The sequence below is a fragment of the Neofelis nebulosa genome, chromosome 9 (assembly GCF_028018385.1).
Source record: "Neofelis nebulosa isolate mNeoNeb1 chromosome 9, mNeoNeb1.pri, whole genome shotgun sequence".
NCBI lineage: Eukaryota > Metazoa > Chordata > Mammalia > Carnivora > Felidae > Neofelis > Neofelis nebulosa.
Genome location: NC_080790.1, coordinates 25,023,010 through 25,167,188, shown reverse-complemented (window position 1 = coordinate 25,167,188; position 144,179 = coordinate 25,023,010). Strand labels below are relative to the sequence as shown.

Sequence of the window (144,179 nt, the reverse complement as noted above, 5' to 3'; positions counted from 1 at the left end):
GCGGAGGCCCAGGGTGCCTGGTGCTAAGCCTCAGGAATAGGGCCAGGGCTCCTGAGCAGGAGCAGGAGCACCTTGGAAGAAGGTGAAGGACAAAGCCAGCAGGGGAGATGAATTGTGCCCAGCTGAGGAACCTGGGATCCCTTTCCAGGTGGGAGGTTACCAGCAGCAAGGAGAGCAAGAGTGCCTAACCATGGGACACGGGGCATTTCTGGCCTCCCTCCCTCAAGTTGTATTAGCCTGGAGGTTTAGATGAATGCATTTGGCTGATAATGGATCCCAGACACAAAGGAACAAGCGGGAGGGGTGGTGAAGGAGGGAATGTTCTGTTGTAGTTTAGAAAATGAACAAAACAGCTGGAGGTAAAGCTTTTGTTACAGGCTGCCATCTCTGATTCATGCGCCTTTATAATCCTGACTACCGTTTGAGTGAGCCAGGAAGAGCGATTATTACCTCTCGCGCTGCACCCACCAGCATGGGGTTTATTAGAAGTAGACGGCCGTTTAGCAATGTCAGGAGCGTGCTTATCATTACGCAGAACAGGCCACTGCCTGGATGGAGAGCCTCTGCTCTCCCGCGGAGGCTCAAGGCAGCGGGTTCACGAAGGGTGAGGCCGGATTGCAGCACCCTAGCTGCTGGCAAGGACCCAGTGGAGCCTGAAACGTGCATAGAAGTTGCCACAACTGAGTGGAGCCTGGCTTTTGAGGGCAGTGAGTGGGACCCCTCTAACTTTCCTCTTGGCCATCAGCTGGGAGTAGCAGGAAAGAGGAGGAAGTTTCTAGAAGGAACAATAGGTCTTTGACACTTCTTTTTTTTTTTTTTTTTTTTTTTAATTTTTTTTTTTCAACGTTTTTTATTTATTTTTGGGACAGAGAGAGACAGAGCATGAACGGGGGAGGGGCAGAGAGAGAGGGAGACACAGAATCGGAAACAGGCTCCAGGCTCCGAGCCATCAGCCCAGAGCCTGACGCGGGGCTCGAACTCACGGACCGCAAGATCGTGACCTGGCTGAAGTTGGACGCTTAACCGACCGCGCCACCCAGGCGCCCCAGGTCTTTGACACTTCTACCCACCCCCCACACTGTGCTCCCTCCTTCCCCAGCTCCCTCCTCCGCCACTCCTTCTTCTGGTGCACCCTCAGGCTGCCTTTTGCCCACAAAGCTCTTGAAAATTGTCAACTTCTTCTCTGCCCAAACTCTAAAGCCAAATTGAATGCTGCCCTTTGAAGGGGTGGGGGTGGTGAGACTCCTCCCACCTCTTCCTGGGACTGCTCTGGTCCCTCCATGGTGGGCCTTTCTGTCTATCCCCACTTGCTGCCATCTTACCCCACCTGGAAAGCCAGTTTACATGGTCACCATTTTGAAGTCTTTCTTGATTGCCCACCCAGAAGTGCTCTCCCTACCTCTAAATAACCTAGCACCTGCTTATGCCTCTCTTGAAGACTTAGCCTACTCTGTCTCACATTCTAGTTATTTCTGGACTTGTCTAGCCACCCTGAGGTAGGCTGTATGGGTCCACCTCAGAGTTATCTCACAGGGCTTAGCACACAAGAGATGATATGTGATTGAATGAATGAATATAATATATAAGTGAATGAATCCTTCCAACCTGAGTCAGGTGAAAGAGTTTCAGGGATGCTGCTGACCCATGCAAGGATCCCTTTGGCCCCAGCTGTGACTCATGGTGCAGAGAACCCATCTATAGCATTTGACTGAGAGCGTTTTACTCTCCTCTAGCTCTCTGGGGAGTACTCTGGCCTTCTGCTAACTCACCAAAGGGGCCTGGACTGGAAAGCAAAAATGGAGTGGATGAGTCTCTTTTTATTAAAACTGAGGCTGCCTTAGTCCTAGGTGTGCTGGGACTTCAGTTACATAAGCCATTGGGGAAGGGGAGGGGGGCCAGGAGCAGGTGGGATGAGGGCAAGCAGCAGGAGTACCAGTCACAGCACCATCACGCTTCCTGTCGTCTGTCTGGTGGGGGGGGGGGGGGCAAGAGAAAGCCAGGGGGAGCTGGCAGTCCATGGGGCAAGGGAATGGCTTGCAGGATATTGGGGCCCCAGCTGGGTGAGCTGGGACTCTTGATGGGGGTCCTCTCAGCACAGGACGCAAGGCAGCTGCTCATCGACTTCATCAACTGAGTGACCCCAGCAGGCCAGTGGGAGGCAGAGGATCTGCCCTGAGCCCAGGCAGATATCTGATAAGGGTGGGCTGGTTAACTCCCGACCTGGGGGAGTTAGCAGCTGAGGCTGGCTGGGAGTTAGGACTAGTTCAGCTTGCACAGGGCCAGGCTTATGCTCACTGCAGATCTGGAGGGGCTGGCAAAAGCAGGGATTGCCCGCAGCACCCACCCCCACGACCTTTTTTCCTTGGAGCCCCTTTCTCCTACCCTGGATTTCAAGAAACAAAGCAGCAAGGGAGAGAAGCAAACCGGCAAAGGAAGGAAGGGGAGAACGGTGGAAGAACGGCAGGGGTGGTTGTAAGTTCTCAGGACGTCTCAGGACATCTCAGGACTTGTATACTATTGGGTAAGCCCTCTTAAGAAATTACAATTGCAGCATTCAGTATTGAGCCTTGCAAGTGATAACGGCAAGAAAGCGGCCAAGCCTAAGCTTCATCCTCTCAGGAAGTCAGCTTCTTCCCAGTCTGTAGCAATTGTATAGGTGGGGGCAGAGGTGGGGAGCTAAGATGTCCCATAGAAGTTCAGGCACCCTCCTTCCAGCTCATGTTTCTCTCTCACTCCTCTCTGGTGAACCTGGCTGGGCTGCCCAAGCTGCCTCCCTCCTTTCCTCCCCCCTCTCCCAATTAAAACATCTATTTTGTATTTCCTGCATGCGGCACCCTTAATATTAGGTCTGAAAACAATTTGCAATCAGTTGTACTAATTAATCTAATTGAATTTAATTTCCCTTTCTTGGTGTTAGGGGTGAGCGAACTCCATATGCTGACTTATGTAAAGCAATATGCAAATTTGTATCTTGAGCCCAGAGCCCTGCAAATGTTTTTGATTACAAAAAAGGCTGTGCCGAGGCCCCAGGGAAATGAACCACTGCAGTTTCTGGCCCAAACCCCTTGCATTCCAGCTGCCTGAGCGCAGTATCCCCTCGCTATGCCACCTGTGGCTTGGTAACCCTTGTTCCTGCCCCGGACTACACTGTTGGGTCCCTCCGAGGGGTCCTTAGAAACCCAGATACCATATTTTCTACTTTAACGCTTCACAGTCTGGGTTCCTTCCCTTTATTGTGCTGCTACTTCTTCTCCCTCGGCCTCCCATTAAGCTCAAGGATGGATTCTAACTTTGGCTGGAAAGTCTGATGAGCACCCTGTTGATGAGACCTTGGTTTGGGGAGGTGGTGGGTAGTGCTTTGCCGGCTGCCCCAGATGCCTCCAGCAGAGGGCAGGTGTGGGGCTTGGGTGGGGAACCTGGCCACAGTGCGGAGACACCAGGCATGTGGTCCCCACTACCCTTCAGCTCCCACGGGGAGGGAGTGGTATCACCCATAGATGACAGTAGAGAGAGGGTCATGAGCTATGATTAGCCACAGCCCAGCCCCAAAGTCCCTTGCAGAGCCCTCCCCGCAAGAGCCAGCCCACAGATAGGTGCTGAGGACAAACGGGCACTGAGGCTGTCAATCACCGAAGGGTCTGCGTCCCTGATGTTTTGCTCTGTGAAAACCCAATGTCTTCAGTTTTGTTTGCTTCAAAATAACCCAGAGTGGGGAGAGGGGGATTGCACAGGGTAGAGAAGAAACAAGAGAAGCTATGAGTTAAAAATCATTGAAGCTACATGATGGCTCGTTGGGGTTTATTATACTTTTCTATTTCCATACGTGTCTGAAATTTTCAGATCTAGTTCTCACGCTGGTTCTAAGAGCTGGCTTTCTGCTTCCACTCAAGTGGGAGCTTACAGTGGGAATTAGCAAAATAAAGGAAGCTTTACTGTCAGCTCCTGCCATGCCATTAGCAGTGTGGACCGAGGCTACATCCTCCTCCCACCTCCCCAGGACGGGTAAAGGAGCTTCAGTCTGAGTTGCACAAGGGTGCAGGGGCAGCACTGTCCCACCCACCTGCTGGTCCCATGGCCGCACGGGTCCATTCATTTGGCCAGGGAAGGACAGCGATCCTAGCAGCAGGTTTTAAATGGTAAAACAGCAATGAAATGGCCCAGGTTGTGGAGGACAGATTGGAAATGTAGGAGGCTTAGGGGAGGAAGACTCATTTGGGGGATTTGCAAAGTTTTTGCAAGAGAAAAAAGAGAGCAGAGCTGATGGATATGGAAAGGAGGAAGACGGATTAGAAATATTCTCAAGAACAAGCCATAGCCCATCTGGAAGAGATGAGCAGGCAAGAAGCATCAGAGACTGCTCCCGGATGCCTAAATTGGTGGCAAAATCATCAACTGAGACAAAAAAAATCTAGGTTGGGAGAAGGTTAGAAGGTGGAGAGGAAAAACAATTTTTTTTCTCAGTCAAATTTAATTTTAGGCACAATATGAATCCGCATGGAGTTGTCCAAGGAGGTTGGGAATATGAACCTGGAGCCCCAGGATGAAGCGAGAGCAGAAGGGAAAGGTGTGGAAGTCAGGGGCAGATCAGTGACAGACCAGGGCAGGAAGAAGGTGAGGCCTACCTGGGGGAGGATCCCAGGGAATGCCAGTGTTCCTGGGGCAGGAGGAGGGAACAGAGACAGCAGACCAAGAGAGAAAATCAAAGAACCACTTCAAGTGGAAGAAAGAGAATCAGAGTTCTAATTGTGGAAGCCAGGAGAGGAGAGAATTGCAGAAAAAGAGTGTAAGGGTGCCACATCCTGCAGAGAAGACTCCTAAAATGAGGAACGCGCAAGAGTTTGCACAAAATCTGTGTGCTGAATTTCCCACAAAGAGGTCACCACTGACCATGGTAAGAGTAAGAGGAACACACATCCCTTGCACTCAAAAGTGACATAATACTTCAAAACTATAATAGCAATTTCCAAGTCTAGGTCTATTGTGCATGAAATCCATATTCTTTTCTAAATCCAACCTTCCCTCCAGTATATTAAATATATGTGAGACATTATTCAAAGTTATTCAAGAACAAAGAAGAATTTCCCAATTTAGCCTCTGATGGGATGAAGGAGTTTATTAGTAAGAAATCCAGTTGAGAAGGTAGAAAGTAGTAGACAAGGATTGATGAGTTAGGGACAATTTAAAGGGGCCCCAGGGTGCATTCAGCCCATCCATCCTTGGTATAGGACTTCACTGCACCATTGCTGGGTTTGTTTTTTCCTACACATCATTCCACATTTCATTTAATCAAAATTGATTAAGGGTATACTATGTACAGGCATATACTGCATGCTGAAAATTTTTTTAAGAGTATTAAGACAAATCCTAGCCATTAAGGAGCCAGTGTCTGGTAGGGAATTAGGAAGCATCTATAGGGATTTTATCACAGAGACGCAGAGGTGTACAATGGTGTGGCCGAGTAGGTGAGACAGAACTGAGCCCCATTCCCCTGACCTAGCCGGAGCTCCCCTTCAAGAGGCTCCTCCCTCGCACAGCCTCTCATGCAGAACTTGTATTCACCTGGGCATCTTACGTACTTATTGGAAAGTGTGCCAAGGCTTCAGAGGAGGCCAGGCGTAGACATCAAAATCCATGCCTGCCTACCATGCTACCTTGCTGGGACTAGAGCTTACCAAAGGCCCTTTATTAAAATGTCTCACTCTTCTCTGCCCTTCTCCAGACTCTGTTGGTTCCCTTATCTCTTCCGGGCAGAAAGAAAAACCTCCCTCTAAGACTGCTCTGCCCTGTGTGGGGCAAGGGGCTTTTCAGCCAGATCTGTGGGGCCACAGAGGGGGCCTCTGCTGCTAGGCATCTGAGAATCTGGATTCTCACTCTGTCTACTCTGAAGCTTTCCTTGGTTGCTGGTTTCCCCACATGACTGTGGTCATTGGTCTCCTCTGTACCCAACAGAGATCAGATGATGGAGAAGAGCCATGTCTTTGTGTGCACATGGTGACATACTGAGAAAAGTGCCCAGGGTGGGAGAGGGGCGTTGAAATTCTTGGCAGGAAAAGAAAAGCTGAGGCATCTCCAACTCCCTCTACCCTTTGAGCCACATCTCAGTATTGAAGGAAGAGGGTAAGGGGTTTGGGGGGCAGTGCCGCAGCTGAGATGGGGAAGGTGAGGTGCGTACCTCAGGTGCAACATTTAAGGGGGGGTGCCAAGAACTCAGTAATTAAGATAAATCATATTTTAATTAATATTAGAGGAATATCACATGCAAAACTTCATGATGAGCAAAAAATGAACATTGTCAATAAAGATGGGATCAGTAGGATCAATCAGATAGTGAGAGTTGCCCCAAACTAGATGGGAAGAGGTAAGGGTGTTCACAGGACATGCACATCTTTCTAACCATAAAACCCAGTTGAGTTTCCTTCTCCCAATTAACCCCCCGCCCTGTTCCCCAAAGCAGCAAGACAGCCCTTTACCATGCAGCTCTGCCTCTGCCCTTGCCCAGCACGCTCTAGCCACAGCAACCTCTTTCTGTTCCCAGGACATGTGATCTCTTCCCCACCCCAGGACCTTTGCACTTACCAATTCTTGTATCTAGAGCTTCTACCAGCTTTTTTTGAAAGAGACTTACTATCATCCCTCAACTGTCAGTCCAAATGCCCTCTCCTCAAGCGCTTCCCCACCCACTGGATTTAAAGTAAGCCTCCCCCACGTAGGAACCACCTACCCTCTTCTTCTAATTCACATTTCACAATCTATAATTATCTTGTTTTTTGTTCACTATCTCTGTGGCTAGACTGGAGGCTCCATGAAAGCAGGAACCTTGCCTGTCATCTCTGTGGTACTGCAGACCCGAACACAATGCCTGACACACGGTAGGTGCTCACCAAATATTTGTGACTCGAATGGTCAAGTGGGGAAATTCCAGTTCGGGCACTGCCTCCACTGCTGAGGCTCCCAGGATATGTGTCCTCACCATCGCCATCACAGAAGTCACTGCCTCATTCTCTGTGTCCTCAGAGCACTTGTGGACATTTTTATTATGGCGCTCCAGCTGGCCGCACACCCAGCAGCTTGACTAGTAAACGCTGGTCCCTTGGAGGCCAGGCAAGAGACTTACTCACCCCACATGCTTGAGCCTAGCACAGTGCCTGACAAAAATTGCTCGAATAAACGTGAGGAAATGAATCTATGTCAAACCAGGGCAGCTAGGTTCACAATTGACGTGTTCAGGAAAAAGTTAGATATAATTAACATTTTGTAAATTGAATAATATTTTAATGGCAGTAGGGGAGCTCACTGCTTAAGGGAACCCTATGGAGAGTCTGACTATAGAGAGAGAATCACCCCCTTAGTTATCCTTTCATTTTTAATTTTGGATTTCTGGAAGCTGGATCAGGTTTGTCCTATATGTCTGTGCACATTCTTCGAAGCTTTCAGATGTCAGGTGTCCTCAGCCCTGCTCAGTTGATTGTTAGACCCTGAAGAACTTGGTCATTAACCCATTTGTGTATTTTGGGGGATCCATAAGATGATCTCAGCTCCCTGTATTTTTTTTTCTTGCCTGTGAAAACACAGGCATGCTACCTTGCTGGGACTAGAGGTTACCAAAGGCCCTTTATTAAAATGTCTCACTCTTCTCTGCCCTTCTCCAGACTCTGTTGGTTCCCTTATCTCTTCCAAGCAGAAAGCAAAACCTCCCTCTAAGATTGCTATGCCCTGTGTGGGGCAGGGGGCTTTTCAGCCAGATCTGTGGGGCCACAGAGGGGGCCTCTCTGGTCCCTGGAGAGGCCTGGTTTGATCTTCAGTCAACAGAAATAGCCAGCATCTTGGAACAAACCAAATGCCTATTTCTGAACTGACTGGCCCAGTGCCTGGAGAAGTGCCTGTGTCAGGCTGCCATGCTCACCGTGCCTGTGGTTTGCTGTGTTCTTTCTGTTGTTCTTGGCCACCTCTGACCCTCTCCTCTTCGTTTCATGGCTCTGACTTTCCCATTGTGTCCCCACTAACTTATATGTTAAAACTCTAACCTCTAAATGACTGTATTTGGAGGTAAGGCCTGTAGGAGGTAATGAAGATTAAATGAGATCATAAAGGTGGGGCCTTAATCTGATCAGAGTGTAGCCTTATAAGAAGAGAAAGAAACCTCAGAGTTCTCTCTTACTCTCTCGCTCTCTCTCTCTGTGCACACAGAGAAGAAAAGCCATGTGAGGACATAGTGAAAATGTAGCCCTCTGTAAGTGAGGAAGACAAGACTTGCCAGAAACCAACACTGATGGCACCTTGATCTTGGACTTCCAGTCTCCAGAACTGTGAGAAACTAAGTTTCTATTGTTTAAGCCACTGTCTGTAGTGTTCTTTTATGACAGCTCAAGCAGACGGAGACACCATCCCACACTGTCCCCAGTACCTTAGAGGTCAGACAGCTGGGAGAGGTAGAGATGAGAGCTGGCTCTAAATCTCCCACCTAAGTGGATTTCTTTCCCAGTACGCGGGTACCGCACCCACCCAAGGCAGCACTCAGCTCAGCAGGTGCAGAGGAACATGGTAGCCTTGTGGCTGAGATTGTCCAGAGTCCCCAGGTTCAGTTCTGTGTGGCTCATTGGAAGATACTTGCAAAGCAGGTTGGATTCAGACTCAGCTATTAGGATTTATGGAGTGCCTCTTATAAACCAGGTACACTGTCAGGAATATCCATGTGTGTGAAAACGCTTGGCATCGTGGATAAGATAGGCCAGAAATTGAACCCAAGGCTCACCTTACTAGCAGTGTTCAAGTCACCTATATTTGCTTGCTATTCCCACAATAATTCTTCGTGGTAGACCATCTGAAATGTAATGGGTTAGGACAGTAATTATTTGACACCGTTCCAGTGAGCAAGTGCAAACCCCAGTGGTTAGAGATTTCTGGTCCCAATTTCCCCATCCCCTTTGCTCTCTCCTGTACCCGTGCCCGGCTGCTACCTCCACCCATATGCACATCTTTCCCATGGTATAATCTGCAGCACCCATAGCCAAGAAGCTTCACCTCTGTTGTCCATTTTTGGACAGGTCAGAACTCGAGAAAGAACTCAGTTTCCATTGAGCTCTTCCTGTGCACCACACCTTGAGCTTGCTGGTATTTGCACCTGCCTCCTTCTATCCACAACGCAATACTCTTTCATTATGATTGTTTGCAAGGTGGAGAAATTGATTCTTGGAAAGTGACTGTGATGTGATGTGACACAGATGTGACTGTGAGGACCATGACTAACATCCAGGTCTCTTGACTCCATGCTCAGTGATGTTTGTTCTACAGACACTGTAGTGAGTAAAGTCTGTTTGCCTTAAAATCATGTGTAGAACATTACAGTGGGAAAAAATAGCCTAAATGAAATGGTCTGTGGACAGGAAAAGTTGTGTCATGTGTAGCCAGCAGTGAGGGCACTATTAATTCTAAATGCAGAGGATTTATAGCAGTGTGTTGGTAGATACCACCATGAAGTGATTTCTAATTTCGTATTTGTATTTGTTCTTGATCCATTTGTAAATGTTCTCTTAGGCTATCCTTTATGGTCTCTTTGAGAAATGTGAAATAGGAGCCATTTTACCAGCCAGTTCAACTAGTCATGAACAGAGCAGATGCAGAAATGAGCTCAGGAGGAAGAGTTTATAAATTAATAAGAAAAGCTAAACATCTCAATAGCAAAAGGGTGGAAGATGTAAAACAGGCAATTTGTGCCACTGGTATTTGGTTTTGGTAATGGTAGAGTATCTCATCTTAGACTAACCACTCTCCAGGTAGATTTATAAACTCCAGACAAACAAAAAGCCACTGCCCCTCCCCCACTCATGTTCTGTCTCTGTGTCTCTCTCTCTCTCTCTCTCTCTCTCTCTCTCTCACTGTCACTTTCCCTATCTCTCAAAATAAATACATAAACTTAAAAAAAATTCATACTAAATAGTAATGAAAATGCAACATATCAAAACTTGTAATGCATCTAAAGTGGCACTAGAGGGAAATTACCACTGTAGTGTCTTTGTTAGAGAAGAAAAAAGGTTTAGGGGCGCCTGGGTGGCTCAGTTTGGTTAAGAATCCTACTTTTGATTTCAGCTCAGGTCATGATCTCACAGTTTATGAGATCAAGCCCTGCATCAGGCTCTGTGCCTGCTTGGAATTCTCTCTCTCCCTCTCTCTGCCCTTCCCCCACTCTCTCTCAAATAAGTAAACATTAAAGAAAAGAAGAAAGGTTTAAAATTAATGATCTAAGTTTCTACCATAAGAAAAATGAGCAAATTAAACCCTAGGCACATAGAAGAAAGAAACTAATAAATATTTGAGCAGAAAGAAATGAAGTATAAAACAATGAAGAAAACTAACAAAACCAAAAGTTGGCTCTTTGTAAAGATGAATAAAATTGATAAAACCCCTAGCAATACTGATCAAGAAAAAAAGAAAACACAAGTTATTATATCAGGAAAACACAAATAATCTATACTGGGGATCTGTTATCACTTCAGATCACACAAACTTTAAAATAGTGATAAGCACATATTATAAACAAGTTTATGCTGATAAATTTGATAATTTAGATGAAATGGAAAAATTCCTTGAAAAACAAAATTTACCAAAATTGACACAACAAAATAGAAAATCTAAATAGCCCTATTGGTTAAAGACCTTGGATTTATCTCCAGCTTTCCCACAAAAAGCCTCTAAGTCCAGATGTTTCCATTGTTGAAGTTTATCAAGATTAAGGAATATGAAATGTCAATCTTTTGCAATTGCTTTCAGAAAGTAAAGGATGAGGAAACATGCCCCACTACATTGTATGAGGTCACCATAAGCCTCCTACAAAAATCTGACAAAGCCTTTACAGAAAAGAGAATTACAGATGAATATCCCTCATGAACATGGATATTAAAATCATAAGCAAACCATAGCAAGTCAAATCCAGAAAAAAGATAATCCATCATGACTGAGTACATTTTGTCCCAAGAATGTAAGGTTGTTTCAACCTTTGAAAAGCAATGTATTTATTTCACCACTTAAACAGAATAAAAGAGAAAAATAATCTGATCATCTCAATAGATACAGAAAAAGAATTAACAAGCTTCAACACCCATTCTTGATTAAAATACTCAGCAAGTGAGGAAAAGGAAATTCTTCCACTGAATAAAATACATACACAATTTTTTTATGGTTTACCTTATACTTAATGGTAGACACTGGATACTCACTAAGCAAAGAGTCTACTGTTTCTGCAGGGAGATTTCCAGTAGAACCCTAGTGGGCCATGGGGCAGTCATCGATTGATTATTTAGGATTTCAGGAGGAAATGTTCTAAAATCATGTTCTCAAGCTGAAGTGTTTGCCTCTTCTTCAAACTGAAGAGAGAGATACAGTATAGAAATGAGTTCGGACAGAAACATTTTTTGAGAAACTACTATGGACAATGAGATCACTTAACCAAAACTTAAAATGCTCATGCCCTCAATCTAGAACATCCACTTCTAGGTTTCTAGCTCACAGAAACAGTAATATGTACAAGGATGATTACTGCAGCAGTATCTGCAATGGGGGGAAAACTGGAGAAAAATCATATTCTAGCAATAAGATTTTCCATCATGCTATATACAATACTATATAGCCATCCAAAAGAATGAATTTGATCTGAATGCAATGACATGAAACAATGTCCATAATATAGTTCTTTAAAAAAAAGTTGATATATGATACTTATAGTACAAGTCCGCTTTTATTAAATAAAGATCTTTATAATTTATATTTAAAATAAAAGCCTGAAAGGATACGTACCAAAATTCTGATTGTACTTAGCTTTGGGTGGTGGTATTGTAGGTGATTTTAATTTTCTTTAGGCTCTTATTTTCAAATTTTTCTGCAAGAAACATTTTTTAAAATGTGAGCCACCAGTTGTGCAAAATGAGTGCAATTATTCCTCTTACTGGGAGCGGGGAGTGGTTCCATTAGAAGCCCAGCTGTGTGACTTTGAGCAAGATACTTAATTTTTCTGAGGCTTTCACCTCATCTCCGATGAAAATTATGATAATAATACATTCTGCAAAGAGTAATTGTTAGCATGTGTAAGTCCCTCTGGGCTGATATACATATTCCTGTGTGGGTCCCAGAAAGTCTTGTGTGTCCATCAGTGGAGCTAGCAGAACTTGGAACCTCGCACACACCACATCCCTTGCAGGCACATCTACTAATGATGCTTGAACACCTGCCAGGAACAGAGTCTTGTGCTGGGTGTTTTCTATGTATCATTTCTAATCCTCCACAAAGCCCTAACAGACAGACATAACTCAACTTGTATTTTATTTAGTACATATTTATTGATCCTCTGTTATGTGCCAGCCACTTTTCTAGGTTCTAGAGATATACCACTGAATAAAAATGACAAAAATCCCTGCCCTTCAGGAGTCAAACGTTCTCATGAGGAGAGACTGGCAACAAAAATAACAAATACCTATAGGATAAGTAAGTAGTTAATGTAAGAATCTAGTATGGTCGAAGGTGGTATATGTTAGAGGGGAAAAAAAACAGCGAGATAAAGCAAATTGGGAAGATCAGAGGGAGTTGAGCTTACAATTTTCAAAAGGATGATTTGGGTAGGTTTCCTTAAGAAGGGTTATTGCAGCATTATTTATAATAGCCCAGATAAGGAAGCAACCCAAGTGTCCACTGATAGATCAGTGGATAAAGAAGATACAGTATATATACACAAGGGAATATTACTCAGCCACAAAAAAGAATGAAACCTTGCCATTCACAACAACATAGATGGATCTAGAGGATATAATGCTAAGTGAAATGAGTCAGTCAAAGAAAGACAAATACCATGTGATTTCACTCATATGTGGAACATAAGAAACAAAATAAGTGAACAAAGGAAGAGAAAAAGAGACAAACTAAAAACAAACTTAAATACAGAGAACAAAAGAGTGATTGTTGGAGGGGAGGTAGATGGGGGCGGGTAAATGGATAAAGGGGATTAAGCGTAGACTTACCTTGAACACTGAGAAATGCACAGAATTGTTGAATCATTATATTATCCATGTGAAACAATTTAACACTGTGTGTTAATAATACTTGAATAAAAATAAATAAAAAAAAAACACTTGAGGGAGATGAGGGAGTAAATCAGGCAAATATCTGGGCAAAGAGTGTTTCAAGCAGAGGGAGCAGTCAGTGCAAAGGGACTGAGCTGCAGTCCTGAGGGGCCAGGAAGGCTGAGGAAAACAAGCAGAGAAGAGATGAGATCAGAGAAGGAACAAGGATCTGGTCTTGGGAGGCCATTTAGGCCATCATAAAGACAGACTCTCTGAGAAATGGAAGCCATTATGTGAAATAAATAAATGAAAGGAAGAAAGAAAGAAAGAAAGAAAGAAAGAAAGAAAGAAAGAAAGAAAGAAAGAAAGAAAGAAAGAAAAGAAAAGAAAGAAATGGAAATCATTGAAGGGGGTGAAGTATAGGAGTGTCATAATTTTAAGCTTTGATAAAAGGTAACGGGAAAAGCAGGAGGTCAGGAGGATATTACAATAATTCAGGTTTGGACAGAGTCATATTCCCATTTTAAAATCAGGAAATTAAAACTCAGCAGGCTCACGTCTGGCTCACAATCATGTCTAATAAATGGCTGCACTGGGATTTGAGTCCAGAACCATCTGATTCCAAATCCAGTGCTCTTTTGACCAGAAGGGAAAACTGGGCTCAGTGTTATAGTGAGAGTTCCTTTACTTCCAGTGTCCTCACAGCTGCGGAGCTTTCAAACTTCCCCCTGCCACCCGGCCCCATTTCATGGCCCCCTCCCACCCCATACTCTCTCCTTCCAACTCTCCTGCTGCCATGCCTCCTTTCCCCTTTCCATGAAAATGGAGCTAATGTGGGCACTTCAACAGTGCTGAAAACGCCATTTGACATCCTAATGTTGGTTTCAAGTGTTTCCCAAGCACTTAAAACAGCCCAGGGTAGCAAGTAACAACCATAGTTTAGGCTAGAGAAACTGAGGCATTGATAAATCAAGGACCCCAAAGTCACACAGCAGGTTGGAGATGGAGACTCCTATCTCCCTCTTCCTTGTCCATTTAGCATCTCCTGCCTCCTGGTCTAGACACTGGGTGTTAAACTGAGGTTGTGCTTTGTCCCCAGTGGCTCAGTTCCCAAAAGGGTGCCCGTGCCCCTTGGCAAGGGTGAACACCACAGCAATCCAACAAAACTATGGTGAATAATTGTTATTTCTTTGCAAAACATCCATCAGGAGATAAGCCCTGGCATTTATCTAGCAGCAAGTGATCGTTATCTGGTGGCAGTGTTCTTCCCACTGACAGTATCTTCTAAATAAGGGTCAGCCATCCAGCGGTCTGTCTGCTGTTGATTTCTTCCTGTGAAATAAACCACATTCCAACCACGGCAGCGGGGGCACAAGGGCAGGGGAGCGGGAAGAGAGAAGGTGCTCAGGGAAGGTGGTCCTGCCACAGTTGAGCCAAACAAACTGGCCTGAGCTTTGGTTCAGAGAAATATTTGTTGAACACATGTTTGGGAGAAGATGGAAATCAATACTAAGGAGAATTCCTATTTCCATTTCGGCAAACCATCATAGATAACATGTAACAGAGCATCCAGTAAGTCACCTGGATGATGAAGTTCTGGGTGTGAAGAAGGTGAAAGAAAAGCCTCTTGTGGCTTTTGATCTCTGTTGCTTTTCTTCCTGTCATCAAACCGGATCTAGAATGGGTTTGAGTCACAGAGCTTTGATGGACTTGGTATCAGAAGATTTAGGTTCAAGTCCAGACACCACCAGGACCTTGAATTAGGTCCTGGATCCTGGACCTAAACTTCTGAGCCTTGATTTGCTCATCCATCTAATGAGAATGGGAATGACCCCTTGCTCACAGGGCTGTTGTGAGAATTGGAAGAGAGAATAATACATCAGAAATGCTGTGTTGACTATAGGATGCTCCACATGTAAGGTACCTTTGTCTTGTCTATGTCTAGGGAATTTGTTGATGTTGTTGAAGTGGTTTGCCCTTGTAATGTCACCCTGAGTCCTCCTGATTTAGAGGCTAGACTTCTTTCTCTTGTTCTACCTCTTATGATCTTGACTGAAAACTACAGTCCAAACAATGTGTTCATCAGCTACTATAGAGCCCTATCTAGCCAGGGTGTACTAGGCTACAAGGAGTTGGGAGAAGTATATGATTTAGTCTGTGTGCCTTCATGGGATTTATAAGGTTCTATTGGACAAACTGAGCCCAATAAGAAGCCAAGGTACAATTATGAATATCTCTGTAGTTGGATCATATTTATTGAGGACCTGACATGTGCTAAACTTTGCCAGGTGCTTCCATATCATCATATTATTTAACACTCCATTGAGTACAGAGTGCTCTCATTTTACAGATAAGAAAATGGAAATTTGGAGGAGCCAAGTGATCCACCCAAGAACAACGCAATGGCAAGATAGTGATGAAGGCCGTATCTGTTTATTCCCAAGCTCAGAATTCTCTCCCCCACCTCAACTAGAGTAAAATCTGGTGCTCTGACTCATTTCTAAGGAGAAATGAAAATCTCTGGCTCACATTCCAGGCAGTTGAGGCTCTGGGAAACTCCTGCTTATGGATTCTGCCCCATCTCTGGAGGCCTTGCTACCATATTGTGTGGGACAAGTATTTTCCTCTTGAGGGATTTGGATATTAAAACCCCAAAGATAAGTACAAATCAAAACCGCAATGAGATACCACTTCACACCCATTAGCACAGTTATTTTTTTTTAAGTGTAAAATAACAAGTGCAGGTGAGAATGTGAAAAGAAATTAGAACTCTTGTTCATTGCTGGTTAGAATATGAAATGGTGCAGCCACTGTGGAAAACAGTCTAGCAGTTTCTCAAAAAGTTAAACATAGAATTACAACATGATTCAGCAACTCCACTTCTGGATATAACCCAAAGCATTAAAAGGGGACTGAGACATACATTTATATACCCATGTTTACAGTAGTATTATTCATAATAGCCAAAAGAAGCAACCCAAGTATCCATCAGTGGATGAATGGATAAACAAAATGTGTATATACTTACAATGGGATATTATTCAGCCTCAAAAAGGAAGGAAATTTGGACACGTGCCGTATGTAGATGAACCTTGAGAACATTATGCTAAGTGAAAGCAGCCAGACACAAAAGAATAAATACTGTATGATTCCACTGACTTGAAGTACCTAGAGTCAGTCATCAAATTCATAGAGACAGAAAGTAGAATGGAGGTTCCCCAGAATGAGGGGAGGGGGACATGGGGGTTATTGTTTGACAAGAAGCGAGTTTCTGTTTGGGATGGTGAGAAAGTTCTGGAAATGGATGGTGGTGATGGTTACAGAACATTGTGAATATACTTGCCGTTGAACTATACACTTAAATTAGTTAAAATGGTAAATATTATGTTATGTATATTTACTACAATAAAAAAAAAGCCCTCAGGGAGAAATTCTTCAGTTGAAGAAGAGGTATGTTGTTCACTAGCGAGTCTAGGACAATTATAATGTTTGTTTGGAAATCATTAACTGTTCATCAAGGAAGGGGCAGCCAAAGATACTCAAGTGGTGACAAGAGAAGAGAAACAGCTCTGCAATGTCACCAGAAGTCAATAGGAAACAAGAATCTGTGAGACTTTCTTCAGAGCCCACCTAGTGTCCAACACAAACAACCTGCATCAGTATTTAAAGGACCTACGAAATAGCCCAGTGGAATTTGACCACAGGTCCCTTTAAGTCATTCAAAGATGAACATTTATGCCACATGTTTCTTGGGCTTTTAAAAGGCAATGTTCTGTGCTGATGGTCCCCCCGGCTATATAGATAATTGTAAAACAAACTCCATATTCCACTGACACCCTTTCTAATTACATCTCACCTTCATTAGGCTATTAAAGTGATAGATGGTGGCAATTACATTGAATCCCACTGAAAACTCTCTATCTGTGACACGCAGTGACGAGAACATGAGTTATTTACCCAGAAGCCAGGAAGAACTTGGCTGCCTTGGCCATTCTGGGGAAAGAGAAACCCCATGCGACCATCAACAGCATATGGATTCCAGGAACAATGTCAGGAGGCTGGGTGGCAGAGTACACAATTGGTATTCACTTTTCTACAGACAGACCTCACCAGATGCTTAGATGGAAAGTAGAAACTATTATAAGGTGTTATAGAGTGACTTAAAATAATTTGAGTATACTCAGAAGCGAGCCTGAAAAATACTAAATTACTCCCAGCCAATCTGTATAAGGAATAGTTGAAGCGACCAAAAAAGTGAAACCTGGAGTAAGAAGACACAAGAACAGAGGGTGGCTATCTCTAGACATTCCAACATGAACTAGACTTGTTACATCCACATGGCCCAATTAGTGCAGATAACAGAACATCCTACCCTAATAGGTTTAAATAACTAGAACATATACTAGTTGGCATAACTTGGAGGACGAGAGGTAGATGCGCTTTGGGTCTGATTGATTCAGGGGCTCAGTGATATAATCTAGGTCTCAGATTCTTTTCATTTCTCCACTCTGCTATCCACTGTGTCAGCCTTATCCTTCATTGGTTGCTCTAGCATGCCTGTGATGGCCATTAGTAGCAATGAGGGCTACCTGCTCTCTTGTTCACTTCCAGTAAGAAAGCAAGAACTGGCCTCCTATAACTCTAAGAAAAATGAGGAAAGCTCATAGAAGCTCGCAGCTAACATCCCTGATCACATCTCACTGGCTGGAATTGGGTCACACATTCATTTCTAAATTAATCGTTGTAGTATGGAAAGACGGGATTATTTTGAGTGGTTAGATGATTGTGTCCTAACATGGAGCTGCTGAAGGGAAAAACAAGGACCAATGGTTTTAAGCAGTTGTCTCAGAAGAAAAGTTTCTAGTACTGGGGAGAGGGAGGGGGCAGATACAGCTGCCCATTTCAGTACCAATGACGAACATAGTTCATTAGTCTATCATCTACCACTGAGCCTGGACAGCCCCAGCATCTGCCTTAACTTGGTCGTCCAGGCAGTCACTCACAGTAAATTAGGGACAGATCTCAAAAACTGTTCTATTGGCTAGGCCAGCCCAAAGATGGCATTGGCAGGCATAGGAGATAGTGAGCTCTTCATCCCTGGTGGTGTTTAAGCACAGGCTATGTGACCTGTGTGCAAAGATGTTGTCATAGGGATTTGATCACAGGTAAAGTTTGGGGCCCGACTGTCCCTGAGATTTGGTGGCTACAGATGGTCAGGGAAGGAAGCTGGGACATTAGAGCAGGCTTCAGATTAGCAACAGAGGAAGGATTTGAGTGCCTTGTCCTAGCTTTTGTATTTTTCTCCATGGTCCTGAAGCTTCGGATTCCTTACATGGGATATTACCCCAGGCATTGGCAGTTTTTCTCTAGAGCATCCTTCCTGGTCATAAAATATGAATATCTTTGCCTGGGGCTTAATCAGTGTGTGCAACTGATTCACACACCTGAGAGGTTGGTTGCCTTGTTCCCAGATCACACAGCTAAGTTGTTGGTAGGGCTGAGATGGGACCTTGGGTCTCCCCTCCTCTAGCCCAGAACACTCCTCTGGAGGCACCAACTGTGGGGCTGAGGGGTCCTCATTTGGTCATACACATGACAAAAGCAGACCCACCCAGATGTGGGCAGGAAGGACCACATGGGGCTCAGCACTTGGAGTGTGGTCTTCATGGCCCATGCTGGCTCCTGCAGGAGGCTGAGAACCAGCAGCCATGAGTGTGGTTGGTCTTCTATTTTGTCTGGGCTTCACGTCCTCCATTCACCTCCTCACCTGTATGTCTTGTAAATAGCAGGTGCTGGTATGGATAAGAGGCTGTACGGCCAAGATGTGTTGTGGAGGCAATCCCTCCAGCTTCTCCTTCCAGAGCGGATATGCCAGGGGCATCTGAGTAGGGTGGGAGCCCCTTTGGCTGCTTCTTTCCACTGGTTCCTGCAGCCTGTAACCTCACTGCAAGATTAAAATGGCTTAGAGAAGAGACAGAGCAGGGTGTAGAAGTTCTGTGTCTGGACAAAATGTACTGTAATCTCTCTTTTTCCAGACACAGAGCTTCTATATCCCTGCTCTGTCTCTTCTCTAAGCCATTTTCATCTTGCAAAAAATGTGCCAAAGACCAGCAAAATGTGAAAGGAAAACCTGAAAGGAGTTCTCAGGAAGGAGCTCTTTGTCCCCAGTGGCTTCTCTCAGCACAGTTAGCATACTGAGCCCCTCCTGAATTTGGTAAAGCCCAGTGGAAGGCACTCAGTGCACATTATCTGGGAGTTTCTTGCCGCCAGGGCTGTGACACGCTGGTGTGTTTCAATCAGCTCTGAGGGATGCTGCCAGAAATTTAGTAGAGCCTGTCTTCAGGTTCATAGTCTGTAGCACAGTACCCAACCTTAGTAGGCATTAGAAAATAATGAGCTGACAGACTGAATGGATGATTAGACCCATTTTATAGATGAGAAAACCAAGACATGTGAGTTGATAGGCCAAGGCAACATAGGAGTTTAGGCAGAGCTGGGACTGGAACTAGGCCTTCTGCCTCCTGGTCTGGTTGGGGGCAAGACTAGACAATCTCTAACATCCCTCTGTGCTCTCTAATATTTGGGGACTCCACAAATCCTTCTCTAGACCAGTGATGTGCAGTAGAACTCTTTCTGCAGTGATAGGAATGCTGTAGAGCTGAGCGGATACGGTAGCCACCAGCCACATGTGGCTATGGACACTTGGAATGTGGCTGGTGTCACTGAGGAGCTGTCTAGTGACTACCACGTGGGAGGGCACAGCTCTAGCGTTTTCCCTTCCCCAAGGCCCAGCACCACAATCTCTGCCAGACATTGATGCGGTGCAAGTTTGCAGTTGGCAGTGGCTCTCAGAGAAACTTCCCCACATCCCTTGGCAAAACACAGCAGCCCCTCCCCGCCAGATGCACCAAGTCATTCTTCAGTAGCTAGGCTTCTATCTACAGAAGGGAGATGAAAACAAAATTGGGAGAGTTGAAGCAGAAAGGCTATTGATTTTTAATCCTTTTTACCATCCAAGAATTTCAAGGTGTATTCTTCATGTCATTCCATTCTTCACCCGGGAGCGGGGAGAAGCTGACCCGGAAGGCCTGGACACCAGTCATGTGAATTAAACACACTTTAAAGGTAACCTCTCTGGGCAACATCGCTCTTCCTCAGGGAAATGTTCGGATCTTTAGTACTATTTTCTGTTGGGTTCTTTCCAGGAGAGGATTTTTTTTTTTCAAGATGGATTAAACCATGAATCCATTAACCACTGATTTAATTTCTGGGCCCTCATTCTTCTAAATTGTTATCTTGTCACATAATAGAACCATGGCACATGTGAGCTGGAGGATAGTTTAGACAATCTCCAGTCTGTAAAATTAATGAGGATGAAACAGTTACTGCTTATCCAAGCTTATGCAACTGTTGGACCATGTTCTCTATACTATAATCGTAGTCGTCCCCATGACTCTCTGGGGTATGTAAAATTCTCCCCCATTTTACAGGTAGGTAAATAGCTGACCTAGAATTTAGATCAAGGTCTGGCTGGCTCTGAAACTGGGACTCTTCCTCTGTGCTCTGAGCTTTCCAATCATTCTATGGATAAGGATACAGAAACCCAGAGAGCTGTAATCACACAGCAGTCAGGGCCTGACCGCATATCTTTTTGCTCTATTCAGTTCTAGCCTTCGACTTCAGATGTATAACCCCACACTCAACTTGCACATGTCACATTTCTCTTTAGCAAGCCCCTTTTACCAAAAAAAAAAAAAAATGTTGAAATACATTCATTTGCCATTCAAGCCCCTCCACAGTTTGGTACCAACCTCCCCTGCCCCAGCCCCCAGCCCCAGCCCCACTCAGTCAAGGGAGGTGCCTCAGCAAGCCTGGTGTTTACATTCCTTCAACACTTTCAGAATTGAGCTTTTTTTCTTGCCACAATAAAATGTGTGTGTGTGTGTGTGTGTGTGTGTATGAATTACATACCTGTATACTGACAAAGATGTTTTGGCATTAAACCCAAAACCCAAAGATGTTTATTACAGAAATATGCATTACAGTAAAAAGTGCAAAATAAAAACAATGTACATGGTCAACTACAACAGAAATGTTAAGAATAGAGTAATTCTATTCTGTAGATTAATATGAAGCCACTAAAATGGAAGTAGGAGCCCATGACGAGGGAGCATTTGCCTCCCCACAATGGAAACCGCTGAAGGAGAATAGATCATATCTCCCTGAGGCCTCCTGGGCATATATGACATTGAGCAAAACCAGAAATGGCTGAATAACAACAAGAGAGATAATGTGGGTTAATCAAGCTTCGCATTAATTTAGAAGTTCAGGTTTCCAGCCCTTGCCAGCTCCTCCTTGAAGCAGTCCCTGGGGTTAGCTGGGAGAATAAAACTCACAATGGACTTGGAGTCAGAAACCATTAGCTGAAGGCCCAGCAGGGTCACTGAGACTTTAGTGTGACCATCTGTAAAACGGGGAGGATTCTATCCACTGCAGGCAACTGTGTTGAGCACAAACTGGCAGCAGGTGGCACTCCCACTAGTATTTCCCCCTGCTGGTCTTTGGTGAAGAAGAAACACCATTCCGTGCTTCCTCCAAGCACAGGGAGAGTGAGGGCAGCTTCACCGTGGCACCCCAGCAGAAGATGGGGCCAACCACCACTCCCTTTGGACTTGCTGGCCCATCAGGCTCTTCTAGAACTTGAATCAAATTGATTTGCAGCAGTCTGTACACAGGGTGGTAGAAGTGGAGAGGCAGGAAAACTGTCATGGCTCCCCCTAGATCCCTGCAGCATTTGTGGATTCTGTTGGGCCAGAATATTAGAACAGAGCCTAAGAGCAATGATGGCAATAGCCACACATAACCCGGGGGGCTTTGGCAACCATTCATAGGACTGTTCCCAGACCCTGGTCAATGCACAAGGCGATTACTAACTCCACGGAAGATTACTATCACCAAATGCTCTCAGAAGTTGTTGGGTTCAACAGGATGTGTTAGTAGAAAATGTTGGGGAATGATTTCATCTCTGTACTGTTGTGCTTAAACACTTAGCCTGGAACCTTCTCCCCCCGGGCCAAGTAGGTTTGGTGCTGGACCCTTATCTGATTTGCCTTTTCAGCCCCTAATTCAGAATCATGTGAGATAGCTAAGAACTGTGGCTTTTAAATTTTTTAAGCAGCAGAACATTTTTTTCCTCAAATGACATCTCATCTGAAACTTATGTGTTTATTGTATAATTTCTAATTAATAATATTTATTTTGACAGTCAACCAGTGACAATAATGAGGTTGTTTTGATTAACAAATAAGATTAGATCATGAACCAGGTTATGACAGTTGCATTTTTTATATTAGTTTCAGCATCTGATTTATATCTATAGTTTTTTTTGCTTGTATCATATTAATATGCATAATAACTAACACTTCAGCACTGCTGTGTGCTTCAAACATTTTAACTCACTTAAGCCTCAGAACTCTAATAGATAATATTCTCATGCTCGTATGAGGAAGTGGAAGCCCAAAGACCTGGAGAAAGTGGCCCCAAATCACACAGCTAGGGTGTGGCCAGAGCTGGGCCAGGTGTGGCCAGGTTGACTTGCTCCATTGTCCACGATTGGATTAACTATTTTCTTGTGGCTCCCAATTAAAAGCCTAATAGAGTTGACCCTTGAACAATAGGGAGGGGGTTTAGGGCACGGCACACTCAAAAATCCACATATAACTTTTGACTCTCCAAGAAGTTAATTGTTATTAGCCTACTGTTGACTGGAAGACTTACCAATGTCAGCTCTCAATTAACACATATTTTGTATGTTATATGTATTATATTCTGGATTCTTACAATAAACTAAGCTAGAGAAAAAATATTAAGAAAGTCTGAAGGGGGGCGCCTGGGTGGCTCGGTCGGTTGGGCGTCCGACTTCAGCTCGGGTCGCGATCTCACAGCTCGTGAGTTCGAGCCCCGCGTCGGGCTCTGTGCTGACAGCTCGGAGCCTGGAGCCTGCTTCGGATTCTGTGTCTCCGTCTCTCTCTCTCCCCTCCTCTGCTCATGCTCTGTCTCTCTCTGTCTCAAAACTAAATAAACATTAAAAAAAATTTAAAGAAAGTCTGAAGGAAAATACTTTTATAGTACTGTCTTATATTGAAAAAAAAATCCAGTTATAAGTGGACTCGTGCAGTCCAAACCCATGTTGTTCAAGGGTCAGCTGTACATCTAAATATGTAGTTGCAAATGATAACTTTTAACTGCCTGCCCTTCAAACTCAGGCTATTCTTTCATTAAACTGGGAGGGCAGAAGGGGTTCTATTTGTGCCCTAAACAAATAATAAATCAATAACCTAACCCCAGAAGCACCCCCATTAGGATGCAGGGAACAATTTGAAAATTCCTGACCTAGAGCACCAGGGACATATTGAAGGGACAGTCAGTCTGTCAAAACACACATGCAGGGAACCCTCAGGGGGTAGTAGAGACAAAAGGCGTTCGCTGGCATTTCACCAAATGGAAATCTCTAGTCTCTGGCACTACCAATATTCTCCATTACAAATCTTCCAGCTGGTAAACAGAATGATGCCACTGACATTTAATTGAAATGTCAGCACATTTAGAAAGAGCCCTGATGAAAACTGCCAAGTTAAAGTTATCGCTGATGACTTAAGCTAGATGGAAACAGAAAATCACCAATAGCGCACCCCACCCCCCACCCCCCCCCACACACACTCTCATATCAGATGGAGAGAAAGAAGAAAGCTTCAGCTGTCCGAGGAAAATTTATAGATCATTTTTAAATGGAGTTTTATTTTAGCTATGAACAACCATGGGGCAATTGGAAAAACTTGTGAAAGTAATCAGGTCTGAGACAGACCAATGCCCATGTAAATCAATTCAACAAGCATACAAGGATTAAATTGCCTTTGGATAGTAATATCACCTTACATTTATTTGCATAGCTTACAGTTTATAGAGGCCATGGTAGATGGCAAAAATAGCCCTAACTCTGCACTTCGGTTCCCTCCACCCTCACTTTATGCCATTATACCTTTGCAGCTCCCTCCCACCCGGATGCAAGATTTAACCATGTGATCTGCTTTAGCTAATGGGATGTTAGAAGACGTGACATAAGCAGAGGTTTGAAAAGCACCTGTAGGTTTCTACTCATCCTTCCCTGTGCCGTCACCACAAGAAGAACATGCCTGTGGAACAGAGCCAAGGATCCCAACTGTCCCAAGACCATCCTAGATCAGCAATACCTGACTGACTCTCAGTCATATGAAAGAGAGTCCCTCTCAGCAGAGCCAGTTAGGTGACCTGTAGCTAACCACAGTCACATGAGGACACACAGATAGGAGCAGCTAAGCTCAGATCAGCTGGACCCCCAGACTTGGAGCTAAGTCAGTGCTTACCATTGTATGCGACTGTGGTTTTGAGGGTTTGGTTAAGCATCACTCTATCTGATGAAGAGACCTGCCTTGTGTGACCTCCTGTGTCCCCTCCTTGGAATGGCACGTGAAACAGGGTTACCTCACCCACTTTATAAATGAGCACCTGTGATTCATACAGGTTAAGTGGATTGACTTTATTTCCACAGCTTCTTCTGATCCCTGGTTCTCTGCTCAGGCTCCAGTCCTGCCTCTCTGAAATCCTTAACCAACAGCATTAACCCAGAGGCTGAATCCATTTTTTCTTTGGATCAAAGCGGCAGTTTTTATAGTTTGAAAGCACAGAGGGAGAGCAGATGTTTCAGAAGTCCTTGGGCCCAAAAGGCAGAAGCTGCAGAAACATTTGGCTCTACAGCCATCCCTGCCCCCAACGCTGGGACACCCCCGTCCTTCCCAGGATTCCACTCGGCTTTGAAGAGATACACGACGCAGGACATTGCCATCTCTCTGTGGCTGATTCCATTCAGAGGCAGAGGCATTCTTCAGATGCTTCACAGAGATCCCTGCCAGGTAGGGAAGCCACCGGAGAGTTGTGGAGAAATGATCAAGAATAATCTTTTTGACCTTGCAACACTCACCTTAAAAATCTACCCTTGCTCCCAATCTCCCCAACTAACATCCAAACTGATATAAGATCCTTTATAACCTAGACCAAGCTATAATTTGAGCATCACCACTGCCTCCCACTTCCCTCCCCAAACTTCTGTTTCAGAATCAGAAATGCCCTGCTCTTTTTGGACAAGTGACCCAAGACCACACATGTAGGGAGTGGCAGCACTGGGCTTCGAACCCAGGCAGGCTAGCTCCACAGTCCATGATCTACGACTCAGGCAGCATTTTGAACTTTTGCCTCTGCTTATACTTCCCGATCTGTTCTGAATGAGCTTTTCTTTTTTTTTTTTTCATTTGCTGAACCTCTATTCTTTCCTATAAGATCACACTCACTTCTTTAAATACTTTAAAGACCTACTCACTTTGTGTGTTCATTCATGCATGTGTTTTATCTGCCTGAGGTTAGGAAGTATCTGAAGGCCCTGCTGCTAAAGCTTTATGGCAGCCAGGTTCATGCAGAGCCTCAGAAATCACAGGGAAATAGTAGACTTTGTTCTATTTTTAGTTGCTCCCAGGTTAAGGGTGAAATATGATGGCCCCTAAGACTGTAGGCTTCATATGTTCAGAGGGAGGGATAGGATTCCTCCCTTTTAGGAACAGGTAATTCTATTTTTTTTAATGTTTATTTACTTATTTTTGAGAGGGAGAGAGAGAACCCCAAGCAGGCACCATGCTGAGCTCTGAGCCCAGCGCTGTGCTCCCTCTCACAAACTGTGATATTATGCTGAAATGAAGAGTTGGACCCTTAACTGACTGAGCCACCCAGGCGCCCCTAGAAACAGCTAATCCCAAATAGACCCATTTACATTATGTGTGTCTTTTTTTTTTTTTTTTTAATTTTTTTTTCAACGTTTTTTATTTATTTTTGGGACAGAGAGAGACAGAGCATGAACGGGGGAGGGGCAGAGAGAGAGGGAGACACAGAATCGGAAACAGGCTCCAGGCTCCGAGCCATCAGCCCAGAGCCTGACGCGGGGCTCGAACTCACGGACTGCGAGATCGTGACCTGGCTGAAGTCGGACGCTTAACCGACTGCGCCACCCAGGCGCCCCTACATTATGTGTGTCTTAAACACCTGCTCACCCAGGAGACTTCACAGGAAAGATAAATCCCCGATTCCTCTAGCCTGTAAAGGTACCGGTCACACTGATTGGAACTGCCTCTTTTCGCTGGTCTACTCTTACTTGCTGTGCGCTCATCAAAAAGTAGATGGCCAGTTTTGTTTATCTTTATATTTCCCTTTCTATCATTCAGCTTCCTCACCCCCATTATTCCTGGCATATATTACAAGCTCAATGCTTACTTGCAGAAAAGTAAAAACTAAACCATGATATTAGGCAGTAGACCCCCAAGGGTTCTTCTAAGAAGTAAAACAGGGGCACCTGGGTGGCTCAATCAGTTAAGCATCCAACTTCACAGTTCCACGAGTTTGAGCCCCACATCAGGCTCTGTGCTGACAGCTCAGAGCCTGGAGCCTGCTTCAGATGTCTCTGAAATCTGCCCCTACCTTTCTCTGTCCCTCCCCTGCTCGTACTCTGTCTCTTTCTCTCTTTCTCAAAAATAACTTAAAAATAAAACATAAAAAGAATTAAGTAAAGCACCTCCTCAGAGCCTTTGGTAAGTTCTCCTAAAAAGCTGGGTATGCAGGAGAAATAGCATGTGCTCTAGAGTCAGAAGCTCCTAGCAATATCACTTAATTTCAATGATCCTTAATTTCGTCGTCTGCAAAATGAAGATAGTATATGGTACCATCTTAATACTATCATTGGAAAAGAAAAGAAAAGCTCATTTTTCCAGAACCCATGGCACATTGGGGATGAGAGCAGGGTGGAGAGTGGCAGGCATATGTATTTTGAAAATCTCTCCCCAAAGGATTCTGATATACTAACCCACCTACAATGTGAGAATCACTAGTCTAGGTCTAAAAAGAGAGTTGGGTTGGGATGGAGTTCTGGGAGAACTTGGAAGTTCATATGGTGGTGAAAGGAGTGGAGTTGACTCCCAGAAGAAGGATGAAGACAGAAAACATGCGGAGGTAAAGGAAGGCCACAGCTGGATGTCCTTGTTATCCATATAGAGGAGGAATAAATATAGGAAAAGGCCATGACGATATCATTGCAGATGTCTCATTGAGCCGGTCTGTTTTTGGGGATTCCATGATCCGAATTCATGGAGAATGTCAAAGGATATAAGAGGACACTCAGGACAATGATTGGGGCAAGCCTGCAGGTATAGTAAAACTGTGAAGATGGTTTCATTTGGTCCTGGCCTTGTGGGAAGGAGAGAATCCAAGATAGAGGGATAGGTGTTGACAGTGGAACAGTAAACCAGCAGGCCTGTCACCCCGTCTGCAGGAGTAGAGGCAAGCAGGGACTCTGGCATCCAAAAGAAAGCCCCAGAAAGGATGTCCCGGTGGAACTTCTGAGAGGTGCTCGATTCTCTGGGCTGTGACGTTGATTTAGTCAGGGTCTTAATCATGCCTTTCCTGGAGGAGCCTGCCAACTGGTCTCTGTACCACCCATTTTTGCTTCCTGTTAAGTATCTTCCCAACCACTGTCACCAGAGTGATCTTTTTCCCTTGCTCTGTTTTTACAGGTATATTAAAAGTACAATCAGGGCACCTGGGTGGCTCAGGCAGTTAAGTGTCCTACTCTTGATTTCGGCTCAGGTCATGATCTTGCAGTTCGTGAGTTTGAGGCCCGCATCTGGCTCTGAGCTGACAGCACAGAACCTGCTTGGGATTCTCTCTCTTTCCCTTTCTCTCTGCCCCCTCCCCTGCTCGTGCGTGCATGCGCTCTCCCTCAAAATAAATAAACTTAAAGTATAATCATATATAGATTTATGTATTCAATGTATGAATATATACATATACTATTCTTTGTAATTATTTTATTGAAAGGGCATTGATTATATTATACACACCCTTCTGTATCTTTTCTCATCCAATAAAATCCAGGGAATTCCCTCTAAGTCTGCTGGTCGTTCTCCAATTTATACTTTTTTGTGATTACATAATATTCCACAATATAATGTGCCACAACCTATTCAATTTGGGGCCACTATAAACATCAATAGCCAATTCAGCAAATATATGTATATTTTTATATATATTTATATTTATATTCTTATATATATTTAATATATATTAATTTATTAATATATTCATATTTATTTATATTTATATATTATTTTAATTTATTATATATTATATATATTATGTATTTTTTATATTCTATACATATTTATATCTATATCTCTATGTCTATGCCCTTAGAAAATATTATTTTTATTTACTAGGATAGATTAACAAAAGTACGATTGCTAGGTCAATATATGTACTTTGAATTTTAATAATTGTTGCTTGCTAGCTTCCAAAATAGCTCTATCACTATCCCAACCAGCAATATATGAGAACCCTCTGTTCCCCACATCCCTGCCAGCAATAGATATGATAGTTCTTTTTAATTTTTGCCAGTCTGATGGGTGCAAAAAGATACCTCATTGTTATTATAATTTAGACTTCTGTGACTATCAGTGAATTGAGTATATTTGGTGCCATTTGCATATGCCCTTCTATGAATTGTAATTTTGCTACAATTTCTTCTCTTTATTGTGACTTAGTTTTTTTTTGTCAACTTAGAATTTCTCTCTGCAGAGTAGAGGAATTCACCCCATACCTACCATCTGAATTGCAAACATTTCTGAACATTGCATGTCTTATTACTTTGTTTTTGTCAAAACGCATAACCTAGATTTTTTGTTGAGTTATCATTTGTATACCATATACATTTTAAGGGCATAATTCACTGGTTTTAACGTATTCACAAGGTTGTGCGCCCCTCACCACTACCTAATCCTAATTAATACCTAATTCATCACCCTGAAGAAACCCTGCATCCATTAGCAGCCACTCCTCATTTCCCTTTCCCCCAGACCCTGACAGTCCTAAATCTGCTTGCTCTCTCTGTGGATTTGTGTATTCTTCATATTTTATATAAATGGGATCCTATAATATGTGGCCTTTTGCGTCTGCTTCATTTACTTAGCATAATGTTTCCAGGGTCCATTCACACAGCACGTGTCAAAAGTTCATTTCTTTTCTACGTCTCAACATTCCATTGTATTTTACTTACTCATTCATCAATTGATGGACATTTAGGTTACTTCCACCTGTGAGCTATTGTGAATAGCGCTGCCGTGAACATCAGATATGAGTTTTTGCACAAACGTGTGTTTTTCACTTCTCCTAGGTCTATACTTAGGAGTGTAACTGCTGGGTCATATGCTAGCTCTATATTTAACTTCTGAGAAACTGCCACGCTAGTTGTTTTCGAAAGAAGCTGCATCATTTTGCATTCCCACCAGTAATGTATGAGGGTTCTAATTCCCACACTATCCTAATTTTTTGAAAGTTTGTAAAGGGATTAGTGCTAATCCTTCTCTACAACTTCGATAGTACTCACCAGTGAAGCTACTTGGTCCTGGGTTTGCCTTTGTAGGAAGGGTTTTTTGTTGTTGTTACTAATTCACTGTTTGCTTGTTATAGGTATCTTCAGATTTTTAATTTCTTCTTGAGTCAGCATGAATTTTTCTAGAAATATGTCCATTTTATTTGGATCATTCAGTTTTTCAGCCTATAATTGTTCACAGAATTACCTTATTTTAATTCCATTAAAAATTTTTTTTAATGCTTATTTATTTTTGAGAGAGAGAGAGAGAGAGAGAAAGAGCACAAGTCGGAGAGGGGCAGAGAGAGAGACACAGAATCTGAAGCAGACTCCAGGCTCTGAACTGTCAGCACAGAGCCCGATGCAGGGCTCAAACTCGTGAACCATGAGATCATGAGGTGAGCCAAAGTTGGACTCTTAACCAACTGAGCCACCCAGGCACCCCCACAGAATTACGTCATAACCCTGTTGATTATAAGGTCAATAGTAATGCTCCCTTTTGTATTCCTAATTTTAATAATTTGAGTCTTCTTTTTTTAATTAATCTGGTTAAAGATTAATCAATTTTGTTGATTTTTTTCAAAGAACCAACTTTAACTTTATTTATTTATTATTTATTTATTTATTTATTGTTTTCCTATTTTCTATTTCATTTATTTCCATTCTAGTCTTTATTATTTCCTTCCTTTCTTCACCTTGCATTTCATTTACTCTTATTTTTCTAGTTTCTTAATTAAAAAGTTGAAGGTTAGGTTTTTGTTTTGAAATCTTTCTTCTTTTTTAATATAGTGCTTTACAGTTACAAATTTTCCTTTAAACACTGTGTTTACGGTAGCCCATAAGTTTTAGAAAATAATTTCTTCATTTTCTTTTTTCTCAAACTGCTTCTAATTTCTAATTTTCCTTATGACCTCTCCCTTGACTTATTAGTTATTTAGGGATGTTGTGTAATTCCCACTATTTGTGAATTTCTCAAATCGGCTCCTGTTTTTGATTTCTAATCCTATTCCATTGTGGATGGAGAACATGCTTTGTTGATTTCAATCCTTCTAAACTTATTGAGGCTTGTCTTACAGTATAACATATGGCCTGTCCTGGAGGATATTTCAAGTGCATTCAAGAATGTCTATTCTGCTTTTGTTGGGTGGAATGTTCTATAGATGCCTGTTAGATCTAATTGGCTCATGGTGTTGCTCTCTATATAGAAGTCTTCTGTTTCCTTACTCCTCTTCTGTCTAGTTGTTCTATCCATTTTTAAAAGTGATTTGGGGGGTTCTGGGAACCCAACTTGGGCTCAGGTCATGATCTCATGGTTTGTGAGTTCAAGGCCCATGTCAGGCTCTGTGCTGACAGCTCAGAGCCTGGAGCCTGCTTCGGATTCTGTGTCTCCCTCTCTCTCTGCCCCTCCCCCGCTCATGCTCTGTCTCTCCCTGTCTCTCAAAACTGAATAAACGTTAAAAAAAAATTTTAAGTGAGATATTGAGGGCTCAACTACTATTGTTATCTACTTTCCCTTCAATTTGTCATGGATTTTGCTTCATGTATTTGGGTCTGTTGTTAGGTGTATATGTGTTTATATTTGTCCTAATAACAATTTTTGTCTTGAAGTCTAATTTTTGGTATGACTATAGCCATTACAGCCCTTTTGGTTACTGTTTGCATGGTATACTTTTCCATCCTTATACTTTCAACCCATGTATATCTCTGAATCTAAATTATGTCTCTTAGAGGCAGCATATAGTGGTGTTTTTTTTGTCTATTCTGCCAATCTCTGCCTTTTGATTGGAGTTTAATAATTTACATTTAATATTTAATTCATTTGCATTAATTACTAATAAAGTATTATTTATTTTTGCCACTCTGCTATTTTTTTTGTACATGTCTTTTTTGTTACTCTGTTCCTTCGTTTCTATGTCCTTTTGTACTAAATAAATATCTCCTTGCATACCTTCATTTCTTTGTCACTTCTTTCACTATATATTTTGTAGTTATTTTCAGAGTAGTTACCCTGGTGGCTGCCAGGCTATTGGGTTCCACTGTGACAGTGGGCTGCTGGTTTTCATGAGAGCTGCATGGGGTGAGGGAGATGAGAATATGACAAGTTAAATGTTTGCTGTTCTTACTAAATTTTAGCCATTTTTCTTATATAGATGCCCACTGAATTTCTGTATGCCTCTGGTTAATTTTCAGAGTTCTGAAAAAGTTGATTCTGAACATTTACTAGTGTTACTATTGCCTTTATCGAGGAGAGAATTTTAGAGGGTCTTACTCTATACCATTTTCACTGATATTTCTATTGTAGCCTTTTTTTCATGTAAAGTTACTTTTAATTTGTATTTTCATATAATGACTTTAATTTATATATAATCAAATATGTCTATGCTGTACTTTCTTAATTCAGGTTGTTCACTTGCATTAGTAGAGTCTCTTCAACCTTACATTGTAGTCTCCTACGTTAATATTTATAGATATAGATAAATACCATATATATTATATATGTGTATATATATATATTTGTGCATATACACACATGCACATACACATATATTGAATTTGTTGATATAATAATATATATTGATATAGTGGGTTGTTTTGATAGATTTTTTTTTAATGTTCATTTTTTTTTGAGAAAGCACAAGCAGAGGAAGGGTGGGGGGGGAGGGGCAGAGGCGGGACAAAGGATCTGAAGCGGGCTCTGCACTGACAGCAGTGAGCCTGATGCAGGGCTCGAACTCATGAACCGTGAGATCATAACCTGAGTTGAAGTTGGATGCTCAACCGACTAAGCCATCCAGGCACCCTGATAGATTCTTTAATATTAAGCCACCTTACTATAAAATATGCTTAATCATAATAAATTATTCTTTAGATCACTGCCAAATTTTATTTGCTATTTCATTTAGAATCTGCACCTAATTAAGGTATTAGGAATTTTGCACCTAATTAAGGTATTATGAATTAAGTGATATTGGGATATGGTTTTCCTTCTTTGTTGTCTTTGTCAAGCTTCTTTCTAGCATCTGGAGTAGTTAAGTAAGAATTTACCTATTCTTATGTTATATAAAATCCAAGCTTATAGGCCAGGTGACTTTTTTCAATGAAAACTCACTAATCAGGGGCACCTGGGCGACTCAGTTGGTTACATGTTTGGCTCTTGGTTTTAGCTCAGGTCATGGTTCCAGGGTTGGAGGATTGAGCCCTGTGTCAGGCTCTGCATTGAGTGTGGAGCCTGCTTGAAATTCTCTCTCTCTCTCCTTTTGCCTCTCTTCCTAGCTCTCTCTTCCTCTCTCTCTGTCTAAAAAGCAAAACAAACAAACAAACAAAACCCTCACTAATCAGTTTATCTATTTCTTCTCTAATAGTTGATTAAGTCAAGGTTTCCATTTCCTTTTAAATCAATTTTAATATGATATGTTTCCATGGAATTAATACATTTACTCTAAGTTTTAAATTTTGTGGTGCCTGGGTGGCTCAGTAGGTTGAGCATCTGACTCTTGTTTAGCTCAGGTCATGATCCTAGGGTCATCAGATCAAGCCCTACATTGGTCTTTACACTGAATGTGGAGCCTGCTTAAGATTCTCTCTCTCTCTCTCTCTCTCTCTCTCTCTCTCTCTGCCCCTCTCCCTGGCTTGTGCTGTCTCTAAAATTAAATTTTTAAAAATTTTTAAAAATTAAGCTTTAAATTTTGTTAGTGTACAATCCAAGCATGTAATGGGTAATGGCAGCACATGTCTCCTTTTTTTACTTTTAATCTTGTCTATTTTTATACTCTCTTCTTTTCTCCCTTAGCAAGCTTGCAAGAAGTATATCTGTTTTATTGGTTTTCTCAAAAAATCAGATTTTGGATTTCTATTCTTTCTATTTTTAAAACTTCCAGTTTGGTGATTTCAAAGAGGAAATTAAACAAGAAATTACTTACTACCTTCATACCGATGAAAAATGGAACACTCTATACAAAAACAATGCAATACAAGACACTATACAAGCAGAACTTAATTATCGAAGGACACTGAAAAAGAAAATGAAACCAAGTACTCATCTTAAACTAGAAGAACCATGAAATAAACCAATCAGAAGAAAAAAAAGAATAAAGATAAAAGTTAAAATCAAAGAGATCTTTCAAAATACCAAGTCTTCCTTGCTTATATCTTCTATCTCTACCTACAGGTGAAGACCAATTTCTTAGACTAGAGCATGGCACCTAAAGTCATTTATGATTTGTTCCCTATTTGCCATTTAGCCCCATCAGTTGGCACTCCCCAACACACTTCATGCTCCAACAATACCAAATTGCTTGTAGTTCCCAAAATACATTATATTCTCTTTCTTGCCTTCATTTTATTGCATGTACGATTCTGTGTCTGGAATGAATGTTCCATCTTCTTCCACCTGAAAAAATCTTTAGTCTTTCAAACCCAGTTTTATGGCACCCCTGTGGAAAGTTTTTTTGACTTCTCCACCAGATGGAACAAATTTTTCTTCTTCCAAGCTACATCACCTTTATACCCCATATACCTATTTCTTCCCTCAATTCTAGGACATCATTCTCCCCGAGCATTCATTCTGAATTTCTTAACTTGTCTCCTTCTGCATGATTTTCATCAGTGTGACTTAGTCTTCTTCATTCTTTTTATGATTGGACTCATGCATTCTCATGGCTTCAATTTATATACCTGGGGTGACAATTCTCCAACCACTGGCCCCAGCCTGGACTCATCTTAGAGATCGAAGCTGACACTGCTAACTATGAACTTACTAGCTGTCCCATAGGCATCTCATATCCAACTGCGTGATTTTCCTTCTGTATTCTCTGTCTTTGAGAATGATTTAAATAGTTCTCAAGTCACTCAGTCTGTAAATGGTACATCTTTGCCTCTTTCTCCTTCACTGCTCATGTCATCAGATCTTGTTTGTGCCTCTGAAATGCCTTTCAAATCTGTCTCCTTGTCTTCATTACTGCAGCTATGGCCCTGCGTCCATTCTCATCATCTTTTTCTTAGACTACAGTAATAACATTCTAATTGCTTTCTCAGCAGCCAGCCTCTTTCACGCTAATGTATTCTTTACTTGGTTTTAGTTCTTGTTTTAGTTCTAAAACATAAATCTGGTAATGTTTCTCCACTAAAAAAAGTCTTTGTTCGTTCCCTACTACCCCAAAGGACAAAGTGCAATCTCTTAAGGACCACACTTAAGACCCTGTACAATCTTTTAAGTTTGTATCTTATCAAGTTTATGCCCAGTTTTTCCTCACTATGCACCCCACACTTCAGGCACACAGGATTGTCCATTTCTTAAGACCATATTATTCACTGATATTTTTGGCTGTTTAATACCTGTCCACTTGTCTGCAAGCTCCATGAAATCAGAGAGTCTGTCTTATTTACTGTTTTATCCCCAGTGCCCCCAAACCATTTCAGGCAGGTTGCAAGTGAATGAATGCACTTCCACACTTCTTCACCTTTGTTGTTCCCTTTACCTGCCCTTTCCCACATCTTCTCAGTGGTGAGTGTCTGTCTCTTCCCTATCTTCAAGGCCTAGCTCAAATACCAACTTCTCCATCAAGGCTGACCTAAACACATCCTTCCCCAATTCAAAATGAGTGACTTTCCTTGTCTGGGCTCCTAAAACATTTTCTCTGAAATGCCAGTTTAGCATTTACCTCTTGTACTATAATTATTTAAGTATGTTTCATAGTTCTGTTTCACTAGACCTGAACTCTTAGCAGGGAGGGCAATGAGTCTCATTCATGGGTAGTTTCAAGCACCGAACTTCATACTGAATAAAGTACTCAATCAGAATAAATGTTTGAGCTGAAAGAAGGTGGACTGAGACTTCTGCCTTTGGATGACATAAAGTCTCATTCCCAATTCGGACAGGAATCCTCCTCTGCAGAGTACCTCTTCGGACTGTCTCTCTTGTTCACCTACAATTCTCTTTCGCTGAAGCATCAAACCACAGTGTCAGAACTGGAAGGGGAAACTGAGGCCCCATCATTGAAGTGACCTGTCCAAGGCCACACAGTAAGGGTAAGAGCCAAGGCCAGAACCAGATCTGCTTTCTTTCAGGCTAGTATCTTTCCTTGCATCGCTTCCACTTTGCATCACTTCCAACCAGTTGCTTTCCTAATGGGGGACAAGGCAAAAATGTCAGGGAATGAGAGGAAATTCACAGGCCAAGTGTAAGTAATGACATGAAGTATGTCTGTGTGTGTATGTAGTTTCTTGTCTCCTTTCTTTTTTATTTATTTTTTTAATGTGTATTTATTTTTGAGAGACAGAGAGAGCACATGAGCAGGTGAGGGGCAGTGAGATAGAGAGGCAGACACAGAACTTGAAGCAGGCTCCAGGCTCTGACCTCTCAGCACAGAGCCCAACGCAGGGCTCAAACCCACAAACCGTGAGATCATGACCTGAGCCAAAGTCGAGCACTTAACCGACTAAGCCACCCAGGCACCCCATTTCTTGTCTACTTTCTAATCTACCCACAGCCCTCTGTGTATTTTCATTAGACTCCTAGAAGGGAGCAGAGAAGTCCCTGATTTTGACAGGAGCCGTGACGAAAGAAGTCATCACTCCTGACCCTTCCCAAATCACTCACCTTCTAGAAGATGCCCAAAGCTCATTGGCTGAGACATGCTGCATCACACCAAGGTCAGAGGTGAGCCCTGGACAAGAAATCCAACAGCCTTGTAATGTCACTGTTGCCAGGAACCTAGATCCTTATTCAGCATGGAAGATGACAAGCCTATGTCCAATCTCACTCCTTCACCCTGCTGTCACCCTGGCAGACAGCAAAATGGCAGCCTCTGACTTCTGTCCTGCTCTGGCCCCCTATGGCCCAGAGAGAGAGAGCAAAGAATAGCTCAAAGGGGTGTCAAGTACCAGCATCCTCCAATATCAAATTAAAAAAAAAAAAAAACCTACATTACCCTCAATAGACATGGTTTTATTGTAATTGCTTGGAATTTGAATAGCACGCCATAACCATCCCCATAAATTGGACTTCTTTAGATTTATTAAGCTATTTATTGAATGGTGGGTAATAAACACTCAGGATTAACAGCTCTGCAACTGCTCTGAGCCAGTTACATACAGAGTTGCTAAACTCCCATAAAATAATTATGAATCAGTTACCATGCTGACAAACCATAATTGTCAAAAGTTCAATGCAGACTCAGGGCCTTATTTAAAAGTTTCTTCTTGTTTGCAGCTTTGAATCTCATCTTCCGGTCTCCTGACATTCTCTTTCATTTCTCTTTCCCTACATTCTTCCTTTTTCCTCTGTCTTCTTCTCCTCTCCCACAGACCTTCCTTTATTTCATTTGTAATATATGAAGATAGTGTGGTTTCAAGGAAGGAGCAGAGATGTGGGGTCTGAGACATCTGAACTCAGGACAAGGGTCTGCCACCTGCTAGCTCTGGGACCCTGGGCAAGTCACTTCTCTTGGCTCTATCTCTTTAGACGTAAATAGGGAGGCATAAGTAGAGCATCCAGGATATAGGTGGCTTTTTGGCTTCCTTCCCTTCTCTTTCTACTCCAGCTCGGTCCATGCCAGGCATGACTGCTATGCTGGCTCTCCCACAGTTCACTCTTCTCTCCCCCATGCCTCCTCCAACCTAACAGCTCAGCAGGACTGTCAGGACCTTCCACAGTTTGGCCCACTGCCTTCCAACTTGTTAACTTCATCACTTTAGCTGAGACCCTAGTATTACCTGGATTCTAATTCAAATCCTGTAAAAGTAATTTTTTAAATTGTGGTAAAACGTATATAACATAAAATATGCCATTTTAATCATTTTGTAAGTGTACAGTTCAGTGACATTAAGTACATTCACATGGTTGTGCAACTGCCAACACTATCCTTTCCAGAACTCTTCATCTTGCAAAACTGAAACTCTGTACCCATCAAACATTGATTGCTCCCTCCTCCCAGCCCCTGGTCACATCCATTCTACTTTCTGTCTCTATGAATTTGGCTACTCCAAGTACCTCCTATCAGTAGAATCGTACAGTATCTGCCCTTTTGTGTCTGGCATATTTCACTTACCATAATGTCCTCAAGGCTTATTCACATAACTGTGTGTCAGAATTCCCTTCCTTTGTAAGGATGAAGAGTATTTCATTGTATGTATATACCACATTTTTACTCATTCATGCATTGATAGACACTTGGGTTGCTTCCATTTGTTGACTATTGTGAATAAGGCTGCTATAAACATGGGTGTAGAAATATCTGTTTGAGTCCCTGCTTTTAATTCTTTTGGGAATAAACCCAGAATGGAATTACTGGATCATATGGATTATATTTAATTTTCTGAGAAACTGCCATACTGTTTTCCATAGTGGCCAAAAAAATTTTCTAAAAATATCCTTTCATTAATTTTAAGGGTAATATACATATTTTGTGAACACTTTGGAAAGTATAGAAATGACTGTAGAAGAAAATAAAAGTTACCCATAATATCACTGGTCAGAGATAAGCAGTATTTACATTTTGAAATAATTCTGTCTAATCCTTGTTCTCTATAACTTTCCCCTTATGGGCTTAGCCTGATTTTATTTGTGTTTCTCAAACAGAATTATTTAGATAGTGCTATCTATGTGATTATGATTTTTTTCTTTTCTTTTGCTTCACATTATACTGTGAGCATTTCCCCGTGTTGTTAAATGGTGTGTGTGTGTGTGTGTGTGTGTGTGTAAATGGCTATATGGTATTCCATTGCATAAATGTTCCATTATTTATAGAGCATAGCTAAATTAGATCAATAAAAGCATCTATTAAAATTTATTCTTATATAAAATTTTTAGCTTTATTAAGTTATAATTGACATATAAGGTTGTGAAAGGTTAAGATTTACAATGTTTTGATATGATACACTTATATATTGTGAAACGATTACCACTAAAGTAGCATTAGTTAACACTTCCATCAACTCCCATAATTATAATTTCATTTTGTGGTGAGACTATTTAAGATCTTCTCTCTTAGTAACCATTCAAGTATATGATACAGTATTGTTAACTATGATCACCATTGTGTATATTAGATCCCCAAAACTTATTGGACTTTATAATTGACAGTTTGTTACTCTTTTTTTAACAAGAAAATAGCATTTTATTGAAAAATACAGTGTATACTATAATCATGTGTTTATACTCAGGTCACTCATTTGTATGATATTAAAATTTTATGGCTGAGCTGCTCTCTGAAAGATCTTATACCCTGAAAGCACTCATTTAGTCAAGGTTTTTCATACCCTGACATATTTTACATTCTTTTTTCTCTTTTTTTTAGTTTTATTTTCTATTTTTTTAATTTACATCCAAATTAGTTACCATATAGTGGAACAAAGATTTCAGGAGTAGATTCCTTAAGGCCCCTTACCCATTTAGCCCATCCCCCCTCCCACAACCCCTTTTGTTGTCCATATTTATGAGTCTCTTCTGTTTTGTCCCCCTCCCTGTTTTTATATTATTTTTGTTTCCCTTCCCTTATGTTCATCTGTTTTGTGTCTTAAAGTCCTCATATGAGTGAAGTCATATGATTTTTGTCTTTCTCTGACTAATTTCACTTAGCATAATACCCTCCAGTTTCATCCACATAGTTGCAAATGGCAAGATTTCCTTCTTTTTGATTGCCAAGTAATACTCCATTGTATATATATACCACATCTTCTTTATCCATTCATCCATCGATGGACATTTTGGCTCTTTCCATACTTTGGCTATTGTAGATAGTGCTGCTATAAACATGGGGGTCCATGTGTCCCTTCAAAACAGCACCCCTGTATCCCGTGGATAACTGCCTAATTATGCAGTTGCTGGGTCGTAGGGTAGTTCTATTTTTAGTTTTTTGAGGAACCTCCATACTGTTTTCCAGAGTGGCTGCACCAGTTTGCATTCCCACCAGCAGTGCAAAAGAGATCCTCTTTCTCTGAATCCTCGCCAACATCTCTTGTTGCCTGAGTTGTTAATGTTAGCCATTCTGATAGGTGTAAGGTGGTATCTCCTTTGGGTTTTGATTTGTATTTCCCTGATGATGAGTGATGGTGAGCATTTTTTCCTGTGTTGGTTGGCCAACTGGATGTCTTCCTTGGAGAAGTGTCTATTCATGTCTTTTGCCCATATCTTCACTGGATTCTTTGTTTTTTGGGTGTTAAGTTTGATAAGTTCTTTATAAATTTTGGATACTAACCATTTATCTGATATGTCATTTGCAAATATCTTCTCCCATTCTGTCGGTTGCCTTTTAGTTTTGCTGATTTTTTCCTTCACTGTGCAGAAGCTTTGTATTTTGATGAGGTCCCAGTAGTTCATTTTTGCTTTTGTGTCCCTTGCCTCTGGAGACGTGTTGAGTAAGAAGTTGCTGCAGCCAAGATCAAAGAGGTTTTTGCCTGCTTTCTCCTCAAGGATTTGATGGCTTCCTATCTTATTTTGAGGTCTTTCATCCATTTTGAGTTTATCTTAGTGTATGGTGTAAGAAAGTGGTCCAAGTTCATTGTTCTGTATGTCGCTGTCCAGTTTTCCCAGCACCACTTGCTGAAGAGACTGTCTTTATTCCATTGGATATTCTTTCCTGCTTTGTCAAAGATTAGTTGCCCATACGTTTGTGGGTCCATTTCTGGGTTCTCTATTCTGTTCCATTGATCTGAGTGTCTGTTCTTGTGCCAGTACCATACTGTCTTGATGATTACAGCTTTGTAGTATAGCTTGAAGTCTGGGATTGTGATGCCTCCTGCTTTGGTTTTCTTTTTCAAGGTTGCTTTGGCTATTCAGGGTCTTTTCTGGTTCCATACAAATTTTAGGATTGTTTGTTCTAGCTCTGTGAAGAATGCTGGTGTTACTTTGATAGAGATTGCATTGAATATGTAGATTGCTTCAGGTAGTATTGACATTTTAACAATATTTGTTCTTCGTAACCAGGAACATGGAATCCTTTTCCATTTTTTGTGTCTTCTTCAATTTCTTTCATAAGCTTTCTATAGTTTTCAGTCTATAGATTTTTCACCTCTTTGGTTAGATTTATTCCTAGGTATTTTATGGTTTTTGGTGCAATTGTAAATGGGATTGATTTCTTGATTTTCCTTTCTGTAGCTTCATTGTTGGTGTACAGGAATGCAACTGATTTCTGTGCATTGATTTTATATCTGGCAACTTCGCTGAATTCATGAATCAATTCTAGCAGTTTTTTTGGTGGAATCTTTTGGGTTTTCCATATAGAGTATCATGTCATCTGTGAAGAGTGAAAATTTGACCTCCTCCTGGCCGATTTGGATGCCTTTTATGTCTTTGTGTTGTCTGATTGCAGAGGCTAAGACTTCCAAAACTATGTTGAATAACAGTGGCGAGACTGACATCCCTGTCTTGTTCCTGACCTTAGGGGGAAAGCTCTCAGTTTTTCCCCATCAAGGATGATATTAGCGTTGGGTCGTTCATATATGGCTTTTATGATCTCGAGGTATGCTCCTTCTATCCCTACTTTCTTGAGGGTTTTTATCAAGAAAGGATGCTGTATTTTGTCAAATGCTTTCTCTGCATCTATTTAGAGGATCATATAGTTCTTGTCCTTTCTTTTATTGATGTGATGAATCACATTAATTGTTTTGCGGATATTGAATCAGCCCTGCATCTCAGGTATAAATCCTGCTTGGTCGTGGTGAATAATGTTTTTAATGTATTGTTGGATCCGGTTGGCTAATATCTTGTTGAGGGTTTTTGCATCCATGTTCATTAGGGAAATTGGTCTATAGTTCTTTTCAGTGGGGTCTTTGTCTGGTTTTGGAATCAAGGTAATGCTGGCTTCATAGAAAAAGTTTGGAAGTTTTCCTTCCATTTCTCTTTTTTGGAACAGCTTCAAAAGAATAAGTGTTAACTCTTCCTTAAATGTTTGGTAGAATTCCCCTGGAAAGCCATCTGGCCCTGGACTCTTGTTTTTTGGCAAATTTTTGATTACTAATTTGATTTCCTTACTAGTTATGGGTCTGTTCAAATTTTCTATTCCTTCCTGTTTTAGTTTTGGTTGTGTATATGTTTCTAGGAATTTGTCCATTTCTTCCAGATTACCCATTTTATTGGCATAAAATTTCTCATAATATTCTCTTATTATCATTTTTATTTCTGTTGTGTTGGTTGTGATCTCTCCTCTTTCATTCCTGATTTTATTTATTTGGGTACTTTCCTTTTTCTTTTTGATAAAACTGGCTAGTGGTTTATCAATTTTGTTAATTCTTTCAAAGAACCAGCTTCTGGTTTCATTGATCTGTTCTATTGGTTTTTTTTGTTGTTGTTGTTGTTTCGATAGCATTAATTTCTGCTCTAAGACAGTTTGTATTCTTTGACCAACATTTCCCCATTTCTTCCAGCCTCCAACCCTTGGGAACCACCATTATACTCTATGTTTCTATGAGTTCAGCTTTTTTAGGTTCCACATATAAGTGAATCCATATATTTGTCTTTCTTTGACTTATTTCATTTACTTCAATGGCCTCAAGTTCCATCCATTTTTGTCACAAATGGCAAGATTGCCTTCTTTCCCTTGATGTAATAATATTCCATTTTATATATATACCACATCATCTTTATCCATTTATCCATTAATAAGAATTTGGGATGTTTCCATATCTTGGGTGTTGTGAATAATGCTACAATGAACACAGGAATGCAAATAACTCTTCAATATCCTGATTTCATTTTCCTTTGGATCTATACCCATAAGTGGGACCTCTGAATCTTAGGGTAGTTCTGTTTTTAATTTTTTGAGGAATCTCCACAGTTTTCTTAGTGGATGAACTAATTTTCGTTCCCACCAATGGGGTACATTTCTCCACAACCTCACCGACACCTATCTCTTGTGTTTTTGATGATAGTCATTATAACAGGTATGAGAGGATATCTCATTGTGGTTTGAGTTTTCTTTCCCTGTTGATAGTGATGTTGAGCATCTTTTTATGTACCTGTTAGATGTCTTCTTTGAAAAAATATCTATTCAGTTCTTCTGCCCCCTTTTAAATTGGATTGGTTTTTTTTCTCCTTTTTTTGCTTTTGTGTTGTAGGAGTTCTTTATGTATTTTGGATTTTAACCCTTATCAGACATATGAGTTGCAAATATTTTTTCCTGTTCAGTAGTATGCCTTTTTATTTCATTGCTTCTTTTGCTTCATAGAAGCTTTTAGTTTGATATAGTTCCATTTATTAATTTTTGCTTTTGTTCTCCGCAATTTTGGTGTCATAGTCACATCCAAAAAATCATTGCTAAGTCCATTGTCAAGGATCTTTCCCCCTATGTTTTCTGCTAGGAGTTTTTAGTATCAGGTCTCATGTTTAAGTCTTTAATTCCATTTCAAGTTAGTTTTCGTGAATGGTGTTACCAATTTCATTCTGTATGTAGTCATTCAATTCTCCTAATACCATTTATTAAAGAGACTAGCCTTTCCCCCATTAAACATTCTTGGCTCCCTTGTCAAATGTCAGTTAATGATATTTGCATGGGTTTATTTCTGGGCTCTGGGCTCTATTGGTCAATGTGTCTAATTTTATAGCAGTATTGTACTGATTTTATTTCTATAGCTTTGTAGTATGGTTTGAAACCAGGAAGTGTGGTGTCTCCTGCTTTGTTATTCTTTCTTAGGATTTCTTTGGGTATTAGGTGTCTTTGTGATGCCCTACAAATTTTAGGATTATTTTTTCTATTTGTATGGAAAATGCCACTGGAATTTTGGCAGGGATTGCATTGAATCTATAGTTTGGATAGTATGAACAACTTTAACAATACTAACTCTTCCAAACCATAAATATAGGATATCTTTCCATTTATTTGTTTCTTCCTCAATTTCTTTCATCATTCTTAATAGTTTTCAGTATACATATCTCACCTGCATTTTGCACCTTATTGCATTTTGATGCTATTGTATGTGAATGACATTGGAGTTTTTATTTATTTTGGGGGGCAATTTGTTGTTAGTGTATAAAAATTCAACTGATTTCTATATATTGATTTTGTGCCCTGTACCTTTACTAAATTAATTTATTCTAGCAGTTTTCAGGGGCAGCCTTTATGATTTTCTATTTAAGATCATATTATCTGTGAACAAAGATAATTTTATATCCTTTCTAATTGGATTTATTTTATTTTATATATATATATATATATATATATATATATATATATGTATGTATTTTTTTGCCTGACTGCTTTGCCTAGGATTTTAGTGCTATTTTGAATAGGGATAGTGAGAATGGGCACCCTTGTCTTATTCCTGATCTTGGATGAAAAGCTTTCAACATTTCATCATAGAGTATGGTGTTAGCTGCAGGGTTATCATGTATAACCTTTATTGTTTTGAGATATGTTCCTTTTATACTCAATTTGTGGGGAGTTTTTAACATTAAATAATGTAGTTGTCAAATGCTTTTTCTGCATCTATGGAGATTTCCATATGATTTTTATCATTTATTCTATTAATGTGGCATATCACATTTATTGATTTTATATATGTTGAACCATCATTGTATCTCGGAGATAAATTCTACTTTATCATAATATCCGACCCTTTTAATGTGCTGTGGAATTCAGTTTGCTAATATTTTGTTGAGAATTGTTGCATTATATTCATCAGGGATATTTGTAGTGTTTGTTTGTTTGTTTATTTGTGTTTGTTTTTGTTTTTGTTGTTTGTGTAGTGTCCTTACCTGGCTTTGGTACCAGGGTGATGCTGGCCTTGTGAAATTAGTTTGAAGTATTTGTTCCCCTTCAATTTTTTTGAAGAATTAGAGGATTGGCATTAATTCTTCTTTAAATGTTTGGTAGAAATCACCAGTGAAATAATCTGGTCCTTGGCTTTTCTTTGTTGAGAAGTTTTTTATTACTGCTTAGCTATCCTTGACTATTATTGGTCTGTACAGATTTTCTATTTCTTCCTGATTCACTCTTGGTAGGTTGTATGCTTCTAGGAATGTATCAATTTCTTCTAGGTTATCCAATTTATGGGTATATCGTTGCTCATAGTAATCTCTCATGATCTTTTGTATTTTTGTGTTGTCAGTTATAATGTCTCTTCTTTCATTTTTTATTTTATTTGAGCTTCTAAGAATGAATCCATTTCTTCTAGGTTATCCAATATATGGATATACAATTGTTCATATTAATCTCTTATGATCCTTTGGATTTTTTGTGGTATCAGTTACAATATCTGTTCTTTCATTTTTTATTTTCTTTATTTGAGCCTTCTCTTTTATTCATAGTCTAGTTAAAGTTGGGTCAATTTTGTTTATATTTAAAAAAAAACAACTCTTGGTTTGGTTGATCTTTTCTATTTTTTTTCTGGCTGTTTCTTTCTTTCTTTCTTTCTTTCTTTCTTTCTTTCTTTCTTTCTTTCTTTCTTTCTTTCTTTCTTTCTTTCTTTTCTTTCTTTCTTCCCCACTCTGGTCTTTATGATTTTCTTCCTCCTGCTAACTTTGAGCTTAGTTTGTTCTTGTTATAGTTCTTTGAAGTGTAAAGTCAGGTTGTTTATTTTATGTTATATCATGTTGATGAATTGGCCCCTTTATCATTATAGAATGACTTTATCTCCTGTTACCATTTTCGGCTTAATGTCTATTTTGTCTGATAAAAGTATAGCTAGCTACCCTCACTCTTTTGATTTCCATATGAATGGAATATCTCTTTCCATCCCCTCACTTTGAACCTATGTGTGTCCTTAAAGCTAAAGTGAATCTCTTGTAGGCAGCATATAATTTGATCTTTTTGTTTTTTAATTTATTCAGCCTTTTCATTGGGTAATTTAATCCATTTACATTTAAAGTAATTATTGATTGGTCAGGATTTATTTTGCCATCTTATTAATTATTTTCTAGCTTTTTGTAGTTCTTTTGTTCCTTTCTTTCTCTTTTGCTACCTTCCTTTATGAGTTGATTTTCCATAGTGTAATGCTTTGATTCTCTTCTCTTAACCTTTTGTGAATATTGTATGGGTTTTCTTTTCATAGTTACCATGAGGCTTGTATAAAATATCTTATAGATACAGCAGTCTATTTTACACTGATAACAATGTGATAACAATCACATATAAAAACACTACATTTTTGGTGTCACAACTTATCTCTTTTTATGCTGTGTATCCACTAACAAATTATTATAGCTATAGATATTTTTTATTATGCTCGTCCTTTAACTTTTATGCTAGAGTTAAGTGATTGATACAGCACTGTATTATAGTATTAGGGTATTTTGAATTTGACCATTTATTTACCTTTATCAGTGTATTGTATATTTTCGTAAGTTTTCATGTTACTGATTAGTGTTCTTTCATTTCAGCTTGAAGAACTCCTTTTAGCATTTCTTATGGCAGATTTAGTGGTGATGAATGAATTATGAATTCCATCTTTTTTTTTTTTTTTTTTTTTTTTTTTGTCTTGGAAAGTCTTTACCTGTCCTTCATTTCTAAGGATAACTTTGATGGAATTTTTTGGTTGGCAGGATTTTTTCCTTCAGCACTTTGAATATATTATCCCACACTTTCCTACCCTGTATGGTTCCTACTGAGACATCCACTAATAACCCTATGGGGGTTACCTCGTAAGTTACAAGCTTTTTTATTTTTTTTTCTCTTGCTGTTTTTAAGATTCTCTGCTTTTGATTTTTGACAGTTTTATTATAGAGTGGCTTGGAGAGAATCCCTTTAATTTTATTTTGTTTGGTGACCTATGAGCTTTGTAAACTTGGATATCCAAGTCTTGCCCCGGATTTGGGAAGTTCTCAGCCATCGTTTCTTTAAATACGTTTTCTGTCTCCTCTTCTCTCTATTCTTTTTTTGGAACTCCAATAATTTGCAAATTGGTTCATCTGAAGTTGTCCTACTGATCATGTAGGCTTACTTTACTCTTTTTCATTCTTTTTCCTTTGTCCCTCTTGGACTGGATAATTTCAAAGTTCTGTCTTCTATCTCACAGATTCCTTTTTATGCTTGACCCATTCTTCTGTTGGTGCTCTCTATTGCACTTCCACATCATTCATTGTATTCTTTAGCTCCAGAATTTCTGTTTGGTCCTCTTCTGTGATTTCTATCTCTTTGTTAACTTCTCATTCTCATTTGTTTATTGTTTTCCCAACATTATTGAATTGTCTTTCTATGTTTTCTTGTAGATCATTGAGTTTCCTTAAAATAGCCCTTTTGGATTCTTTACCAGATAAATCACAGATCTCCATGTCTTTGGGATTGATTACTGGAATATTATTTTGATCCTTTGGTGGTATCATGTATCCTTGAGTTTTCGTGTTCCTTAAAATTTTGCATTGCTGCCTTCATATTTGAAGTAGACGTCATTTCCTCCAGTCTTTACTAACAGCATTCTCCAATGTGTCCAAACTCTTTTGTTTGCTTTCTTTCTTTCTCTCTTTCTTTGCTTCTCATTCCTTCCTTCCTTCCTTTCTTTTTTTCTCCAATAGTGTCTCAGAGCTTCTACTCTGGAAACCTGGACTTCCACAAAGACTGTCTTGTCAGTGGGTGATTGTCTACAACAGTTTTCCAAATTTTCACGGATTTTCAGACTACAGCTAAGAGGGACTGGAGCCAATTCATGGGCCACTGCAGGTACCACAACCAGTACCAAGATCTGTATGCATATTACCTAGTGTACAGGTAGGCAAGGCTTCTCCCAATTTTCTTGGTGTATGGTACTGGATCCCATATCTTCCACAAGGGCACCTTTGTCCCTGGATAGATGCTGAATTATTTTTTTTTGGCAGGGGGAACAAAAATGAGGGACATCTTGGGGCGCCTGGGTGGCGCAGTCGGTTAAGCTTCCGACTTCAGCCAGGTCACGATCTCATGGTCCGTGAGTTCGAGCCCCACGTCAGGCTCTGGGTTGATGGCTCAGAGCCTGGAGCCTGTTTCCGATTCTGTGTCTCCCTCTCTCTCTGCCCCTCCCCCATTCATGCTCTGTCTCTCTCTGTCCCAAAAATAAAAATAAAACGTTGAAAAAAAAATTTAAAAAAAAAATGAGGGACATCTTATTCTACCATGATGCCTTATAACCCCTTTCAATTAGTGTTCTCCAAAACAAAGTTCTCTTTAGCAGACTCTCCATTTAAAGGATTATACACATATGGACAAACCCAAATACCTGGAATCATCACAAAGAAGATAATCTAACAGTGAAAAAGAGATTGCCTGCATGTTAACCAGTGCTGTTTCTTACTATCTGCATATTTGTTTCCCAAGGACCCAACTAGCTTAAAAAAATACATTTTAATGTTTATTTACTTTTGACAGAGAGAGAGAAAGACAGAGAGTGAGCAAGAGAAGAGCAGAGAAAGAGGGAGACACAGAATCTGAGGCAGGCTCCAGGCTCTGAGCTATCAACACAGAGCCTGATTCAGGGCTTGAACTCATGAACCTGAGATCATGACCTGAGCTGAAGTCAGTTGCTTAACCAACTGACCACCCAGGTGCCCCTAAATAATACATTTTCAAAATAAGTTGCAAAAATGGACCAGTGCACATTGGGAAATCTGCAAGTTTCCAAACTGTGCCCAAATTAAGTCTAGCAAAATCTTACCAAATCTTATTGAAAAAATAAAATGAGATAAAACCAAATACAATAAAATAAAAAATAAATGATTAAAAACTAAAAATCATAGTTTGTCTCAAAAAATTATATAAGTAGATCACAGCTCTCTGAGTTGTCATGCTTAGGTTCACTTCCTCACTCCTTTTGTTTTAACAGAAAAATCCTTGCTATGAAAACTTCTAGAAGCTTCATTCTCACATAAAATTCTGAAAACGAGAGAAATTCCTTTCATCCCACAGTCCACAGCCAATTTTATCCCAGGATCAACCAGGAAAAAGCATACCTTTAAATTACACAAATCCCTGAAGGGTCAAGATCAAACTGTTTGAAGGTCCTGCTGTGATCAATCTGGTTAATTGAGGTGGGATCTTTTACCTAAATGGTTAACCAGACTCAAAAACAAATACATATTTCCTGTTGACATAAGTATTTCTTAGAAATAAGATGCATCTGTTTTTATGATGTTGTTTGCATAGGAAGAATAGTTTTGTGAAGGATTTTCACTTTTGATAGTGAATTTCTTAAGAAAGGGCGTTTTCTTTCTTTATAATTCTTTGAATGGACTTGTAGCTTGGAAAATGAAACCCTGTATTTATTAACTAGAGAAGAAGGAAGGGGAGGACAGGGTGGAGAAAGGAAGTTCCAGTTTACAGTATTTGATGACATATTGCAGAGGTAAAAAGCCCCTAGAAGGGAAAGGTCGGCAGAGGTCATGAACTCCTGTGAGTTGAGAGGTGGAACAAGCTTCTGGATCTAGGAGTCCAGGGTTTCTTAGATCTATTTCCTTCGGATCTCTCTGTGGTACTTCAGGGACTTCACCTCTAGGGTGGGGTACAAGGAGTGAAACTTATTTGGAAGCCCAAACACATAAAAATAAATTCAACAATTCCATGAGAGCAGTTGTGTGTGTGTGTCTGTGTATGTTAACATATACATGTCATAAAATTGACCACTCTGTGTACTCATACAAGTGAAACCATATAGTATTTGTTATTTCATGACTGGTTTATTTCATTTAGCATAAAGTCTAAAGGTTTACCTGTGTTGTAGCAAGTGTCAGAATTGTCTTTCTTTTTAAGACCAAATACTAAAAAAAAAAAAAAAAAAAATGAAATTCTCTGTTGAGCAATAGGCTTTTACAAAATTCAACATCTCTTCATGATAAACATTCTCAGAAAAAAGACTAAATACTATTTTGTTGTGTATATGTACCACATTTTAAAAATCTAGGGGTGCCTGGGTGGCTCAGTCGGTTAAGCGTCTGACTTCTGACTTCGGCTCAGGTCATGATCTAATGGTTCGTGGGTTCAAGCCCCATGACGGCCTCTGTGCTGACGACTCAGAGACTGGAGCCTGCCTCATATTCTGTGTCTCCCTCTCTCTCTGCCCCTCCCCTGCTTGCATGCTCTCGCTCTCTCTCACTCTCAAAAATAAACATTAAAATTAAAAAAATAAAATCCATTTATTCATCACTGGACATTTGGGTTACTTCCTTCTTTGGCTATTGTGAATAATGTTGCCGTGAACAAATATCTGTTTGTGTCCCTGGTTTCAATTCTTTTGGATATATACCCAGAAGCAGAATTCCTGGGTCATATGATAATTCTGTATCTAATTTTTTGAGCAGCTGCTTTCTTTAGTGTTTTCTGGACTGTTTTCTATAGTGGCCACACCATTTTACATTCCCACCAGCAGTGTACAAGGCTTCTGTTTTTCCAAGTCCTTGTCAATATGTGGTATTTTCTTTTTTTTTTATGTATAATAGCTACTCGTGTGAGTATGAAGCAGTATCTCATTTTGGTTTTGATTTGCATTTCCCTGATGACTAATAATGTTGATTATCTTTTCTTGTGCTTATTAGCCATTAATCTATCGTCTTTGGAGAAATATCTGTTCAAGTCTTTTGCTTACTTTTAAACAGAGCAATGCATTTTTTTAAATTATTAATTTTTATTTATTTGGCCTTCCAATTAAAATTTGAAGAAACAGTTCCACTGATTTTTTTTTAAGAAAAATTATATTCAGAATGACTAACCTATTCCATCTTCCCATTTCCAGGCCAGGGCTCTTCAGGTGGGTTCAGAGTTGTGCTTTGCCTTACACACAGAAGTGTGTCTTACACACTTCTATGACGTCCATCTCTCCAAATAAAGGTCACATTCTGAGGTACTGGGGGGTAGGATTCCAACATACCCTATTCAGGGTCAGATAATTCAACTCACAACACATTCCAACAGCCTACCCTTGCAGAATGTTGGTCTTGATTCAGATAGGGGTCACTCCAGGTTCATTATTAACATCTCTGGGGCTCAACTTCTACCCTGTAAAACAAAGGGGCAAGACAAGGTGATCTTAAGACTGTCTTCCAGCTCTAAAATCTCTCTTCCCCTTCATCAACACCTACCCATTTGATGTCCGTTCCCCACGTGCCTGGCTCTCTGCTAAGGATTCTCTCAATGGGTTAAATATTTGAAAAACACTGGAAGCCAGTGAAAATATCTGTCCCCAAAGGTCCCAAGGCTCACTGTTGCCAGCTGAGCTGGGGAGACCCTGGGCCCTGAAGCCTCAACCCAGCCTGTCCCAAATATGTCAGGCTCTTGGTCTCGTTATGGGAAAGAATTAAAAAATAGATATAGCACAGCAGGTGAGAAATATAAGCAGGAAAGTTTATTAAAGCAGAAGTACACTCTGAGATGTGAGTGGAAGAGAGAGAGAGAGAGAGAGAGAGCTTCATGCACTGGAGGGGTTCGAGTTCCTATCAGATTTCTCTACAAGTATTGTCGGTTGTTGGGGCACCTGGATGGCTCATCTGGTTAAGCCTCTGACTCTTGGTTTCAGTTCAGGTCATGATCTCACCATTTGTGAGTTCGAGCCCCACATTTGGGCTCCATACTGACAGTGTGGACCCTGCTTGGGATTCTCTCTTCCTCTCTCTCTCTGCCCCTCCCCTGCTCTCTCTCTCTGTCTCTCTCTCTGAAAAAAAAAAAATGCTGCCGGTTGTTAACAAGAGGATCAAATATTCATGACTTGGGGTGGGATGTCTTGGAAGTAGAGTTTCATGCTTTTTCTTCCTTATTTGTTTAGGGGTTACCTGCTACGTCACCCACCATCTTGGGCGTGTCTGGTTTGATCTGGCTTCTTGTGGTTTTGTTTTTGAGTACTTCCAGGACCAGCCTCTTCCCCGACAGCTGGCCCTGTCTTCCTCTTTGCTGGCCTCCAGGTATCCTGTTAGAACCTAAGGAACTGCCTTCTCTAACACCAGGAACTGGACTATGTTTTGAGGACAGATGGGACTTACCAGGGCCCATCCAAGCCCCGTCCTCACTACCTTGGGACTCTGCATGCCCCTTAGTGCTACTTACAGCTTCCCATCTCCTCACACATCTGGTATACCAGCCTTCTTACCCTTCTGCCTCAGCCCTGGTACCTGACCAACAGTGGCCCTCCCTCTGTCTCTCCGGGAGAGCTGCTCATGTAGAACAACAAATGTTGTCCTTGGTGACAAAATTATCCAGTGAGGGCCAGGAAACACACCCACACAGGCAGCCAGCAGCTGACAACAAGTCTCCCCCCAAACATGCAGCAGCCAAGCTCCCAAGTGCTTATTAGCACAAGTGTCTGCTTTGCTAATATCTCCTCACACAGACATTTTGAGCCCCGGGGAAGTGAGACAGACACCCAGGTTTGCACACCCCTCCCTCCACCCCACAGGCCCATCATCATCTGTGAGAGAAGCTGGTGGGAAACACTGGCATGTGCCTTTCCACTGGTGGGAGCACATTTTCCATTTTCTTTTTCCTTTTCTTTCTCCACCCCCTGCTCCTCATGGAAAAAAATTAAACTATAGAAACATGTAAAGAAGGCATGAATATAATCAGCCACAGTCTTACCATGCAGAGGCAGTTATCGTGACATCTTGACATTTTTGCTTCCAGAATTTTCCTGAACCATTGTAAAACGTAGTGGAAATCATATTGAATGTATTATTTTGGGTCTCATTTATTTTTATAGTCTCACAGCCTTTTGCTAAGGTTGGTTATTAGTCAACTTCATAATGAATATCATTTAGGAGACTGGCAACCCCACTGATGAAGCAGAAATCCAATTTGAGTCAGTTCTTTGTCCTCACTGGTGGTTGTCTTTCACCTTGACTTTGAAATTTCTTCAGACCCAGGGGGGAGTCTTGTTTACTATTACAACACTCCACTCAGATTGCAAGCCCTCCTGCCAGGCCACCAATTAAAGACAAACTGGACAAGGCATTTGTTGGTACTCAAGTGAGAAGAGTGAGGATCTGAGAAGTGAGCAAGTCTGGGACCAAACATGGAGCAACTGTCTCCCCAGGGATAGCACCAGGGTTCTCTCAGCATCTCAGCTACCAAGACAAGCAGCATGAATTGGAGACAAGTCTTTTCCTAAGTGTCCTGTAGAGAAAGACAGCTCAGGTGGGCAAAACCCAGCTCACACAAACTCCACTGCCCCAGATACTGCACACCCACTGTATTTAATGCTCAGCAACTCTGCAAGGTACTTATGGATCAACCCCATTGCAAAGACAAATTAATGGAGGCCTAGAGATTTTAATGTCTTGCCTAAAATAAGTAAGGGTCCAAGCTGGGATTCTGATCCAAATCCAGAGATTTTTTTTTTTTAATTTTTTTTTTAACGTTTATTTATTTTTGAGACAGGGAGAGACAGAGCATGAACAGGGGAGGGGCAGAGAGAGAGGGAGACACAGAATATGAAGCAGGCTCCAGGCTCTGAGCTGTCAGCACAGAGCCCGACGCGGGGCTCGAACTCACGGACCGTGAGATCATGACCTGAGCCAAAGTCGGCCGCCCAACCGACTGAGCCACCCAAGCGCCCCTCCAGAGATTTTTATATCACACTCAAGTGGCCTCTCAAGGCCATGGAGAAGCCTCTCTTCCTCAAGCAAAGTAGTAAGATATTCATTTCTACTGAAAATTTCTCTCAAAAAATAAAGACCCTGAGTATGGTTGGTACAGTGGGTGAAGTGGTATGACAGGTAGATCCTGGTTCGGGGCTGGGACATTCAGTCCCACATGTCACTCCCTTACCTGCTGCATGTTGACAGCTGGTGGCTCTCAGTCAAGTAGGGAGACTCCGGGTATTGTCCTGAATTGTCCTTGACTGAAGAGTTACCCATTCCAAGGTCACATTGCCTCCCCAAAGGCAGCCTACATCCAGTTACTGGTCCATATAGGGGATATAAAAGGCTTGCCTTCATGCTTCAAAGTGCAACAATTCTTTTTTTTTTTCTTTTCAGATTTCTATTTAAATTCCAGTTAAGTAACATACAGTGCAATATCGGTTTCAGGAGTATAATTCAGTGATTCATCACTTACATACAACACCCAGAGCTCATCACAACAAATGCCCTCCTTAATACCCATCACCCATCTAGCCCATCTCCCCACCTCCCTCCATCAATCCTCAGTTTGTTCTCTATCTTTAAGAGTTTCTTATTGTTGGTTTCCCTCTCCCCCCCCATATGTTCATCTGTTTTGTTTCTTAATTCCACATATGAGTGAAATTATATGGTATTTGTCTTTCTCTGACTTATTTCACTTAGCATGATACATTCTAGCTCCATCCACGTCGTTGCAAATGGCAAGATTTCATTATTTTTGGTGACTAATATTCGTGTGTGTGTGTGTGTGTGTGTGTGTGTGTGTGTACCCCACATCTTCTTTATCCATTCATCAGTCAGTGGACATTTGGGCTCTTTCCATAATTTGGCTATTGTTGATAGTGCTGCTATAATCATCAGGGTTCATATATCCTTTCGAATCTGTATTTTTGTGTCTTTTGGGTAAATACCTAGTAATGCAATTGGTGGATCATGGGCAGTTCTTTTTTTTTTTAATGTTCATTTATTTTAGAGAGAGGGCATGAGAGGGGTAGGGGCAGAGAGAGGGAGAGAGAGAGAATTCCATGCAGGGCCCTCACAACCTATGAGAGCATGACCTGAGCCAAAATCAAGGGTCAGATGCTTAACTGACTCAGCCATCCAGGTGACCCTCTATTTTTTTTTAATGTTTATTTATTTTTTTGAGGGAGAGAGTGGGGCGGGGAGAGGGGAGAGGCAGAGAGAGGATCTAAAGAAGGCTCTGTGCTGACAGCAGAAAGCCCGATGCAGGGCTCAAACCCACAAACCTTGAGATCATGACCTGAGCAAAAGTCAGATGCTTAAATGACTGATCCACTTAGACACATCAAAGATAGTTCTATTTTTCACTTTTTGAGGAACCTTCATCCTATTCTCCAGAGTGGCTGCATCAGTTTGCATTTCCACCCACAGTGCAAGAGGGTTCCCCTTTCTCCACATTCTTGCCAAAACCTGTTGTTCCTGTGTTGTTATTCTTAGCCATTCTGACCAGTGTGAGGTGGTATCTCATTGTGGTTTTGATTTCTATTTCCCTGGTGATGAGTGATGTTCAGCATCTTTTCATGTGTCTGTTAGCCATCTGGATGTCTTCTTTGGAAAAATGTCTATTCATGTAAAGTGGAATCCTTCTTAAGGTCCATCCAGAGTCTAGACCACCATGGGGTCTTCTGCGACCTTTGTTGCAACAGCCTCTATCCAAGCCCTTCTGCCCAGTGCCTCCCTCTTCCCAGTATTTCTTTCTTCATTGCCTCACAGGCACTGACCCCAATAGCATTCCCCAGTAAACGTTCTGTACATAAATCTCCTTCTCAGAGTCTGTTTCTCAGGGAACTTGCCTTAAGACCTGAGACCATTAATCATTTGCATGCTATGAATGAAGGAGATACAGAAATATACATTTTCCTTCCAGGACTCCTGAAAACTAGCATACTCCCCTAGTACCACACTGAGAGAAGAGGGTCTTCTCTGCAGAGAGGCCTGGGGTTGGGGGGATAGCGTGCTCTGAGAAATAGCAGGCTGGATGAGGTGGCAGAGTTGGGGCCTTTCAGTAGTCAGAGGGGGTAGTTCATGCACTGAGCAATTGGAAATGCCCTTACCCATGAGGGAGAAGGAGAGAAGGACCCAAGGAGGTAAGAGCAAGACTAAACCCATGGTTCTCAATCCAGGCTGCACTTTAGAATCATTCAAGGATCTTTTAAAATATATGACTGCCAGGAGCACCCTCACTCAACCCCAGGTGTCTGACTTGACTGATTTGGGGGAGAATAATTAAAAAAAAATCTTTCCAGGTGATGCTAACGCACAGTCAGGATTGAGAATCATTTGGCTAACAGCGGTGGGCAAGCAGGGCAGTCTAACAACTGCCCCTAAAATCTGCTCTACAAGTTTACTGTGACCAGAAGGCCCTGACTTACCACTGAAGATCCCTTCCAGGGCCCCTGGTGTGCTCACAGGAGGCAGCCCTACCTCCTGACCCTGTGAAGGCCCAGTGACTCTCTGACAGCACTAGTGTCCTGACAGGGTCCATGTGTGCATGTGAGGACAGAGTGGCCTTTTCTAAGCAGTGGACCAGCGGCCACCAGGGTCACTACAGGGATTGATCCTCAGTGCAGTCTCCTGGGATGCCTGTTACCTGCGGATTCTCGGGCCCCACCCTAAACCGAAACAGAAAACTCTACGTTTTGTAACAACACTCTCCCCCAGTGAATCTTGTGTGTCTAAGTTTGAGAACCACCATTGAGAGCTCACTGCCCGAGAGAGCTTTCTCTCATGCATGAGTTCACTGGCGTGAAAATTTTGCCTCCTCTAAAGGAAAGGAACCCTTTCCAGCACACACTAGAGTAGGAGTCAGTTCAGGGTCCCCGATGAGCAGATCAGCTTGCCAACAAGGATCCGAGGATGAGCAGGAGAATCCTCTTCAGCAGATTCTTTCTAGAATCTGCTAGAAACTTTTTTCCTTTCATCAGCTACGGTAAACATCACTTGTGAGTTGTCCCCAATATTCTTTTTTTTTTTCATTGTGCAGTTGAACTGACAGCTTTGCATAATAAAAGGTTAATATGATGAGCAAACAAGAAATGAATAAAGCTTGATTGTTCAGACTTAGGATTTGCAACGGAGCACTCTGTATTCATCTTTAGCTGAGCCCATTGTCCAACAATTGTCCTCTCAAGATACAAATATGGCTCTAGGATGGATAAAAATAGATATTAATAGGTTTGTAGGCAACCTCCCAGTAGCATCTTCTTATCAAGGAAGCACAACTATTTCTTTGACCTCCCTTGTTGGCTTTCTGTAATCATCACTCGCATATCTGAGCTTGGCTACAGTCTGATCTTTATGAGGCATCTCTGAATTCCTCATACACAGTAACACTTGGCAGTTTTAACTTCCTCATTTCATTACCTTGTGATGGTGCCAGGATCCATATTAATGAAATTATTTTGATTATCTTTCATAGATAGTGTGTCAGTGGACAGTTAACAGCCTTGTAAAGGATCTCACAAGGATCCTTGGCTACTTCAGGTCCCAGGGTTTCCCCTTTCTTTCTTCTCTAAGGTTCCTGCCTATTTTCCTTTTTTCCTTCTGGGGATTCATTTATCTGCCCTGTTACAGTATTTTTGTCACATTCAAGACTGGCTTAGATGGAGACAAGTCTCTTCAGGACATCCTCTTCTATTGGTACCCCCCAAATGACCTTAGACATCCTTTTTAATTAGTTTTCTTGTTATGTTGGAGGACAGATGGAGAAGCCCAGAAATCCACAGGAGGAAGCTGCACTTGTTTAACCTGACTCTGCGGGATCATTTTCTTAGAGGGTCCCAAGGGTCTCTCCCATTGGGTGGGTCTGAGGTCCTCTTTTCAAGGCAATTGACTAAAAATTAAGTGGTCCCACTACAGCCCAATGTGAATTTGGTGATTCAGATCTGATGGATTCCTAGTCCCTGCAAGAACCTGCTTGTTGGTCCTTTATTCTGGGCATGCCCCCTGCTCCTCCCCAACATTTGCTCACCCCAGAGACTGGTCACCAACTTCCTTGGCAAGTGTGACATTTCCCCACCTGTGTACCAAATGCCCTTCCTCTGTCTTTAGGCCATTCTGCACTAACTTTGTGCACTTATTATTTTACTTGTCCCTACTCCACCCCATTTTCTTCCCTTCAGGAGAAAGGATAGGTTTTCCACAAGGCCCCGGCTTAGCTAAAGAATAAAAGTAGGCAATACAACTTACTCCAACCCTCCCTAACCCACCCCCATGTGTTGGCTCACCTAAGCCTTCTTGCCTCAAATTCCTGAGAACTTGTTTACTGGAGATGCAGTCAAAGAAGGAAGTAACAAAGGCAGTCCTATCTCCCGTCTCCTCACCCATGTATAGTCCCAGAACAGTCCTGGTCTGTGCATCCTCCTCAAGCTGCAACGACAGTGCCCACCTTGGACTTTCATGGACCTGGGTGCTCACCAAAGGAGCTCACCCTTAGGGATGCTGGAACACTGAAGGAGGCATAGCAATCACCCAATAACCCTGCCCTGATGTGCACACACGTCTCCCAGAGTGTTGTCTTCCTGCTCCTTCAGCACAATGAGACCTGGGCCTCTCCAGGCCCTCTCCAGGACAGCCACCACATCAGAAGGCAGGGAAGAGGTTCATTTTTTTTTTCAGCGCACCCATTACTAAGGTTTCCACATCAGTAGCAGAGCTCATTTCTCCTTGGCCAAATGCTTCTGTCTTTCTCAATTCAGCAACATGTGGCAACACCAGAAACAAATGTGTCATGCCAGTCTCTGTTGGTTTCTCCAGGCAATACTTAACCATGTGTTGACTGACTTGTTATTGAAACAGAGCTTTAAGAAACAAGTGAAAATGAGTTCCTTTTCCCTCGCTGGTCTCTGGATGTTCCCTTTGTCAGCATCAGGCTGTCCTTTTCTGATCTGGGCTATCATCTAGTCCTTCCTCTACATGCCTCTGGTTTCCACCTGAGAAGTACCCCCTCTCTTCCAAACTAGCTCTCCTAAACTTCCACCAGCAGAGAACTATGTCTGCTTTTACTAAATCATGACCCCCATTTATTGAACAGTTACTGTGTACCAGACTTAGCATGAAGCAATTTACCTGTCTTTGCTTTTTTCATCCTCAATGATGTCTGCTGAGTTAGATTCTATTATCTAGGCCATTTTGGAGTTGAGGAAGCAGGCTTAGAGTTAAGTAGCTTCTCTAAAATTCCACAATCAGTAAGTGGTAGGGCAAGGACACTATGATTTGAAAACTTGTGGGCTTATAATGCTTCTCTTGAAGATAATGCTGGATTTTTCACCTATTTCTCTGAGCCTAAGAATATGACTGGGGCAGTTCATAATCCATCCAGAACACAGTCCATTGCACAGCAAACTCAAGCTAGGTGAGCCTCTGGCCACTTCATACTTTTTGGCACTAACACACATCAACTCACTTTGTTGACTTGATTTTTTCTACCCACAGAGGAATGTAAAGATAATGAAATCTGTCAGATGATCTTTTAACTATGTGGCAAACACTCTGAATACCTGTTTGGCTTGCCACAACAGTCCCCTGGCATATTTTTCAGGGGCATTTGATTTAATCCCCTAAATCAATGCTGTATTTGTTTTCTTATTTAAAAAAAACAGGATGGAACTTATCAAAATGAACAGGACTGCAGACAGTTTATCTTGGGGATATCCTGGAGGATTGTGATGGGTAAAGGTACAAAGGGGGCTTTGGGGTCCTGGTAATGCCCTTTCTCTTCACCTGGGTGCTAATAACATGGGTTTCATGTCATGAAACATTCATCAAGCTGTCCTCTGGGATTTGTACTCTCTCACCACTCTTACGCCTGCCTGGACCACCTCTACCACTCTCTTCTCTTGGTGGGGTCCTCTTCCATCTGTCCCTCCATAGGGGACCTCCCGTGACTCCTCGGTGGAGATGAGGTTTACCTGATTTAGGTTCTCATAGATGTGCACACCCCCCTACCCCTCTGATCACAAGTAAAATCCTCCAATTCATTTTGTGGCTACTGGTTTCATGTGTCTCTCTCACTAGACTCTGAGCAGCCAGGGCTTGCCATGTGCACTGGGTTTGCTGCTGTGTCTCCTGGACCTTGCATGGTGCCTGGAATGATGGTGGGGAGGGAAGTAGCCAGAGACCTAGAATAGAGAGGTGGAGGGAAGAAAGAGAGAAGGGGAAGCAGCAGCAGAGGAGGGAGCCAGGAAGAACCGTGTGTCCCAGGAGCTGGTATCTTGAGGTGTCTCTAGACATTGGCCAGAGGGAGCACTCCGAAGTGTCTACGTGAATGAATGAGGATTCTCCAGAGAAACAAGTCATTCCAAGGGAGAGTAGACTTTCCATGGGCAAGACTAGTTCAAGGACTATGTAGCCTGGGTTCACAAAGCATGGAAGGAGACCCTGAGCCCAGTTTGTCTCAGATTTTCTCCTGGCTCAGAGGAGGTTGCAAAAAAAGAGCAATTTCTCTGCCAGTTCTGTAGGACACTGAGAGCGGGAGGTGTCAGCCACAGGGGTGTGGGCAGCAGCCTCAGGGATGGTCAGGACACCATGACACTGGCAGAGGAAGGGCAGGTGACTACAGCCCTGGGCTGATGGCTGCATTTCTTACATCCAGTGGGCACTGGAGGCATAGCCCTGGTGGCCCAGGCGTGAGCAGCTACAGCAGGGTCTGTACACTCGGCAGTGATGGTGGAGGCATGGTTGGGCCTTGTGACACAGTGACCATCTCACATCCTATAGGTCATCCTGACTCCGTGCAAGAGGAGTTGGGTCCTACTTGGGGACCAAAGAACTGCATCTCAGAGCTGATGCCAACTGCCTTTCGTGGGAAGGATTTGAGGGGCATGACACACTTCCTTCTGCCCTGGAGGAAGACCAGCTAGAAAATTACGACTCAGGGTCACCCAGTTTAAATCCCCTGGATTTCTCTGAAACACACAAACCCCTGAGGGTTGGCTTCTAAAGAACACATGTGAATGAGGAGAGAGAACACCAAAGAGCCAACAAAGCCCCAAAAGAAAACGGTCCCTTGGATTTGATACAAGTGTTTTCCAGAGCCCCGCTCGCCCGTTCTTACAGCACAGCTATCACCCAGAGCTCTTGTCTCCTGGTACCGAGAACTCTCCTTTGGGAAACAGTTCCCCTTGTAACTCAATACTCCCAAAGAATGCCTCTGGGGCAACAGTGCCTGCTCTGAGGGGGTGGGGGACAACTATTTGTTGAAATGGGAGAAGATGAAATCATCATCAGTAAGCAGGAAAACTCCCAGTTATTTTTCTTTAGGCTCTGTCTCAAGATATGCTTATGTGAGAAGGGCCTTCTAAAGCATTTTCACACCATATTTTTGGAAACTATGGCTTTCAAATGTTTTTGATTGCATACTCTATTAGTAAAATCATGTTGCTCACACACACACAGATTGAGGTCTATTTATTCATTAATTATATTCATAAAATAGTGTGTTTATTGCAGACTGTATTTATAGTGAAAGTTCTAGCAGAGTGTGTTCCCTGGGGTGCAGGTGTCCCTGTAAATAAATACGAGGGAAGTGAAGCAAGGGTCATAACCCTCACTTCACAGATTAGTCAACCAAGCCTCAGAAGGGAAAGGACTTGCCCAAGTCAGATAGCTAAGAATTGTGGAGTTTCCAGTCACCGGAAGGACCCCTCCACATCCACCTGGCTACTTCCCAGGGGCCATGGACTCAGCCACACTTCCCAGTGCTCTAATCTTCCTTCCGGGTTCTAAATCCCTCTGTTGCCTGCCATGACAGTTTGGGGATGCATCCAGTCACATCGGTTCCTGGTGATTTCCACATTTTTTCTTGCTTTCCCTACTTTACCATTCTCACCTACAACACAGGGTGAGCTGGGCTCTCGGGGTTCTGGAGTCAGGAAGCACCTTGACCCTTTCTCCCCAATCCATTAAGCAGTGATGATACAGAGACCTTGCCCACACCCAAGGGTTATTGTGTGCTGAGACCTATCTGGGGAAAGAAGATGGTCTCGCCAACAGAAAGCCCAGGTGATGTGATTTACTCTGAGTGGGCCCTCTGGATGTACAACACCTGGCAACCGCACATCCTGTGTGAGAATGAGGTGCAAGGAGGGCTGCTTCCTGGGGCTTCTTCTCAGCACTTCCTCTGTGCTTCAAGGGGGTTTCTGTAGAAACACCCATTTGATTCCCGTAGTGAAACAAGGAAACTGAAATATCTGGAAACAATGAGAGAAACACAATCCAGCAGCCAAGAAATTGTACCTTCAGCTGGGGGCTCCAGGAAGTGAGCCAGGATTGGGAGGAGACAGTCAGCTTGGGCCAAGAAGTGTCTGGAAGACTTTGCAGTTAAACTCACTGTCCTCCCTCCAGGAGGCCCTGAGGCTTGGTCCAGGAGACATTGTTTAACTAAGGTGGGGCACTACCTGGTGAGCGCATATAAGGAAGAGCCTGAGGGAAGAACCCGGAACTCTGGGACTCTGCCACAGGGCTGACTCTCCTGCCACCCTCTTCTGCCACCCTCCATCCCACAAAGCTGCTGCTGCTGCTGAGCCAGTCCTGACCTGGAATACTGCTGACATCAGATGCGCTCATCTAGGAAACAGGTAGGTAGGGTGTGATTGGTGACCTCCCGGGACTTTGGACCAAGGTGGTGGTCCAAACCTGAGTGAGCATATGAATTTCCCCAGAGAGCGTCTTAATTTTCAGATGCTGAGCCTCCCACTAGAGCAAATGGTCCAAGGTTAAGCTTTAAGGAAAACTAGGGCAAGGGATGAGTTGACTCCCTAAGAGAAGATCATCTCAGCTTTGCATATTTCCTACAATGACAGGATCTTTGCTTTTGTGCGCAAGGGCAATGTTGACATTAAGGGATACTCTGATGGGAGGAATCCCATCACCTTTTCCACCCATGTTCAACTTCTGACACATAGCACATGTTTAATATTTGCAGAAGGAAGGAATGGGGCCCAGACCTTACCTTTTGTTTTCAAATGCTCTAGCTTAATAATTACAAGAACAAAGTTGAAAAATCTGGGTTAACCACAAGACTGATCACTTCAGAGATTCAGGTGGTTCCTTCTACCCCAATAGCTGCTTCACAGTCCCTGCCTGTGCCTCTGTGGCTGCTAAGGTTGGGTCATCTTTGAGATGTGATTCTCTTCTTAGGGAGTCTGAGTTCTAGCTGTTATGCTTGAACCCAAGCTAACCAGAGTAAACGCAGACATTCTCCCTCTGGAGTTCTAGTTGGGTTATAACCTGCCAACTGCCCTGTTTGTCCTGGGAAAGAAACAGAACTTGGCTGACCCCCAGGTGGCATTATCTGGATAGTCATTGAGCACATTCTCTCGCATTGCCCCACCTGTATCCAGCTGGACCTAAACTGTGTTTTTGTGCGTGACACCTGTGGGAGGACTCAATACTTAGCACATTGGGTGATGGGAACATAATCTACAAATATAATCTGTTTGTGTCTCTGATCCCTCCTTCCCAGGAGAGTCCTGATTCAGATTTGCATATAAAAGGCTCTGACTGGGGACAAAACAGGGAAACTGGTTAAGCTGAGTAAGCCTGCACTTTCCAAACCCAGAGCCTGGTTGGAAGCACTGCTTGGGGCCCAGGCCACCCTGGGTTGAGTCTTGCTTCTGTCTTCATCCCCCAATTCTCAGGGGACTACTTCACTACCATGCACTGCTGTTTGCTTTGCAGGAACCATTTGGAATAAAAAATTCTGTAATATCACGGGAGGCCACATCTGCTGGCCAGTCTGCAAAGCTAGTTCTCCCAATAAGCAACCAGGAAAGCTTGGCCGAACCCTATTTCCTTATTTTAATAACTAAGATAGTTAACAAGGTGATCCCTAAGGGGCCTGGCAGGCCCTCCTGAACTGTGATGCTCCCCGCCGAAAGGCAGCTGAAGATCCTCTCCTCCTGCTCAGAGACCATCTATTTAGCTAATAAACAAATGGCGGTCTTTAAGAGCCGGTGGAGGGGTGAGGAAGTGAAGGCTGATCCCACTGCCTCCCCCCTGCTGGGTATGGCAGATGCAAAAAGTGTCTTGTCCTGAGGTAGTGACCCAAGATGCGCTCCCTCGGAGTCCCTGGACTCTGGGGTTAACATCCTCGCGCTGCCAAAACAGCCACAAGGGACCTTTAAAACTGAGACTGGCCAGGACCTTTGGTTAATTTTATGCTGAAATGATGGTCCCTCGGGTAGTACTCTGCCTCTGATCACTGGCTGGATCAGCTCTGCTGTGCCCGCCTCCCATACCTGTAGATCAGGCCTGACCAGAACCTCACGCAGCTCAGAGAAGGAGCCAGACTCCATCACGGCCTGTGGACCACAGTCCCTAGGGTTGTGTCTCCATCGGAAGTGACCACACATCGGCCTCTAGGAGATTCGGCCAGTGACCCACATCTGGATCAGTGCTGGAGGTAGGAGGGGTCCTAGGAATGTTTGCTCGGTTCTCCTCGCCAAACATCAAGTCTTGTCCCCCAGTCCAGTCCTCACCCAGAAGTGACTGCCAGCCGGCTGAGCTATGTCATTATGCCCCATCTCCAAGATCCCCAGCCTCCTTTCAGGTACTAAAGTTGCCTGGGGGAGAAATTCAGAGGCATTCAGGGTGGGCTGGCTTCTAGGACGCTGGACTGCCAGCCACTGCCCACCGAGGGTGCATCCCTTTAATTCCCAGCCTGTTCTGATCCAGCGCCCTGTCTCCCTCTGACACTGTCCGCAAACCCTCCTTTCTTCCTGTGACCATGTCACTTTCTCCAGATGAGCACAGGCCTCCCCATGGCTCCCTTGGGGCCTTGCCTGTTCTGGCACACGGCCACCAGGCTGCCTAGGCAGGGGGAGGGAGGCTGAGGCTTCCTGAGGCAGTATCTGCTACCCGCCCAACCCCACCTCCACCCTGCTCAGGCATCGACCACCCAACCCAAGCTGAGGCTCTGCAGGCACAGTCCCTCTCCCACCTGCCTTTCCCCTCCCTTCAGGGCCTCGAAGGCCTGCCTCGACCCTCTGCTCCTCTTCCTCCTTGTCTCCCCTTCCTACCCCAACCCCCCTCTAATGCTCTGGCCACCTTCTTGCAATTTTTAAGGGCAGGGTGAGAAAGAATAAAGGAAGGTGTATGGGAACTCCCTGCGACCTGCTTTTCTCAGCTTCACTCACCTTTGCACACACATTTATACACATGCAAGTTCTAAGTTCATTTTCTTTTGTGGTGCTCTTTGACATACTTAATTCAGGAGCTCTTTTTGAAAAACTTTTTTTTAATGTTTTTTATTGAGAGAGAGAGAGAGAAAGAGAATCCCAAACAGGCTCTGGGCTGTCAGTGCTGAGTCCCGCATCGGGCTCGATTTCATGAACAGTGAGATCATGACCTGAGCCAAAATCGGGTTGGGTGCTTAATGACTAAACCACTCAGGTGCCCTTCAAAAGACTTTTCCTCTCCCACTGGTCCATGCCCTGTCCCCAACCCCACAGGTGTGACCCCATCCACCTGGGCGGAACCCTGGTTTCAGAAAAGTCTCAGAGCAAGCAGCTTGGGACACACCATTGTCATACATCCTGGAGCTGATTGGAAAAGGGAGTCTCTCCCTTAGGGTGCTTGGCTGCTGGTGCTACTAACCCTATCTCCCCACCCCTGCCACCCCACCCCCCCACCACAGTGGGGAGCGGCCACTGGTGGAGCCAGCGGTAGGCTCCCAGTCCAGAGCTCTGGCCCATTGCTCCTGTGGCCTCCTCCATGGGCCTGAGATGCCCAGGAATGCCAGACGTGCACTGGGATGCCTGAGGTCCAGCTGCTGGCATCCCTGTGCGGTGGCCAGAGGCAGTGCCCCGGAACTTGCTCTATGGGCCTGTTGTTGCAGGAGGGGACTTCAGAGCACTCCCTTGGGAGTCTCCACTACTGCATCTGTTTTATTTGCATCTGAGGGGGAAAAAACGGGCAGGATGCGTGGGCTCCATTTCAGGAACCCGGGATGCTGGGCTGGCGTGAGAAGGACTTTAAGTAGTAGGTTCTGTCCTTCCTTGCACTCCCCTTCTCCCTCAGGATCTCCACCCCCACCCACCTGCTGTCTCTGTCTTTCTATATCCCTGCCCCCCCTCTCCTCTCACTTTGTCTCCTTCCCATCCATTTCCTTCTCTTTGTCCTCCTCTGCTGCAAGATAGGCCAAGAGGAAATCATTTAAGAATACATTGATTATCTAAATGTAGAACCAATTTCCAAAGAACCTTAAGAAAGAAGAGAAAAGTCCCTAACCCCAGTGTGCGCAGTCCTTGGCACACCCTCTCTGGTTCACGCCTCTAGGAGGTAAGCCCTGTGGGGGTTGGGCTCCCTGGGTAGGGGGATGGGTCAGAAATAGCTCCTCATGGTTTCTGAGAGCCAGCAAGGAAACAGGGACTTCAGTCCTACAACCATCAGCACATGAATTCTGCCGGTAACTGTGGTCAGCTTGGAAGAGGAGCCTGAACATTAGATGAGAACACAGCAGGCTGATGCCTGGATTTCAGGCTTGTGAGATTCTGAGCACAGAACCCACGCACATAATTCCAGGCTTCTGAACCTACAGGATTGTGAGATAACAAATGCGTGTGATTTCAAACCACTGTGTTTGTAATCTGCTGAAGAATGAATTCAGATGCTTTAAAAAAAAAAAAGTGGGGGGGGGCGCTGGGTGGCTCAGTCGGTTAAGTGGCTGACTTCAGCTCAGGTCATGATATCACAGTCTGTGAGTTGGAGCCCTGCGTCGGGCTTTGTGCTGACAGCTCAGAGCCTGGAGCCTGTTTCAGATTCTGTGTCTCCCTCTCTCTGACCCTCCCCTGTTCATGTTCTGTCTCTCCCTGTCTCAAAAATAAATAAAATGTTAAAAAAAAAAAAAGAAGAAATTGTACCTCTTAAAGACCCAGATTATAATTTGATACATGACAGTCCCCAGTGTCCTAAAACCCCCTAATTTGCTTAAGAAGGAGCTGGAATTAGCTAAGTAGAAAGTATCTTCTCTTTATGGGTGGAAAAAAAAAAATCCACACCCAGAAATCCCAAGATCATACCAAATATGACACCGTGTTTCTGGGGCACATATAGAACCCAGAAGGAATGCTCTGCCTTGTCCTCAGAATATATGGCCAGTCCGCTAGGGAATTTTCTAGGCTTGTTTTGTGATTAAATGACACATATCAGAGAACTTGGGGGATGGGAAGGAGTATCTTTTTATGCAAAGGCAAGTTTCTTTTTTTATGTTCGCACATGACAAACCCAATTTAACAGAAAGGGATAATATATTCAGTGGGTTCCGATTTCATTGTCTGCCCACCAATATCATTTAGGGAACCCACGTTTTCTGTTCCAGAAACACAAAACATAACAGTTGAAAAGCACCTAAAAGGAAGTCCAGCCTTTTGAGTGTTCCAAAGGCAAGAGGAGGGGACAGCTTGCCCACAGCTCACAGCCTCAGCAGAGCGGCACAAACCCCCTTCTGCCTGGCCAGCAGTCGTTTTGTTACCCCACAGAAGCTCCTGGTGGTGGTGGTGGGGGTGGGGGGGTGGGAGAGGGACCCAGCAGCTGAGGTTTCTGAGCCTGTGAGACCCTGGGTGTCAGAAGAGGCTGGGTCTACATGTTGAGGGCACCAAGGAACAAAGAAGATGGGGCTACACCTCTATGGACCACAGAGCTGTTTTGGTGCTGTCTCTCTCCCCCTCTTCCTCGCCAGACTGCTCTCCTTGGTGGTCGGTCAGCCGTGATGCTGAACCCAGGGTTCCTGGAAGGCAATGGAGAGTTCGAGCACTTTCTTCTCTGGTAACTGTTCCAGGTCTGGGAGCTTTCTAAATCTACAGCCATGCTAGAACCTTCTTGCGTTTCTCTGGCTCCTGTGGCCCTTGGTGGGTAATGACCTCAGACCCCTCTCAGCCCTAATGAAACAGAAAAGATGCGCCTTGGTGGGGACAGTGACATACTCTGCTTGTGGGCCCGGTTGCCAGCCTTGAAGCTGGCAGCTGGATAGGAATCTCCTCCCAATGCGGGTCAAACTTCTCTTCCTTGGTCTTAAGCCTCAGTTTCTCCTGCATAGGGAGCCCACATAGTCTTCTTCTGAGGCCTGCCTTTCCAGGAACCACACACCCCACTCCCGGCTTTCAGGCCACAAAGGCAAGGAAACTCAGATGATTCTGAAGTAAGGGAGTGACCCAGCAGAAGCACTGGTGTGGGTGTTAAGTATCTTTTTAAAACCTATAATTTATGTTCACTTTCACCTTCACACTACCTCCTACTAGGTCTCCTTGAGAAATAGTCCTGGGCCTTCCCTACTCCCAGCTGATTTGTATATGCACAAAATTTTCCTTTTCTCTCTACCCCTCCCCTCCCCCTCCTTCTCTTCCCCTCGGTTTCTCCCTGCCTCTTCTCTCCCTCTCCTTCTCCCCCTTCATCTGGCATAGTCTATCTACCTCTCCCTCCTTTCACCCTGCTCTCTCTCCAAAGCCCTGAAGTGTGCCTAGGTGTCATAGAGCTGAAAGTGGTTTGCACGGGGCTTTTTTCCGCCAGAGAGCAGTTAAGTGCCTTATTTTCTCCACTCGGGTGGCTAAATTATTCTCAATGTGTTAAACAGTATAATTAAACACATACACACGCGAGTGCACAGGGCCCCTTCCCCCACCCTTCTTCTTGCTCCTTGTCAGCGGAGAGAGTGTCAGCCCCAGCCTTCAAGCTCTGTTAGTTTTAATTTGAGTTGTGGAATTAGTAATGGGTTTTGCTGGAACACTGTTGTGGGAAATAGATCGCTCCTCGTGCAGGGTTTGGGCACCATTTCAAACGAGTATTTGTTAAGGGGAAAACCATCCTTTGTCGTGTTCCGCTACATTACATCAGATTTATTTCCATTGTTCTGAAAAACACCAGCCAGGAGAGAGCTGTGTGCATCACTCCCGGGCAGGGAACAATTGAACTCGGGGCTTCCCGTTTCTTAGCTGATTGAAAACAAAACGCACACGGAATCACCCAATCACCCTTTGTTGCTGGGACATGCTAAGCTCCTCCTGGAGGCAAGCCCTGCACCTGTCACTGTAAAGCCTGCAGAGGTGCTGGTGGAAAGTGACTGGATGATTTGGTGGCAAAACTTGGATGTTGAGGAAAAGCAGTTGAGAGAACCCCTGCAGGTCAAAGTTCTTGAAAGGATCTGTCCAATGCAAGGATTCTTCTGCACCACCCCGCCCCCCTGCTTTTAAGTTTATCCGATCTCAGCTTGACTATCGCCACTGGAGAGCGCACATGGTCATCCATGCCATTCACAGATCTTTTCTTCGGCACTGTTCACCAAGGCAGCCACTAGCCAGTGTAGATCTTTAAATTTAGATGTAAGTTAATTAAAATAAAATAAAATTTAAAATTCAGTTCCTTAGTTGCACTTGCTGTATTTCAAGTGCTCATTAGCCACATGTGCTAGGCTATTGGGCACCACTCTGGGGACCCGGAGAAAACTACTGTTGGGTGTCCAGGAGGCAACTGGCTAATGCCTGGGCTGCCCATCACCTGTTACAGGGCTCAGGTTCATGGATAAGGTAGTGGGCACCTGAGGAGATCCTGACAAGCGTGATCATCAGGAGACCTACCACACAGCTCTTACTTCCCACACAGAGCCCTTAATAAGAATGATGGTATTTGGGGCATCTGGGTGGCTCAGTCAGTTGAGTGTCCAACTTCGGCTCAGGGCATGATCTCACAGTTCGTGAGTTCCAGCCCTACATCGGGCTCTATGCTGACAGCTCAGAGCCTGGGGTCTGCTTCAGATTCTGTGTCTTCTTCTCTTTCTGCCCCTCCCCTGCTCGCACTCTGTCTCTCTCTCTCAAAAATAAACATTAAAAAAAAATTTTTTTAAAGAATGTTGGTATTTAATACCTACCTCATGCTCTGAGGCTGGTTTTATTACCACCACCTCCAGCCCATTTTATTTGTAAGTAAAGGAGGCTCAGATAATAAGAACATTGATCAAGATCACTCAGTCACTAAGCGATATCTGAAGTCAAACTAAAGTTTCAAGTTTTAAGCTGATTCCACATGCTCTTGACCACCATCTCATGGGTCTTTTTTTTTTTTTTTAATTTTTAAAAGGTCAAGGCAAAACCCAGTTTTCTGAATAGGAACATAACCCTGGTGACGTCGAACAAACAGCAACAGGGAGCTTGATTTTTGTGGGACCAGGGGTGGCTGAATCTGTGCTCTCTCAGACCAGGATTATTCTGGAGGGCTGGGAACAGAACTTCTGGGCTGGGTCTGACAGTCCCTGTAAGTCCCTCGGTCTGTCTTTCTCCCAGTGAACACATCTAGATCTCCCACTTCCCAGGAAGTGATCTCTAGGTTCCTTGCGTGTTTAGGTGATGGCATTCTTGTGCCATTAGAAAAAAATCCCTGTCTTTTCCAGGCAGGTATAACTGCACTGGGAAACCCTGACTGAAAGCAAAGGGCTCTCTTCTGGCCAGGTGCCCTGTGCTAGCTACCCTAACACCCTGCTTTGGCTACCATTAAGGGTACACCATTGCTGTGCTGCTTGAAATGTAACCCCCACCCCCGGAACTGAACACAGTGGACTGGATGTCCACCACGGGTCAAGAGCAACTTTGTACAGGACCAGAAGCTCCCATGGTGTCTACAGCAGTGCCTTCCTGCTGTGGCAGCAGCTCAGGGCGGGCACGTCTTTCACCACATTGCCTCATTCACAATAGGAAGCCAAGTAAGCCGTACAAAATCTTTTCAAAATGAAACTGAGCCAAGGCAAATCCCACTCACTATTTACTTGCACAGTTAACTTTTAAATGAGAAGACAGATTTGCAGTTTCCCTGGGTAACTTCCATGTTCTCAGCTTGGAGGTCCTTTAGAATTTTAAATCTGCCATCTGCTTGGATAATTGTTCTTCCTTTATATCATTAAAATGATGGAAAAGTTGAAAAGTATCTTCATTTTCATGCCAACATCTTCATCCAGGATTAAGATACAAATGTTAAACAGGACAGGACAAGGGACAGAGTTCTGTGATTATCACAGTACAATGATTTTGAGATAATCCAGAATTATTCATCCATAATTTCTGCCTCAAATTGTGACTTCTGCATACTCTCCTGTGCTATACTACACTGTATTTCTGGACCGTACAATACTACAGGATACAACCAACCCAGTCTTTCAGTCGAGTTTGTTTTTGCCACCTTATATAAATACAGGGAAGAAAGAGAAATTTTATCAAATACTTTTTAAAAAATATCAAGGTGTGTTCTCTCTGTATCTCAACTCACATGACCACACGTATGTGGCATTCTTCTGTTCCTCTAAAGAAGGAACTTTATTTTTGGAAGGGAAAAAAGAAAAAGAGGGAAAGTTATGTAATTGGTTTTGATAAGGTGATCTTTGCTTCTAGAAACCTGAGCATCATTTCCTAAGTAGTCAAAGTGTTTCTTTGCAAGTCCATTTCAGAATGTTGCTGTGAATATTGTATTTTTTAAACATATTATTATAGAATTATCCAAAAAAATTTAGGGGCGCCTGGGTGGCTCAGTCGGCTGAGCATCCGACTTTAGCTCAGGTCGTGATCTCCCAGTTTGTGCATTCGGGCCCCACTTCGGGCTCTGTGCTGACAGCTCAGAGCCTGGAGCCTGCTTCATATTCTGTGTCTCCCTCTCTCTGCCTCTCCCTTGCTCGTGCTCTGTCTCTGTCTCTCTCTCAAGAATAAATAAAATATTAAAAAAATTTTTTTTAATTCAAATCCATGCTTTAGGGGAATGAATGTGTTAATTGCAAATAAACTTCCTGTTTTATTTTTTTTAACAATTATTATTGAGAGAGAAACAGTGTATGAGCATGGGAGGGGCAGAGAGAGGGGGAGACACGGAGTATGAAGCAGGCTCCAGGCTCTGAGCTGTCAGCACAGAGCCCAACGCAGGACTCTAATTCACAAACCCTGAGATCATGACCTGAACCGAAGTCAGTTGCTCAACCAACTGAGCCACCCAAGCACCCCTAAACTTCCTGTTTTAAAAGAGAGACTCTCTCCCAAAGTTTCTTATATTAAGTTCCCATAAGTATTAACATTTGGCTCAATTTATAAAAATTAAATTTCTAAGCAAATAGTCGTAACACATTTACATTTGTATAAAGTGAAGAGTATCTGTGTTCATCAAAAGACACAGTAAAGGAAGTAAAAAGATAAGCCACCAACTGGGAGAAGATATTTGCAACACATGTGACCAAGAAAAGATGACTATCCAAAGTAAATAAAGAATTCCTACAAATCACGAAGAAAAAGACAACGCAGTCGACAAATGGGCATAAGATATGAATATTCATTTCACATAAGAGGGAATGTGAATGAAGAATAAACATATTGAAAGATGCTCAGTCTCACCAGTAAGCAGGGAAACAGAAATTAAGACTGCAAGGAGTTGGCATTTTACTCCCATCAGATGGGTACAAATAAGACGTTTGCCAAAAACGAGTGCTAGTGAGGAGACTGAGTGATGGGAACTCTTTTACATTACTGGTGACATTATAAATTGGTACAACCTTGGAAAATAATGTGGTATATTCAGTGAGGTTGAATATATGCACAGACAAACCCATAAATTCCACTCAGTGGTCCTACCGTGTCACATACGAACCAATAGCGTGCGAACGTTTCCGTTGTTTGCTTTCCCTACAGACACATAGGATGGTCAGCGTTTGAAATTTTAGCCTTTCTAATGAGTGTGTGGTGTCTATCTCATTGTAGTAATAATTTGCATATCCTTGATGACTTAAGATGTAAAGCATTTTTTCATGTCGGTAATTGCCTATTTTTGTTTTCTGGGAAAATGTTTGGGTTTTTGACCATTTTTAAAGGGTTCTTTTCCTCTTACTGATTTAAAAGAGTTCTTTGTATATTCTGGGTTATGAGTCATTTGCCTGATACGTATGTCACACATATTTTTTCTTAGCCTGTGGTTTGCATTTTTGTTTTCTTAATGGTGTCTTTCACGCTTTGGATAAAGTCTAACTGATGCATTTTTTTTTTTTTTTCTTGTAAGGCTCATCTTTTCGTGGTCTGTCACTGACATATTTTCCAGCCCTTAAGTTTGCAAACATTTTTCCTGTGTCTTCCTCTATGCAAGTATTCTGTTTTCTTCTAATGCAATTTGAAAATTTTTTTTGTTTATTCGTTTTGAGAGAGAGAGCATGAGCGTGCGTGCGCGCGCGCGCACACACACACACACACACACACACACACACACACACGCTGGGGAGGGGCACAGAGAAGGATACAGAATCCCCAAAAGTGTTATAATTTTAAGTTTTATCTTTATGTGTGTGATTACTTTGATTCCCATATGGATATCCAATTGATCCAGCATCATTTTTTTTTAAAGGTGTTTCTATGTCCATTTAATCTTTGGAAACTTTGGAAAATTGGAAACTTTGTCAAAAAAATAATTGACGATTTATATTGTGGTCTGTTTCTGGATTCTCCACTCTGCACCATTGATCTATCTAATTGTCTATCTTTTTGCCAGCTGAAGGTGGGTTGGCTAACTTTCTTTAAAAAAAATATTTCTTTAAAAAAAAATTCTTTGGTTATTCTAGGTCCTTTGAATTTAAGTGTAAATTTTAGAGTAAGCTTATCCATTTCTTTAATAAAAAAGCATTCTACAATTTCAGTTGGGATTGTATTGAATCTGTAGATACATTTGGAGAGAATTCCCATCTTGGCAATACTGAGGCTTCCAATTAATGAACCTAATACATCTCCCCATTTATTTAGGTCTTCTTTAATTTTTCTCAGCAATGATTTATAGTTTTTGATGCAGACAGCTTGGATGTCTTTAGTTAGATATTTTTCCAAGTATTTTTAATAGAATGCTATTGTTTTCCTATTGCCTACTGCTAGAATATAATAACTAATTTTTTTATATTAACCTTGTATCTTGCTAAATTCAATCATTAATTCTGTTAGTTATTTTGTAGATTTCCTAGAATTTTCTACAATCAAAATATCAAATAAGGACCATTTTTCCTCCTGATTTTTTTTTTTCCCTTTTCTTAACGAGCTGGCTAGGACCTCCAATACAGTGTTAAGTAAAAATGGTTATTATGAATGCTAAAAAAAAAAAAAAAAGTGGTGGCAGGGGCACCTGGGTGGCTCAGTTGGTTGGGCTTCTGGCTTTGGCTCAGGTCATGATCTCATGGTTAGGGGGTTCGAGCCTCGCTTCGGGATCTGTGCTAGCAGTGAGGAGCCTGCTCAGGATTTTCTCTTTCTCTCCTTCTCTTTCTCGTTGCCCCTCCCCTGCTTGCACTTTCTCTCTCAAAATAAACAAATAAACTTTAAAATTTGTAAAAGAAAGAAAGAAAAAACGTGACAATGGCATTCTTGCCTTAACTATGATCATAATTGGGAAAAATACTCTTCTGTCACTATGATTTTAGCTGTAGATTTTTATAGATGCCCTTCATTAGTCTGAGAATGTTTTTACTTTTTCTAGGTAACTCTCCTTTGAGAGTTTTTATCATAAATATATGTTGAATTTTGTCAAATAATTTTAATTATTGGTTTTCTTTTTAGCTTTTTAATATGGTTAATTACAATGATTTTTTTTTAGCATGAAACCAACCTTACATTCCTGAAATAAATCTCGCTCAGCCTTGATGTACTATTCTTTCTCTTTTCTTTTTTACATTGTTGGATTTGATTTGATGAAATTTTGTGAAGGATCTTTGCCGTCTCTGTTCATGAGGGATAGTGATCCATAATTTTTTTGGGGGGTGTGGATTCTTTGGCAAGGCTTTGTTATTAGTCTCCTGTTGACCTGATAAAGTAAGTTCAACAGTGTTTCCCGTCTCTAATTTCTGAAGAACTTTGTGCAAGATGGGTGCTATTTTGACCTGGAAAGTGTAAGAGAATTCACCAGTGAAACCATCTGGGTCTGGGAATTTCTCTGGGGGAAGCTTTTGTTAACAAATTCAATTTCTTGGTTAGATATAGGGTTATTCAAATTTTGTTTCTTCTTGGGTCAACTTTGATACCTTGTAATTTTTAAGAAATTCATCCATTTCACATCACAGCAAATTTTTTCACATTAGTTTCTTCGTAGTAGTAGCCTCTTATGAACTCTTTAATATTTATTGGATTTATGATGATAAACCCTTTATCAATGATGATATTGGTGACTTGTCTTCCCACTCTTTTGTCCTCAACTTGATTCTGGATTTATTTATTTTGTTGGTCTTCTCAAAGGAAAAGTTTCACTTTGCTAATTTTCTCTACTGTTTTTCTCTTTTATGAATTTGTGCTCTTGTCTGTATTACTTACTTCCTTCTATGTCTGTGGGTTTTCTTATTGCCATCATGATATCATCTTGGACTCATAAATTATTTAGAAGTGTGTTTAATTCCAGGTATTTGGGGTTTCCTAACTATCTTATTGGTACTAACTTAAAATTTTAATTGTGTCATGGTTAGAGAATATTCTGTGTAATTCACTCCTTGGAAATACATGGTTTTATGGCCCCGTGTATTTTCTGTTTTGGTGAATACATTTCATATATTTGAAAAGAATGTATACTCTGCATTTTTAGATGTAGTACAGTGTATGTGCCAATAAAATCAAAGCGATTAACAGTGTCATCCAGATCTTTTATGTTTTCACTGATTTTTAAAATTTTTGTTTAGTTGCCCTATTAGTTGCTAAACTATGAGTGCTAAATTCTACTATCATTGTGGAATTATTTATTTCTCACTTTAATTCTGTTAAGTTTTGGTTCATGTATTTTCTGGTTGTATTATTAGGTGCCTACACATTAATGATTTTATTTCTTCCTGATCAATTTTTGCCAATATTAAATGCCCCACTTCTTCCCTGGCAATACTGTTTACTATGAAGTCTGGTAAATCTATTAATATGCACCTCAGCCTTCTTATGCTTACTGTTTTTTTTTTTTTTTTTTGAGATGGATCTGTTATTTAATTAGGTTCTTTGTAAGAAATTTAGAACACCAATTTGTGAGGGTAAGCTCCATTCGTGAGAGCAAACACAGAGCGGAGGTAGCCCTGAAGGTGAGGAACGGCTTTGATTTTTGGCAGAATTTGGGAGTCCACAGCTTTCTGATCAACCTTGCACTGCTCTGTAATCTCATATTTCTCTTTCTCCGTGTCGAAGATCTCACCTTCCTGGTGTCTGGGCTTACGCAGCTTCTTCTTCTTAAAGTAAGCATCAGTGAGGTGTTTGGGGATTTTCACATTGCTGATATCCATTTTGGTGGAGGTGGCAATGACAAATTTCTGGTGTGTTCTATGCAGAGGAACTCGATTAAGGGACAGAGGTCCAGTCACAAGTAGCAAGCCACTGCTCAGTTGCTTCAGGAAAACCACTCTCCTGCCTCTGTGGCGCCCAGTGAGGATGATCAAAATGGTCCCAGGAGTGATGCTAGCTCGCAGTTTCCTCACATGCTGACTAAAAGGTTTTTTGCCGTGGCTCAACAGCTTCCGAGGCACATCTTCAGTAGGATAATACCTAGGCCTTTTGCGAAGTTTAACCACTCGGGTACCACCATTCTTGTCACCACCAACTGGTTTTGTGACAGTAGCAAGAACCTTCTCCTTCTTTTTCTTTTCAATCCTGGATTTAGCTGCTGAATACTTCCTCTTGTACATGGCCTTTCTCGAATACATAGCCGATCGGGAATATCTGCCAATTCCTCTGACTAGGACAGGGTTTCGGCTGCAGTGGGGCTTCCCCTTCTTTGGCATTTTAGCCTTGAGGTTACCCTTCTTAACCTTGCCACCGGCATCAGCCTTCTTGGCTTCAGGTTTCTTCTCCTTAGCATCCAGCTTCTCAGCTTTTTCGCCCGCCATCTTGCAAGATGAGAAAGAGCTGCTTACTGTTTTTATGGCATAATTCTTTTCATCCATTTACTGTCAAATTATCTGGTCTTTTTATTTAAAGTGTGTCTCACAGGCAGCATATAGCTGAGTTTTGCTTTTTTATCTCCTTTGTGAATCTCTGCCTTTTAACTAAAGTTAACATGTAATTATTGATATACTTGGATTTATGTCTATTTTTTGTATGTTTATCCACTGTTCCCTCTTTATTGATTTTTTTTGATTACTTGAATATGCATGTTTTAGTATCACATCTTATCTTATCTATTGTCTTTTGGGGGGGGCGCTATATCTCTTTTTATTATTTTCTTAGTGGTTATATAGGGATTATAATACACTTACTCAATCTTCCTGATTCTATTGCACCACTTCATGTAAAATAGAGCACTTGCAGCCATGTGGCTAGCTTTACTTCCCTTCTACTGTTCCTTATGTTACAGTCATATGAATGATATCCAAATACTTTGAAGCATCTCCAGACAATGTTTTCATTTTTGCTTTAAACACATATATGTATTTTAGAGAATAAGAGGAAAAAAAGTCTTGCATATTTACTCATATATTTACCATATACCATTCTTGAAAATTCAGTTTTCCCTGTTATTATTGCCTATTAGATTGAAGAACTTCCTTCATCATTCCTTCTGGAGCATTGTCTTTGGATGATTAATTCCCTTAGTTTTTGTTCATCTGAAATCTCTTTATTTCACTATGATTCCTGATATGTATTTTCACTGGACACAGAATTCTGTGTTAACATCTCTTTCTTTCAGCAACTTTAAAGTTATTCCACTGTTTTCCATCCTCCATGGCTTCTTGTGACAAATCTGGAGTCCTTTGCATCATTATTCCCTTCAATTTCATGTGTCATTTTTCTCTAGCTCTTTCAAACATTTTTTATCTTTGGTTTCCAACAGCTTGATTATGATGTGTCTAGTCCTTGTTTTCTTGACTTTTCAAGCTTCTTGGATTCAAAAGTTTGTCTCCAAACTGGGGAAGAGTTTGACCATTTCTACAAAAAACTTTTTCTGCTCTACTATCTTGATTCTCTCCTCCCGGGCCTCCAATTACACATAAGTCACAGCTTTTGGTATTGTATCACATGTCCATCTGAGGCTCTGTTCTTATTCTTTTGTGTCCTATTATAATTTTCTGGAGAACATGGATTTAAAAAAGAAAGCAGGAATCAACCCAATTAAATTCAGACTATGCATCCAAGACCACCTTCTATGAGGTGCTAAGTGCTTAGAAAACTTTCTCAGCATCTTGTGGCTAATAAGGGGCAGAATGAGGACTTGAGTTGGAATCTTCTGAAGTCATTTAACTTTGGGGCTTATTTCTTTTTTCTGAAGTCATTTAACTTTTTGCATCTTTCCCATATATTAATAGGAATTTTCCAACAAAAGGACTTGCAGGGTGCCTGATAGCTCAGTTGGTTAAGTGTCCAACTTCAGTTTAGGTCATGATCTCGCAGTTTGTGAGTTCAAGTCAAAGTTTTATCCTGACTAGCAGGTAGAACTTCTATCCCTCCCTCTCTCTTTTTTTTTAATTAAGCCAGCTGAGTCTTCTGCCTTTATTTACCTTTCACAGTGAAGCAAGATGGAAAAATAAAAGAAATAAGCCAAAAAATCCCTCCCTAAAATGACAGGTAGGAGAGAGAGTTGGTTGGCTTTTTCTGCTGCACACAAAAGTGAAATGTCAAGTTCTGTAGACCCTTCCTGCTTGAGAAAATGAGAGCAGGCTGTCCCCTGGAAAAGCCATAAGCAGCCCAGGGGGTAACACAGTGAACCTGATAGGTCTGAGGTCTGTGCATGGAGGAGGGAGCCTCTCTCTCCTGCCTGCCTGCTTTCTCTTTTTTCCCATCAAAGTTCTCTTCTCTCCCAGAGCAGTGGACCACCTCCTCCACCAGCAGACAGCCAGGCCTGCCACCTGTCCCCCAGAGTCTTTCTTTTCCTTCTTGGGTTCTCAGTGGGTGCAGAGAAGTAGCAAAGCTAAGCACTTGCGTGTGATGCCTCACCCCTGCAAGCTCCTCTGAGACTAGATGTCATTAATAAGAGCAAGTTCTCATCTCTGAAGGTGTGGGGCTCTCTGCACAGTACTTTCATAATCAAAATTATCATCATAATCATGCTAATAACCACTATTTATTGACCACTTTCTGTTTACCAGCCACAGTGCTAAGTACTTGACAAGCCCAGATTCATCTGAGTCTTAAAACAATTCTGTAACAGGCACATTATTGTCATCATTTCACAAATGAGGAAAGCAAGGCTTACACAGGGATCCCTAAAGTTAACCAGTCCACCATGCAATAGTGAGTGGTGGGGGCCCTACTGATGGCCTGGGAACTGCTCCCTAAACATAAGGCCTTGGCAAGACTCTGATGGAGAGGTCAAGCCAAATTCTTCCAACTCACTTTTACATGCAATTAAAGGCTGTCCCATAATTGTGTTATTAAGAGCAACTATTTGGGTTTCCTAAACTAAAATCAGCTCAATACTGGAGTTTATCATACACTCTCATTGAATATTTTACTGAGAGGTACGTGGCTTGGCAATGGTGTCTTGGTTCCACTGTCACTGAGCATGTGCAGAACTGAAAGACCCATAATTTTCACAACTCTCCATTATCAGGTGTCATTGCCTTTGTCCTGAATTGGCAATCAATCTCTATTATTGTTTTCTTGTTTTTTAATGATACCTTACTGTTATTTCAGCTTTTTATATAATCTGTGGTGGCTCTCCTCTTAACCCTATAGTGAGTGGTGAGGTATATAGATGTATTTTCACCTGTTATTTTCCAAGAACTTGATTGGAGAAATGTATGTAACATATTGGGCTAAACCAAATAAAACATTTTTACCTTAGGTGAAACCATACGAAATGGACTATATTTAACAACTTTTTAAAAGTTTATTTATTTTGAGTGAGAGAGAGTATGTGTGCGTGCATGAGAGCAGGGGGAAGGTCAGAGAGGGAGAGACAGAATCCCAAGCAAGCACCACACTGTCAGCACACAGCCTGATGTGGGGCTGGGGCTTGAATTCGTGAACTCACAAACCTTGAGATCATGACCTGAGCTGAGATCAAGTGTTGGACACTTAACCGACTGAAACATCCAGGGCCCCTGAACAATTTTGACCTAAAAAAATGGAAGTTTCCTATTGTCCAACCTAATAGTTCAAATATAAATTATTTTTACCTCATTTGCTAGACATTTGTATGCATAATTCCCTCTGCATATGCATGTACAGTGACACATTATAGATGATATTCTGCCTCTGAATTTGTATTATCTAAATAATTTACAACATATTATTATTATATGTTAACTATAAGAACATTGCTAAGTTATTTTGAGTTTGTGTGGGGGTTTTTTTGTATGATCCAAGATCTTGAATGTAAGCTCATATTCTTCATGAATTGTTCATTTATTTCCCTCTTTAGTTCTTTATCATCACTTGATTCCTTTTCTGCTGTTAAGGAGGAATGGATAGGTCCATAGGTTTTGTGGTCTTGGGTCTTCCGTGTCCTGCTCAAAGAAGTTTGAAAAGCACTACGTCAGTGGCTAAGGAGACTTTTCAAGTCCCATAGCCAGTAAGTGTGCATTCAGAATTCAGATGCAACTCAGCTTCCCTCACAGATGGAGGATGTGATACACATTTTGGTCATTGGCATCAGTCACACCCCTATGGCTTCCTGAATAAGAAATGCTAGATTTCCTTGACATATCCTTAAGGAAATTGGGAGGTCAACATTTATTATGTGCCTATGTATGCCAGCCACTCTGCTTGGTATGTTAGTTTGAACCTCATTTGATACCACAGCAAACCCTATGAGGTTGGTATCATTTATCTGTACAGATGGAGAAAGAGGTTTGCAGGCTTGAATACTAACTCCAAATTCTGGAACTGGTAGGTAGGTGATGAAAGCAGAAAGCAAACTTTAAAGCCCATTTGATTGTTCACCACTTTGCCTTTTCTTTTTCTCACTACACATCCCCTTCCCCTAACCCCATATTTGATTCATCATGAAATCCTATTGGTTCTACCTATAAAATGACTCTGGGGTCTGTTTCTCCATCATTTTCACTACTAATGCTCTAACATTGTCCCTCCCACGAACACATGCACAGCCTCCTAACCTCTTCCTTGCCACAGTCCTTATCCATCCCCTCCATGTGGCCTTTAACTCACTCCACAATCCTTTACACAGATCTGATTGTGACCTACCTTTTCAGTGTCCCTGCAGTGCTTGCAGAGGGCATAAAACATGTCACAATCCAGCTTTCCAACCTACTTTCCTGGCCCTCTCTGCCAACATTCCCTATCCCCAGCTCCTACCCCCACTGACCCTTCCAGACTGCCCACCCCTCCCTTCTCTCTAACACCCATGACTTTTCCAATTCAACTCCTGGGCCTCTGTGCACTTGATACTCTAAGTTATATAGATAATAATTTGTGTGTGTATATATATATGTGTGTGTGTGTGTGTGTGTGTATGTATATATGTGTGTGTATATGTGTGTGTGTGTGTGTGTATATATGTATATGTGTGGTGTATGTATATATATATATATATATATATATATATATATATATATATATATATATAAAACCAGTTCTCCATCTGGCACATTCTGCTTCCTTCAAGGCCCTGCTCAAATGTCACTGCCTGTGGGAGAGTCATCCTAGACTTTTCCTGGGAGCTTATGGCCCCTCCTCTTTATAACCACAGGATTTTGTACACATTTTTAATTAGACACTTTCTGTTGAATGATAGCTAGCTGTTTAAATGTCTTATCTGTCTTTCCTACTTGATAATGAGCCCCTAAGGGATAAAGATCATGTCGTATTTATCTTTGGATTGCCAGCATGCAGAAAAGTGCCTGGCACCAGGTCAGCACTCAATAAATGTTCATTAATGTACAAACACCCCCCATAGTCTCTCATGCACATAAGAGCATACTGAGTAGTTCTTCGGTAGAGCGGATTGAAAATTGGACTGGGAAGAGGATGCTTTGATTCTAGTCTGGGATCACCCACCAACTAGATGTGTCACTGGGGACAGAACATTTCGGGGTCTCAGTCCCCTCACTTGTAAAGTAGTGGGAGGACATCTGAGTGCCTTTCCAAGGCTTACATCTAATGATGCAAAGGACTTGACAGCTTATTCCTAAAAATATCTCTCTTTCTTACCAGAAGGAAAAGGCCTTAGGCATCTTCTAAGGAGAGTCATGGCACACAACCAGGAGACTCTAGCCAAGACCCCTGTCATCAAATTCAAGGGCCAAGACTTCAACTTCTTGCGGGATCATTGCCTAAGCAGAGGTCTGCTGTTTGAGGATGAGACCTTCCCTGCGGAAGCTTCCTCCATAGGTCTGCAGCTGCTCCAGGGAAAAAACCTCTCCAGCCTGATGTGGAGACGGCCAAAGGTGAGTGAGCCCCCCAGAAACACACCCAGCTCCTGGACCCTCTCAACTGCCTGTCATGGTACCTCCTACTGAAAGAAGGATGGGCACGTGACTTGGTTTTCAAGGGTGGCCCAAACCAAATAGGAAGGAGAATGAAATTTATCTCGTCCCTTAGCTATAGTGTTGTATCGTCAGTAGGATGGAAGGACCCTGTACCAGCAACCAGGACCCCTGGGTTCTAACCCAGTTCTCACACTGAGCACATCACTAGATTGCATGCTTCAGTGTTCTCATCTGAGAAATGAGAAACCATGGGTATGAAGATTGTGGTAGTTGGTCTCTAGGGTCTCTTCCATCTCCACAATTGAGCCCATCTGTCAGTCTTCATCACTCTATTCTCTTCAGGTACCACTGTCTTTATTTTTTCTTTTCCCCTGTTAGAATTTAGTCAAAGGGAAGATATCATGTCAGTCACTGATAAAATAGGATGAATTTAAATAATTGCCTCACCCCTCTCATTTATATATGTATTGTCAGTCTTGTAAAGGCTTGATCATTTATAAAAGAATTTTAGACATCAAATTAGGAAGATCTTTCAGGGAAACATTCAAATCCCTATGCCAGTAGTTGGTCACTAACTCAACCTTGTGGCGAGATGAGCCCTGTTGGTTTTTCTAAACTATATTCGTTCCCAAGAAATATTTCTCAGCCCACTGACCATTCTCATAATCTCATTAGGGAAAAAGATCCAGGTAAGGACCACTCTAAGGATCCTGAGGCCAATCCTCCTGTTCTTGCTTCCAAAAGCAACCAGCAGAACCTAGAACAAGAGAAAATAAGATAATGTCTAGTAAGCTAATGATTATGATATCAGCAAGTGTTACCAAGCACTGATTAAGTGCCAAACACTCTCCTGAGTACTTTCAATAAAGCCAATTTAGGCTATACAAAAAGGATATTTTCTGATAACATAAAATAAGACATTAAACTCTGGAGGTACCGACTCTTGCTCTGATGTCAAGGGGGCAGATTTGTAGTTTTGGAGAGGGAAGGGTGAGCAGGGCGCAGGTGGGGCTTAGGATCAGATGGTGGTGCTTCAGGCTTCTAGGATCCATCTCACCAGCCAGAGGCAGTAAGTCCCCAGAAATTATCCTCTTCTGGCCTTCCCCTCTGAAGGGGAGCAGAACAGAGAACTCTATTTAAAGTTTGGAAGGGTTATATATTTTTTCCCCTTGTTATTTTTAGAAGCTGAGATTCTTTTAGAAATGTTCTTTTTTTTCTTTTTTACAAGGTGCTGAGCAATAGATACAAGACCATATTTATAGTGTTGGAGAATTTATAACATTTCTATTTAGGAAGGGTTCAGAGTTTCTTACTATCTGATTTCAGCAACATCTCAAATTTTATCTTTTGGGGGCAAGGAGAAACTGAGGCAAACAGAAGTGAGATGATTTCCACAGAATACTTCCAGGAACCTGAAATAGAGGAAGATACGTCCTACTCCCACTCTTCTCCTCAGACAAAAGCTGAGACAAATGTCTTTGTGTTCCTCATCACAGTGTCCACATTTGTATAGTGTTTTCCTGAGTTTTCCATGTGTCCTGTTCTACTTTGTCTCCTTTGTTCTTTCCCAGTTGTATAGAGAAGAAAACAGATTCAGACAGGGGATGTGACTTGCATGAGGTGACAGTCCAGCCTCCATATGCTGCACTTTCCTTCACATGGGATTGTGTGCCTGACAGGACTCTGTTAGGATTTGAATGAATGAGTAAGTGAGTGAATGGATGAAGGAATAACTTTATCTACAGGCTCCTGACATGGGTTTCAAGCTCCATATGTGCAGCTGAGATTCTGTAGGTTGACTGGTTTAACAGGTAGAATGGTAGACAAGAAAGCCACTGAATTTACCCCTTCCACATGGTGACATCCTCAAGTGCCACAGCTTATAGTTGTGCCTGAGAAGAGCCTTGGACGAGGAGCCATGACCAGTGTAGTTCAATCCTAGTTGGAATGGCCAACACTTACATAGTGCTGACCATATGGTAGGTCCAACTTTAGGTCCTTTGACTCATTGAATCCTCACAGCAATGTTATAAGGAGGTACTATTATTAACCCCGCTTTACAGATGAGAAATAGAAACAGAGTTAAGTAACATGCTCAAAATGGTAGAGCTGGAATTTGAACCCTAGAGTCTATCGCCAAGACCTGTACTCCTATCACACTATATTGTCTCCATAAGGCCTCATTGTAAGCTCATGTTGTGTTCTGAGTTCCTATTTGCTACAAATAATATTTTGTGCACCAGTAGACTCCTAGTTCATCTAGGTAACCAGGAATCAATCTCTGTGTTGTGTCCTGCTTTCCATTTTTTAGGAGAAAAAGAATGAGGTAAGAATGAAATGTTGTACCTGTACATCACATGATTATTTTAAGGAATAAATGAAGACAATATTTAGAGTCTAGCACATTGCAAACACTTACTAAACGCTAGCTATTGTTGCTATAATTAATTTGGGAGGGATGGCATAGGGTAGCAGCCTCAGGGGCTGTCCTTTTGGATCCATGGGTTTTCACAGTCCAGCCAGCATCAGCCCTCAGCTAATTTCAGCAAACACATTTAGAGAGAAATGTAGGTCAGATGAAACCATTTGAGGTCCTAGGGGGAGGCTGACAGGGAGTGTGGAGAGAATTTCTTCTCACGTTCTGCTGCCTGTCACCACTTTCAGAAGGTTGCCTCCCACTCTAGAGCTTGCCCAGTCACTGTCCAGAGGTATGGCTGGCACTCCTTAAATTAAGTTCACCTGTATAATGGCTGAGGTGGCACCAAGTCTCCTGAGGCCATCTCCATATTCAAGGCTTGGAAGGACAATGGAGAAGCTCCATATTCTAAGCAAGTGCTAAACCATTATGGATATCATTCTACTTTGAATACTCACCTGGGCTTGGTAGATTCACTAAGAGTGACTAAGAGTTGGCATACAACTAAACACAGCTTTCTATGCCTGGCACAGAAAGGTTGTTTAATGTCCCATAATGTCTTCTCTCTCCCTCTCTCCCTCCCTCCTCCCCCTCTCTCCCCCTCTCCCCCCCTCCCCCGTTCCTCTCTCTCCTTCCCTCCTTCCTTCTTGCTCTCCCTCTAACAATCAACCTAATCCATTTTGCTGCTGGAACTTTGAAGTAGAAGCTCCTTCATATCTTGCTTCGTTCAGTTTCTCTTTGTTTAAGAAATTTCCACCCCACCTCTCACATCCTCCCCCACCCTAGTGGCAGTCAGTCAGGTTCTGCAACAGCCTGTGACCCTGCACTGACCAAATGGCACTGAGGAGACCCAACTCCTCATGAGCCTCTGCACTGCCTACAACCCCCACCCCATGTCAGCAAGAGACAATGCTGAGAATTAGAATTGTACATGGTGTATCTATTTGATATTTCCTGAATGAAAGTTGGTGCTAGAGTGACTTCCTTTTAGAATTTTAATTCCATAAATAATACTAAATCCCATTTATCAAGTATGTACATGCAATAAGTATGAATCTAAGCACTTTACATATGACATTTCATTTAATTACCGTAATAGCCCTGTGAGTAGATCATATTATTATCTTTGTTCAGTAGATGAGCATTGTCCAGGAGAACTTTCCGTGATGATAGAAAGGTTCTTTTGGTACCGTTCAGTACAACAGCCATTAGTCATAAGTGGCTATTGGTACTTCCAATGTGGTCAATGCAACTGAGGGATCAAAATTTTAATCTTATTTATTTTTTTTTAAGTTTTTGAAAGCTTACTTATTTATTTTGAGAGAGAGAGAGAGAGAGAGCGCACCAGCGAGCAGGAGAAGGGAAGAGAGAGAGGGAGAGAGAGAATCCCAAGCAGGCTCCATGCTGTGAGCACAGAGCACGACGCAGGGCTCGAACCCACGAACCACAAGATCATGACCCAAGCTGAAACCAAGAGTTGGACACTTAACCAACTGAGCCACCCAGGCACCCCTTAATCTCATTTAAAGTAGCCACATATGATTTGTGGCTACCATATTGGACAGCACAGAAATATAGATACAATTCTTCACAGCAGGGTCACCAATGTGTATCAGATTGAGAGATGGCAATTTCATCTTGGACCCCATACTTTGGGAGAATCATTTTGCTTCTCAACTGAAGAATGGCTGTGGGCCTGAAACATGCTGTCTTATGGGTGCTCAGAGCTCAGAACCCAGCCCCGTTGTGGATCCTGGCCTGTGGCCATCCCAAAATGAAGTATCACCTACCCAGGTAACAACTTTGATCTTTTAAGTAGAGTGGAGTTTCTGAAAGGATTGTTCACTAGAAATGATTTACCTTAGGTCCCAAATGAGTTCTTCAGAAAAGGAAAGTGTTAACAAAGTAGACACAGGAGTGTAGGTTATGAAGGCAACAGGTAACAGAAGGTGACAAGGTAAACCTGCCAGCAAACAAATGCCATCGAGCCAAAGAACTTTGATGCCAATAAAACAAAGCTCTCTAGCAAAAATAGTAAAGGGAGTGACTCTGTCACCTGGCCCAGGCTGAACTCTGCCCACCCTCTGAATTATATATTTAGCCTGTGTCTGAATGCCAAGATGCTGACCCTGATGTTCCCTCATCTAACAGCAGCCTTCAAAATGATTGCAGGAATCACTCCAAAACATAGCAAATGATGTTGCATTGGAAGACACCCCTCCAGAAGCGATTGCAGGAGAATGCCTGGTTTGGTACCACTTCACAGAGGGTATTTGTTAAGATTCCAGGGGTTCTTGCATTATATGTGCTTCTGGCATCCATAAGATAACATAGATTGTCCCAAAATTTGCCTCGAGAAAGGACTTCACAGTGCAGAAGTTGGGAAGATTACTTAGTATGACTATTGCTGATGGCTTCTGTATTACGGTTCTCCAAAAAAACAGAAACAATAGGGTGTGTGTGTGTGTGTGTGTGTGTGTGTATCTATTATATATCTATATATCCTATAGGATATTACCCATATCAATCAGGCAGAGAAAGAGCAAATTCTCCCTCTACCTTTTGTTTTATTCAGGTCCTCAGTGGATTGGATGGTGCTTATTCACACAGGGATCAGAAATCTGCTTTATTGAACTCAATTCAAATAAATGTTAATCTCATCTGGAAACACAGACATACTTAGAACTAATGTTTAGCTAAATATCTGGGGACCCCTTGACACAGTCAAGTTATAAAATTAACCATCACACCTTTCTCCTGTACAAATGATGTTTCAGACCCTCCAGAGGGCCCCTCTCGCAGAATTAGAGAACACAGACATCAAGAATCCCCTATCTGCATGCGTGGTCTGGGGGCAGGGGAGAGATCTGAGCACTATGGAGCCACACTGCCTGGTTCACAGCCCTCTCCCTGCAGATCTGTAATCAAATTGCTCAGCTTCCCTGAACCTGCCCCCTTTCCCTGACAGGGCTTCAGAATCTTCTGTGTTACTGTGTAAATGCTGAACACTACCTCCAGTTAACCTACTAAATCCAGGCTATGAGAGGCAGCAGCCAGCAGCCTCCAGGGCAGCGAAGGTCTCAGGTGATTCTGAGTCACACTCAGGGTGGAGACTACTACTTGCCAGTCTTGTCACACTTCACTGTCCTGGTGTGCCCATCCCACCTGGTGACGCCTGCGGACATTGCCATCTTCCCAGTCATCTTTTTTCTTTTTAAGTTTTAATTTAAATTCCAGTTAGTTGGCACAGCATAATATTAGCTTCAGGTGTACAATTTAGTGATTGAACACTTCCCTACAACACCCAGCGCTCATCACAAGTGCACGCCTTAATCCTCTGTTTCTTGGTTTGCCTCTCTTTTTTTCCCTATGATCATTTGTTTTGCTTTTTAAATTCCACATATGAGTGAAATCATACGGTATTTTCTTTCTCTGACTTATTTTGCTTAGCATAATATACTCTAGCTACGTTGATGTCATTGCAAATGGCAAGGTTTCATTCTTTTTTATTGCCGAGTAATATTCCATTGTGTGTGTGTGTGTGTGTGTGTGTGTGTGTGTGTGTGTGTGTGTGTATCACATCTTCTTTATCCATTCATCTTTACCTATTCTCTCAGGAAATCAGCCCAGCAGGCTAAAATGCTTCTGGGTGTAATTTCCATCTCTTCCTACCTCTGCACTTTTTAGATCATCGAGCACCTCTCTAAAACCCAGGGTGAGGAAGGAATGGGCAGCTCAGAGGATAGGAGATATAGATGCTGGTCTTGTGCCCAACATTGATGAAGACAATTCCAGTGTTTACCAGTAAACTTTATGTTGAATATTGATTTGCAATAATTGCCATTTAATTTTCATAGCATGAAAATAGTTTTCTGTTCCTAATTAGCTACAATTTTTTTATTTTAATCTTTAACATTTTGGTAAATCATAGAAAGTTGTGAATTTATTAAATGCCTGTGTGGCATTCATTAGAAGGATATAAATTGTTTTTCCTTTGGTGCATGTAAATGCTATTTTATATTATATATCCTGATACAAAATCAGCGTCCTTCATTCCTAGGGCAAACCCTGCTTGATTATAGTGGGTTAGTCTTAATAATTTCTTGTTCATTCATTTGCCATGTGTTTTATTTTGGTATATTTCCATAAGTGAAATCAGTCTGTAATGTGTGTATGTTCTTGTGCTTTCACTGTCCCAGGCTTTGCTGGCTTCTTAAAATAAATGGTGGCAGGATTTTTCTTCCTTCCCTTCCTTCCCTTTCTTTCTTTTCGCTGAAACTGTAAGTGATACAAGAATGGTCTATTCCCTGAAAGTGTGAGAGAACTCCACAGGAAATCCTGTGTACTTGAAAGCCTTCACAGAGCTGTCAGGGAGATATTCTTTGATCATTTGAAAATACTATTGCAAAATTATCTTTTAAAGTTTACTGACTAACGTGAATCATTTTTGGCCATGCTAATTTTAGTCAGATAATCATCACTATTTTTAAATTGATTAGTATAGAATTTTATGTCATGTTTTTATATTGCTAAAATCTCATTTTTATTTCTGATTTTAGTTGGGTTTCCCTACCATATTTGTTAAAGGTTGAGTCTATGTAAACCTTCTTCCCCAAATGGAGCGAGTTACTTGCTTTATTGGTCTTGCTGTTTTTCTATTTTAGAATTCACTAATTGTCTTTAATCATTTTTTTCTGCCTCTATTTGAGGCTCTTTTTGTCTTTCTAACATCTATGAGTTGATTGTTTAATTCATGTTTTTTTTTCTATCATGTTTAATAATGAATGCATTTGAGGCTCTGGGTTTGTCTGTGAGTATGGCCTTTTGAATTTTGCAAATATTACAGGAGGGAATCAATATTTATTGAACATGTACCTTGTCCGATGTCCCAAGGATCCACATCCTTCCTCATCTGTTAGGTGGAAAAACTCCTGCTTAGCAAGGCTAGTGGGATACGATGGGTGAATAAACCCCCTGGACCTCAGCAAGGTAGTCAGTGCCTCAATGGCTTTGCCACTGGAGTCTCCCTTTCACATATGAGGAAACTGAGGCTCAGCTAAGTCAAGGAAGTGGTTCAAGGTCACCCAGGGAGAAGGCAGGGCAGGGTTCCACCCTGGGTCTTTCTCCATGACTCTCAGCACGCCCACCCCCCTTCTGCAGTCACACTGCAGGGAAAACCAGAGCAAATAGCAGAGGAGAGCTGGGGCTTCAGGCAGGTCAGGAAAGTTGAGCAAAGCTATCTTTGTTCCCCATTCAAGCCCACTGGCCTCCTGTCTCTTTAATTCCTGTGAGTGGGAGATCTTAAGCATCTTCTCAGTGACAGCAAATGCTAGTGAGATCTTTACCTCCTTTCCACAGTAGAAGGGCTGGGGACAGCTGGGTGAAGTGCCTGGAGTTGTCCTGGAATGGGGACACACTCCTTCCATGGCCCTGCAAAGAGTTCTGTGCTGCTGGCTTGTGTTGGGGGAGGTCCCTGCGTCCTCCCAGATACGGGTACTTAGCTGCCCAGCTTGGAGCCCAGATGTGGGGAAAGGGCAGGCCAGCTTGGTGCCTCTACCCGGGAAGGGTCTGAGCCTGGGTGCACCTCTCCTGGTGAATGTGAGACGGCCAGTTATTTGTAGAGAAGGTAGTGGGAACAGGTTTAGTGAGGCAATTACCCCTCCCACACAAGCCGGGCTGAGGTGTTTGCAAACCTGCACGCCTTTGTTTGCCTCTTGGCATCTCCACCAGGAAACTGGCAGTTTCTGAAGGGCCGACAGGTCTCTCAAAGCACAGGACTCTGTACATTTATGGCTGTTGAGCAAATAAATCCACTTCCACTTTGTGGGCCTGTTCTCTGGGGGGACTTATTCGTCAATGTGAAAAGAAATGATACAGGAACAATGACCAAAGTATGCAAATGCAGTAGAAATCTGGGGACAGTTGCACAGAGAGGGTGCTGAGGGTAATCCTGCAGACTTCCAGTAGGGAAAACCTGGGGGCTCCCTGGGGCTCCTTGACCCATGGGAGCCCCTTCAGGAACTCTCACAATCCTTGTGTCTGCTGGGAGTTCCCCAAATTCTCCCTAGATATTGCAGCACTACAGAATCCTCTCGCAAACCCATTTCTGTGGCTGCCACGCGCTCTGTGTGTTAGAGGTTGGGGCACGACTGGGCTCCAAGTAACAGTACCCAAGACAAGGGACCTGGGGTCTTCTAGAATCAGTTTGTGAGTTAGCCCGGGAGTGGACAAAGGTCGGAGTAACACATCTTGCATCCGGTAGAGCGCGTGGCTGGACTCGAACCTGGAGCCCAGAATGCCCTACTGCTGAGAGAGGACATGTCACAATGAATGCTTTATTATGTTTATAAAAGGGTCCTCTAACAAATGTATCTTTTTGTTTGTTTGTTTATAACCTGTTACTACAACACTGCTAGTTGGGACTAGGATGGCTGACTATTTGATGTAAGGATCCTGAGCCTTTATTTATATTTATCTTTTCCTGCATTTTGCTTGTACATTTATTGCCTGTCTTGTCAGTTACATATATGCCCCTTTGACATCTGCCTTCCTGATAGCAATCAAACCTGAAGAATGAGGGGAACTTTTCTAACTCGGATTTTAAGCACCTGTTTAAGAATTAACCTCTACCCCTCAAAGACGAAATGAGTGATGTCTTGGGTACCACTTGGGGACACAGAGGAATGAAAGATGCTCATGGCTTTTCTCCCTCTTGCCTAAGGATATATTAGAGGGTAAATCAGAACCTCACTTCATCCTGGAAGGTGCAAGCAGATTTGACATCCAACAAGGAGAGGCCGGTAAGGACTCAACGTCTTTCCTCCTGGCCCTGGATCAGGGCAGACAGCCTGAAGTCAGCCTCCAGGTAGGGACAGACAGAAGGAGGTGCCCACCCAGACCCACAGATTTCTACTCCAGCTTCTGAGGAGGCAAGGTCGGCACCCTTGGTGCTGTGTGGATGGACTGTTCACACTGGCAACAAGATTTCCTGTAACTTCAGCTCTGGGCAGCTCTAGCAAGATGCGAATCAGAGGCAGGTTGTCCCAACAACCCTGCTGAGGCCGGGCTAGGGCTCACTTTTGGTTTTTTTTTTAAGTTTATTTATTTATTTTGAGAGAGTGCACATGTAAGCAGGAGAGGGGCAGACAGCGGGAGACAGAGAATCCCAAGCAGGCTCCTGCACTATCTATGCAGAGCTTGAGGTGGGGCTCGAACCCATGAACCCTGAGATAATGACTTGAGCTGAAATCAAGAGTCAGTCACTTAACCGAGTAAGCTACCCAGGCACTCCTGGATGGGGCTCTCTTGACTTCCCTCACCATCACCATCCCCCCCATCCCTTTTTACCTTCCTCATAGCCACCCCAACTCCCATCACCCCTACCCCCACATCATCACCAGCTCCTTCTCTGTCTTGCTTGGAACTGGCCCCAGTGAACCCTTCCCCAGTTCTCCTCTCTCAGGCAGAAAAGGAATGTATTATTCAGAAGAAGGTGTATGGATTCTGGTGACAAAGACCCACGAAATGTGTGGAGTGGGGCTTCCAGATGTGTTCAGTAGACATCTCATGGCTTCTGTCCCCTCACAGGAGATTGCTGGTTCCTGGCAGCACTGGGCTCCTTGACACAAAACCCACAGCACTTGCAGAAGATCCTGATAGACCAAAGCTTTTCATGCCACTACGCAGGGATCTTCCGTTTCCGGGTATGTGCACCACTGGGACACTTCTCACCTAGGTTCTCTGTGAGCACAGGCAGGCGAGTATCTTGAATATTCTCATGGTCTGCTAGCCTACAATGGAAGACTCACCTGTGTGTTAGTTACTTTGCGTACCTCTAAGAAAGGATTTGAGCTCAAGGTCTGGCAGCACGTGGGAGAGCTGGGAGTTAAAACGTTTTCATGTATGGGGCGCCTGGGTGGCTCAGTTGGTTGAGCATCCAACTTTGGCTCAGGTCATGATCTCGCGGTCCGTGGGTTCGAGCCCCACGTCGGGCTCTGTGCTGACAGCTCAGAGTCCAGAGCCTGTTTCAGATTCTTTGTCTCCCTCTCTCTCTGACCCTCTCCCATTCATGCTCTGTCTTTCTCTGTCTCAAAAATAAATAAACATTAAAAAAAAAAAACGTTTTCATGTAAACAAATAAAAAGAAATAGCAGAAACACTTAGCAAAAAAAAAAAAAAGTCATTAATCAAGAACCCTGCACATCATAGAGCTTTTGTCTGTGTTGATTCCTGTGCTGTATCTTGCTATTTTGATTACAGTAGCTGTAGAGTAAGTTGCAACATCTGGCAGAGTAAGTTTTCCTTCCTTATTCATTGTTCTTTCCTCAAAAATATCTTGGTAATTCCTGTGCTTTTATTCTTTGATGAGAATTTTAAAATCATTGTGTCTAATTAAAAAGAAAATGCACTCTGTGATGCAGAGTGGAGTAGCATTAAATGTATGTATTTATTTGGAAACATTACACTTTTATTATTTTAATTATTCCTTTCCAGAAACATGGTATATCTTTCTATTCATTCAGAACTAGTTTTATGCCCTTCAATAAAATGTTATAGCTATGCTTCCACATTGGTGTCACACCCTTCTTGTTAAACGTATTCTCAAATATTTTACAATTTTGCAGCCAATGTGAATGAGATTTCCCCCTCATTTCATTTTTTTTAATGTTTATTCATTTTTGAGAGAGACAGAGACAGAGTGTGAACAGGGGAGGGACAGAGAGAGAGACACACACAGAATCTGAAGCAGGCTCCAGGCTCTGAGCTGTCAGCACAGAGCCCAATGCGGGGCTCGAACTCCTGAACCGTGAGATCATGACCTAAGTCAGTCAGCCCACTCAATAGACTAAGCCACCCAGGCACCCCCCTCATTTCTATCTAGATGTTGCTGGTAAGAGGAAAGCCACTCCTTACTAAATACTAAATTGTATCTAGCCACCTTACCAAATTCCTTAATTAGTTCCAATTTTTTTTTTCTTTAGTAGTGTCTGGATTTTTTAGTTAATGAATATTCTCTGCAAATAAAGATAATTTTGTCACTACTTTTATTATTTATAGAACTTACTTTGCCCTTTGTCCTTGTCCCATTAGTTAGAAGTTTGCAATTTTGAATAAGAGTGACAAGAATAAAGTCCTGCCTTTTCCTGATTTTAGTGATGTTTTCTCCTGGTGTGCCATTGTTTTAATGCACCGTGGGATTCAATTTGCTAAAAATGTTATTAGAATTTTTGCATCTATATCACATGTAGAATTGGTTTTTAGTTGTTGTTTTTACCATGTTTGAGTTATGTTGGCTTTTTAAAATGAACCCACTGAGTTTTGCATATCTTGATCTGAAATAATTTGAACAATGGTTGTTAATCATGGATTATCTGATATTTGAAAGTAAAATAGACAATAGTTAAAAGATCTGGAACTACTTCCTTTTTCAACATGATTTCTTTTACTCTTCCAATGTGTTCAACAGCTATTAAAATGCTTGTGTCTCTTATTTCTTCTGGGGTTAATCTTGAATTTTTTTTTTTTTTTTTTTTGCCAGGAAAACCAACTATTACTTCTCTCAGACCATATTTATTGCCCAAAATTTGCTTATGTGATTGTCTGAAAATTCACTTAATTTCTTCTAATCTATGGTTAAATCCACTTTGTCAATCCCTGTGCTATGTTTTTGTTTTTCCTTTTCTTCATAATACAGGTTTTCTTAGCCAAAGCAATCTGTTTATTGGTTTTTGAACAAATCAACCTTAAATTTTCATTATTCTGTTTTTCTTTTAGAGTTTTGTTTTCTATATAACTAATTTCAATTTATTTTTATTAAGTACTGTTTACTTTCTGTTAATTTTATTTTTTTTTTTGTTTTCTGAAACTGTACACTTTTCTGTCTTTTTGTTTAATAATGAAAACTTTTAAAACCATAAATTTTTATATGAGATATTATCTACTTATAGGTTTTGATATAAAATGTCTTTTATTAATTTTAAGGCAATGTACTTTTAGTTTTGATTAAGCTTTGGTTATAGTTTATATTCTATTTATTAAACTATGATCAGATAATATTCATAAAATCTCTACATTTGGAGAAATTATTAAAATTTTATTCATGGCAAATCTACAACAATTTTTGCAAATGCTTCATGGACATATGAGAAGAATATCCAGTGATCAGAGGTTTTACATATGGAGTCAAGATTTCTGATTTGCAGATTGTTGTGTCTGCAGTTAACTTTTTTTATCTTGACTTCATTTTTGTCTGCTTGATTTGTCAAATTCTAAAAGAGGTGAATTGAATTTCTTCCCCAAAGTTATACCTTGGAACGTCCTTCTTATGTTTTCAGATGTTTTAGCTTTAACCTTTTCCTGTTTTATTCTGTGGTGCCCAAAGGTTTATGTTCTTGTTATCTGCTTGTTGGAATAAAGCTCACACAATATCACTCTTTATTGTGTTTAATGTGTTGGGCTTTGGATTCTTTTCTATCTGATGCTCATATTGCTAATTCAGCTTCCTGTTATTTACATTTTTCTGTTCTATCTTTGTTCATCTGTTCCTTATCAATTTCACTTCCATATTTCTATAAATATACTTTTATAAAAGTATATTTTAAACTCCTTGCTCACCATTGTTTCTTTCACCCTTCATTTCCCCTTATCTTATTTCCCCTTGTTCTAATTTCATCCTCATTAGGTAGTAGTTCCTTGAATAATTTCCTCTGATCACATGAGTATTTTTCACTTGCCCTTGCCTAAGAATGATATGTCAGTTGGGTTTGAGATTCTTGGATCACATTCCCTTTCCTCAAGAGTCTGTAAAAATTATTTCTTTGTCTTATAGCTTCCAATGTTGCAGAAGAAAAATCCAATGTCAATCTATGCTTTTGGCTTTGTATGCAACATGTTCTTTCAAGTTTATAAGAGGTACTTTCTCTCTCTCCTTGGTGTTCAGAAATTTCTCTGAAGTATGCCCAGATGTGTGCCTTTTTGAAACTAATCTTGGCTGGAATTCATTGAGCCCTTTCATTCTGAAGACTTTACTCCTTTTTCTGCTCAGCTAAATTTCTCTTCATTTTTTTCTGGGTGTCCTCCTTTACTTTGTATTCTCTTCCTAAAGTCCAACTAATTGCATACTAGGTCTTCTAACAAGTTCCCAGGTGATGCTCATCCTGGTGGTCCAAGGATCTGACTAAGGAGTGAGCTAGAAGATGCAAGTTTTACTGTCTGAGCTCACCTTAGACTGCCAGTGTTGGTAGTAACAGGTAGTTAGGAGAAACTGAGGCACAAGCAGGACACTCTTTGCCCTTCTGAATGGTGAGAAAGTTCCACAATTCTCCAGAAACAGCTGAGGTATTGAACTTGGCACTGCTTTCTGGAAAGAGCCCAGTGCCCAGGCAACATGGCTACTTTGCTCAAAATATTTCTGGCTTCCGTCTGACACCTGGGTGTTGACAAAATGGCACCAGCATGCTTCTCAGACAGTCCAGACACTATTCAGATGCCAGCCCTACTCAAGTAGAGGTGAACCAGGAAATGCAGATTGGTGACCTCATTCTTGACCATTTGCATCCTTTCTGGGAACATTAATCTTATCTGGTGTTCCCTTTGTATAAGGAGAGCAAGTTTGGTCTGCATTACTCATGTGGGAATATTGGGGTGAAGGTGAATTCTAAGGGAGAACCAACCAGAGGAGCTCATTCAAGCCAGGACTACTCATTCCAGTCTATGCTGCACCAGGCACTATCCAAGGTCCTGAAAGAAGCTATTGAAAAATAGTTACTACTTTCAAAACTGATCTCACTTTCACAATATCATCAGATCCCAATCACAGCCCTATGAGGAAGTTCATACTTTACCACCACTTGACAGATAAGGAAACTGATACCCAGAGAATTCAGTGTCTTACCCAATGTCTATTGCTCAGGTAACTAAAGGTAAAACCAGTATTCAAGCACAGTTCCAGTAACTGGCCACTGTCTACTACATTTGCTATCCAGTTAAACCCCAAATTCAGATCAGGCTCTTTTTCCAGTACCCCACTTCTAGCTTTCCTTGGTGTGCCAAACATATTTCATGACCTTCCTCCTAGTAACACCCCTGTTGGCTTTTAACCTCACCTGTCTACACATTTTACTGCAGTAGGGACACAAATCCACAGCTGTGCCGGAACCAGCTGCAGTGCACTGAGTTCACTAATGACCATGAAAACATCTTCTTTGCTTTGTCTCCACTGACATCTCTGTCTCAGTCTCCTCTACTGTGAAGTGCATCCTCAGCTGGATGAAACAGCCCAACATCTGGGACACCCAGATGTGGAAAAAGCCATGTGGATGGCTTCCCGTCACTGCCAAGCAGATGATAGATCACATCCACCCAGCTTTACTCTGAGCCCACCTGTCATAGGCTTGCCTTCATCAAGACTCAAGCCTGAAGCTGGAAGCCCTGCTGCTTATCCAGCACAGGGGAGACCAGCCAAGAAACTCCAAAAGGCTGGCTTTGTTATGGATTTTCCTCATTTGGTCATGTCCCCAGGTGAACCATTAAGAGTTGAACACTGAAGATAAAAGCAGTCTGTTTTGGAGAGAACCATCTGGTTCATTTGTGCTCTTAGCAGTAGCAGTGCTAGCCAGTTTGATTTCTGCTACTCTGATGGCAGGACCATCTTCACATGAGCTGAGGAAGGCCAGAGCGAGGCTCTCACTGCTCAGTCCTCCAGAGCAGTCTTCATCATTTGGCCTCTGGGCCTTTGCCCACACTGTCCTTGCCATCTGGGATGCCTTTCCTACCTAATTGCCACCTGCTTAAATCCTGCTGGCTCCCTCAAGCCTTTAGCCCCTGGTAGGCTTTCCTGTCCCCCGTTACAATACTCTGTATCTACCATTCTCCTTGTTATTCAGCAACTGTTCCCTGTGTTGCCCTTTTGTGCCCAAGATATACTTGGAGAGTCTCTTGTGTGTCTGAAGCTCATAAAGGACCCGCCAAAGTGAGGCCAGAGTTAGTAGCAAAGTAAAACAAAAACCCAAGTCTCTTTCCTCTCAGCATGTATTTTCTTTGACTCACTTGGCCTGTGACTCATCTGTCCAGTGAAGTCGACATGCCAGGCCCCTGTCCACTGACCTCAGCTGGGATTTTGTTCTGGATAGAGTTTGTTGTTATACTGGGGAGGTTATGTGGTGACAGTGGTTATTGTTTGGCATGGGTCAGGGGTCCTGGAGCTCCCTTCTGCCGCAGCTCTACTAAGGCATATATTCATCTCTCTTCTAGTTTTGGCAGTGTGGCCAGTGGGTTGAAGTGGTGGTTGATGATCGCCTGCCTATCCTCAACAGGGAATATCTCTTTGTGCATCCTCGCAACAACAACCAAGAGTTTTGGCCCTGCCTGCTGGAGAAAGCTTATGCCAAGTAAGGATGGCCCACCCCTCAGCACAGGGCCTCGATGCTGGCCTTACCTGCCCAGCTGCTTGTCCTGATGGATGCTCCACAGCAGCTGGCCCCAGGACTTTTGGCAGCTCTGCTGAATGACATGATTCCCTGGGAGCATCAGAGCCTTTGCCACCTAGCTGGGCATCCTTCATAAACAATCACTGTATGCAAGGCTCTGTTGGAGCCACAGGAGGAACCCAGAGGCACTTAACAAGGAGTGGGCAGGGCAAGGCTGGACAGAGATATGTACTAACAACACTATTATTTCAAGGGCTGGGATAAGAGCCCAAATAAAATATAATATCAGGTCAAAGTCTGATCAGAGCACAGAGAAAGAAAACAATCGACTTTCTGACTCATAGAGTCAGGCTTAGACTTTATAGAGGACATGGCATTGAGTGAGGCCTTGAAGGATGGGTGGAATTTCAGCAAGGAGAAAGGGGACATGTTGGAAGTTATTCCCAACTATTGGAAGGATTTAAGCGGAGACCTAGGGGCAGGACAGTTCAAAATGAGGTGGGGCAGTTGGGGGCCTGGAATGGCCACTATGAGATTGTATCTGTATGGGGGGGACAGGGCAGGAATTGCTGTTTATTATATGGTTCAAGAACCATGATTCAAAGACTACCTTCTAGTGTTAACAAGCTCAATGACTTATAAACACCCCAATTCATACGTTTTATTTAGCCTCTTTGAGTTGCATCTATTCAGACAATGTTTATTAGGCATTTAACCATAGGCCAGGCACTGTGCTTGGAACTAGGATAAAGACTCTGAGACTGGCTTCAATAGGTGTGAGCAAAACTGTATGTTGTATGGAAGATGTCACTGTCATAGAGACCTACAAGTGAGGGACACATCAGAGCTAGAAATCAATGCTAGGGGACAAAAGGACCATCACTTTCAGGAGCAAATGAATTACTGGAGTGTCATAGAATCGGGTTCCCCAAAGATCACCATGACCCACCACGTTTTACAGATTGGGAAGCCAAAATTCCAAATAGTGATGTGATGGTAGTCACTAGCTGGAATCTGCTGGGGTTTTCAGTTATTTGACCCAGGCACATCAGTTAGGAAGACTGAAGACCCTGTTGAGTTCAGTCCTACGCCATGAGGATGCCAACAACCCCACAGACCACCCCAGTCCCTACCCTTCTGGAGGTTACAATCTGAACAGCCATGCATCTCAAGAGGGTTTTTTTTTTTTTGCATTCTTTTTGTCAAGCCTACTTGTGAAAAACTAAAGCTGTTGCTCATTTCCAGTGTCAAGAAGAGCTGTTCATTAGCATTTGAGAATGAATCCGAGATAACAGCCAAGGTTGTTGAACCAATCCATATGTTTAGGGAGGTTAATTTGCTTCTAAGTGACTTACGCAAACACTGCCATTTCTTTCCACTGTGGATTCAGCCCTCCCCACTTCAGGGCTTTGCTTTTCCCTTATGTGAAAAGGGGAGCATGCCAGTTCACTTGGAGAATTAGAAACCTTGTGGAATGAAATGATGACTTTGACCCCATTTTGTTAACAGTCAACCTAAAGCAATCATTCAGCTTGAAAAGAAAATGGGAAAGTGGACCCAGAATCCACATTCTACTGCCTAAAGAAATCTAGTGAGGATAAAATGTTTCAAACTAGTAAGCTGTTTAAAAGCTTTCCCCTCCAACCAAAGAAGGAAATCATAGAATGCAGGAGTGAGCACAATAGAATTTGAGCTATCCGAGCTGGAGGGGACCTCTGTCAGTCTCGAGCCCTACCTCCTTCTTTGAAAGATGAGGAAACTGAGGCTCAGAACACTGAAATGAGCAGCCCAAGGTCAAGTGTTCCACTTGTTGTGTGCTTTTCCATCATCCCTTGAGGCTGTCAGTTCTACAGGAAAAAGATTTGTCTCTTTGCTTCTTTGGGACTCAGTGTCTGGCACACAATTACCACAGCACAAACATGGAGAACGCATTCGTCCAGATGGAGATGACCCTCCTTCCCTCCCCCGCCAAGAATGTAGGCCAGTGAACACATGCATTCTAAACTTTCAACTCTCCTTGCAACTGGGGAGTCTGGAAACGAATCGGTTGAGTCAGATCTATGTTGGCAAGGTTTTGTCCCCAGAAGTCATAAAATAGGAGATTGCGGGACAAGATCTGATAGGCTGCATATCATCCTGTATGGAATCTTGGCAATTAAGAGTCACAGCATCTCAGCATCCTTTCTGGTTCTGATTTAGATGTCTAAATTCATCCCTCTTTCCTAGCATTGCTGGGCAGATAGGCATTTCCCCCAAATGAAGCTGAAGCACAGAGACGAGAACAAGACGCTCTCAGAATTCCTGGGCTCAGGTGACAAGGTGTAATGACAGGTGTGGTGAACACAGTTCTATCTTTCTTCCCTTTCTGTTTCCTGTCAGCAAAGGGGTCTAAGAATAGTTGCCATGTTTCTGAAGCATCAGCAGTCTTCGTGAGCTCATGTTTGTGAAGCAGAGAGATAACTCCTTGTCAAAATACCCAGATTCTGCTGAGACAGGCTTTGTGGACATGGTGGAGAGACAGTGAGAGAGGGGCGGCTGGCCTCCCCATGCATTGAGTATCTCTGTGGCAATTGTAGGTTGGTGTAAGTATAAGGTATCAGAGGAGGCCCATAGACACCAAAGCAGTGGGCCAATGTATCAGGACAGGGCCTGGGCTGCTTTTCTGGAATGGCTCTGATGCAGCCCTGTTTATAGCCAGAGAGGGCTCTTGAGGGCATCTAGATGGGGCTGTTGCAGTGTGAGAGGTGACACTGGTGAGTTCTAGAATGGGCTCCAGAACCTCAGTCTTTGTGAACTTCCAGTACCTTCAGCAAAGCCCCTCCTAATCTAGGACCCAGAGCCAGAATACATGTGGGGAATCAAGAGTCAGGCATTCAGCCCCAACTAGGCATGACCCTTTGATAATGGTCGTTGAATTTGACTTTGAATTGAATAAGGTCATTGAATAAGACTTTGAATTTGACTAAGTAAATACCCCAGAGATAAGAGTCTAGGGAGATAGGAAGATAAGATTAAGAACCAGTTTTAACGAGTTGAGATCAATCTGTCACATGGCAGTTTCTGTAGAAGGGCCCTTCTGTGTATCCAGAGCTTTCTTTTATAAAAAGACTCTTTTAAGCCCTCCGTGGCATTTGTGCCTGGGACGTTGTCCTGCTTTGACTGGCTACTTGACATGTATTTGCTGAAGCGAACTTATGTGAATTCTGAGTGACGCCCAGTGGCAGAGGCGGAGATATAGTGAGATAAGAGGGTCTGGAGGACCCCACAAGCCTACCCAGTCAACCTTAATGTTTCCAAGTGAAGGACCAGGAAGGGAAGGCTAAAGGCCCCCTGGAGGAGCAGCAGGGAAGATCTCAGACCCAGACCCCCTCCCTGATTCACAGGACGAGAAAGAAAGCCATGGTCAGAGATTCCCCACATTGCCACCAGCTTGTGAGGGGCTTGGCCTTGGCTTATCCCTCCAGGGACAGAAGAGAAGGTCTCTGGTGAGAAGACTGAGTGACAGGGGCAGTGGTGAGGAAGTCTCCCACTGGGCAGCTCTGAGACCAGAAGGCAGGGTCTTCTCCCCACTCCCTGCGTGGCCTCAGCTCCATGTCCTTTGTGGGTTTGCATTGCCTGTATTTTAGGGTTCCCTGGGAGCCTTTTCGGTTGACCCCATTGACAGGAACTTGAGTTCTCAAAACAATTCTGCCCTTGTTTGGCCTGCTTCAGTGATCCATCTAGCCTCTCTTCCAGGAGCACCATCACTGGCTCCCTTCCACCATGCTTTTTTGGCTCGGGGATTCTTCCTCCCTGGAATGCCCATCCCACTGTCCTTACCTGGATAAACTCAGAGGTGTGTTCCTCCCCAAGCTCTCCCTGGGCCCTCAGGCATTTCTTCTCTGTTCCAAGATGATCCACTCACTCTCATAGCAAACAGAACCCCAAGGGCAGAAAGTAGACATTCTAAGGAAAATGTCCCCATGGCAGAGGGCTGTTGCAAAGAAGTAACAGTTGTGGAGGTAGAAGCAGAGCGAGGGTGGCCTTGCTGTGCCTGATAGTGATGGAACAAGCATGCACTCTGCAAGCCAGATACTTTGTGCATGTCATCCATGCAAGAACTGGCAGAAGGGGCACAGCAGCCCATCGAGGCAGGGACTGTTACATGCCCACTCCCCAATGAGCAAGGGGAGCCCTGGAAAGTCTCAGCTTCCTGCCCAGGATTGAGAGCTCATGAGAGGGGAAGACAGGAGTTGAACCCGAGTGGTTTGGCTCTTGAATTTGGAATCTGTCAGCCTCTCTAGTGAGTGACTGGGGCTACTCAGGTTTGGGGGATAATGGGGAGGAAGTGAAATGAGGTGATAACCCTGGGCAGGGGCAGAAACCCCACACAAGAGTGGGAAGAAGTGCTTTACAGAACATGTACGAGGGTTCCAGGTGGCTTGCTTTGAAGTCATGTTATGTAGGACTTGTCCTCACCTGTGTTACCTTCAGTCAAGTTGACTAACATCCCTGATGATCCTGGGATGAGTGGGTTAGTCCTGAGAGTAGGAATTCTGGACCATGCTTCACACTACATGAGAACAGAGGCTGCGTGTGGCCACAGCAGGCATCAGGGTCATTGGCTGAGCTCTTGGAGGGCAGGGACAGGGGGTTGCCCATCTTTGAACAGCCTGTGCCTAGCACAGTATCCCTCACATGAGTACTTACCACTATCATTAAACTGAACAGGAAACAGTGGACATTCATCACCAGAATATCCAGTGTTTATTGAGGGCTTGCCACATGCCAGGTTAAATAACTTGTCCAAGGTTAAGCGGTTAAATATAAGGAGAGGTTGGGATTCAGCCCCTGCCCTGTGGCTCCAGCACCTGCACTTCTGACCTCTGCATAATACTGCTGCTTGTGAGGCTGCCCAGCCTCAGCTGAGCAGGGGAAGGACAGTGGCACTTTGCTGGAAACGCCATCTTAGTGAATGGAAGGCAGATGGCCCTAGTGCAGGTGCAGATCAGGCATTCCTTCTCTGGGTAATATGCGGATGTCAGGTGGGCAACCTCCCTGCCTGGCGCATCTCACCAAAGTCGCCACAGGGGCGGTTGTGACTTTCCCCCTCCCAGGTTTCGTGGGTCCTATCTCAACCTGCACTACGGCTTCCTTCCTGATGCCCTGGTGGACCTCACAGGAGGGGTGGTCACCGGCATCGACCTGCACTCCTTTCCTTCTGACCTGGTGATGATGCTGAAGACAGCAGCCAAGGCAGGCTCCCTGGTGACCTGCGGCACCCCGGCCTCGGTGAGTAGACTCCCGACACTGGGTAGAGCCCTTCCTCGCCCAGGAATGTCCAGCCACCAACCCATTCAGGTAGTCAGGGGCATGGCCAAGCAGACATCACAGAGCATGGAGACCATCCTTCACTGAGGCCGCCTGATTGAATCCTCACAGCAGCCCTCCCTCTGGGAGAGGGGTTGCAGAATTCACTTACAGAAGAAGAAAATGCGCTCAGAGAAGCCAAGTAAAACACTCACCATCACACAGCCAGCAAGTGGCTGATCAGGGTTCAGATGCTGCTGCCTGACTCCAAAGCCTTTACCTAGTGCTTTCATGTGAGCAGTGGGGTCTGGAGTGACTGGGCCGCTCTTTGATTCTCACCGGCTCCAAAGACAGCATCCCAAGGTCAGTGTGTCCCATTTTGAAAAGCTTGGGTGATCCTCCAAATTATTTTGGAGTCTATTCTGAGACAGCCAGCCCCCTATCCGTGAGGATGTTTCCTTTACCCTGTAAACACATGAGCTTTGAGTCACACACCCCCAATCTGAAATGCCGCCTGAAAACTAATATGCATTTTGCATCCCAGTTAGTTACTCATGGCACGGGGGTGGTGGGTATTCCCAACTCCCCCAGAATGCCCCACCGATGTGTTTTGTGCTGTGTGTCATTGGTGACCAGTGACTGGAGGAGCACACAGTCCAGGTCAGCCTTGGGACTCAGTGGGGTTCTATCAGTAATGGGGCAGTCTCCTGAGGTACGAAATGCTTGGGGCCTCAACCACCCAGCAGCCTTCAAACTCTGCCTCTCTAGAAAAGAGTTGCAAGAACATATGCCGTTCCAGTGTGAGTCAGTGGGATGCTTTTCATCCCGCCACAGCTTAGCTGCTGATTGAATTGTGCTTTTCTATTTTTCTGAAGAGCCTGTGAATGCTTAATGCTTGGTCTGCTTTCATCCTTTGAAGCCGACAGGTGAGGCCAGGAGAATGGAAGATGGCCTGGTGAGTCAGCATGCCTACACAGTGACCGGAGCCGAGTGGGTAAGGCTTCCGGGGGTTGAGCCCTGTTTTCTTGCTCCTCTAAGCAGGCGTCAGCATCACATGCCTTCAGCAAGCTCAATGTGGACAGCCTCGAATATTCCTTCTATTCATCCAGAAACTCTGGTGCCCGGCATCTTTATCCCCAGATGCCTACTAGCGATCTTGCCATTCTTGACCTGATCTCAGGCAGGCTGAGTGTCTAGCTAGACTGTGGGATTAGCCCCAAAGGAAAACAGAATGAGCCACCCAATTGACTGGGGCAAGTTTTGCTCTGAAAGGGTTTTATTTGTTATGTGCCGACTAAACTGCTACCATAAAGACACTCCAAAATACAGGGGCTAAAACAAGGTTCATTTCTCTCTGAGGTAAGTGGGCAAACCCAGAGCTGACAGGTGGCTCTGTCACCTGCAACATGGGGCCTTTACCCGTGAGCCCAGGGCAGCTGCTCCAAGTCCCTCCTCTCCCAGCCAGGGAAGAGACCAGGGGACAGTTATACATCCATAGAGAAGCACGCATCACAGAACACACACACACACACACACACACACACACCATTTCCTCTCAGATCCCATTAGTCCGAAATCAACCAAGTGCCACACTGAGGCCCAAGGGAGTCTGGGAAACATACTCTCTAGCTAGGCCGCCATATGCCCAGCTAGACTTTATTCCCATGGAAAAGGGGGGGGGGGCAGAGGAGGAGCACAGTTCTTCCCATTGATGCAGAAACTGACTTTAGGTGGAAGAAAGTATATGTGATTACTGCGTGCAGTATCATTTGGTCTGGAAAACACTGCTAAAGTCCAGCCTCCTCCATCCATAATTGAGAAGCTGAGGCCTGTGAAGGGAAGGTCAGGGTTAACACAGCTACTTGAAATGGCTGGGCCTAGACACCATGTCTCCTCAGTTCCTCTGTGCTTATCACACAGCTGTGTAGTTTCCCACACACAGTGATTTCCCACACAAGTTCCCCGGTCTTCTCTATTTCCCGCAACTCATGGGGTCTGATGATGTCCTCTGGGCCCTGAGAGACAGTGTTCCAAGCTCCAGGGTACATTTTTCACAGGTATTTATGAGCCATAAAATGTATGGTGTCGGGTTCTATTTCTGGCATGCTTTCTTACATTTGCCTTCCTTCTCCCTGTATCCGTCCACCTCCTGTCCAGGGACCTAGGTCAGTTGCTTCATCGTTTTGTGTTTTGGCAAGTGTTCCACAAAACAGAGATAGTATCTCCTGCCTTATACTCTTCTCCTTAAGGAGATCCATCACAAAATGCTTCTTCTGCACAGCACCTGGGAGACAGTAGGTACCTAATAAATGCTCATTGGATTAATGGATGAGTACACTTGCATGAGTGAATGAATGCATCTGTCTTTGGCCTGTGAAGATGATGTCACTGAACCTCCGCCTCCATCATAGAATGTATACGAGGAGCTCAAAATCCATTTCTTCCCACAAGCAAAGAGGAGGTTGTCCTGATTAACCCTGGCCAGAAGAGATCCTAGACGCAGCAGCCCCAGACTCTCCTCCCCTGAATTCTCCCAAGGCTGTCTCAGAATTCTCAGTGGGGACGGCCAGTACCATCGTCACTCCAGGCCATATACAGACACTCTGCTTCCCATGACTCCCTGTCCCAGGTGTGGAAAGTCTAGGCTACGGGTAGCAAATCGGTTTTCTCGTGTGCCAACCTGGATCCATTGGCAGTGCTGCTTGGATTATGTGTGAACAAGACTGTGGCACTGCTTCCAGATTTAGTGGAAAAGCTGTGATCGAAGAATGATATCGGTGCTGGGCATGGAATGAAGGAGCCATGGTACCTGCATGCTGTCTCTGCCACTCCTGGAAAAGGCCATTTATACATGGAGACAGTCTATGTTTCTCCTTTGAACACGGGGGAGAAGGGACTTGTGAATTAAGAGGTCCAGGTGGCCGTGGAATGTGTGTCCCCGCAGAGCTGGGCATGGGATAAAAGTGACTGCCAGGTTATAGAGTGACCATGTGAACACTTAGGGCTAAGCCCATACAGGTGAATACGGGAATCAGGGTTTGGGCTCCTGATGGTTCTGTTCATAGCCTGAATGTTGGCTCCCCCACAGCATACACTAGGAGTTGTTCTTATAGCACAGTGAGTGGTCTAAACAGGACACCTCCCCTTTAGTGTTGGCCATCAAACTGTTTGTCCTGGATGGTCCATCCCCCCTGCCCCTCCCTCCCCTCCTGCCACTCAGGGTCTGCTAACACCTCCTAGCATGTGCTGCAAGGAGTCCAGCCTGGTGAGATCCTCTGTGAAAGCAGTTTTCCAAATACCCTTGGGAAATGCTGCTCACTATATCCCCTTGGAGATTCACAGTGGATATTAGCATGTTAAAGGCTCTAAGGAGGCCAGTACTGACGATACAGGGACAGCTTGGTCTTAATCTACCATTAATCATGAAACCACTTCTCAGAAGAATTATTAACAGCTTGCAGAACTAGCATTTAATAGAATACACATGAGGCAATATTATCCTACACTAGATAACGTGGGTCATCTCTCACCCAGGGATACCCTTTCTGAGGGAACTGACCAGGGCCAGGGGTATAGTAAGTAGCCAGGAGAATGAAACAAGTGCTCATTCTCAGAGGTAGTTGTGACCTTGGCCTTGAGTGTGACTCCTGAGCCTCCCTGCCAAGGCCCAGGAACTTGACTTGGTTAAAGATTTCTCTTCCAGAAAGAGGAGGTGACAACTGACCACAAGTGCTAAGATTAAACCAGCCCATAAATGCAGTGTGTTTTTTAATCTGCTCATCCTCCTCCGGGCGGGACACAGGAAGATAAATGAGATTGGCATATTTTATTATGCACCTAGCTCCGCGCTGCCTCCCCTGGGCAAGGGGGTGAGTGTTTATCGGCATGCCTCATTTAGCCCTGCTTACGGCTCCTTCCACTCACTGGCCGTTCGTCTCCCCTGTGCCCAACTGAGCCCCGACTATGTTAGGCACTGAGGGTGGCTCATTAAGCTTTCTGGGCCACCGGGCAACCATTTTTCATGCCCTTGCTCCATCAGGCACTGCCAGTTAATAAATCGACTGTGTGTGCAAAGCCTAGAGTGCCTAGGGGTGGGACAGAGAGGGGTGGGAAACCCGAGCATGTGCCAGGAGCCTCTCCTCTCCCATGTGGCATTAAAAACGAAAGCACCTTCCCCTACGGCGCCAGCCAGATAGAAGTGGATGGAAAAGAACCTTCTCCAAGCCAAGTTCTTTGGCCCTTGTCTCACTGCGTTGCTCCTTCATGGCACTGCCCTGTCGGTGATGACATGGGCCATGGCCAGGTGACCCAGGGGTGAGATGCGAGGTCAGGGTTGTGGCCCCACCAGAGAGTGGGCTGGCCCTGGATTGCTGAAGCCGTTATCTGCTCCCATCTCCAAATCAGGAGCCTGGGCTTAGGAGACTGACAGTGGCTGGAGTGAGAATTCTTCTGCCACTTACTCTGTGGCCTGGGGAAAGTTGCTTAACCTCTCTGGTGTTCCGTTTCTTCCTGTGCAAGACGAGGGTTCTATAAACATCCACTGCAGGGGGTAGGGGTGAGGGGTGAAGGATGTAATGCTCTCAGCCGGCACCTGGCTCCCAGCCCGGCTTCACATGCGGATTTCTTTTCCATATGGTGACCCTGCACTCTGGCTTTGTCCGCCGCCTCTGACCTGGAACCACTGAGCAAGTGAGGCCCTTCTCTCACCCCTGCAGGCCTTGGCCTCCACAGACGACCTTAGCACAGATCAGTGTCATGCCTACAACAGCACCATGCTTTAATTCCCCCCACCAGGCCGAGGGCTTCTGGATCTGGGAATGTAGGTTCAAAGGGTTGGAACTGTTCCGTTGTAACTTGTCAACGGTCCTGCCCTCTGGCCTCCGTGGCCCGAAGAAGCACATGTGCTGGCCTCCGTATCTGGGAGCTGGTGACCAGGAGGTGCCTGGGGAAGGAAGAGAAGTTCAGCCCATCGAGGTGCTGGCAGAGGCCGGGTGATGGGGGCCTGGGGCAGTGCCAGGGTGCAGGTTGAGAAGAGCTATGAGGGGCTCTCCTGCCCCCCAGGCCATCCCGCTCCTGCTTGGTCTGCCGCCTCCACATCGTCGCTCAGGACCACACCGTGGAGACCCCGGCACAGCTGCCTGTGGGCCGCAGGCAGGGAAATAGCCTTGTCTGTCGAATGGAGAGACCGGTGGGGACGGGACTTGCAGGAGGCTGGGGACCCATCAGGTTGTCCCCTCTGTAGCACCACATGCTGTTGACCTGCTCTGACGTCTCAGCCCACATTCCAGGAGGCACCGATACGGGATGATGAAGCTGTGCGCACCCTTTGAGGTGCTGAGCAGAGAGAGGGGCCATTTCCTCCTCCCTCATTCCCACCCCACGTAGGCAGCAGAGACACATTGATTTTTTTTTTTCCTTTCAATTTTTTTCTTTTCTGGCTGCAGCCAAATGAGGTCAGAAGTTAAATTAGTCCTTGGAGGTAAAAAGCAGCTGCATTCATATCCCCTCTTTCTGCTGACTTTTGCTGGAGAGCCCTGAGAGTTTCTTTTTCTGTTCTTTGCAGATTCAGTACCGGGGGAGCTGGGAGGATCTTATCCGCCTGTGGAACCCCTGGGGCAACACAGAATGGAGAGGGCGCTGGGCGGACGGGTATGGCTTCTGAAACCCTGTCTCTACCCTTCCTGAAGATCTGGTATGCAGAGAACATCCCGCCCCCAGAGGGTGGCCTCTGTCTCCCCTGTTGTGGATCTCACTGCAGGCCTGTCTGGTTCACACCGGTGTGCAGCTGTGGGCCCAACTCATATTCCCATGATGCCATTCACCAGGCATCTATTAGACACCGACTGTGTGCCCTCTGCAGTAAGTGCACTGTGTACTGTGGGATATGTATAGACGACAAGACCCAGTATCTATCCCCCAGAAGGTTACAGTCCAGCGCCGTGAACCCACATACCCAGAATTAGGTTTTGTTTTTTTTTTGAGGGTTGGGGAGGGAGTAGGAAAGAAGCCAAGTTCTATCGGCAGAGAGAGATGGAGAGGAGGAGCCTCATCCCATAAAGGGATCCCATGTGATTCTGATCCTGATGACACCATGCAGAAAAGACTTCATTTTGGGGGGCAGTTGGGGAGCTGAGCCAAAGATCTGGCCACCTGGGTTGTCCATCCTCCCTACTGATCTGGACTCCCACTTGATGTCTGGACTCAACCTTGTTCATAGAAGTGAATGGAGGTAAGTGTCAGATGCCCATTGGCTATGTAGCAGGCAGCTACTCTCTTGACCTGGCTGGCCAATGGGGACCAGCTCTGTGGCCAGTGGTTCCCTGGAACGAGGCTAGCATTTCTCAGCTGCCAAGAAGACTGATCCTTGGTCCCCACCCCCTTGCCGATTAAGAATGAGATGGCCAGTGATAGGTCACTCAGTGACAGGTTACCTGCTCCCAAGGCAGCCAGCAAGGGGCGAGGGGAGGGGAAGTGGTGGGAAAGAGAGGAAGACTTGAAAGGAAATGCAAAGCATTCAGACAAACAGGTGAACAGGACCCAATGAGCAGTAAAAACCAATACACTGAGAAGTGCGTTCTGGAAGGCAAACACAGAGTTGGCCAGTGTCCCTGTCCTGCTTATTGGCTGCCCAGAACCTGGCATGATGCCACAGGCTGGTCTGTGGCAAGGGTCACTCTGATCCTCTTTGAGCCCCAACAGCTGGCGTGTGCCAGCTCACGTGGGCACTTGGCAAACATAAGATTAATATCCATTGGGGTGGGGGGGGGCAGGCGGGAGGGAGGGAATAAGCAACATGGATTCATAGAAGGAACCTGGTGGGTCTCAGATGCCCCCTGGAGAACAGGGCTGCTGAATCCCCTCAGCAGAAGGGGGATGAACTTGCAACAGCAGGAACCACTGGAGAGCGTTGTGTTTTTACTCTCTGTTCCCCTTTCTCCTTTTATCTTGCCTTTATTCATTCCTCTTTCCCTGGGGTAGCCTCCTTCCTCCCCCAGGGTAAATCTTAACCTCTGGCCTTTGCCAGTTCTTCTCAGTCATTACCCCAAGTTGCCAATATGGCCCAGGGGTGTTGTGACTGGCAGAATCCCTGATTCTGGGTTGGCTGTTGAGGTTGTAGTGAAGGAAGAGCACACGTCAATGACACATGTGCCTTGCATAGGAGAAGAGGCAACAGATTTAACTGAGTTGATAATTTGCCCACATCCCCTATGCTAAATATCTCATGAGCAGTGAAGGCAGCAAGGGGCACCAGAGATTAGGGAAGAGAAGCTTCCCACGGGTTGGCATGTTCAGGGCAAGCTTCACAGAGTCGAACTGGAACTCAAACAGAAAAAAAAAAAGCATGACTCACCTGGGAAGAGGTCACCAGGAAGGTGGGGAAGTATAGACCTTGTGCTGAGCTGGGATCACTTACAGTGTGTTCTTTGGGGTGAGCAAACTGGCCTGCGGCAGCAGAACCTGGAAAAGAAATGCTGGGGGCTGGGGCCAGAGAGCCCAATGCCACCTCATAAATTTGGATTTACACCCTATGGGCACAGGATTTGTAAAGGCCCTTTGACAGGGGAGTCGTGTACAGAGCAGGGAACGGGAGCACACCTGGCCACACTAACTCTGAAGGATCACACACCGGCTGCGTTTAGGCTCACCATTTCCCACCAGAAACAGGGCCAAGTCTCCATGCAGGTGGTCGATTTCCCCCCTACTTTTTAAGGAGTGAAAATGGATAGAAGGAGCCGAATGGTCCAATCTCCGCTATAATTGAAATTTCAGACGCACACACTTAAAGGCAAACTTGCGTGAATCGATAGCATATTGATTTACACTACATTTATTTTCCCTTACACACTGCAGAAAATGAAATTATCACTTAATTATAAAATTGCCATTTTACAATAACACATCTGACTGGCTCGGCCTGAAAACCCGAAGTCTGAGTGGTGGTCCCTGCCTTGTTTTTCCAGCACAGAGCTGACCCAGGCCCTCGGTACAAGCCACTCCTAGAGATAAATTCATTGCATGTTTGTGCCTCTGGGGCCTGTTGCGTATGCGCATGTCTCTGCCACTAGGAGGGGGCTGAGGGAGCGACAGCTGCTCCCTTCTGCCTGTGAGGGCCTCCTCCTTCACAGACCCTAGGACTAGCTTCTGGAAAACATGATCCCAATGAACTGGACAACTGTATAAATTAAGCAAGCAGAGAACTGCTGCATGCCTGTTTGCCAAGGCCTGTGCCAGCCCCTGTGATCAGGTAATGGTGAGAGACGCTCATTGAGCTCCTGCAACTCGGAGTCTAGTGAGGGACAGCGAGAAATCCACAAGCACTAGAACATAGGGCACTAAGTCCTGAGACAGGAATGGTACAGGGTGCCGCGTGTGTCCCAAGGAGGGACACTGACTCTGGAGGTGAAGTGGAGACACCACAGGGGAACAGTCAAGGTTTCCCAGCAGAGGTACCTTTTAGGAGGAAAGAAGAATAACATTGGGTTAAAGGACTGAAAGGAGGAAGAGTCTCCGGGGTAGAGGGAGCCTCATGGCGAAGGCCAGGGTGGGGGCAGGACAGGTATTACTAAGGAGATGAGGACAATTGTGATCTAAGGGTAGAATTCAAGTGTGGGGTGGGTGGGGAAGTAGGGAGCTGCTCAGGTAGGGCTGGAGAGGTAGGCAGAGGCCAAGGTTCTGATGTGGGAGCTTTAGCTTCATCCTGAGAAGAAAAGGTATTTTAAGCAGGGAGATGGCAGAATCTGATTTCTCTTCTAGAAAGATTCTTTTTGATGGCAGAATGGAGAGGGAGGTGGGAAGTCCAAGAAGGAGATGAGGCTTCCTGAACTAGGAGGGCAGCAGGAAGGAGGGAAGTAAGTGGATAGTTTTGAGAGGGGTTTCAGAGGTGGAATCCTACATCATTACTATCTGGTGATTGTTTGGATGTCAGGGAGCACGAGGAAGTGGCTTCTTGAGTTTCCACTTGAGCAATGGGAGGAAACAGAGGACTGGTACGGTTTGGGGTAGGTTGGTTTCCAGATCACTATGGGCTCTGGTGGAGATGTGGCACGGCCCCTAGCATGTATCCATCTAACGCTCAGGAAAGAGGATCGTGCTGGGGACAATTTGGGAGCCACCAGCCTACAGAGAATGACCGAATCCTCTCACTAGGTAGAATGACCCCCTCCACCTGCACCCCCAGAATGAATGAGGGACAGGACTTCTGCTGGGGCATGTTTTGCCGAGGTGAAACGCTTTGGGAGATCTCACCCTGTGGTCTGTCTCTGTGTGCCCAGGTCGCCAGAATGGCAGGAAACCCACCACCAATGGAGAAGACTGCTGTATGAGAATAAGGACGATGGCGAGTTTTGGTATTTTTTTTTAAAGTTACATTTTAAAACTTTAACTATTGCCCACACCCTCAATCCCTCCCCCTTTCCCTACACTTTTGTGAGACTAGAGATTAGCTTTGTAGAGACCTATGTAGAAGGAGACTGTTTTTTCCACCAAGACATGAAAGCTTTGGATGGGAAATTATTTGTGTGCTTTCTCTTTGTGTGAAAGGTATTTCAGTCTGAAATATCAGAACTTCCAGGAAATGTTAATGGCAAAAGGGAATACTGACACCAAACCTTTGAAATCAATAGTTTCCTGAAAACCAGGATGCCTGGTTATCATGCCTGTATCTTCTACGCCATCCCATTAGGACCTACAGTCTCACCCTGGGGTTCCAGAGTCTTCCAAAAGAGCAATTCAGTATTAATCTCCCAGCCCTGACTCTAGAGTTCTGAGTGAGACATCCGTATCCTCGCCCAGCAGCTATGCAGGACTAGATGTTTTAAAAACCCATTCTCTGCCATGTGTTCACATTTTAAAGGATAATACGGACATTTCCTGAGAGGTTTGTGGTTTACTTAATAACATATTTAAATAAAATTTAGCATGTGTGAAGAGGAGACTGGGTCTAAGTTATTAAGAAGCCGAGAGACAAATGTCAATTAGAAAGGAAAAATATTTCCAATATCTCCACTGTAATCACAGTACAAGATGGGGTTTTAGGTATTGAACCCATTTTATTCTGATTCAGCAATGAATTTGGCAAAGGAACCAAGGGAAAGGCGTTTCTTAACAGTGTATAGGACCCAGAGCAGAGAGAGACAAGAGCCATCCTTCTGGCCATGAGAGAGACATGCAGAACCCAGAATTTTATTCTGTCCTATTCTCTCAACCCCTGGAGGGAACAGAAAGGTACTTGATAGTGAATGAGCCAGAATGAGGCCCTTGTCTTGGGGTAGGACAGTGGTAAGTCCATGGAGACTAGAATTGACAAAGGTACAGTGGGGAGATGGGAACCCCCACCCTAGGGATAAAACCAGTGAAATGATGTGTATCTGTTTATAACAGGATGTCATGTCGAGATTTCCAAGACAACTTTTCCTGCCTATATGTATGTAACCAATTTCCAGTCAGTCTAAACCATGGAAACATGCCTCCTGAAAGATGGTCCCAAGTGATGTTTAAGAACCATGCAGTTCCAGGAAACACCACAGGTAGTGATGACATTGGTAATGATTCTGCCAGATGGAAGCTTCCAGCCCTAGCCCAGTCCTGGCTTCAAGTCTCAGTGGCTTTTGATTCTGGACCATCAGCCTGAACTTGAAAGGAGAGGAATCTGTCAGCCTAAAGGGACAGCTGTGTTTCTCTAAGGGAAACAGTTGCTGGGTGGGCTGGGTGGGAGAATCTCAAGTGTGCCTCCCCTGCCCTGTCATGCTCTCCCACTGTCCTACTGACTTCCACATGCCTCCCAGAAAGACAGGCTGACCACTCTTCAGTCATTACCCAGAATGGTGGGGAGCTGTGGAAACAACACTGGACAAAAGTCGGGGCCTGGGTTAAACCATCACTTTGCCCCATCCAGACATAAGGGAGAATATTCCTGTCCCATGCTGGTTGGTACATCCTGTAACAGCATACTGAGATCTCAGAGGTGGGCACCTCTGAACCTGTCTTTGGGCTCCCCTGAGGTAAATGTTAAGTGTGACCTTGGGAGGGTCACATAGTCTCGCTGTACCTCCTGCTCCCCATTTGTGACACAGATGAGTGAAATAGCTCCCTATGAACATGAACCTGAGCGTGCTCACACACCGTCTATAGGAGAAGCTACACAAACAAGTTTGCGCATGTGTGAGTGTGAATGTGGGTGTGTTTGCACCTAGACATGAGCATTCCCTTTCCCCAGCACCTGCCTGTTGAGAATGGTTTGCTTGAATGACCCCAGGGTGCCCCTGTTTTCAACCTAAAGGATCTTCACACTTCTGGTGGTCATGGATGGACTCTAAGAAACTCCTGAGTCATACTTGGGTAGCAAATGTACTGATTCACCTTCCAGAGCCCCATCTGTCTGACTGTGGGGCCAAAGTCCCCTTCCCTGGATATAGTGCATATCAATGAACTAACCAAAATGGTACCTTGGGGCTGTTCTTAGTGATTCTTTGCAAGGGAAAGAGAGAAGGGAGCCAGAGCGTGAGCACCTGCCCTGCACTGCTAAGTACACTTGAACGCATTATGTAGTCTAGCCCTCACAGGAAGCCTCTGTGTCTCCTCATTCCCCTCTCAGAGCTTCCCAGTTGTGACCCGAACCTGCGGATGTGTATTGATTTCAGCTCTATCTTGACTTATCTTCATTCTTTCATGTATCTGAATCTAACAGTCCTCACCTTCCTTCTGTCTCCTGCCCTGGCTCCGAGGAGCATGCTTGGGTAGTGGAGTGCTATGAATTACCATCTCTCTGCCTGTTTTCCTCTGTCTCCCCTGGTGCTTGGGGATTGACATCATTTCCAGGCTCTGATGGTTATCGCCAGTGTGTAAGCTCATACATACCTGAGGATTCTGAAATTCCACTTATGATTAAAAATAGCCCTCAACCTTAAGAAACATTTCACCCAGTGGGGAATATTCTTCCCCTTCTTGTTTTCAAGAGGAAGAGACAGAGGCTCACAAAACAAAGAAGCTTGTGCTATAAGTAGTAGTCGTGGGTCCTGGGGCCTGCCCCTTAGTCTCCAAATCCAGAGTGTCCAATACAACCCACCAGAGCTTTCTGAACCAACATGGCCCCATCTGGGAGTCATAGGAGCTGAACTGAGCTCCAGTGACTGCTCTTTCTCATGCAGAAGAACTTCTGAGGGACACGCAGTTCATCTTCTCTGTGCCAGAGAGTATGGAAGACAACAATGTCGTCATGTCCTTCAACATCATGCCGCAAAATTTAAAGGCAAAAGATGAGAAATTTCCACTAACCTTCAAGGTATTCAAGGTAAGGCAGCCTGCTTTGGGGCTTGCTCTTTCGGACATTTGTGTATTCCTTGTGCAGAGAGAGAAGCTGACTAGGCTGGGAGATTTCACTGAACTACCTCAGACATAAAACCCAAAGGGCTATAGAGTTCACCTGGTTCAACTCTAAATTTACAGGAAAACCTGAGAGGAGATCAGGCTAGTCCAAGTTCACAGAGGGACACACCTCCGAACCGTGTCACTTGTCAGCATTTCCTGGTATGCTGCAAGCCCAAATGTTTGTTATCCAAAAAGTAGTCTGGTCCAAGACCAACTGTTTAACAATGCAGATTCCTGGGACCATCCAACACCTTCTGAATCTGAACTTCTATAGCTGGAGTCTGAACGTCTGCATTTGTAACGAGCTCCCTGGGTGCTGCTTACGTGCATGAAAGTTTGAGAATCATTGGCTAAACTTTGGGAGGAGTTTAAAGGAAAAAATAAATCCTGGATGTAAAACCAGGAGGTATGTTTTTCTCTTGTATTTAGACCAAAATCCAGTCTTGGTGGTTGGCTTGCAAATATCTGCTTGGCCACTCATCCAAAGCCAGGTTTTTCTCTCTACCTGGCCTCCCCTCCTCATACCCATGGCCCTCCCAACCACCTTTGCAGCTCCTGAGGGGTCATCCTTCCACCCACCAGCCTGCACCCATCCCACTGGGAGGAGCTAATGGGAGAATTCTTTTTTTTGTTTTTTTGAGACTACTTAAAAGTGTTACTAAAGAAAGTCTGATACCTCTGCTCCCACCTTCTTTACCAAATAATTTTAATTTTTAATGTTTATTTATTTTTGATAAGGAGAGCACAAGCAGGGAGGGGCAGAGAGAGGGAGACACAGAATCCGAAGCAGGTTCCAGGTTCTGAGCTGTCAGCACACACCCTGAGGTAGGGCCCAAATGCACAAACTGTGAGATCATGACCTGAGCCAAAGTCGGTCGCTTAACGGACTGAGCCACCTGGGTGCCCCACCAAATTAACGCATCCCAAAGATAAAGTGTATGGTTCTTAAATCATATGCTCCACACCCTCTATGGACTGACTTGGATAACTCTGATACCACACCCATCAAATGCTAGGATCCCTTGTCCTTATAGTGGAGCTGAAGGAACTGAGGCCCAGCAAGGTGAAGTGATATGGTCAGAGTTAATGGCAGAGCTGGGGATTGGGCACCAGATGTCCTCCAAGCCTCTGTGGCTGGGGCTCTGATTATAGCATCCCTAGGAATAATCTTCATTCCTGTTCACTGAGACTAAGGCAATAGTCAGAACCATGGGTCAACCCATGTATGACAGGCAGGGATCCTGGGTACTCTGCTCATGCTGGAGCAGTCCTGAGTCCTGGCTGTAGTTCACTCCAATGAGAAGACTTCATGGTGGTAGTGTACTTCAGCGTGTTCACACTTATCGCTTCAAACACTACTTCTATAGATATGAAAGCCAAAGCTGAGAGAGCAAGAGTGACCTTCCCAAGGTCCAGCTAGAAGGGAAGGTACTTGATACCAGAGCTCCTGGTCCCCGGTCTGGGTCTCTTAGCAAGGCGGAGGCACTTGCTTTCCTGGTGATGCTCCCAGCTTGAAGGAAAACAATGATTCTGGCTCTAGAAGGAGGAGAGCCCTTTCGGTTCTGTTCTGAGCCCATTTCTGCTTCCCATTTGCATGAAATCAATGGAAAATAAATTGTTGGGGTTTGGCACAGTACTTCTGAGGTGCCTGAAACCTGTTGAGGCTGGAAAAGAACATCTAAGGATGCAATAGTGGACAATTGTCATCTTTCTCACCACCAGACACCTGAACGCTCTCTTCCACTTGGTAGAAGGCAGGGCCTAATTCCCCACTGTGGCAACCAAAGAGACCAAATACTCTCTCTCCCCAGCCCCTGGCTGCAAATGGGGTAGGTGTGTGAGCCAGACTTGTCCAATTAGATGCTCCTCTCATGTCTGCCCACCCCCCCTTTTGGTCACTCTGGGTTTGGACTCTTGAGGAAGTCATTAAAAGTGGTAGAACCAGCTGAGGGATTATGTACAGCAAATCCTGGGGCCTGGCAGCAGCAGTGTAGGCAGATCCTGGGCTGGTGTCCAGCTGCATAGCCGTCTTCCCTCCTTCCCACCCACTTTCTCAGCTGCATCCTCTAGACTTCCCATAAATGGCTTTCTGCTCACCCCACGCTGATTGGTATCTCTTGCTTCCAGCCAAGAATCCCAAATGATTCAGGTGCCTTCTGAGAGGATTCTCATCCTCAGAGTACCCCCAACTCTTATTTCTGGGAAGAACAAAGGAAAGGGGCTGGGAAGGAATGGAGGCATCTGGTCTACTCAGCCAGGCTTTAATAGTTTAATAGTTCAGGGCACCAAGCAGGACTGCACCCCTCTTCTGATGAGAGACAGGAGCCCACAGAGGGAAAGAGGGCTGCCCCACTGCACAACTGGGGATGCTGTTCACATTGCCACCTGTGAGTCTGGTGCCCCAGAGCTGGACATCATAGCAGCCTTGTGTTAACCAGTTTGCCCAAAGTCTTTACAGTTCAGGAGCCCTGGAAAGATCATAATCCTATCTGTTTTTAAACACTGCTGAGCCCATTTATCTACTTTTCAACCAGAGATGCATTTCTCAGCTGTACACTTTGCTAAAAAGGAACTCAAACCTGAGGTCTCTTCAGGCTCCCAGGAGGTCCCAATGGATCTTACAGGATCCTGATTGAGCTGAACACCAGAGAACCATCTAGTCTTTGGCAGCTCAAGAGACACTTGGGTTCCTTTCACAGTTTGGCTGAGAAACAGGCTGTGTGCATGCCAGCAAGTAGACCTCCAGAAGTCTGCAGGGCTCTGATGGTGTTTGTGGGCAGTGCTGCTTGCACGACTAATGTATACGGCCTTCCTACCCTGGCATGGTCCCATGACTCCCAACTCCTACGGAAGCACTGCTCTGCCTTGCATCAGAACAAACATGGGTGGTATGCAAACAGAAGACAGGACAGAGAAAAAGGACAAGGGTGGACAAGTCATTTCATCTTCACCCCAAAGCTGCTCTCCCAAGCTGGGAGCTTCCAGCTCATTCTTGGGCTCCAGAAAAGTCTTCCTGGGAAAATCTGGTGGTCTGTACACATGGTTGTGTGTGTTGGGGTGGGTGGTGTTAGGCAGGATCAGCAGAGGAAAAGAACCGAAACCCACACCAACTGCAGAAGACACTGCCGGGTGGTGGGTCTTAATCACCAAGGAAGCAAAGCAGCTTGCTTTATTCCCTTCTCTGCCACTTAGACTGCTGGAACTATTTCTACATCCATAAAACAGGGTCTCAGTATCTGCTTTCAGGGTCACCGTGACAATCCAACACATTACACGGAAGCATCTTGCAGATGGCAGAGTGGCTTAAAAATAGGGCTGTGTCCTCAGTGCAATATTCAGTTCAAGATTAAAAGTAGGCATTTCCCAATTCAGATGCACACAGACATTCCTTACGAACACTGGGGGCCTAGAACAAATTCCCACCATATCTTTCAGTGGTATGATGAAATAAAAGAAGTTTCTTCACATTGGAACTCCTGATGTTGAGAAACTGACATCTGATCTAGGTTCTGTCTTACCTCCAACCCTGTCAACATCTCTCTCTTCCCTTCTCTTTTATCATCATTGCTGTGAAGAGTAACCACACCTGGCTGAGCTGAGTTTCCTTCCCCCTTGAGCCCCCTACAACCTACAGTGGGTCAGGTTTTCTTTCACATCTCTGCACAGGGGATGAGTAATGGTCCCGTCCCCTGGGGGGTGCAGGGAACAGGCTGGCTGCCCAGGAAGAAGGAATGCAGGGTCCGGAGCTGGGCTGTTGGGATCTGCTTGCCCCTGAGTTTGGTTTAGAAAGTTTGCCTTTCTTTCTCTTCCCCACAGGTCGACCCTCAGGTACGGTTCAGCCCCTTCTCCTGCCTCTGTTGCTGTGCATCGGTAAAGCATTATGCCTCTTCTAACACCATAACTTTGGCACATCTCTTGCTATTTCGTGGCTGCAAATTTATTCTTGTTATGTCCTGTGACAGATGCAAGCTTAGAATCTCTGAACAGGTCAACAGTGCAGGACGTGTGTTTGCTGTCCTGTTCTGGGGGTTGGACCCCTTGAGTTGCTCTCTGGTTTGACATCTAAGAGGGTCTGGAACCACAAAACTATCCTCAAGCATTTGGCCTCCAGTAGATAACACTGATGGAGCCCTTTCTTTCCCACTTAAGAAAAGAAGCAGAGCTAATGGCATCTTAGAGGGACTTTAGCCTCATGTTCTTCGTCACCCCCAGATCTACCACAAACAGGATACACACTCTGCAAATGCACCTTCAGGGCATATCTAGCTTCTCTTACAACCAAATTTGCTCCCTCTCCTAAGCAGGCCCCGCATTGGTGCAGGATGAGTGAAGAGTAAGGATGGAGAAGGACAGATGGAGTTACAGGCACTCAGACTCCTTAAATGCATGTGGGCTCTGTGGGGCTGTTGCTGCCAGGGCAGGTGTGGGACCAAGGATGGCAGGGAGGGAGCAAGATGAAGTCACAGCCAACAGGTAGTCCCTGTAGCATGCTGGTGGGTCCAGGGAAGCTCCTCTGGGCCTTCCAGGGGTGCCCCAATAGGTAGAGAGAGGTCAGGGACAGGGCATCTTCAAGCAGGGGATACTCAGAAGCCCAAGCAGAAAGCAGGCAGCAAGGAGGCCCCTGATACCAGTGGCCTAGCCACAGAGTTGAATTTAGGATCTGATTTTGGTTTTGGGCACCCTGGTCATGGAAGCGGAGCTTCTTAAAGGGTTTCAAAGGGAGGCACTCGGGCACAAGGAAGAGATCAGTGTTTTAATTCCCAGAGCTGGAGAAAGGAGTGGGGACTCGGCCCAGGAAAAGGTACAAGACCCATCCCTGGAACTACAGGGTCAGGTCTTTGTGCAACTAGGCCTGTGTTAATTCGATGCTGGTCCTCTGAGCACTAGACCACCATGCCACCTACTCATGCTTCTTGCTGCCACTGAGTGAGTCTGCTCTGAAAGATAGGGAGCCTGGAAAAGGCTGCAAGAGTCCAGTGGAGGGAGGCGAGCAGGGAAGCAGAGAAATTCTGGACTGCAAGAGGTACACACACTTCTGTGCACACTCATGGATGTGTGCGCACACACACATATGCACACACACACCCAGAGCCACAGGGCAGTGCTGACTTTTTGGAGTAGAATGGTTCCCATCATTGCTTTTGCCACAAGGGCTCAAGCAAATGAGGCTCCAAACCTACTGGGATCACTGTTAGTGTCAGCAAAGTCATGGTGGAGGTTCCACCCAGCCCTTTCTGCCCACCCAGGACAGTGACCTATCTCCCGTCTCATCTCCTAGCTCAGCCCTGTCTCCACCCCCTGAAAAGAAACTCTCCCTTTCTCCCTGTTTTTCCCCAAGGCAGAGCTCACAAATAATCATTTCACGCTGCATAACCATTCTAGATGGAACCCCCATGCTCGACTGTATTGGGGAAAATTTATTTAGTAAGGGGTTTTTATTATGTAATATGTATGTGACATCTGGTAATGGGAACTGCATTATATTTATTGTCTTATCTCTAAGAAAATATTGAAATAAAAGGAAAATGATCAGGACCTATTATTCTCCAATGAGATGAAATTCCAGGGCTCTGCTGGGAAGATGAAATGGAAGGAATAAAGGAGTCCAACTCTGCTGTGCTATATACAGTCCAAAGCATCCTGCGGAAGGTTCAGGAGGGAAGGGGCTTCTGGGGCTCCAAAAGTCATTCAGTGTTGGAACAACTTCACTAGTTTCCATGGAAGTCTTTATATATGAGCAGAGACATAAACCCCAAAACCCAGGCTACTGTGGGATTTAATGGGGTGAAACCATGTGCCGTACTTTTTTTTTACACTCGTTGTGATGTCAGTGTTTCTATTAAATGACGGTCTGAACTCTGTGGCATTTTGAAAGTCCAGGTAAGCAGTGTCACCCTTTTTGGAGCCTGTAATGCTGTTTTAGTGAATGATGTGGTGTCTGGAAGGTGGCGGGCTCTCCTGGGGGCTGGGCGTATGCACACAAGGGGCTTTCTGACCATCTTCATGTTTCCTCCAGTTCCAGCCCTTCTGGAAGAGGTTGCCACCCACCTTCTTTTCTCAATTCAGAAATGCTGTCAAGGGCATAGTTTCTAAAACCAAGTGCAACCTCACAAAGTACTTCAGTCTGAGCCCTGGGACCTACGTGGTGGTCATCGCCACATACAGAGAAGTTGAGTTTTTGCTCCGGATCTTCCTGAAAATGCCAGATGATGACAGGTGCAGAAACTCTGAGTTTCAAACTGTTTTATTTCACTTAAATTTATAAGAACACATTGTGTCATCCTGTGCAGCATGTACTGCATCAGGGGACATGGGGGGCTCATTTGCAAGAAGCCCACCACAAAGGGTGGCAAGAGAATCTCTACCAATAAGTAGACTATTGAGCAGGATGTGGCCATTGCTCAGTGGGAGTGCAGAGTCACATGGGAAGACGGAGTAAGGGGACCCACATCTGGCAAGAGGGATTGAGGAAGGCTTCTTAGAGAAAATGACATTTGAGCTATCCCTTGATGGAAAACATAATCTAATGTTTAAAGGAAAAGGTAGTGCAGGTTGAAGAAAACAGCATGACCAGAATCAGGGAAGTGGGTGAGCATAGAGCCTATTGAAATAGAAGTGATGTCAGCCATATGCACAGGAAGGTGGTACATGGCATGGCTGGCAGTTGTCTGAAATGTGACCAGAAGGTGGGGTACATCAGGGAGACAGTGAAATATGGGCCTGAAAGACAGAGCCCAATCATGGAGAGTCTTCATTGCTAAGTCAGTGGTCAAGACTGGGATCAGCAAATACATATCCCTGCTGGGCATCTTACCCCCTGTTGGACCTGAGGCAGACATTGATCTCATCATGGCCATCTTTACAATTGAGCTTGGATGAGGCCTCGGTCCAGTATGCCAGATAGCCACTCTGCCACCAGAGTTGGAACATAAGACAAAGCTTATCTGCCATCTTGGCAATGGGGGTCATTGTGCATGTGTACTTGGTTGTGAAAAGGAACCATTTGATAAAAAATTTGAAGACCAGACGATGTCCAATCAAAAGACTAGATATGTGGTTATGATGTTTATCTGTCTGCTGACTATCATGGCTGCCCACTTCAGGACCTGCTGTGCTGAAGTCTTTCCACTCAGATCCTTGGTATAAATGTCCAGTGCCACCTAAGGTGTCCTCCATATTCAAGCCTCCTTTAAATAGTGAGTTTTTCATCCTTTGTCACACTGTTTCCCTGGTTTTCTAGGAACCCGAGCTGCAATTTCAGCCTTACAACACTAAAGGTAGGTATGTGGAAAGGTTTGATTGGCAAGCTTCCTTGACCACATCCCATGCCCAAGAACTTCTGTCTCCTTTCTTACCTTAAAGCACTGACCAGTGAGAAGAGACACCATCATCATGGGCCAATGATAGCTCAAAGGGGCAGAGCAGAGGGGAAAGACCAAGCCTCCAGTGTCAGGCTGGAACCAATCCTCTTCCACAAACTCCAGTGTTCCATTCCCCTACAAATTTTATTCGATTGCTAGATGAAGCCTCTGTCTCAGATCTAGGTGTGGGGAGTGGTTCTTGTGCCTTCACTGTCCAAGACAGGTAGCCTCCTTCCACAGAAATTTGATGTTGACTATTTTCCCTTTGATCCAGGCAAGTCTTCTGGAAAATGGCTCCCAAGGAAGCATCTTCCACAAATACGCTCACCAGGTACAGTCTTTAGCATGGGATGAGTGATGGTGGGACTAGAGGAAAGGAAACTTATCCCAGGCCCTTATCAGGATACAGAGAAGAAAAGTGATGTAGTTGGTCATTTTATCAGTCTCTCTCCCTGGATGTCTCCAGAACTAATAGGGCTACCAAACCAGAACTAGGAGACATCTGGGAGGGGTGTACAGCTTGGTAAGGATGGGGCTAATTATGGGGTGAGGTTAAATCTTTAAACAAGTAATTGGCAATACCCCCTGAAATCTTTCCTTCTCCTGATCTTCACCCCCTCCAGCTTGACATTATTCCTCACAGGAGCTAGCCAGCTTCATTGAAGGCACCAATGATATTTTTCCTGCCAAGCCACCTAGGTGCACAGAGGTTTTTCTTAATGGTTTAATAAACCGTTATAAAGAACTCCTTGACTTGCCAGGATAAAAACATCTGCCAAGGGCTCTGCACAATGGGCCTTTTGCCATTAATAGTCATGTTGGTTTGGGAAGTGCAAAGTGATGGATAGGAATGATCATGTGTCCCATGTCGGCCTTGGGCCAGGCAGAGGCCAAGGACAGGAAGGATGCCAGGCATTCAGAGGGCTAATGGGGTAACTAGGAGGCTGCTGAGAGGGAAATTATTCAGGCAGCCTGGGCTCAGAGGGAAAAACAAGGAGAAATGAAGAATGTGGCTGTCATGAGGGGAAAGTGTTACGAGGAGCCGCTCAATATGGAACTCCTTAAAATCAATATGGGCCCAGGATTCAGGTCCACATCTGGCTGATTTAGAAGGCACTTCACTTGATGCAAGACAAAGTCTTCCCAGATGATAATCCCCAGTCTGTGAGCTCCCAGAGGAAGGGATGGCACCATATGCATTCTTTGTCCCCCATACCTATCACTGTCCCTGGCACAGAGAAGGTGCTCTGTCAATCTACATTGAATTAAGACAGATTAGCTTCTCCAGAGCAGATGTCCAAACTAAGGTTATTGCCCCCAAGGCAACAAGCAGGACCTAATTAGGAGACCTGAGACCAAGCTTCTTTCAGGGGCAGATGGCAAAATCCTCAACATGGTTCATGCACCTGCACATCTGAAATAAAAAATATAATTTGTCATATGACAAATGGTACAGGTTCCCTAATCAGGGTTTTTCCAAATAACAACCAAATGTCTCCTCATAGAGGATAACTGGTAGCCCATATGGGGCCTTTGTAGGAATTAAAGTAAAAGACACACACAGCTTTGTGCCAAGGTGTATAGCTCAGAAGTGAAACAGACTGGACTGCAGCCCATTTTTATCTCTTAGCTGGGCACCCTTGAACAGGGCCAGCCTGGCATCATTCTGCACAGCCTGTAAGCAATCCTCAGAGGCTGTAGCCTCAAATGAAAGTTGAAAGCAAAATGTTTGTCCATACACTCCCCGAGTCCTCTCTCCTGATCTCTTTCTATCTGTTTAGTTTCAAGCGAACACAGTGATTCCTACCACTGCTACCACTACCATGATCTACCTTCATCAGCCATGATAGTGGTGATGGTACTGTAACCCAAGTCTGCCTGCCAGAAAGTAAGGACCTCTCAGCCTCTGAGTTAGGTCATGTCCATCTATCCACCATTTATTCAATTGGCAAACATATACAAAATACCTAGGACATTCTAAGCACCACACAAAGTTTTGGCATCAGCTCCTCAGGAATCCTACATCGAAGTGGTGGAGGAAAATATGCAGTTGTTTTGGAATTTGCTTAAGGCAGCCTTCATCTCTATTCCTCATCTCCTCAAACATTTTGGTGGTTCTTGGGTGCAGGGTCCAAATCACAAGCTGTCCTAGGATAGAGGGACGTGCAGTAGGAAGGAGACATCATCCATGTCACAAAGCTACTTACATTCTAGTTGGTAACTTAACATTCCATGTAATGGTAAGTTTCCTTACCAACTGGTCTGCAAGTGCATGCCATGATTCTTTTGAGGAAAGAACTCTGTTGCTAGTGGGCACACAATGCTGACTTTGCTGACATAACCCAGTCAATGAGATGTTGGAGGGATGACTGAGAGCCAGTTTCAAACTCTGTTAGGGTGTTTTTCTTGGGGGCATTATGAGGGATTCTCCCATGAGGACAGGCCATGGGACTGCTTTTGCTTTCAGTTGAGTGGTGAGGCCATCCCTGGGGACAGCATGCCTGTCATCTACAGGGTGCTGGTTCTCGGAAGAACCCAATGAGACACTTTCCTCCACCTGACCCAGTACCACTCTGCAAAGCCAGCAGCTGAGGGACCTCACTCCGGCTCCCTCCCCCATGTAAAGCTTTCCCAGGGTGCTGATGTGATGTGACATCACCCCCTCAGCTTTTACCAGCCTACGCGTAAGAAATGGCCATGCACAGCACGGCTCTGCTTCTCTATAGAATCATCATGGAAGACACCGCCCATAAAGCTGCTCAATGTCCCTAGGAGAAAATCGAATGCGGTTAACAACTTCAGAAGTTCCGGCTGGGAAAAGTTTCTCTCCCCTCAGCCTCCACTGCTTCCCGTTTTTAATCCAAGGAAAACCATGTCTTCCTTTTTGCTTCAGTAGCTAGGAAAACTAATGCTAAGTAATGTGCTCAATTAGAGCGGCTTGTCTTAGCCTAGATTTCTGGCACTTTCATCTCTTCTTACCACACACACACACACTCACGTTCACACTTATGCTCACACACTCGCTAGTCATATTTTCTCTCTATCCCTTCCTGGAGGCAGATGGGGAAACACACCTTCAGGGCTGAGTTGATTCATTCAACAATACTCCTCCTGAGGGGCTCCTTAGTGCCAGGTAAGGCAGAAAGGAAGGAACCACTGCTGTCCGGCCCCATAATAAATGAAGAGATAAATGCAAGGTGACCCACACATGGTACCCAACGTTAGGAGTGATGAGCACTACAGATGTTCAGGGGAGGGGTATCACCATGGCCTGGAGCGATCGAGAAAGGCTTCATGGCAGAGGTAGGTGGGCACTGGGTGGGAAGCAAGGGCTTAGAAATCTGAGTGCTTTTCCAGAATAAGGCAGGTATGCCCCTCAGCTCCTGAGCACGGATGGGACTCCTGTATTCCTCTCTTGTTTGGATCAGGGGCTGGACATTGATGCAACCCAGCTTCAGAGCCTTCTCAACCAAGAGCTCCTGAGAGGTAAGGTCAGACCCACAGGATTGCTGGCCCCAACCTCATGCCCAGTGCTGAGCCAGTCTGGTGTCACTCCCCACCCCTGACATTTCCATCCTTCCTGTTCTCTGCCCCCCAGGAACTCCAGGGGACACCTTCTCTTTGGATGAGTGCCGGAGCATCGTGGCCCTGATGGATGTATCCTTTGCAGCCCCCCACACCCCGGCTCCTCTTGCAACTTTAAGAGCCCATCTGCTCTGCGGGCTTCCCCAGGGGTCTAATTCAGATGTTAGGAACCTTTTTACTTTCAGTGTTTTCTCTTCTTTGGTTCTAAGGGCTCACCAGAGAGTCTGGGCTTCTGTGGATTCTATACCAATGCACTGACTCTCCAGAACAAGCATAGCAACCATGACAGTAGTTACCATCTATCAAGTGTCTATGGCACACCAAGAACAGTACTGGTATATGGACTTTTCCTTGTGGTTCTTGCAAAAAGCCCCCATGATATAAGAAGTAAAGAGAAGGAATTCAAAGAGGTTAAGTAATTTGTTAAGTAATCACACAGCCAGTCAGAATTTGTGCCTGTGTTTGAAGAGTTTTCAGCCTCCGGAATCCATGTCCTAACACCATTCTACACTGCCTCCCTGTAACACCAAGGGGGCTATTTTCCTTCTGCCCTTCCCCTTGCCACTGGTCAAGTCTTCATTAAGTTCCTTATTCACCAAGTCCCCATTAAGTGAAGATAGCAACCCCTGAAACTTGGAGAAAATGCCTTGATCTACACAGCAGCCATACCCCTTGATTGCTACCAGACTGCAGCTGAAGCTGTGGAAGCTGGGGCTAGAGCACTCCAAAGACATGCTCGGGTTCCAGGGACACCAGTGGCCGGACTGGGAATTAAACCCAGGTCTCCTGACTCCTGTCCTGACTTCTCCCTCCGATGAGCTATTTCTCCCCTGCTGCCCCATCCAGTCAGGAGAGACTAGCCCCCCATGGGCATGCCCCCCAGCTGCTGCTCTGAGGCTCATCCCTCTGTGTACACGGCCTCCCTGGAGTGAAGCCGACCCCCACTTCTTCACTGTTAACAAGGCCGGATTGGGAATGGGAGGCCGGCCATTGTCGAACAAGAGGGCCTCTTGATGAAGTCATAAATCAGGCCCTGTCTCTGCTGGCTGTGGTTTGGAATCACTGGGAGACACTGCCTAAACCCCACTGATTAATGAAAGTGGCCCACGGCACCCCACAGCCTGGGGCCGGTGGCCCTGGGGGAGGTTGGGTCTGCCAAACCCCTGCAAAACAGACAGGTCTGTTCTGCCCTTCCTCCCACCACCCCCCGCCCCCCTGCAGCAACTCAGAGTCGGATTCTTTTCCTCGCATTAGCTCTCATTAAACCCATCTTACGGGGTGACCGGGCCTGGCTCTAATGCCATTTGTGTCTATGCGCACTTGCCTTTCGTGCTGCTGCAGGCGTTGCAATGACCCCTCATGCTCCTTCCCACTCCCCCCTGCCAGGGGCCCCACCCCTCCCGGTACAGGCTGTGTTCAGGGCTTTCTCTTCCCCTGGATGCAAGTGATATTGACCTCCTTTCCTCAGGGCTTCTTTCTCCCTCTGATTGTCCATTTTCCTTTGTAAATTAAAGCTAAGCCAGGTCCCTTTCAGACACAGTGGGAGCCGGCTGCTGTGGGGCCATGTCCAGGTGACACTGGACTGGTTGATGGATAGAACGGCTCCCGGCTCTGTCGGCAGGGCCTCTGCTCCCTGCATGCTGCATGGTTAACTCTTAACTCCCCACCAGCTCAAAGCGAATGGGAGGCTTGAGCAAGAGGAGTTTTCAAGGCTGTGGAGCCGTCTCGTCCAGTGCCAGGTACCGGCAATGTTCTCTTTTTGTCCAGTTTAGCAAATATCTGCTGGGTGCCTGACCCCCACAGGGTTTAGGAGCATGAAAGAGGAGGAACTCACCAGGCCTGCCCTCAAGAAGGGTCACATTTCAGGGAGACATACATGCACTACTAGAAGGCAATGCTTGAGCAAGTGGCAGGGTGAGGAATATTCTAGGAGGTTGGAGAAGAGAAGGGTCACCGTGGACTATAGTAAAGCCACCAGCCCACTTTGCCCTCCTCGTCCTCCCCGGGCCCCTGAGACACTCCCCCGGTGCACTAATTCATCTCATTCCCCTCCCATCCACGTGCCAGATATGACAACATCACAGATGTGGCCTGTGGCCTCACCGTTGTTCTCAGAATGAGGTCTGAACTCATCAGAGCTGTATGCAAGCCCCTTTAGCTGAGACCCTACTTTGGGGTCCAGGAGAAGCCCTTGTACTCATCCCACTCACTCTTTTCAGACCCCAGGTGTGTGATGTAGAGCCTGGCCGATATCTACCACACTGATTGTCCAGCCGCAAGAGTCGCTTCCCCTGAGGCCTTGCCTGCCTCCTCCAGGCCCGGGTGCTTCCCCCTCAGCTCCTAACACCCAAATCTACAATAATACGATGAAGCATTCTCATGTGGCTATACCAGGATGTGTCGCCTAATCCCTGGCTTGGAGTCATTTGGCTTTTCTGAGGACACTGGAATGGCTGATGTGTCCCCCCATTAGATCATAGGGCAGGGGCCCCTTCATAGTCATCAGCTTCCTCCAATGCCTTTCTTAGTGTCTAGTACACAGCAGGCGCTCAAAACTGCTGAACCAGTGACCTAACTCATGACCAAATGAGCAAGCGAATCCCATTTGAGAGTTGCTCTATACTCACCAAAAGTCAAAGAAGGCCCGAAAATGTTCTCAGGCTGCTATTTAACAGTGATTGTTGCCCCAGTCGGCCTCAGTCACTCGCACACGGGCTGGGGGTATTTTGCCTCAGAACAGCTCCTGTGGGCAGCTGAGCACAGGTCCCAGACCAGGAGCCCAAGTTCAGTCGCGTGGCGCTTGCATGTTTACTCCCTGGAAGTCACCTGCCCAGGCGCCTGTTTCCTCACCTGGGAAGTGCGATGCTGATCGGGGCTCTGGGGAGAGTTAGGGAGAGGCAGCAAAGTCCTGGGTGCATGGAGAGCTGCCCTGCACAGAGATAAAGGCTTAGAGTCACTACCTCCTGCAGCTGCGCTAGGACCCAAGTTACAGTCCTCGCCTACCCACCACACAGTGCTCACTGCTGTGCAAGGCGCTCTCCTAAGTGCTCCATACAGATTTGTTCACTGACCCTGAGCTACAGTCCCCATGAGGCAGGTGATGTAATTTGCATGGTGCTGCAGGGAGGGGTGGGAAACTGAGGCCTGGAAAGATTAACTTTCCCAAGGTTACACAGCTGGTAAATAGTCAAGCCAGGATTTAAACCCAGTGGTTCAGCTGCCAAATCTTCACCACCACCCTATGCAAAGTCTTTAGCGAACTCTGAGCCTCCGGAGTGCAGCAAGCTGCCACGTGTCAGGAGCCCAGTCTAGGAGGTGAGGAAGGAAAGATAGGAGGTCGGAAGAGAGGAAGGCACAGGCCTGGGAGAGGAACCCATGGCCCTGCAGCTGGCGGCCAGTGTGATAGACTTCACCGGGTGGAGCCCATTCCTGCCTCTCCCCCCATCCTCAGCTGAGCTACCTCTGAGCTGGATCCACTCAAGGTTTATGCCTCCAGGGATGCAAAAGGGATTTCTGAGAACTCTCTCTGCCCAGGACATCCTCTTTAAGGTGGGCAAGGGCACTGACATGGACTTCTTGCTTCTTTTCCCAAATCAGAGTGTTTTCCAGAACATCCAGAAATGTTCCGGAGTTTTCCTGAGTGTGGATTTGTGGAAGGCTATAAAGGATGCGGGTAAAGCAGGGGCCCCTTGGGGGTGTCATGATTGGGGTAGCAGTGATGGTGGGGTGTGTGTGCATGTGTGTGTGGGTGGAGGGAAGGAGAGAGAGAGAGAGAGAGAGAGAGAGAGAGAGAGAGAGAGAGAGAGAGAGAGAGGGGCAGGCAGGCGTGCACACCCTTAGCCTGCTTGTAGGCAAGACCAGTGCTGACAGTCAGGAGAAAACAGAGCAACAGGTTCTCTGTCCTGGTTTACACCGGCATCTGTGGGCCTCCAGGCTCAGGACTCAGTCTCCATCCTCCCCAACTTGAGTTCCCATGTGCCAGTCAACTTTCCCAACTGCCTTGTATCCCAGAACAACTCTTACTGTAGGGAAATAACCCTGCATGACTGATACCCTACCAAAATTCAAGGTTGCCTTAGAGACACTTCCATGTCAGCATCTGGCTGTCAGGGTTAAACACCCATGAGCAGGTGGATGTACTGTCCTCACAGAAGGTTTGGAGCAAAATGAAATCAAATGACACCTGTCTGCTTCAAGAGTACAAGCACTCTGAGCCCTCGGATGATGATAAGCATACTGTAGGTGCCTAAGAGCTTCAGAGTTCAGGGAGAACCTGCACTCACGTCATCACATTTGATTGTCCCAACTACTCTGTGATCAGGAGTCATTATCTGCCTTGTACCGGTGGAGGAAATGGATCACAAAAAGGTTAAGTCCAGAAACTGCCACCTTCCTTGGGAAAACGTAAGATCAGATTCCCCCAGGTAAATGCCAGGGAAAGAGGGACTCTGTGGTTCTTCCTTCGGTGACTCCCAGCCTGGAGAGCAGGAAGAAGCATATTTATGCCTTAGCATCTGTCCTTCTCTTAACCAACTGAGCCACCCAGGCACCCCGAATCTGTCCTTCTCTTAATTTTTCATAGTAGACAGCAGCGGTTCTCAAACCTGGAACTCTTTGGAAGCTTGTTAAAGCACAGATTGATGAGCCTTATCCCTCACCCAAAGTTTCTGATTCAGGAGAGCTTGGGTGGGGCTGAAGAATTTGTCTTTCTGGAAGGTTCCTAAGTGAGGCTGATGCTCTTGATCTGGGGGCTACGCTTCGAGAACCCTCGAATAGCTACAGAAAAATGAAATCCCATAGGAAACCACACTAATGACTCCAGAATAATAAAAGGGAGAAAGATAGAGAATAGTTGGAATCCAATTAAAAAGTGTTCAAGGACCAAGCAGATAACTGAAAAGGGCACTGGAGCTAACCATAAGAAAAGAGGGTGATTTTGAATGTGGCAAGTTGGAGAGTACATATCCTATCTAAAGGCATTCAAATTCACATTTTATTAATTCTGCTAGAGAAACCAAATGTCTCTGGTGCATGGGACCCACAGGCCACCAGGCTCATCCCCTTGATGGATGGTTTGGCTTGCGAGGTTCTGCTGGCCCACCAAAGCTTGCAGGCGTGGCCATTTGCTAGTCTGCTCTTGTCTGCTAGGTGGTTGGTGCCTCCTAGAGCTCATAACCAGACATGCAGGACAGCAAGGCACCTCTACTTTGCCTGCCCGTGGCCACCTTCTGACTGTGGTCTCCCCTCTGAGGACCAGCCTCTTTCCTGGTGATCCAACTTAGGACTGAAACTCTCACTTCCAGGAACCACATTTGCTCATACTAGCAGCACCCACCTGTAAGACCCACACACAGTCATGGGGTTAGGGAACAAGGCTGTTTTATAAAGTCACCCAGAGAGAAGCCTGACAGAGGCAGGGCTGGGAGCAAACTCTGGGTGTCCTGGAAGATTGTCCCCAGCGCAGTCAGTGTCTTGAGTATCTTGAGTTGGTAACTGGCCAAACTCCAGAACAATGTCATTGGGGCCCGGCAACCAACAAGAAGGAAGCAACCATAGAACCATAAAAATACAAAGTGGAATGGGGCCCCTGGGTGGCTCAGTCGGTTGAGTGTCTGACTTTGGCTCAGGTCATGATCTCATGGTTCATGAGTTCAAGCCCCATGTTGGGCTCTGTGCTGACAACTCGGAGCCTAGAACCTGCTTCAAATACTGTGTCTCCCTCTCTCTCTCTGCTTCTCCCCACTCATGCTTTGTCTCTCACTCTCAAAAATAAATAAACATTAAAAAAAAAAGTACAAAGTGGAGTGAACTGACCCCTGAGCCAGGCTGAGTAGGAAACAGTGGTAGAAGGCCACCATTCTGAGCAGGTTTTTCAGACTTTACACGTCAGAAGACCAGACCTGCTCCAGCCTCCTCCCGCTCACTAGCCCACCCCATGGCCCAGAGTTCCTTGCAGGGACCTCCGTCAGCAATGAGCTTCTGGATCTCATGACCCTCCGGTACAGTGATCACAGTGGCAGGGTCAGCTTCCCCAGCCTGGTCTGCTTCCTGTTGCGACTTGAAGCCATGGCAAGTAAGTGTCTGCTGGGGGACATCCTGGAGACCTTCACAATGACCAAAAAAAACACAGGAGAAGACCAGGAATGCCCTCCTGCTCCAGGCCCAGGGAAGGCCTCCGTAGTGGGGTGGTTGGCACCTTGCATGAGGAGCCCTTGCTCCAAGAGGCAGAAACAGCATTAGCCTGTGGAACGGTGTAATCAACTTGGGTACCCTGCATCCTTACCCGTTCTGTCCAGTACATTCCTCTGTCGTAGGTCTCTCATTTCTTCATCACCCTATTTAGTGTCTCTTTCGGGAAGTTCATTTAATCACTGTGTCTCTTCTCTGTGGTGTTTACAGTTTAAACCTACTCTATAGTTTTGTGATGAATGACTGGGGTCTCTGATGAAGGAATTCACAAGTAGATAAGTGGGGGCAGGAAAGCATTCCCAAGGCTCTAGAAATTCGACTATGTGGGTCAAACATTTGGACACTTTTTTATAATGAAATCCTATGTGAAATCCCAAGCCATACTATAGCTCGAGACTTGTGGTTGGGGTAGAAGTGGGGTCTGGCCTCATCCTAATCCTCACCATCCCTGGCATGAGCACCTCTGTAAACCCCCCATCTCTGAGCTAGGTGGTTAATAAAGACTGAGGGAACAGAGCTCTGGGAGTACGGAAGAGAAGGCTGAGGCATAAGCCTCCAGAGAATTCTCAGTTGGACAAGGGAGATTCCCCAAACTTTGCATGTGGAGTACTTTATAAGACGGGCCCACACATCCCCTTGGCCGTGTGTAGAAGAGTGCAAAGTGCAAGGGCACTAGAAGAGGGAGAGGTGCATGTGGGCCAAAGCAGTGACAGAGAGCTTTTCTGAAGAGATGGGCCCTGGGCTGTCCCACAGAGTGAGGTTTGCTGGGAAGAGACCAGGAGGGAGGCCAGGCATACTGTGGAGAGTGAAAGAGTATGTGGAATCACCATATTTGCTTTTATCTCCCTTGGCCTGTCTTGATTCCTCTCCTCCTCTTTAGAGACTTTCCAGAACCTCTCCAATGATGGAAAAGGACTCTACCTGACAAAAATGGAGGTGAGGTACATTCCCCTCCCAGACACAGGGCACAGCCCCAGGCCACCCCTCCTTTCCTGATTCCAGGGGGCATTTTTCTCCCTGCGGATACTGGATAGTCTGTCCAAGGCCAGCCAAGCTGCCACCCACCCCCCCCCCCCACCTCCAATTACTGCCTTTATATATTACTGGCTGCCAAGGCTGCTTTAGGATCTTGGCAGACAGATTTTATTTTTTTCCCAATAGCTTAATAAAGCAGAGGATTATGTGGGAGTCATAAATCCAAGAGGGAACTTAAGAACACCTGCTGAGCTCACTGTACATTAAACTCACTCCCACTGAGCTTTAGAAAGGGCCTCCTGGCCCAGCCAGCTGGCCAACCTCCGCTATCCCTCTCACTGCTTAGCTACTCAGAGAGTAGCAAAATATATGCTGTTATGGGCAGGTTGAGGTCTCTTAAGGGGTTCAAATTAGCTGGAAAAGTTTGATGAGACTACACCGAGATCTTTCAAGAGGGAAGGGTACCACTTGCCCTGCTCTGTATTAAGCTGACAAATGTAAAGTTATGTCATAACAATGATGCTTATTTCTCAGTGGATGAACCTGGTCATGTACAATTGAAGCAAGGAGTAAAGCAGACCCCAGAGTCCAGGTAAGACGTGGCAGCTTTAGAATCATTTCCTTCTAGGAGCACAGTTCCTCTTTTCCTGCAGGAACTGTACCCAAGACTCTGTTCCTGGGAACAACCTCCCCAGAGATTACAGAGCCCTTATTTGTGTGGGTCAGGGCTCAACTGCACAGCGCCCCTGAATTTCAAGGCTAATGCTGCAGGTTTCACTCAAGCCATGCATGGAACGAGCAGTGGACATTCATGAAAGCATGTGGCCTGAAAGTCATGAGTGAGGGATTTAGAATTGTTATTTGTTAATTTATTTTTTATTGAGATATAATTGACATTTAACAATGTATTAGTTTTAGGTGTGCAATATAATGATTTCATATATGTATATATTATGAAGTGATTACCACAATAAGTTTAATTAACATCCATCGCTACACATAGTTACAACTCTTTCCTTGTGAGGAAAACTTTTACAGTTTACGCTGTTAGCAACTTTCAAATACACACGCAATACAGTGTTGTTAACTGTAGTCACATGCTGTATATTACATCCCCAGGACTTCTTTGTCTTATAACTGGAACTTTGTACCTTTGGATCACCTTCATCCATTTTGCCCCCCACCCCCACCCTCACTTCTGGCAACCACCAATCTCTGTACCTATGAGTTTTGTTTCTAGATTCCACATATAAGTAAGATCATACAATATTTGTCTTTCTCTGACTTATTTCACTTAGCATAATGCCCTCAAGGTCCATCCATGTTGTCACAGATGGCAGGATTTCCTTCTTTTCCATGACTAATATTCCTTTGTTTTTCTTTTCTATTGTTTTTTTTTTTTTTTTTTTTTTTGGGACAGAGAGAGACAGAGCATGAACGGGGGAGGGGCAGAGAGAGAGGGAGACACAGAATCGGAAACAGGCTCCAGGCTCCGAGCCATCAGCCCAGAGCCTGACGCGGGGCTCGAACTCACGGACCGCGAGATCGTGACCTGGCTGAAGTCGGACGCTTAACCGACTGCGCCACCCAGGCGCCCCTATTCCTTTGTATATAAAACACCTTTTCTTTATCCATCCATCTATTGTTGGACACTTAGGTGGTTTCCATGTCTTGGCTGTTACAAATAATGCTGCAGTGAACATGGGGTGCAAATATCTTTTTCAGTTAGTGTTTTTGTTTCCTTCAGATAAATACCCCAAAGCAGTTGCTGGATGATATGATAGTTCTGTTGTAAATTTTGGGGGGAAACTCCATACTGTTTTCCACAGTGGCTGCACCAATTTACATTCCCACCAACAGGGCACAAGGGTTTCATTTTCTCCACATCCTCACAAACACATGTAAGCTCTTGTCTTTTCTGTAATAGCCATTCTAACAGGTGTGAGGTGATCTCTCATTGTGGTTTGGATTTGCACTTCCCTGATGACTAATGATGTTCCACACCTGTTCAAGTACCTGTTAGCCATTTTTATGTCTTCTTTGGAATAATGTCTATTCAGATCCTCTCTGCTCACTTTTAATTGGATTATTGTTTTTTTGTCTGTTGAGTTGTATGAGTTTTTTGTATATTTTGGACATTAACCCCTTATTGGATATATGATTTGCAAATATTGTCTCCCATTTGGCAGGTTTCCTTTTCATTTTGTTGATGGTTTTCTTTGCCTGTGCAGAAGCTTTCTGGTATGCTGTAGTGCTACCTGATTATTTTTGCTTTTGTTGATTTTGCTTTTGGTGTCAAATCCAAAAAGCCATTGCCAAGATCCATGTCAAGGAGTTCACCCCTGATGTTTTCTTCCAGGAGTTTTGTGGTTTCGGGTCTTATATTCAAGTCTTTAATCCATTTTTAGTTGACTTTTGTATGTGGTGTATAATAGTGGTCCAGTTTCATTCTGGAATTCGTCGTTTGAAATTCCAAAGAGAAATGGCAATCACTCATCACAGGAAAGGCTAATGTGTGAAGCAATAGAAATGATCAGACTTGGGGAGTCGAGAGTTGGGTTCAGCCTGAGATCTACCACTGCCTCGCTATGCAGCTATTCAGATATCTGTAGGCATCAGCATCTATATTTCTAGCATGAGTGGGCTAAAAAATTAATGCCCATGTCACGTTTCTTCTACATGTTTATTTTCAAGGAACAGGCCCTAGAGTCACATAGTCCACACCCCACCCTACTGTAGCCCCAACAGTCTGCTAGAATCTTCCAGGACTGGGGTGCTCAACATTTTGTGCTCCCCATTGTTGGACAGCTCCAGGTTTTAAGTATTCTTTATTGAGGGGCAACAGTCTACTTCTCTGGAACTTTCCACCCATGCTTCAAGTTCTATTCTGGACCACCATAGAAAAAAGACTGAACACGCAAGATCTTCTCATACTTGAAGATAGCTCTGCTGCCTCACTGAGGTCTCTCCTTACTCATCCCTGTTGATTCTTATCTGATACCTATTGGTGACCATTTTCTAAATGCCAGTGTCCCTTTGAAATACACAATTCTGCTATGTAGAGGTCTTGTGATCAGGTCTTGTGATCAGCACCTTTGGGGTCCCTATTATTTTTGTAAACAGCTTTTGTTTAATCTCCCAATTGTGCACCTTAAAGTCAAGAGGCAGATCCTGTCTCCATAAAAAAATAATATTTAATATTTTAGCATAAATATTTCCTGATGAACTCTTGGTGCTGCTTAATGAGTACAAGTTAACAAACATTGCAGAGATCAAAGTTAATTAGATTCACCTGCATTTTCTTGACTTCCCCTTTCATTCCTTTTTAAAAATAGGACATTTGAATATTTCCCATTTCCAATCTGCTTGATTCCTATTCCAATCTGCATGATTTCTAACGTCAGGAATGATTCTTCAATTGTCTTTAAGCTAATTCAGCATGCAGGACCTAACACTTGAACTTTTGAAATAACTGGACAGTTCTCATTATCCTTTCTCCTGTACAGGATCCCAATTCCCTCTTAACTTTTTTCTACACTTCTTGTTCTGAACATTATGTAAGAAGGAAGTATAAGATACATGGTTATGTGTGTTTCAGTCTCTTTCATTAACACTTATCATCATCCCTGAGAGTGTTCCCATTTTCCTCATTAATCGCTGCCCTCTGATGTCATATTCTTAAAGTATATCTACTCACTCTTGGCTCCTGGGTTGCTGTGCGGGATTGGAGGTAGGAGGATGAAGAAGTTCTGCCTCCAAATCCACAAACTCACTTTCATCTGTCACCATCTCCCACTTTCCTCCTGTTATGCTAGAGGGCATATGCCTCTGAGGATGTTCTGGATCTCATTAACTTCCCCCTTCACAAGGGCCTGATTGAATGAATTCTCTCCTCCATATTCTGAATACTAACTCTCTCTTCTGGAGTCTTCCAATTCCCACTGAAACATGCTTATCTTTTAAACTTTCTCCATCTCATATTCCCTTCCAGCTACAACTCCATTTCTCTCCTCCCTTTACAACCAAACTTCATACAAGATGTCTCCACATCCTCACCTCCCACTTTCTCCTCAAACTATTCCATTTGGATTTTTCAGACATCATCTCTCGCCCTGACTTTTGCCTCGGCTCCCTCTGTTTTTCCTATACCCACCTACTCCCCTCAAGTCAATTTCCTGCAGTCTAGGCCCACTTTTTAAAATGCACATCCACAGGCATTTGGGTGGCTTAGTCAGTTAAGTGTCTGACTCTTGATTTTGGCTCAGGTCATGATCCCAGGGTTGTGGGATTGAGTCCCACACTGAACTTCATGCTGCACATGGACGCTGCTTAGGGTTTTCTGTCTCTCTGGTTCTCCTGCTGGTTCTCCTCTCTTTAAAACTAAAAATATGATAATACTAAATAAAAATAAAATGTGCATCCGATCATTGCACTTTCCAGGTTGAAACACTTCAATGTCTTCCAATTGCTTTTGCTATTTAGGAAAAGTCTAAAGTCATGAACATGGCCTGCATCATCTGACCCCTGCCCACCTATCTAACCATACCTTGTGTCTCTCCTCCTTCCTTCATTCTCCTCCCATCAGACCAGCATTACCTTATTTCCTCCGATATTTCTTTTTTTTGTCAACCTCACACCCTTTGCCCCTACTGTCTACTCGGCCCTGGGGTTACATAACTCCTGATCCTTTTGTGTCTTAACCCCATTGGATTCTCATATTACTCACTATCACACTTTCTTAATCGTAACAAACCCTTTATTGTTGTTGTTGCCCACTCCATACTTTTTTTAGGGCCTTACTGAAATATAACTTACACACCATATAGTTTATCTATTTAAGATACAGAGTCCAGTGATTTTCAATATAGTCACAGAGCTATGTAACCATCGCCACAATATAATTTTAGAACATATTTTTGTCACCCCAAAAGGAAACCTCATGCCCATTAACAGTCACTTGCTATTTTTGCCCCACTCCTCCAGTCCTGGGAAACCACTAACCTGCTTTCTGAATCTATAGGTTTGCCTATTGTGGACAGTTCACATAATTGGAGTCATGCAACCGTGGTCATGTAATGATTTCTTTCATTCATGTGACAGGATGTATCAAGCCTTCATTCCTTTTTGGTGCCAAATAAGATTTCATTTTGTAAATACACCATATTTTATTCATCCATTCATTAGTTGATGGACATTTAGGTTGTTTCTACTTCCTGGCTGTTGTGGATAATTCTGCTATGAATGTTTGTATGCAGGTCTTTGCACGAATGTATGTTTTCATTTCGCTTGTGTGCATACCTAGGAGTGGAATTGCTGGGTCACATGGTCACTCTATATGTTACATTTTCAGGGACTGTTTTCCAAAGCCACTGCACCATTTACATTCCCACCAGCAGGGAATGAGAGATCTGACTTCTCCACCTCCTTGTCAACACTGTTACTATTGTCTGTCATATTTATTAGAGCCATCCTAGAGAGTGTGAAGTGATAACCTCATTGTGGTTTTGGTTTGCAGTTCCTTGACTGCTCGTGATGAGAATCTTTTCAGTGCTCACTGCCCATTTGTATACCCTCTTTGGAGAAATGTCTGTTTAGATCCTTTGTTCGTTTTTAAATTGGTTTATTTAACTTTTTGTTGCCCCCTTGTAAGAATTTATAATCTTAGCTACAAATTCCTTATCACATATGTGATTTGCAAACATTTCTTTCCATTCTACAGGTTGTCTACTAAGTTTCTTGGCTATACCATTTATAGAACACAAGTTTTCAATTTCAGTGAAGCCCAGCATACCTACTTTTTGTGTGTGTCACTTAAACTTTTGGTGTTGTATACAAGAAATCATTGCCTCATCTAAGATCATGAATATTTACTCCTATATTTTTTTCCTACAAGTTGTATAGTTTAGCTTTTACATTTAGGTCTTCGATCCATTCTGAGATAATTTTGGTGATGTAGGAGTCCAAGCTCATTCTTTTGCAAGTGTATATCTAATTGCCCCAGGACCACTTGTTGAAAAGACTATTCTTTGCCCCATTTTATTATCTTGGCACTCTTTTCAAAAGTCAATTTAGGGGCGCCTGGGTGGCGCAGTCGGTTAAGCGTCCGACTTCAGCCAGGTCACGATCTCGCGGTCCGTGAGTTCGAGCCCCGCGTCAGGCTCTGGGCTGATGGCTCGGAGCCTGGAGCCTGTTTCCGATTCTGTGTCTCCCTCTCTCTCTGCCCCTCCCCCGTTCATGCTCTGTCTCTCTCTGTCCCAAAAATAAATAAAAAAAAAAAAAGTTGAAAAAAAAATTAAAAAAAAAAAAAAAAAGTCAATTTATCATAATGTAAGGATCTGAACTTTCAATTCTGTCCCAGTGATCTATATGTCCTTATGCCAGTACCACACTGTGTTGATTACTATAGTTTTATAGTAACTTTTGAAATCAGAAAGCTTACATCTTCTAACTTTGTTTTCTTTTTCAACATCGCTTTGGTAATTCTGGGGTCCTTGTGTTTACATAGGAATTGTAGCATCAGCCTGACAAATTCGTCAGAAAAAATAAAGGCAGCTGGGATTTTGATAGCAATTGAATAAATCTGTAGATCAGTTTGGGGAGTATTGCCAACTTCACAATATAAAGCTTTTTGATCCATGAACAGGAACATGATCCATGAACATTTTTTAAGATCTTCTTTAATTTATTTCAGCAATGTTTTATTGTTTTCACTGTAAAAGTCCTGTACTTCTTTTGTTAAATTTATTCCTAAGTATTGTATTTTTTTTAATGTTTATTCATTTTTGAGAGAGACAGAGACAGAGTGCAAGTGGAGGAGGCACAGAGAAAGAGAAGGAGACACAGAATCCAAAGCAAGCCCCAGGTTCTGAGCTGTCAGCACAGAGCCTGATGTAGGGCTCGAGCTCATGAATGGCAAGGTCATGAACTGAGCTGACATTGGACACTTAACTGACTGAGCCACCCAGGTGCCCCCTAAGTATTGTATTTTTTTTTAACGTTTATTTATTTTTGAGACAGAGAGAGACAGAGCATGAACAGGGGAGGGTCAGAGAGAGAGGAGGCTCCAGGCTCTGAGCAGTCAGCACAGAGCCCGACGCGGGGCTCAAACTCACAGACCGCGAGATCATGACCTGAGCCGAAGTCGGACGCTTAACTGACTGAGCCACCCAGGCGCCCCTAAGTATTGTATTTTTGATGCTATTATAAATTATTAAATTTTAAGATTTTTCATTGCTAGTGTATAGAAATAAAATTGATTTTTGTATATTGATCTTATATTCTGCCACCATGCTTAACTCATTTATTCTAATTTCTTTTAAGGGATATCTTAGGATTTTATATATACAAAATCATGTCATCTGCAATCCTGCAAATTGTTTTATTTCTTCCATCCCAATCTGGATGCCATTTTTATTTTTCTTATCTAATTGTCTTGGCTAGAATTTCTAGTACAACCCTGACTAAAGATGGAGAAAGCAGACACTCTTGTCTGCTTGGTGTTCCTGATTTTGGGAGAAAATACCTAGTCTTTTGTCAATAAGAATAATGTTAAATATTTGTCAAGCTGAGGAAGTTCCCCTCTATTTGTAGTTTGCTTATTCGACACACTTTTAATTACCTGCTTGATATCTGTATTCCCTGCTGGACTATCAGCTTAGATATGTCTTTTTTCTGCTATCTCCTTAGCACATAGCAAAAGTCTGGCATACAGAAACTACTCAATAACAACTTCCCAAATGACTGAAAGAAATCCCCTTTCAGGTTCGTGTCTTCCTTTATTTGTTCTTGTCCCAACTTTTGTAAATGTTGTCTTCAACCCAGTTCTTCCTACTCCCAGCTATCTGTCTAGTTTCTTGCTCATCAGGACTACTAGAAAGTAGATAATTAACATTATCTTGTTATAATCTCCAGTACATCATGACCTATATATATATATTTTTATAAAAGGCTATTGTCTGACCTGTTGAGCCTCTCACCCATTTGAAATATGCTTTCCTGAGTCCAGGGCACACTTCAACTCTGCCCAACATTCCCTTCGTTTGTTACCATGAGGTCAAAGTTACTTTCCTCCAGGATTTCCATCACTCCCAGGTTAGCAAAGAGACTCTAACTGTTGGCCAACATCCAACACAAGGAAAATTCCCTCTCCTTGTTCATTTGGCCCTCTGAGCAATGAAGCTATCACTGGAACAAGTGAAGGCCTTGTCAGAGGAGCTAAGTGAGCTTCTCCCCAGGGATTAGGGTTACTAAAGCCCCCTCATCAGTCTCTTTGGACCCACCAGGCAAGCTGGCATGTACCCCCATTGGGACATTTCTGTTACCCTCCCCCTCTCTCTCTCTCATCTTCAACCCATCTGCTGTGCTCTGACTTAGTAAATTAGGATATAGAAATGTGCAATCAGACAACTCCTCTTCCTCCCCTCACGTCATATCTATTTCTTTTTCTTTTGAACAAAGCATGTACCCCCATTATCATCTTGCAGGCAATGTTAGTGTTAACATTGTTTTAAAATATCAAATTCATACTTAAAAAAAATACGAAAACTCAATGCATTGGTATATGGTGCTTGGAGAATTAAGGCTACGTTGATAGTAATTGATTTCAAGTCTAGAGTTTTAATGTACTGTAGTCACACTCTGCTGACAGTTTGTCTAGCTAATGTCATCCACATTCATGTTTATTTACCCTCAATATGGTCGTGAAGTGCTTTAATCTAAGGAGATTATTATTTGTAACAATTTACCACTACATGGAAGTAAACTGTCCTGTGCAAGGGGCCGGTTTCTCTTACTCTGCATGAAAGTGAAATGTGAGTGGCAATGGCCCCGATCCTGCTGATTTACCAACAACATTTTTCTCCTATTCTAGTAAATCCATCCCCTGTATCCTGCAGACCAAAGACATTCTTTTTGAGACATGGAAGTCTGGATTTGCCTGTAGCAAGGTGAAACTCCTTACCTGCTTTGGCCAACATACACCTGGAGATGACTATAGAACCTGGGGTATCCAACCTTCCAGATCTGGCCTTTTTTTTCTGAGTTTATTTATTTACTTTGAAAGAGAGACCATGAGCGGGCAGAGAGAGAGCGAGAGAGAGAGAATCCCAAGCAGGCTCCACGCTGTCAGCACAAAGCCCAATGTAGGGCTTGAGCTCACGAACTGTGAGATCATGATCTGAGTCAAAATCAAGAATTGGATGCTTAACCAACCAAGCCACCCAGGTGCCTCCACACCTGGCTCTTAAAGAGAACTGTATCCAGCTGGAAAAAATGACTTGGGTACTCCAATGACATAAGGCAAGAAGGAGGAAGAGTTGGCATCCAGGAAGCAGATGAATCAGAACACAACCCTTCACTGACTGGGGAAGTCCCACAGAGAGGGAGAGGGAGTGACCAGCAAGGAGCCAGAAGAGTGATCTTTGGGAAATATGGAATCAGCAGTTTATCTGATTACTTATTCATGGATAAAATTGTGCTCAGAAGGATTTTTAAATTTTGCTGGAAAGTTTTGGAAGAATTGTTAGGATAATGACATAGATTAAGCAGATTTTTTTTAATGAGGTAATTATTACCTCCTGGAAGAACAAAGAATTATAGGAAAAAAAAGGAAAAGTGATTCTAGAGTTTTTTTCAGTCAGCAGTGAACAGTACATCCATAATTAAAATAAAAATTGACTATTGATTTAACAAAAAGTGACATAAATATATTGGGAATCGAATGGAGAAAAGCAGGTATGGAATAGGTTAGAAGCATGCCAGCCCAATCTTCCAGCGTAAGCAGTCAGTGGCATTTAACATTGACAATTCCAGGGATAACTGTGCAGGCATATCACTTAGAAATATGGAGGTAGGCATCAGAAGAAAGAGTCTGCAGAGAGGAATTTAGGACACAAATGGGACAGGGGACTGCTGTTTTTCCTTCACACCTTGTTATACTATTTGGATTTTTAAACTGTGTACATTAGGCTAGACTTGTATGAAAAAATAAATAAGCAACCTAGTAACTAGACTGAGAGACAAGAATTTAAGACTCAAGAGAAAAGGAAGGAGATAGAAAAGAAGAATCAAGCCTTCTTCTTTACCACACGGCCAGGAAAGTTAGCTGATTATAGCTGTAGGAAAAAAAAATGTCCATGCAAGAACTCTTTCATCCAAGAGATGGGCACTTAAGAAAAGTCACTTTTGTACCAGAGTCCACAGCCATCAGACCAGCATCCTGCTGGAACAGAGGACAGAGCTGTTTTTATTCTAGCTGCTTCTTGTCTCAGCCCTTCCAACCCATCCAGGGAGTCAGAAGAGTATCTCCCCACCTCTCCCTCCACTCTGCCACAGGCACTCAGGTACCCAGTGGGCTGCAGTTCCGACTAAGGGCAGAGTAAGTGGGTAGGGGGCCTCCGAGGAATTTTGGAGAATGAGGTGGAGACATTCCCATCCACTGGGGAGCCATGGGTGTAATGGAACTGGTCCAGCCTCACCAGCAGGTGGTACAGGTTCTCTGCTGTTGTTGGGTGGTCCCAAACAGTATCTGTGGGAACAGGCCCAGGCATCTGTGGTCACTCAAAGGAAGATAAATCTTCTTTACTCTCCCCTAGCCTTCTGCATTTGAACGTCTGTGTCTTTCTCTAGGACAAGCTCCCATTAGTCACTCAAGAACCTGGCTCTCATTGGAACAGGTGGTGCTGCCTCTGTGGTGGTGACACATTGAAACCTGCCCTTCCCTGAAACGTAGTCAAAGCTGCCTTCAAGGAGCCTGGGCCATGGCCTCAGCTGGGTCAGGTTCTAGTAAGCCCAAGGTCACAGAGCAAGTCCTCTGGATACTTCGGGACTCCAGCCTGGGATGCTCTGGAAGATGAAGCAGGAGACATTCCACTGTAGGAAAGAAGGGAGGAAGAGGCATCTCAGCCCCCTCCCTCCAGTCCAATACATTTCCAGGAAAAGCCAGAGCGAGCCAGTCTGCCCACCCATGAGTCCAGAGGGTGATAAGGGAGAAGTCTGCTGGATGTTGCAGAATGACCATACTTCCACTGTCTGAATCCCGATTGTTTCACAGCCAAATGGCAAAACAAAACACAGTTTCTACAAAGGTCTTGGACTCTGTGAGAAGTAGAATCATAATTATGGATTAAAAAAAATGGGGAAAGAGAAATCCAGCCACCAAGGCAGGTACCTACCTCCCTCT

At 43.9% G+C, this 144,179-nt stretch overlaps 2 protein-coding genes across 2 annotated transcripts; one reads left to right on the top strand and one right to left on the bottom strand.

The window, feature by feature from the left end:
• Positions 1–75,008: 75,008 nt before the first annotated feature.
• On the bottom strand, positions 75,009–75,891 carry LOC131484580 (large ribosomal subunit protein eL6-like). The gene has a single exon (XM_058682953.1). It carries the CDS (start codon positions 75,888–75,890, stop codon positions 75,024–75,026), a length of 867 nt encoding a protein of 288 aa, XP_058538936.1. The 5' UTR covers position 75,891; the 3' UTR covers positions 75,009–75,023.
• A 5,229-nt stretch (positions 75,892–81,120) lies between these two features.
• CAPN13 (calpain 13) lies at positions 81,121–143,601 on the top strand. The gene is made up of 22 exons (XM_058682954.1): positions 81,121–81,350; positions 90,530–90,608; positions 91,396–91,511; positions 97,060–97,196; positions 102,332–102,506; positions 103,444–103,518; positions 108,088–108,173; positions 111,797–111,871; positions 112,905–113,050; positions 114,671–114,813; positions 118,707–118,718; positions 120,907–121,106; positions 122,131–122,167; positions 122,526–122,582; positions 125,680–125,737; positions 125,850–125,908; positions 127,507–127,575; positions 129,434–129,509; positions 131,781–131,909; positions 132,906–132,961; positions 133,535–133,592; positions 141,870–143,601. The coding sequence occupies exons 1-21, from the start codon at positions 81,153–81,155 to the stop codon at positions 133,559–133,561; spliced, it is 2,010 nt and encodes a 669-aa protein (XP_058538937.1). The 5' UTR covers positions 81,121–81,152; the 3' UTR covers positions 133,562–133,592; positions 141,870–143,601.
• Positions 143,602–144,179: the final 578 nt, after the last annotated feature.

Bases quoted from the DNA above. Each gene is read 5' to 3' on its own strand.
- CAPN13 (XM_058682954.1), top strand. From the start codon at position 81,153: ATGGCACACAACCAGGAGACTCTAGCCAAGACCCCTGTCATCAAATTC. The intron at 81,351-90,529 runs GTGAGTGAGCCC...CTCTTGCCTAAG, and splicing joins TGATGTGGAGACGGCCAAAG to GATATATTAGAGGGTAAATC. The intron at 132,962-133,534 runs GTGAGGTACATT...CTTATTTCTCAG, and splicing joins TCTACCTGACAAAAATGGAG to TGGATGAACCTGGTCATGTA.
- LOC131484580 (XM_058682953.1), bottom strand. From the start codon at position 75,890: ATGGCGGGCGAAAAAGCTGAGAAGCTGGATGCTAAGGAGAAGAAACCT.